The sequence below is a fragment of the Carica papaya genome, chromosome 2, assembly GCF_054855325.1.
Source record: "Carica papaya isolate Zhongbai chromosome 2, ASM5485532v1, whole genome shotgun sequence".
NCBI classification, from domain to species: domain Eukaryota; kingdom Viridiplantae; phylum Streptophyta; class Magnoliopsida; order Brassicales; family Caricaceae; genus Carica; species Carica papaya.
Window position 1 is genome coordinate 29,599,955 of NC_142310.1, and position 141,942 is coordinate 29,741,896.

The following is a 141,942-nucleotide window of genomic DNA, read 5'->3' on the forward strand; positions in this document are numbered from 1 at the left end:
TATATATATATATATAAATGTATAATTATAGGTTGTGCAACGTGTGTACATATGAGTGAACAATTTATTTGTCTTCTTATGGTATATATATATGTCTTGTGTGAACATACAAATATATTTATGTTGTATGTGTTGCATGTTTATATATATATTTATTTGAGTCGATAACTGTGCATATAAAGTGTACATATTGTACTTATTGTGTAGGCTTGTTGATGCATAATATATATAATATATAAATAGTTGCATGTCTGAGTAGGTCATCTAGTGGCGAACTTGATCAGTAAAAGAATAACATAAGAATTTTTAAAAGATAAAAAAATTTATTTAATCGGTATCATCAAAGGGTGTGTGTGTGTGTAGTCTTTTAGCGTATGACTGTGATAAACCCTGCCCGTGGATACGGATTCAGCCAGACGTGATGAAGCGATAAGAACTGTAAACTATATATTGTGTACTAAAAACTATAAATTGTGAACTGTACTGTAACATATTCACATGGTAAAAGGGTTCCTTACTACCTTTATTGATGCCGGTGAAAACAGTATCGTGCAGTGAAACTATTTTTAATAAAACATAAGCTTATAGGAAATCTTGGGTGAAGTTTAGGATACTAAAATACTAAATTGATATCTTCTTAACTGGTTACTGCTTAAATTATGATATTGAATACCGAATTATGCTATTTATGGAACTGTTATGCCCTAAGTTATGATATTGAAATAAGAAATTCTGAATGTTTACTGAATGAACTGATTTAGAAGATTTAGTGATTGGCTGTGTGCATGTCTTTGTTATGAGCACTATCCCCTTTCCTTACTAAGTCTGTGAAACTCACCCTAATTCACACCCTTCAATGCAGATTAGTCCAGATTAAAAGTAAGTTCAAGGTCGAATGAAGATTTTAAAGAATCTTTAATGCCAGTAAGAGTTCATCTTGTAAATTCATTTAATTATACGATAGCGATATAACGTAAAAAATCTTGTAAGCCTCATGTCTTGTAATTCCGTATAGGGATGATTAAATCATAGGTTTTCATTTATTGCTGTATAAATTTATCAGGCTATATGTATGGAGTAGCATTCATTTCTCAATGGAGAAAGTGAGTTGTTACAATTGGTATCAGAGCTCACGTTCCTCAGAACCATCCCTTATATAATGAGGTTTATGATTCTTATAAGGTTTAAAGTCAAAAGAAATTAATACACACCTTAGGAGATGTTTTGAAACTTTCTCCAAAACATCCACAGATGTGAAGTATGATTGTAGTCTCAAAAGCCTGAAAGGAAAGAAGTTACAAGAGTCAGAATGTGATGAAGGTTTCACTCCGAAGCTAATTAGAGATGACGAATAAGCAATAACCATAATCTATCATATTACATGAAACCATATAAAGCTTAAGTACTACAAAAGGAGATTACGTACTAGGGATGATTGAATCTTAGGTTTACATTTATTACTACGTAAATTTATCAGGCTGTATGTATGGAGTAGCACTCACTTCTCAACAGAGAAAGTGGGTCGTTACATGTAATATCTTTTAATTCTCCTTCTATTTTTCATATGTTCTTAACACTCATGAATTCTTATTTACTCTAACTTAATTCTTATCTTAATTTTCTTACTTGGTTATTTTAGTTTACTTCAAATTCGTTTCCAACCACTATTATTATGTCAAAAAGTTTTTTCTTAGCTTTTTTGTTCATTTTTCATTTACTTAAATTTCTTTTAACTCAACCTTAGAACTTCTTATCCGATAATTCCCAAATTCCCTAAAGTAATCTTCATCTATTTCTATTTACCCCCATTTTCCACATTACCCATTTTCTCAGCTAAAATAGTCTTAATTTGCAAATTTTTTTATTCATTTTTCATTTACTTGATTTCTTTTAACTCAACCTTAGAATTTCTTATCCAATAATTCCCAAATTCCCTAGAACAAATCTTCATCTATTTTTATTTACCCCTAATTTCCACGTTACCCATTTTCTCAATTTATCACTTAGTTAAGTTTGTAAAATCTCATCCTAATTAATTTTCTTTGTTTAACCCATTGTGATGTGAGAAAGGAAAGGGAAAAGAATTTCTTCTTAAAGGGAGAATCATCTAAGGAGTGAATTTCCTTCCTAAATTACATAGGAAATCAAGAGAAAGAGGAAAACAAATTTCTTGCCTTAATGGGAGATTAAATCTCATGGATTTTGGGAGATTATAGGAGCAATTAATCCTTTTCCCAAAACTGATCATAATGTTCCTTAATTCTTCCATCAATCATCTCCATAATTAATTATGATATTATTTAATTGAAAAGAAAGATTATATCTTTCATATTTAGAAAATAATCATTTTAATTGTTGCAAGTTTTTTATTCTATTTTATATTTATTTTCTATGTAATTTTATCATTAATTTATGAAATTATTTTTTCTTATTATTCACATGGTCTATACTATAAATAAATCATCAATTCTTAATTGTAATAATAAAAAATTAAGATCAATAAAATTAAGTTTTTAACTTTGATTAGTTGTTGGCTAAGGTCCTCCTTAGAGAGGTGTTTTCAACTTTTTTATTGAGTGGAGAATTGATGTCTATTTATCAAGGTAACTTGTGACATTTTCATCAATTTCTTCATTGAATTAATTTTAACTTATCAAGGTTTTACTTGTGGCGTTCTAATTAATTCCATTATCCGTATTATCTTAATTTTCACTCTTTTATTAAGTACGAATCAAGTAGTGAGGGTTTATCTAGGGATAAATTTATGCATGCTAATGTTACATGTGAGATTTTGGATTGCATATTTTGATCTCATATTTGGTATCATTATCTGTGGAATTTTTGATCATATTAGTTGATCATGAGTTCCGTATCACATTGTTTTATTCCTTCACAATTTCGTTCTTCTTACTTAAAATATCTTAATAACCCACATCTCGTCCTGTGTATATTTTTTAACATAATTTACATTTAAAACTTATTTTTAATTATTATATTTACCACTTATATCCCACATGCATAATTTTTCACTTATAAAACAAGAAATTTATTATCACATTTTTACTACCTTTAAACCCTTACCACCACAACCTCTGCTAGTAAACTTTAACTTCTGATTATATTTTTCAATATATCATCTCTGTTAATCTAACTGATTCCAAGTCATTCATTGAATTAATAATGTAGCGGCCCCGAAATTTTAAAATGAAATATATGTATTAAAAAGGTCAAACGCGGAAACGAAATAAAAATTTGATTAACATCCCTTACACTAAAACCAAAAACGTGCTCAAAGTATAAAAGAACAAACTGACTAAAAGAGAAACTCGAAAATAAAAGCTATAAATATAACTACGGAGTCTTCAGGTGTCCCCTTCGCCGTCTTCCTGCGGAACGGGCTCGGAAACAATGTCTTCCTGATCTAAAATGATTAAATAAGGAATGAGCTACACCAGCCCAGTAAAGACATCATATTATCTCACCGTCACGGAGGTAAAGGTGGGTAGAAAACACAAAAAGACCAATGGAGCATAATTTACAACAAATTCTTTTATCAATAATAAAACTCGTTTACTATCCACTTACCTCGGTGAAATTCATAAAACAATATACGAAAACAGTAACATTATCATTATCATGAAATCATATGAGCGGTATAACATAATACTTATCACACCTTTGCAATTCAATCATTGCACAACATATTTTTCCTCATTTACCAGCCTACTAATATCCATGGGGATCCATAGGGGTCCCGCTACCCGTTAACCCTTAACACTTGTAATCAGATTCCAGGGCCGTCCCCATACCCCGTCCGGTATGGGCGCCAAAACTATAAACCTCAATACCCCGTCCGGTATGAGGGTGAAACGGGTCGTCCCCATACCTCGTCCGATATGGGCGCCAAAACACATAAGGTCTCCATACCCCGTTTGGTATGAGAGATCACAATCCCGGTAGGGTTCCCTACGGACCCGGTCCGTCCACCATCTCCCAGGATATCTAGTCAGGCTGACCACATTATACAATTATCAATTTACATAACCTTTCATTCCCCTTTTCCTCAATCAGCATCATCAATTTACACACAAACAAGCAAGTCAGTAATTTATGTCAAACAAGACAACATACAACATCGGGTTCTCAGTCATTCAACCCATAATCAATAAAAAAGTAATATGTGCACACGAAACTATGAAATGAAAACATAAGACCTCATACTACATTTAAAACCGTAAAATAGGCCAAACAACAGCTAACAGACAAACACACCAGACTCGAGCTCCATTAGCGACCTTAAACAATTTCACGCATCTGTTGATTCATGAAATACCGTTTTATCATTTATTGAACTTTAATATCGTGATAAGAAGTAGGGTGAGGGGTCCTTACTTGTTTCGGGGTCCGAATACGGCTCTACAATGCGCTTGCAGGCTGTCCCTAATTTCCCTGAATTTTTTCCGGGGAACTGAAACGCACTACTGGTACCTGTACGTGTCCCAAAAAATCCCAAATTAGACCCAGGGCCCCTTTCGGCCAATATCGCAATTCCGGCACGGCGGCTCCGCCGTGCTCCGGCGACGGCGTCGCCGCTTGCGGTGGCGATTCACCTCGGGTTGGCCGTTTTTGGCCGTTTCCGGCCGAATTCGGCCACACTTGCATCGGTCCCTGTGATAAAACAACCCTAGGGCCCTCGGGGGGCCAAAAAATTACGAAAAACCGAAGCTTACCGGCGGCGGTGCTCTCGGGTGCGGCGGCTCTCCGGCGAGGTTCGTGTTTTGGTGATTTGGCTCCGATCAACCTGTAGAGAAAAGAATGGTGATCACGGTGATATAAAAATTGTATCAAACGGAGGCCGGGAAGGGCCTCATCGGAGGCAAAAACCGAGGAGGGGCGCGGCGGCGCCGCTGGGTTTCGGCCGTATTTTTCGGCCGTTTGGTCAGAATTTTAGCTCCGATTTGGCCACAGGGAAACTCAGCATTGAAAAACGAGCCGGGGTATGAAATTTACCTCGATCGGCAGTCGAAAGACTCCCCGGTGAGGCGGCGAGTGGCGGCGGCCGGCTCCTCCGGCATCTGGTTCGTCTTCTCCGGCTAGGGTTTTTGTGGTCAGGTGTGGGGGTTCTATTTATACCCTTTTGCATTTTGATCACAGCCGTCCATTTTGATTAAATCTGGGCCGTCCGTGTGCGATTGAATCTGGACCGTCCGTGCGCGTGCATCTTGGTCGTCCGTGCGCTTGCATCTGGGCCGTCCGTGCGCACGCTTAATCTGGGATGTCCGTGCGCGCGGGGACGCATCTGGGCCGTCCGATCGCACGCACACGGATCGCCCACGTGGCCCGTTCCCGGGTCGACGTGGTCTTGCCACGCGGCAGGTCCTGGTTGGCTAGGGCTGCTGACTGGGCCGCTGACGTGGCTGCTGACGTGGCGCTGACGGGGCACAATTTTTTTAAATTGCGTTTTGACCCCCATAATCCAAATTTTCACCCATTTTTTCCAAAATCAATTTCAATTAAATCCACATAATATTTTTACCCAATTTTACAATTATTATTATTTTTATTATTATTATTTTTTTTTTCAAATTATAAATTAAACTAAATAAATAAAATAAATAAAAATTAAAATTAATAAAAATAATAATAAAAATGCTAAAATTATTGGGCGTTACAAATAATCTTTTAATTTATATGATTTATTTGTATAACATAATGTTTATGATTATTAATACATGTATTGTATATGATAATATCTTATTAGAAGGTAGAATTAATGACATGTAATTTATTACTATCCAGATGTTTTATATACAAGAAGGATAACTTATATTTGAATGTACTCTTCATACACTATATTGAATACCTAATAATTTAAAGCTTATTTTAATATTTTTATACACAAAATACGAATTATTTTAAGTATATATTGGTTGCATGTAGTTTTGTGTAGAGATATATATCGTATTTATTTCTTACACGTGCTTCTTTAATTTCTTTTGTTTTATTAAATATACATAGGTGTGTGTGTTTTAATTTTAATTAACAATCAAATGTAACTTTTAATTATATATTATAAATTCTACTTTTTTTAAAAAATTATTTTAGTAAAAAATTTAGAACAAATTGAATAAATTTAATTGTCTTCATAAAAATTAATTTATTTACACTATTTTTTTTTTATTATTATAAACTACTTTTGAATTTTAAATTTTCACAAAATATCTTCGTTAATACATTAACTATTTATATATATAAAACAATATGCAAGATTTATTATAAAATAATGCTTGGCCTTGAGGCTTGAAGAACAAGCAACGCAATCGCTAAACGCCACGTTTTATCACAAGGAAACAAGTCAGTACGGCCGTCCCATTTGGCATTCATTTATTGGATGAGTACTTGTTAATGCTGCTTGGGCGCTAAGTAATTTTCAGAAATTTAACATTTTAATATAATTTTTCTTTGTTTTTCAAAAAAAAAAAAAACAGTAATTTGTTAACATAAATTAAGTAATTAATATTTGATTTATGATGGGTTCATTTTGTGTCTACTTAAAAATATGGCAAAGTAAAATGTAAAATAATAAATAAAATTCTCATTCCCATTCCAACTTTTTTTAATTTTTTCTAACTGTATTTTGTTTTCTGTTACAGTAAATTAATAATTTTAACTCAAAATAATTAGTGATTAGGACCTAAACATGATTAACTAAACTCTTAAAAATTTAAAGTGAAATGCATGCAAAACCCTTTTCTCGGCAATGACGAAACTAAATATTAAATTAAAAATATAGGTTGGGTAAATGATTGTAGTAATTAACAAATGATGAAATGATTACATTTGCAGTAATCAACATATTTACAGTGATAATCGCCATTAAAGAAAAAGAAAACTGAAATTTTGTGGTGGTTTCAAAGAACCGAGTCTCAAAATATAGTTCAGGACATATATATATACACACACACACACACACATATGTATATACATATATTTGTAAAGAGAGGGAGTAAACCACCACACACGGTTACGTGTAGCGCAGAGACACACGGTTTGCCTATTAGAATCCCCAGGCCCCTCTCCTCGTCGGTAATAACTCCCAACTCCGTCGCTTTACCTTCAGAATCACAGCTCAGCTTAAAAAATGGCGGCACTCGTACAGCCACTTACCTCTTCACCGCGCACTAGACTCGTTCGAAGCGTCGCCGAAACTCGCTCGTCTCCCCGATTCATCCCTAAAAGAGGCCAAATTTTTCGGAACGTTCTTAAACTCATTTTTTCCTCTTGTCTCTGTTTCAATAGAAAACAGAGAATCACTCCTCTGTCATCTTCTTCTTCCTCTACTTCTCCATGAATCTATCTTTATCTATCATCAACCTATCTATCATCAACCTACGTGATGAATTTGTTAGTTTTTTGAAAAACCTATTTTGTTTTCCGATTAACCTCTTTGTTTAGCTTTTTCTCTTTCTAATGGCGATTGCCTCGATCCATTTTGCATTTTGTAATTGTATCAATGATCTGTTTCTCTGTTGTACGCAGCCTGTAGAATTTGGGATTTGTTTTCAGCGATGATCATTTGAATTTGAATGGCCATTTTTTCCTTTCTGAGTTTTTTATGGTCATTTATATGGATGATCATTCCGTTTGTAATTCATTCAAGATTCAGGAAACAAGGTCTTATTTCTTTTTTCTCTCACTTTAATGTTATATGTTTATAATATTAGTTTAGATTTGCTGTTCACTTTATATTTTTATTACGTAAAAAATTATCTACTTCGATTCAGGTACAGGACAATATGTAAATTTATATTTTATATTTATATTACAAAGTGAATATGAGGATTGATATACAGCTTCTAAATTTGCTCCATCTTAACACCTCTACTTAGCATAAAAAGAAAATTAATATAAAATAATTTTAAAATTCTATCTTTATATGCATGGTGTGAACATTTTAGAATATACGTACAACGATTTTTATTTTCCATATTAATATTTTTTTAATTTTGTTCCATGTACTCTTTGTTATTCTGATATATAAAAAGATTTTTATAATTTTTAAATTAACTATAAAATGTAATTCTAAATTACATATTATAGAATTCAATTACCATTTGAAAAATAATTTTCAGTAAAAATTGAAACAACTGAAAATAATTTTCTCGAGTGTAAGTAAAATATTTATTATTATGAAATTATAAAAAACCGTTTTTATGTAGAAAATACTGGACCCAACAAACTCAAAATGTTAATATATTTGTAACTGTTTATTTCCGAGTCGGTTAATATTGCAAGTTAAACTCCGTTAAGAAACGGACTTTTTCTTTTTTTTTTTAAAAAAAAAAATGTTAATTTTAATGAGTTGATGAGAAATTATGTTTGTGTGTGTGTAGATTACGATGGGTTATATATATACATATAATTAATTAGACATAAACGTGTTATCATTTAAAATAAAGTAATGGGTTGAAGTCTCTCAGGACGAGTCTGAGTTTGATTCTCTTGAATCTGATGACCACAAAGCTATTTGCTTATCCATTTCAACATCACCATTGAATTCTTTTTAATCTATTATTTTACTTTTAATTACAGTTGGATCCCAATAATAATACATTTTTTTTATATCACACCAAAAAAATTTCTAATGGGTCAACCGTCATGGTACCCATCAGTCTTCGTGATATATATACATATATATATATATATATTGAGATCATTTTGATGGTACATTTGAGACATAAATAATTCTATAATATCTTTATTGCAGCCAAAAGTAATAACTCTCCATTCATTTAATAGTTGATTATGGTTTAATAAATCAAAAAACTTTAAATAATTCAAAGTAACTATTCACTTATACATATATACTTGATAAAATTTCATTTACTTAACTATTACAATATATAAGACAATCTACCTTATAAAAATATTTAACTCAAATTTTAGAGACCCAAAACTTAAAAGAAATAAATTTATAATTTAAATGCGAAAGCGAATAATAATGTTATGGTTTGTATTCCTTACACAGTAAATTAGAATGTTCAATAGGAATACAAAAATATCTCTATTACAGTAACCCATAAAAAGAAGCAAATAAATTATTTAAAACATATAGATAAATGTCTTAGGAGTTGACTTTCACTGGCTCTTGAAGGGGTCCGAGAGATAAACTACTCACAACCTTCTTACTGATCGAGATTTGGATCTTGGTCCTCTTTATCTAAAATGATTAATAGAATGGTGATCTACACTAATCCATTAATAATATCACGCTAATCACTAATACAGAAAATAAAGATTGGTAAAAATCACAAAACAACTAATGTAGCCTTTAATATAAGTAAATTCATTTAATATCAAAATATTATTTCCGCACTTACCGTCACGAGTTTTTCAAAACTAACATATAAGACAAACACTTATATAACATTTATAATTTCATGTACAAGTGAGTAAATTCGGTCATTCTCCATTTTTACCTATTCATTGTGATTCATATGGGTCCATAGGGATATTCCTCTACTTGTGCACCAAATATCTAGATTTGTAAATTTACCCGACCGTCTCAATACACAATTCGGTAATGAGCGCCAAACACATCATTGCCTCGATACCCCGTTGGATATGAAGGTGAATCATATCTCCCAACCTTTCCAGTATAGTAACCTTCAGCCCTATCCGACTAAGATATTGTCCACAGTAGGGTTTTCCTATGTACTGGGTCCATTTACCATTTTTTAGCGTACCCAGTAAGTCTTTCATATATAGATCCTCATCAACAAATAATCACCAATCGCCTACTAATATCCCATTTTTAAATTCACAGATCAATCAAACGACATTTGAGCAAATAGTACATTTGTATACCTTAACTATTAAGAAACGTAACTAGGACATTTATTTCAACTCAGTTAATCAAGTAAGAATCACAATTGGGCAATCATGACCGAGAAAGCAATTAACTTATGAATTAAAGTGTATGCGGTAAGCAACATCAACAGTTTAACAACAAATGAATGGTATAGATGAAATAAGCAATTTCGTACAGGAAAATAAATAGTCGCATAGACGAGCTTAAAGCAATCGTACACTGACCAGTTTTTCGGCTCTACTATTAACCTGTAATTATTATTAGGGTTTTTTTTAGTTTTTACAAAATACACAATTATTAATTATAAAGCCTCTATTTACCGTAACAAGGAATATGGTGAGGGATCCTTACCCGGATTGGCATTTTGAGACGTTGCATTTTCTACTACACCTTCTAATAGGTCCCAAATTTATTAAATTTTCATGCAAAAATCTAAAATACTCGTTACGCAACTAGAAATACCCCAAAAATCCTAAATCGGTGTCGAAAATCATTTCCAATCAATTTTAGGGTCTCGGCACGGTGATGCCGTTGTGCTCCAGTGTTGGCTCCACTATCCACGACGGTGGTTCGCCTTAGCCTAGTCGGTTTTGATCGATTTTGGCTGATTTTACACATACCCCTGTAAAAAAATACGTTAAGTGGCATTAGTTTGCCAAAATCACAAAAAAACCGAACCTACCGGCGGAGGGATCTCCTTGTGCGGCTCTGTCGATTTTCCTTCGCGGTTGGAATTTCTTCTTCGGCTAACCTGCACAGAAAAGAATGATGAATATAATGGTCGAAAAATCATGTGAAACGAGAAATGGGAAGGGACTCATCGGAGGAGTTTTAGGGTTTTGGCTGCTGGCTTTGTCTGCAATTTTCGGCTCATCCATCACCCTTTTTGCTCCAATACGGCCATGGAGAGACTCAGAATCGAATTTCAAGTGGGTAGGGAAGAATTTTACCTTTTTTGGCGATCGATGGTGGCTTTAGTGCAGTGGCGACCGAGGATCAGTCTCCTTCTCCGGCGGATGGTCTTTATTCTCCGGCAAGGGCAGGGCGGCTAGGGTTGGGGTTTTCTTGCGATGTGATGTTCATATACTCATCCCACGTTGATCTAAGCCGTCCATCTGCATCGACGTGGAGCGAGAAGAACTGTCTGATTATTGCCTTTTTAAGCCGATTACGTGGGCGAATCTGAACCATTCATCCTGATTGATCTCGTCCATTCAATCACACTTAAGGAAGGAATGTATCTGAGCCATTCACGCCCGCATGTTCGAACCTGGGCTGTCAGATTGTTGGGCACACGAATCGCCTGCGTGACCTCCTGCGTGGTGCTGATGTCAGCGTCTTTTGCCACACGTCATACTCGAATTCAAATTTTTATCTATTTTTTCTAAAATTGCTTTCAATTACGTCCTAACTTATTTTTTTCAAATAATTTAATAAAATAAAATTAATTTGTAATTATTTTTATAAATATCCAAATTGATCCCGAACTAAAATTCGGATCTGGATATTATACAAACATCATAGAATTTAATGATCCGAGTAAAAATTTTATATTTGTTTAATCTCAAGAAATAATAATATTATTTTACCTGTTTAGTTCCGAACCAACCATTGCTTTTGATGTATTTTGTTATCAACTTATAACAAATTATGAAAGTGAGATTTAAAAAAAACAAGAAGTTATTTTTTGAATGAATTACAAAAGGAATGATTCTCCATACAGATGATCATAAAAAAATCAGAAAGGAAAAAAATGGTGATTCCAATTCAAATGATCATAATCAAAACCAATTACTGTCGCCAGCGAGGAGTAGAGCGAGTTTCGGCGACACTTGTAACGAGTCTAATGCGTGGTGGAGCGAGTAGTGGCTGTACGAACGCCGCCATTTTTGAGCTGAGCTGTTATTCAGAAGGTAAAGCAATGAAGTTGTAAGTAATCACCGACGAGAAGAACAGCCTGGGCGCCAAACCGTGTGAGCTACGCGTAACCGTGTGTGGTGGTTTACTCCCTTCCCTCTTTTTACAAATATATGTGTGTACATATATATATATATATCTATATAAACATGTCCCAAAATATATTTGAGACTCGTTCTTTAAAACCCAAAAATTTCAATATTCTTATTTATTTATTTATTTATTATTATTATTATTATTATTTTGTAGCAGCAGAAAATCAAGAAGGTTCTCTTCAGGTATTTTTTTAGATTAAATATTTATAATTTTATAATTTATTATTTATTTTAATTATTAACAGTAAAACGAGGATATTTTTTAGCTTAAATATTTTCTGCTTAATGGGATATTATGATATTGTCTATAGGATTTTTAATTTAGCTCCCATTTATTTAATTTTTATTTTTATTTTTAATTGCTATTTTGTTTTTTAAATAATTGAATCACAACCCACCTATCTTTATATTTTGAAATTTTCAGTTTTCTTTTTTTTTTTTCTTTTTTCTGAATGGGGCTGTTTGAAATTTTTGATAAAAAATAATAATTAATAAAATAATGATCATTTCATTTATAATTAATAAAATTAATAAAACAAATAATAATTAACCAAATACTAATTTAAAATTATTCATCAAAATCCAATCATTTCATCATACGCTGATTTATTAATTTTAAATTTCTTTCAAAGTAACTTTTTTGCATATTCTTATTAATATAAATAAGAATATGCAAAAAAAAAAAAAAAGTAGTCTAAGAATGAATTTGGTCCAATAACCAAATGCCAAATGCACAGCAGTAGTGAGTAGAAGAATGTTTCTTTGTGCTACACGTGGCGTTTAGCGATTGCCTCAATGACCATCTTTTTGAACCAACATTTTCACAAGCATTATTTTATAATAAATCCGGCATATTGTTTTATATATTAAATGATTAATTTATTAATTTGTGAAAATCTTAAACTCATAAGTAATTTATAATAAAAAAAATTATAATAAATTAATTTTTGCAAAGACAAGGAAATTTATTTAATCTTTCTAAATATTTTACTAAAATCATTTTAAAGAAAAAGAAGAATTTATAATACACAATTAAATGTTACCTTTGATAATCTTTTTTTAAATAATCAAATACCATTAATGAGGAAATGTGTACAACAATATGCAAAGGTAAATCCTCCCAGATGTGAAAGTTTGAATATAAGCTATGTTCACTTTGGACTTTGCTACAGCAGGGCACGACCGTAAAAGTTCAAAAGTTAAGAAAATAAAAATATTAAATTATATCAACTATAAGTGAAATCAATTTAGAATTTAGAATTTATATTTCTTACACAGTAAATTATAATATCCAATAAAATTATGAGAATTTTTCTTTATAAAAGTTTATAATAACGGAACGAATAATTAAAATAAAACGAAATAAAAATTATTTGGAGTTTAATCTCTGTTGAGCAACTCTGATAGGATCCGAAAGGTAACTTTTATTCGCAACCCTCCTATAGCTCATAATCTGGATCTTAGTTTTCTTGATCTAAAATGGTTAAATAGGATAATGATCTATACTAATCCAGTAAAAATATCATACCTAATACCGATACGAAAAATTAAATGTTAGTAAAAATCATAAAACAGTCAATGAAGCTGTTTATCTTTTTTAAATACATTTGTTTTATATAAAAACGTAAGTTTCATACTTATTTTTATGAGTTTCTAAAATCGTTCTACGAAAGTAATAACCCGAATCGTATTTTAATTTCACATTTAAATGTACAATAACAATAAACTTACATTCTTAATTATTTATCAATGCCCTTAGAGGTCCATAGGGAGATCCTCCTACACGAGAACCTAATATCCAATTTATTAATCAATTGGTCATCCCATTGTAGTGCCCTTAATTAATTTTAATGTAATTAAAATTAATGTATAAATATAATTTTTTAATTTTTATTTAATGTAAAAATAAAGAAAAATAGGTGGAGAATGAAATTGAAAATAATTTTGAGAAAAAGAGGTAAAAATTTGGGTTTTGGTAGTATTTTTAAAAGAAAAATCAGAAACTAGGGGTCAAAAAGTAATTTAAGAAAATTGTCTCACGTAGGATGCCCAATCAGCAGTCCCGACGAACCAGAGCGCACTGCGTGGCAAGGCACGCAGACACGATGCCACGCAGAAGACCACATTAGCGATCCGCATGCACACGATCAGACGGTTCGGATTTATTCTCGCGCGCACGGATAGTCCGGATCTGTTCCCTCCTCAGACACGATCGGACGGTCACGATTAAACACGATGAACAGTCCATATTCATTTTCTATCTAAACGCGATCAGACGGACAAAATCAAATAGCGATGAACGGTCCAGATTCACTTCCTATTCAAATGCGATCGGACGGTTCAGATCAAACGTGATGGCCGACCAAGATTAAAAGAAAACGGATATAAATACCTCTCCTCACACCAAACCCTGACCCTAGCTGCCAGATCTCCCCTGCCGCAGAAGAAAGCCAGTCGTCGGGAAGGGAGCCGATCGTCGCTTGCTGCCGTGCCAGAGTCGCCTTCAACCGCCAAAAAAAGGTAAAAAAAATTTCATTCGCTCAAAATTCAAATTGAAAAATACTCAAATAGTCAAATTGGAACAAAAGGACCAAAGAATGGATCGAAAATCGCTGGTAAAGCAGGGCAGTGCCGCCGCAGAAAAAAGCAAAAATCGCCTCCGATGAGGCCCATTCCAATTCCCATTTCGTATAATTTTTCTACCATTATAATCACCATCCATTTTTCTACAGGTTAACTGAAGCAAAATACCCAACCATGAAGGTGAACTGGTCGAGCCGCCGCACCGAAGAACCCCGCTGCCAGTAAGCTTCGATTTTTCGAATTTTTTGGCCAACTGAGGTCCCTTAACGTATTTTTTCGTAGGAATTGGTACAAAACCAGCTGAAAACTGACAACCTGAGGCAAATCGCTGCGTGGACGGTGATGCTGTCGCCAGAGCACGACGGAGTCGCAGTGTATGTTATTGACTAACACATATTTTGAGTTTTTTTTTTTTTTTGTATTTCTAGGTACTTGTAGTGTATTTTAATCCCTGAAGTAAAATTCAGGGAACCCAGGGACCATCAGTAGGTGCAGTCAAAAACTTAGTGTTCGGATACTAATTCGAGTAAGAATCTCTCACCTTATTCTCTGTTAAGGAATTGAAGTTTAATTTTAAATAATATAATATTTTGTGAAACTTAAAAAATAATCATAATTAATTACAGGTTACTAACGGAGCCAGAACCGGTTATTTATTACTTTTTGCTATGTGTAACTGATTTTCTGATTTTACAGTTTTCGAATGCATGATAATACACTGGAATTGGTATGATGATGCGATTGTGTTTCCTTGATGTATGTATTGCTTGTTTTATGTGATTACAGTTAAATTGGAAGACTAGAAATTAAAGGTAAACGAAAAATTGTTTGATTAAGTGGATGGATGAACGGCAGCCTTATTGGATATCCTGAGAGATGGTGGACGAACTTAGTACATAGGAAACCCTACCATGAACGTTGTCTCATACTAGACGGGGTATCGAGGATTGATAATTTGATGCTCATACCGGACGGGGTATGGGGACGGCCCATTTCACCCTCATACCGGACGGGGTATTGAGAGATAGTATCTTTTGGCGCTCATACCGGATGGGGTATAGGGACGACCTGTTGTTTAAAAATGTTGAATAAAGGTTCATACCTAGTGAGGACATCCCTGTGGAGCCCCATTGATACTAGTAGGTTGATAAAAGAGAAAGTTGTTGTTCTAACTTATTGAATAGAAGATTTTGATATAGTGTATGTTATTGACTTTATAAGTTAATTTTTTGAAAATTTCGCTGCAGTAAGTATGTGGTAAATGATTTTATTTATGATAAACAAATTTACTTAAATTAAGAGCTCTATTAGTTATTTTTATGATTTCTACGAACCTTAATTTCTGTGTCGGCGAGTAGCGTGATATTCTTACTGGGCTAATGTAGCTCATTTTTTCATTAACTATTTCAGATTAAGAAGACCAAGATCTAGAGCCCGATCCAAAAGAGGGTTGCGAGTAGGAAGCCCAGATATTTATTTTTCATTTATTTTTTTGATTTTTCATTATTTCTTTTAAAATGGTCATTCCCGTAGCCCTAATGGGTAATCTGAATTATTGTGTAAGGAATGTAAATCCTAACTATTTATTTCGCTTCTACACTAAATTTATAATTTATCTCATTTCGAGTTCATGGGTCGTTTCACCCATACTTCGTCCTGTAATAGGCGTCAAACATACCACCACGTCAATACTTTGTCCAGTATGAAGGTGAACTATACCTCACAACCCCTTCCGATATGAGACTTTTTAGCCCCTTTTGACTGAAGTAATATCCACGGTAAGGTTATCCTATATATCGAGTCCATCCACCATTTTCCAAGGTACCTAGTAAGTATTTCATACATAGATTCACATCATATACCAATCACCAATCACATACCAACATCTCATTTTATATTTACAGATTAATATAACGAAATTTAAGCAGACAATAAAAATTTATACTTTAACCATTAAGAAACGTAATTAGGGTATTCATTCAAATCAGTCAACAGATCAAAATAATAGTTAGACAATCAAAAAATGAGAAAGCAATTAAAATTTACAATTTAATGCACACGGTGTAACAATAAGTAATTTAATTAGTATAAAAAAATAAATAGACAACATGAATGAGTTAGGACAATTATACACTGACCGGTTCCAGATTCACTAGTGACCTGTAATTAATTTTAGAGTTTTTTTTTTTTTACAAAACACAATATTATCAATTATTAAGCTCCAATTTACCATAACGGAGAAAATGGTGAGTGATTCTTATTCTGTATCGATGTCCAAAACACTGTACTTTTCACTGCACCTCCTAATGGTCGCCAGATTTTTTGAATGTTTTCTGTGAAAATTAAAAATACCTCTCACTTATCTAAAAATAGCTCAAAAGGCTAAAATAGTTACTTTTAAACTTTTTTGGCCAATTTAAGGTTCTGGCACGCCGGCGCTGCTATGCTCCAGCGCTGGCTCCGCCACCCATGACGGCAGTTCCTCTTTGCCTGGCCCCTTTTTGTCGGTTTAAGTCGATTTTGATCGATTTTGCATGAAAACCTACGAAAAACCAAGTTATGGGGTCTCTGTTGATCGAAAAATGCAAAAAACTGACACCTTATGACAGAAGGGTTTTTCAGTGCAGTGGCTCTACCATTCCTCTCTCGTGGTCGGGGCTTCTATTCAGCGGAGGGGTTTTGGGTCGCAGCTGCGGCGGCTCAGTTGAGCTCTGCTGACAATTTTCGACTTATGCCATGGCCTTCTGGCTACGATAAGGGTGTGAGTAGGTTTAAAATCGAATTCCAAACGAGAAAGGGGGAAAATACAATTTCGACATCGGTGGTGGCTTCGGTGCAGCGGCAAAGGCGGTCAGTTTCTTTCTGGCCGCCCTTCTTTTTCTTCAACGAAGACTAGTGCGGCTAGGGTTAAGGTTTCCTGAAACGCGAAGTTTAAATAACTTTTCTGAGTTGATTTGGGTCGTCTGTGAAGGGACACGTGACCTTTTTTAATTCGTTGAATCCCTCTTATTCAGGGGAATGGCTTTGGGCCACATGATTGGATTGAAGCGCTCCTTTTAATCATGTCTGAAGTGGAAATGCATCTGAGTTGTCCGTACGTACGGGAAGCAATATGGACCGTTGGATCGGCCAACCACGCAGATCGCCCACATGGCTCCCGCCTGGAGCCGATGTCAGCGTGTCCGCCACGCAACGCATTCTGATTCGCCGTGCTGTTGATGCAGCCGTCTCACATGACTGTATTCCTCCTTTTTCTGATTTTACTCCCTGCTTTAAATTTCTCTTTCGAAAATATCTCACTTTATTCACAGTTTCATCCATTTTCTCAAAATTATTTTTAATTCCATTCCCTAAATGTATTTTTTCTAAAATAATTTCATTAAAATAAAATCAATAAAAATTAAATTATTTTAATATATTATTTTATTAATATAAAATTATTCCGAGCCAAATTTCTGAGCCCAGATGTTACAACGGTAATCATCTATGATATACCTAAATTTTGAGTGATCAACTTCTGTCGATGTCAAAACTTTCTGTACTAGTTGGGAATCTACCTTCATCATCCCGGGCCTTTGGACATTGGATACAATGTGGAGCAAGGTCTGATGGCACCCCAACAACTCTACTTGAAACGGCAACCGACATTCCATAATCTATCCTGAGAACATAGTTAAAACTACACACGAGAAGTCTCTTATAACAGCTTCAAACCCTGCTACGGCATCCGAGGTAAACACTGTGCTATCAATATTACACTTCCAACTCCCTTCTACAGGTGCTTTTTTTCTCTGTATTATGCAGCATGGTTGGTTTGCACAGTTTCTCTGTTTCGGATAATCTGGGCTTGCCTCCACTCTTCTAGATATTTGATTAGTTAACTAAATTTAAAATATATATTTTAACGAAAATATAAATATAAATAAATAAGCACTTAAAAGAAAGAAATAAGATATATATATATATATCTTTACACCAAAATACATGCAACCAACATAACTTAAAATAATTCATATTTTATACATACAAAATATTACAATAATCTTTAAATTATTTGCTATCGAATATAATGTATTAAGAGTACATTCAAACATAAATTATAATTTTATATATAAAACATCTAGTGTAATACCCGAGCCCCAAATTTGACCCGGAATCCATTTTGGTATTTTAAAAAAATAAATAAATAAATAAATTATAAATTAATTTTAATTAAATTTTATTAAATTATTAAGAAAAAATAGGATATGGATGTAATTAAAAGTAATTTTATAAAAATTTGGTGAAAATTTAAGTTTGGGAGATATTTTTTTTAAAAAAAATTGGAAATAGGGGGTTAAACTAAAAAAAGAGAAAGTTCAATCACATAGGACGGTCCAATCAGTAGCCCAAATAAAATCGGAGCACGTCGTGAGGCAACACATGCTGACGTCAGCACCACATGGAAGGCCACGCAGGCGATCCGCATGTCCCGTGATCGGAAGGCCCAGAATCAATCCCGTGCGTGTGGACAGCCCAAATTCGTTCTTCTTTTAAGCACGATCAGACGGCTGAGATCAATCGTGATGAACGGTTCAAATTTGTTTATTTCTTAAACGCAATCAGACGGAAAAGATCAATCGTGATGAACGATCTAGATCGACGAGGGATGGGTATAAATACTTTGTGTCGCATGAAAATCCAAACCCGAACAACCAGTCCCCATTGGAGAACAAGAACAAGGTGCTAGAGAAAGAGGCCGACTGCCGACCGCCGTCGGACTGGAGCAACTATCGGTCGCTAAAAAAGATAAAAATTTCCTATCCCCCCACGAAATTCTATTCCGAACAACCCTGTGGCCAAATCGAAGCAAGGGGATGAAGGTTAAGCTGGAAATTGCTGGTAAAACCGAACGAAGCCGCTGCGGCCGAATTCGGCCAAACTTGCATTGGTCCCTGCGATAAAACAACACTAGGGCCCTCGGTGGGCCAAAAAATCACGAAAAATCGAGACTTACCGGCGGCGGTGCCCTCGGGTGCGACGGCTTCTCCGGCGTGAGTCGCGTTTTGATGTTTTGCTCCTGTCAACCTGTAGAGAAAAGAACGGTGATCACAGTGGTATAAAAATTGCATCGAACGGAGACCGGGAAGGGCCTCATCGGAGGCAAAAACATAGGGAAGCCGCGACGGCATCGCTGGACTCCGGCGAGGTTTTTTGGCCAATTGGCCAGTGGTTTGGCTCCGGTTTGGCCATAGGTGGATTCAGCATCGAAAAATGAGCCAGGAGGAGAAAATTTACCTCGAGTGGTGGTCGGAAAATTCTCCAATGCGGCGGCGGGTGGCGGCGACCGACTCCTCCGGCGTCTGGTTCTTCTTCTCCGGCGAGGCACTCACGGCTAGGGTTTTGTGGTCGGATGTGGGTGGGGTTATTTATACCCTTCCCCTTTTAATCTCACCCGTCTATCAAGTTTTAATCTGAACCGTTAGATCGCGATTTATTTGGGATTAAATCTGGGCCGTCCGTACGCATAAGATCTGAGTCGTCCGTGCGCTCATTTGATCTGGGTCGTCCGTGCGCGCGGAATCGGATCTGGGTCTTTCTTTTGCGCGAGAACAAATCTGGGCTGTCCGATCGCGCGCACGCGGATCGCCCACGTGGCTCGTCCTGTGTCAGCGTTCCTCTCCTCGCGGCATGTCCTGGTTGGCCGAGGCTACTGACTGGGCTGCTGACGTGGCTGCTGATGTGGTACAACTTTTCTAAATTACGTTTTTACCCCTAGTTTCTGATTTTCTTTTCAAAAACACCCCAGAATCCAAATTTTCACCCCTTTTTTCCAAAATATATTCAATTAAATCTAAAAAATAATTTTACTCTATTTTATCATTATTATTCTTTTTATTTTCATTAAATTAAATTAAATTGAATTAAAATCTTATAAATTAAATGTATAAAAAATTAAACTAAAATTCAAATACAAAAATAAAAATAATAATTTGGGTGTTACATTCTGAGCCTCTATAATTGGTATCAGAACCATACTACATTGAAAGGTACAAAAGATTAAACTCATCTACTTTTACAGGGACATCCTTTTTAAAGAGGTCGAGTATTGGTTAGCTGAGACAAAGAAGACCTTCGCGACTCTTGGGGTGGTTCTCAAACAGAAAGTTGTATTTATCACCTACATGTTTGTGGGAGAAGCAGGTCGTTGGTGGCAGCTCATGCAGGCCACCCTACCCATTCTAGTCACTGGAGAACAGTTCCTGATGGCCTTCAATGTAGAGTATCTCTTAGAGCACCTCTGACATCTAAATGAAATAAAATTTGCATACCTAGCCCAAAGTGATATGACTATGTCAAAGTATGCTCGAAGGTTCCTGGAGTTGGGTCGGTATTCCCCTGAGAGCATGATGGATGAAGGCAGGAAGGCAAGAAAGTTTGAGTGGGGCCTCAGTCCTGAGATCAGAGAGCAACTGTACATATTTGAGCTCAATACCTACTCAGTTGTTCTAGCCAAGGAAAAGCTAGTGCATAGAAATCTTTGCATCTTTCCTCAAGCAGTGGAGAATCCCAGACCCCCAATTCCACACCACAGAAATGAACACACAGCACCTGTTCAGCAAAACAAGAGGCCTAGGCCAGTGACGTAGGCTTTTCCTCAGGCTTCTGTAACAGAACACGGTAGGACTTGCAAACACTGCAAAGCTCATGGGGACTGACCCTGTTATCATCTCAATAATGTCTGCTGCATATGTGGGAATACCCAACACTACGTGAGAGAGTGCCTGTAAAATTAGAACCAAGCCAAACCTCCTACCTAGGGCAGAGCTTACAACCTCACTCAACAGGATGCTGAAGCTAACCCGGACGTGATACAGGGTACGTACAATATATGTAATCACCTTGCACATGTCTTGATTGATACTAGTGCTTCACAGTTTTTTGTCTCACATACCTTTACACAAAACGTAAATGTATCACCTGAAAAACTTAATTCTGTATTGTTTGTGTCTACTCCTAGGAGTAGAACGCTACTAGGGGAGGTTATATACAAAGCTTTTATTACGATAGTAGATAGGAAATTTAGTGTAGATTTGATAGATATTGACACGAGAAACTTTAATGTAATCCTAGGAATGAACTAATTAGCAGTGTACAACACCACCGTAGATTTTTTTCACAAGAAACTTGTATTCAACCCTCTTAGCGAAGAGCCTTTTACAAGTTAATGAAAATTTTAAATGTTATTTTCTCACGGTAATTTGTTTATTATATAGTGTTTTAACTCGGTTGTCTTCTCTACATTAGGCAAACCTAAGAAAGAAGTTTGTATTCGAGATATCCTGATAATCCGAGACTTTCCGGATGTATTTTTTAATGAACTAAATGAATTGATAGTGGACAGGAAAGTTGAATACACTATAGATCTTCAGTCTGGCACCCTGCCTATCTCAGTTGTCCCTTACCGTATGAGCCGTGTCGAGATAGAAAAATTGAGAAAAAAGATTTGCAAGACATTGGGTTCATCCAACACAGTGTATCTCCTTGAGGTGCGGGAGTCATATTTGCAAAGAAGGGGAATGGGATGTTAAGATTGCATTCCACCCTTAAACCAATGGACAATCAGAGAGAATAATTCGCACGCTAGAAGATATGCTCCGATCTTGTCTTCTACTCTTCAGAGGCCATTGGGATGATCACCTATATTTGATAGAGTTCGCTTAAAATAACAGCTACCAAGTAAGCATCAGCATGGCTCCGTACGAGGCATTATATGCCCGTCCCTATAGATTTTTGATCTGTTGGGAAGAGTTTGGTGATAAAAAATTGTTCGGTCTAGATCTTGTAGATGAGACTACAGCCAAGATAGTCAAGATCATGAAGAATATTCAGATAGTACAAAGCAGACATAAGAGTTATACGGACACCCGGAGGAGAGATTTGAAATTTGAAAAAGGTGATCGAGTATTCATCAAGGTCACCCCTTTCAAGGAAATCAGTAGGTTTGACAAGAATGAGAAATTAAATCCCCCCGGTTCATTCAACCATTTGAGATCTTAGACAATATTGGTACGACCGTCTACAGACTTGCACTACCTTTAAATTTATTCAGGGTTCATAATATGTTTTATATGTCCATGCCACAACTCAGACCTCTCATATATCTTGTCCCACGAGCCCCCTTCACTTCAGGAGGATTTATCTTATAAGGAGGTACTAGTGGGCATTGTAGAGTGAAACAGTAGAGTACTCCGCAACAGAGAAATTTTCTTCGTCAAGGTCCTAAGGCAGAATCACACACAGAAAGATGCCACATGGGAGCTAAAATCTTGACTTCAAAGTTCAGTATTCCCAACTATTTAACTAAGTGAGAGGGTGAGAAATTTGAGACACCAAATTTCTTCTTAAGAGGGGAGAGTTGTAACACTAAAGCCTGAAATTTGGCATGAGATCAATTTTGGTATTTTAAGCAAATAAATTAATTAATTAATTATAAATTAATTTTAATTCAATTTTATTAAATTATTAGAAAAAAATAAGTTAGGGATGTAACTAAAAGTAATTTTGAAAAAAAAAGGCAAACATTTAAGTTCGGGGGGTATTTTTGAAAGAAAAATTAGAAACTGGAGGATCAAAGTACAAAAAGAAGAAATTTAGCCATGTAGGATAGCTCAATCAGTAGCCCTGATGAACAAGAGCATGCTGTGTGGCAAGGCAGGCTGACGTTGGCCCCACGCAGGAAGCCACATAGGCGATCCGCGTGCCCCGCGATCGGACAATCCATGATCGATCTCGCGCACGTGGACGACTCAGAATCATTTTTCCCTTAAGTGCAATCGGATGACAAAGATCAATCGCGATGAACAGTTCAGATTCGTTTTCTCTTTAAGTGCAATCGAACGGATGAGATCAATCACGATGAACAGTCCAGATCGACACGTGATTGGAATAAATATTTCGCGTCACATGAGAACCCAAACCCTAGCAGCCAACCCCCGCTGGAGAAGAAGAACAAAGCATCGGATAAAAAGGCCGATCGCCGACCGCTGCTGCACCAGAGCCACCGTCGACCGCTAAAAAGAGTAAAAATTCTCCCTACCCACTCGAAATTCGATTCTAAGCAACCCTATGGCCAAATCAGAGCAAAAGGGACGGCAATTGAGCCAAAAATTATAGGTAAAGCCCGACGGAGCCACTGCAGCCAAAGCCACAAAATTTCTCCGATGAGCCCCTTTACGATTCCCGTTTCATACGATTTTTTTATCATTGTATTGTCCTTCTCTGTGCTGGTTAGCCGAAGAAGGAACCCCAGTCGCGAAAGAGGACCGGTGGAGCTGTCGCACCTGGTGACTCGCCGATAGGTTTGGTATTTTTATAATTTTTTGGCAAACTAAAATCTCATAACGTATTTTTTCACAGAGATACGTGTAAAATCGGTCAAAACTAGCCAAAATCTGTTTGATCGAGATGAACTGTTTCCGTGAGCGGCGGAGTCGGCGTCATGCCAGAATCCAAAAATTGGCCGAAAATTGTTTTTGACACCAATTTTGAATTTTTGCGGTATTTTTAGGTACGTGATAAGTATTTTGGATTCTATAGGAAAAATTTAAGAAACCAAGTACCCATTTAGAGGTGTGGTAGACAGCACAACATCTCGAAACACCGATCTGAGTAAGGATCTCTCACTCTATTCTCCGTTACGGTAAATTGGGGCTTAACAATGTATAATTTTATATTTTTATAAAAATTTAAAAAGTTGAAAAATAATTATAAGTCACTAGTGGAGCTAAAACTAGTTAATTCACAATTGTCTTGATTTTCCGTTTATTCTTCCTGTACTGGTCTATTTGCTTGATTTTCGTATCGTACATGCTCTTAATTTATAGTTTCAATGGTCTTATCAATTTATCTGGTTTATTCAATTTTATACCATCAACAGAATTTAGTTTAATTAATTTGTAAATGTGATATGAGATATTGGTATACATTTGTTGGTTATTTTATTGATGAAAATCTATATGTGAAAGACTTGCTGGTTATATAGAAAAAGAGTGGACGGGTCCGGTACATAGGGAACCCTACCCTGAACGTTACCTCAGTCGGATAAGGCTGAGAAGTCCCTTATCGAAAAGGTTTAAGAGATACAGTTTACCCTCATACCAGACAAGATATCAAGGTAATGGAATATTTGGCGCTCATTGCCAGAAGAGAGATAGAGACGGCCGGTTAATTGTAAAATTAGATATTGGATTCACGAGTAGGGGGGACACCCCTATGGACCCCCAGGGGTGCCAGTAAGGAGGTAAAAAAGAAAAATTATCGTCTTTTGTTCTCTTATGCCTGAAAATGAAAAGTGGTATGGATATGGGTTTTCATAGGTTATTTTTGAAAACTCATTACGGTAAATATTAAACAAACGTCTTCAAGTTTAAATGTATTTAAATAAAGTAAGGAGTTCATTAGTTATTTTTTTATTTTTACTAATTTTTAATTTTTCGTATCTATGATTAGTATAATATTCTTATTGGGGTGATGTAGCTCACCTTTTAATTAACTATTTCATATCATGAGTACTAAGATCCAGATCCCGATCAGCAAAAAAGTTGTGAGTAGTTCACTATCCAGACTCTCTTCAAGTGCTAATAAAGGTTGTTTTATAATACTTATGTATTTGCTCTTCTTTTTATTTTTTTAATTACCATTTATCTTTTAAAAGAGACATTCTTATAACCCTATTGGGCATTCTATACTATTGTATAAAGAATATAAACTCTAACTCTATTAATCATTTCTGCATTTAATATTAAATTCATTTGCTTTATGGTTCTGGACCTCTACATCTAGATAGTAATGTGAGCTATATAATTATTATATATAATATTTTATTTAGTAGTTTGATTGTAAGATGGAAAAAGAAAAAGATGACGACTTAGATGGGTTGGGAAGAAGATGCTTAGTTCATATTTGATTATTATTTTATATTCTATTTGTATTAAAATTGTAATTTTAATTTACTTTAATTAATATAAAAATATGAACAAATTAATTTTATTAAAAAATTAGTAAAGAAGAAAAGATTTTATTTTTTGTTTTTAATAATTCAAATATAATTATATTTTTCATTTTAATAATTGATATAATTAATTCATATTAAAATCTTAAATTAATCCTTTCATTTTTCAAAATTTTTGACATAAAAAATTGTCAACTATTTTAAATAATATTAATTAAAATATATTTATTATAAATTTATCATTATATTAAACTTCTCATTTAACACACATTTTTTTTTCTATTTGTATGTATATGTGTGTATATGATAGATTATAATACTTGCATGACACTTAGGAAAAAATAAAAATAATAATTTAATCTGATCTATTTGTGCTTAAAAATTATATTGCATGTTAAAAATAAAATTTAAAACATATCTGACAGTGAATTATCAAATTAAAATTATTTAAAAATACGAACATTTTATACGTATTTATACCAAAATTAATATTTACCGTTTAACTTTTTGATTAAACGTAACGTATGTACAAATTAAACAATATAAATATATTAAAATTTTTTAACAAAATCTTAAGAGAGAATCCACCGTGACACTGGCTAATTTTCTAATTCCCTTCTCTTACTTTTCAAAAACCCCACACACATATTTATATTTTATATATATATATATATATATATATATATGACATGGGTGGAGGAGTTCCTTTTGGACTCTCTCTCTCCACGTCCAAATTTATTTGGACTCATCCACCTTTTTTTTTTTCTTTTTTTCACCCAAAGATATATATATATATATCTCATATATATGTATATATATTTCTCCTTTTAAATTATTATTATTTAATAAAATAATTTTATAAATCAATTTAATTTCAAATTAAATTTTATGATAATCTCAATTATTATAATAATCAGACATATTATATTATTATATTAATAATATAATAACTAAAATAAATAAATATTAATTTTAAATTTTAAAATTAAAAAAAAATTTAATATATTTATAATATTAATTATATTCTCAGCGCTAATAAATAATATAATAATATTCTATTTAAATTAAAAATTTTATTTATTTGATTAAATTAAATTTTTTAATTTAATTCTTAAATAATTAAAATAATTAATCTATTTAACAAAAGTCAGAACACTTATTTGTGTGCAATCTCAAATGTTCAACACTAAACTGGTAGCAAATTAGTTAAAATAATTTGCTAATTAAGATTGGTATCTAGCAACACTACTCAACGAACGAATAACATTAAATGTACAATTACTCTCAAGAACCTGCTAAAGAAATATGTAATATTTTCTTCCGTTATTATTACTCCAGGTTAACTCTAGGATGTAGTTTAACAGTCAAATCCCAATAGATAATCAACTATATTTTATATCAATTATAATTGACTAATGAATGACATAAGAAACTCTTTTCTTCCTTCATTCAACTACCCTGACTAAAGTCTTAATTTAATCATTATAATGAATGACAACATAAAACTTAAACTTATTACCGAATTTGACAGATCACATCTTGATCAATCATTAATTCTATAAGTATTTAATTACACTCAATATCCTTTCAATTATAGTTTTATGACAATAGGTGTCCAAAATCAAAGTGTAATAAATGATTTATCAATTACTATGATTATCTCAGGTCTAAGAAAATTCTTACATCTTATCAAAATAAGAAAATATTTTATTGACAGTTTAAGATAATATTAACCATTAGAAATTTTTAATTGGTTCGGTTCAATGATCATATCTCCATATGCATCATCTATATATATGATTTAATTAATGAGATCAATTAATCTTTATTTTATAGAGACCATCACATATATATTAGTCTTATTGGATCATTAATGTCTCATTTTAATGATCAAACGACTAAGAATATTTTAAATTAAGTCATGAAATATTTTACGCTCATTATTAATATCCTCATCTTGATATAAAACCTACAAATTTAATTAAGAACTTTATCACATAAATTAAACGATATAATAATAAAATATTATTGTCATATATTAAAATAAATTGTTAAATAATAATGTATTCAATATATTACACGAATAATTAGATCGTGGACATAACACTTATATCTCCAATAATCTCTCACTTGCACTAGATCCAATTTGTCATGTACTCCATTCCTAACTTCCACTTATGCTTGTCAAACTCCTTTGCACCAAGAGCTTTAGTGAACGGATCAGCTGCATTATCCTTTCGATCAACCTTTTAAATTGAACGTCCCCACGTTCAATGATTTCTCTAATTAAGTGGTACCTACGCAAAATGTGTTTGAACTTTTGATATGATCTCGGCTCTTTTGCTTGAGCGATCACTCCAGTATTGTCACACAATAATGGAACTGGACCTTCTATTGAAGGAACCATGCCAAGTTCAGTTAAGAACTTCTTCATCCAAACAGCTTCCTTAGCAGTTTCACTTGCCGCTATATATTCTACTTCGATCATTGAATTAGCTATCGTACCTTATTTGAAACTTTTCTAACTCACTGCACCACCATTTAAGGTGAAAATATAATCAGATTTAGATTTACTATCATCTTTATTTGAAGCAAAACTTGCATCGATATAATCTTCTAGTTTTAACTCAGATTCTCCATAGATGAGGAGTTGGTCTTTAGTTCTTCTCAAGTACTTAAAAATGGTTTTTACCACTTTCCAATGTTCCTCACCAGGATTTGTCTGATATCGGTTAAGCACTCCTAGTGCATAAACCACATCAAGATGTGTACATGTCATGGTATACATGATAGCTCCCACTGAATTAGCATACAGGACTCTACCCATTTTTTCTCTCTCTTCAGAGGTCTTAGGAAAATTCTCTCTACTTAGAGTACTTCCAGTGCTTATCGGTAGATAGCCCCTTTTAGAATTTTCTATATTAAACTTCTTCAAAATGGTGTCAATATACATAAACTGGGAAAGTCCAAGCAACTTCTTAGATCTATCTCTATAGATTTTTATCCCAGTATATAAGCTATTTCTCCCAAGTCTTTCATGGAGAACTGTTCAGATAGCCAAATCTTTATATTTTGTAATGCTGGTATGTCCTTCCCAATGAGTAATATATCATCTACATACAACACTAAAAAAATAATCGTACTCCCACTAGCCTTTTGTACACACAAGATTCCTTTTCGCATTTAACAAAATTGAACCTTTTAATTGTTTTGTTAAAATGAATATTTCAACTCAGAGATGCTTGTTTTAATCCATAAATGGATCTTTATAGCTTACAGATTTTATCATGATCAAATGGGGATATGAAACCTTCAAGTTGTGTCATATACACATCCTCTTCTAACTCACCATTTAGGAAAGCTGTTTTCATATCCATTTGTCACATCTCATAATCATAGTATGCAGCTACAACAAGTAGAATCCGAATAGATTTGAGCATTGCTACAGGAAAAAATGTTTCGTCATAATCGATTCCCTCCTTTTGACGATACCCCTTAACAACAAGACGGACTTTATAGGTCTCCACCTTTCCGTCTGCTCTAATTTTTTTCTTAAAAACCTACCTACAACTAATAGGCTCTATATCCATTGAAGTTTCAACCAAAGTCTAAACTTTATTTACCTTCATGGATTTTATTTTAGATTCCATGGCCTTTATCCATTTCTCATAATCAGAACCTTGCATAGCCTCTTTATAGGTCTTGGGGTCATCATCATCATGATTAACCTCATTTGTTACATCATCTTGCATTAAAAGATTTAACCTGTATGGTGCATGACATCGTCTACCAAACCTTCTAAGAGGTTCGTGTATAACTTTCTCACTTTGTACTAGATTAGGTTGCTGTTCAATCTGATTTTGAACAGGTTCATTAACTAGTCCTTAAACAACGCTTGTTTCTTGAACCTTAACTATTGCAGATGACAACTTCCTTGCCATCTTCAAAATATCTAGTAAAGGTTGCTCAACTTGCTTCTCATGATCCTCTTCTTGTATTAATTCATTAGTTTTTTGAACTTCATCAAGTTCAATTCTTTCACTATAATTTCCTTCAAAAAGAAATTTCCTTTCCAAAAAGGTTGCTCCTCTGGCCACAAACACTTTATGGTCAGATGGGTTGTAACGGCCCCGAAAATTTAAATGAGATATATGTATTAAAAATGTCAAATGCGGAAGCGTAATAAAAATTTTGATTAACATCCCTTACACAATAACCAAAACGTACTCAAATCATGAAAGAACAAACTAACTAAAAGAGATACTCGAGATAAGAACTATAAATATAACTATGAACTCTTTAGGCGTCCCCTTCGCCATCTTCCTGCGGAACGGGCTCGGGAACAATGTCTCCCTGATCTGAAATGGTTAAATAAGGAATGAGCTACACCAGCCCAGTAAAGACATCACACTATCTCACCGCCACGGAAGTAAAGGCGAGTATAAAACAAAATAACAAATGGAGCATAATTTATAACAAATTCTTTTATCAATAATAAAATCCTTTACTGTCCACTTACCTCAGCGAAATCCATGAAAACAACATCTGAAAATAATAAACTTATAATATCATGAAATCATATACACTTTGTAACACAACATATATCACACATTTACATTTCAATCATCAGGAAACAGATTTTCTCTTTTACCAGTCTACTAGTATCCCTGGGGATCCATAGGGGGTCCCCTCTACACGTGAACCATTAACATTCACAACCTGATTCCAGGGCCGTTCTCATACCCCGTCCGGTATGAAAGACCACATTCCCGGTAGGGTTCCCTACGGACCCGGTCCGTCCATCATCTCCCAGGATATCTAGTCAGGCTGTCCACACTATCCACTTATCAATTCACATAACCTTTTTGCCTTTTTCCTTAATCTCAATCATCCAATCATACAAAACATGTAAATCAGTAATTGACACCAAATAAGACAATACAGTACCGGGTTCACCATAATATAAATCATAATAAAAGAAATATAGTTCATTCATATGAGACCATAATATAATTACATCAAACATCATGCTGTATTTAATACTGAAAATTAAATCAAATAATAACAGACCAACACAGTATCAGACTCGTGCTCCATTGGCAACCCTAAATCAATTATACATCTATAAAGTCACACAGTACAGTTTAATTATTTATTTAGCTTTAATACCGTGATAGGAAATAGGGTGAGAGGTCCTTACTTGTTTCGGGGTCTGAATACGGCTCTACAGTGCGCCTACAGACTGTCCCTAATTTCCCTGAATTTTTTCTGGAAAACTGAAACGCACTACCGGTACCTGCACGTGTCCCAAAAAATCCCAAATCAGACCTAGGGCCCCTTTCGGCCAATATCGCAATTCCAGCACGGCGGCTCCGCCGTGCTCCAGCGACGGTGCCGCCACTTGCGGCGGCGATTCGCCTCGGGTTGACCGTTTTCGGCCGTTTTCAGTCGAATTCGGCCACACTTGCATCAGTCCCTGCAATAAAACAATCCTAGGGCCCTCGGTGGGCCAAAAAATTACGAAAAACTGAAACTTACCGGCGGTGGTGCTCTCAGGTGCGGCGGCTCCTCCGGCGTGAGTTACATTTAGATGTTTGGCTCCGATCAACCTGTAGAGAAGAGAACGGTGATCACAGTGGTATAAAAATTGCATCGAACGGAGGCCGGGAAGGGCCTCATCGGAGGCAAAAATCGAGGAGGGGCGCGGCAGTGCCGCTAGGCTTCGGCTGGGTTTTTTGGCCGTTTGGCCGGTGGTTTGGCTCCGATTTGGCCATAGGCGGACTCAGCATCGAAAAACGAGCAAGGGGGAGAAAATTTACCTCGATCAGCGGTCAAAAACTTTCCCGGTGCGGCGGCAGGTGGCGGCGGCCGGCTCCTCCGGCGTCTGGTTCTTCTTCTCCGGCGAGGCACTGGCGGCTAGGGTTTTTGTGGTCAGGTGTGGGTGGGGTTATTTATACCCTTTGCCTTTTAATCTCAACCGTCCATCAAGATTAAATATGGACCGTTCGATCGCGATTTAATTGGGATTAAATCTGGGCCGTTCATCGCGATGCAATCTTGGCTGTCTGTGCCTGATTGAATCTGGGTTGTCTGTGCGCGTGAATCCGGGCCGTCCATGCGCACGTTTGATCTGGGCCGTCCGTGTGCGTGGGAACGGATCTGGGCCGTCCGATCGCGCGCACGCGGATCGCCCACGTGGCCCGTTCCCTGGTCAGCGTTGCCTTGCCATGCGGTGCGTCCTGGTTGGCCGGGGCTGCTGACCGGGCCGCTGATGTGGCTGCTGACGTGGCACAACTTTTCTAAATTGTGTTTTGACCCTCGGTTTCTGATTTTCTTTTCAAAAAAACCCCTAGAATCCAAATTTTCACTTTTTTTCCCAAAATCAATTTCAATTAAATCTAAATAATATTTTTACCCAATTTTATCACTATTATTATTTTTATTTTCATTAAATTAAATTAAATAAAAAAAAATCAAACAAATAAATAAAAATAAAAATAAATAAAATAAAAAATTTTATTTTTATTTGGGTGTTACATGGGTGATAGAAATAATATTCATTGTTTCTTTAGAATACCCAATGAATTTGCACTTATCAGATCTTGAGTTAAGTTTATCAGTTTATAATCTCTTAACATAAGTTGGACAACCTCAAACTTTAACGTGCTTAAAACTCGATTTACGTCCTTTCCATATCTCATATGGTGTTGTAGAGACTGATTTAGTGGATACTTTATTTAAAAAATATATTGCAGTTTCTAAAGCATATCCCTATAAATTAATTAAAAGATCTGTAACTCCATCATTGATCTCACTATATCTAATAAGGTTCAATTTCTTCTTTCGGACATACTATTGTGTTGTGGTGTTCCAGGAGGGGTTCATTGTGGGATAGTCTTATTCTCTTTAAGATATCTAGTAAAATCATCACTGAGATATTCTCCTTCTCTATCAGACCTTAGCACTTTAATGTATTTGTCAATATATTTCTCAACTTCACTATGGAATCTTTTGAACATTTTAAAAGACTCAGATTTATGTTTCATAAGATATACAAATCCATATTTTAGACATATCATCAGTGAAGGTAACAAAGTAAGAATATCCTCTTCTGGCTTGAGTTTTCATGGGGCCACAAACATCAGTATGAATTACTCTCAATAATTCAGAAGCTCTTTCTCCACTTCCAACAAATGGAGATTTGCTCAATTTTTCTTTTAGATAAGATTCACAAGTTGGATATGATTCATAATCATATTTATTAAGGTAACCTTCCTTATACAACTTGTTTATTCTTTTATATCCACCATGACCAAGCCTACTATACCAAAGATATGTATAATTTACTTAATCATCTCTTTTTCTCTTAAGACTAGAAACATGCAAAACTGAGTTTTCATTCATATAAGGTAAGACATAAATACCATTTTGGAGATAACCATTTGCATATAAATCATTATCATGATAAATAGAACAAACTCCATTATTCGAAATAATACGAAAACCATGTTGGTCTAAAAAAGATATTAAAATTATGTTCAAAACAAATTTAGAAACGTAATAACAATCCTCCAACAAAAATACCTTGCCTGTAGGCATCCTAAGAGAAATTGGTCCTAAAGCTAGAGCTGCAACTTTTGCATCATTCCTAACTTGAAGATTAACTTCTTTTTTATTCAATCTTATATTAATTTGTAATTTTTACAATGTATTGCAAATGTTAAAATGACTATAGGTATCTAATACTAATACAGATGATTTAATATAAGTTAAGAAAATTATGAAAACACTTTTCATTAAGGTCTCACATTATTTTTTTATCTTTTAGATATGCAAGATACTCCTTACAGTTTCTCTTCCAAAGTCATTTCTTCTTGCAGAAGAAACATTCAGCATCAGATTAGTCAGCTTTTGTCTTATCTTTGGGTTTGGTCATACCACCCAAAGGTTCAACGGATTTCTTGGGCTTCTTTTTACCCTTACCCTTCCTTTTAGAAGAATTGCCAACCAACATGACAGTTCTTTTCTTCTTCTCAGATACAATTTGATTTCTATAATCAATCAATATATTGAGCATATCATGAAGATCACAATCCATTTTATTCATGTTGAAATTAATAATAACTTGTGAAAAAGACTCAAGTAGTGACTGCAAGATCAAATCTTGAGAAAGTTCTTTACCTAGTGTGCACCCTAATTTTTAAAGTTCTTCAATAAGACCAATCACGTTCAAAATATGGGGCCCAACTGGAGAGTTAGCAGTCAACTTGGATCCAAATAAAGACTTAGATAACTGGTATCTAGCTGTCCTACTTTGTGCACCATATATATTCTTAAGATTATCGATGATTGCATGGGGATCCATATCCTCATGTTTCATCTGGAGTTCAGAACTCATAGAAGCAAAAATAATGCATTTGGCAGTAAGATAATCTGTCAAGTATTTCTGAAAATCTTTGACTGCCTCAGCATCATCCTCAGGTGGGGTCTCTCTGGCAGGCTTATCGATCATGTCAATAAGTTTTTCATGCATGAGAACAATTCTCATATTTCGGTACCAGTTATCAAAATTTAGTTCAACCAATTTATTGGCATCAAGTATGTCATGCAGTGATATAACAAATATATTGAGAAATCTGGAATTTAAGAAAAGAAATGCAATAATATAATAATACATTTACATATATCATAAAAAATGAATTTTTTATCTAAATGACATTTTCACTAAATAAATCAAATAATTTAAAGAAATTTATATTTTAATTTAGTGGAATAAAGTAATCCCCTAACATTATGAATGAGTCTCTTGATAGTCAAATTGATTCTCACACATATTTTAAAAGTAAGTAATGTTACCAATTGTATCCCTATATAACTTCCATAAATTGTTTTACACTAAATAGTCTCCTTGTTGTCAGGTCGTTTGTACGCCCAGAACGTGGGCATTTTTGTAATTTCCTCATTTATTATTTATTCAGCCAAAAAAAAAAGAGAGGCAGCGTGGTGGCGCAGAGAACGGGAGAAGAAGAAGGAAGCGAAGACGTGCACGTCGCGAGCGGGAAGAGATGGGTTTTCGTGATTTTTGGAGAACCTTCAGTGCGGGGATGCTGATCTAAACCGCTTCGCTCCACTATAAGCAGCGAAGTGGCGCAGAGAACGGGAGAAGAAGAAGGAAGGAAGGACGTGCACGTCGCGAGCGGGAAGAGATGGGTTTTCGTGATTTTTGGAGAATCTTCAGTGCGGGGATGCTGATCTAAACAGCTTCGCTCCACTATACAGAACGAAACTCGAAGACAGAGAAAGGAGGAATCCCCAAGGCCAAAGAGGCGTAGAGAGAGAGAGAGGCCGAGAAGAGAGAGAGAGCTCATCTTCTCCATGAACTCTTCGCAAGATACTCAGAAAATCCCCTCAAATTGTTCTTTTCACTCTTTATTTTCCTTCTACTCGCAGAACCAATTACTGGCCTCTACTTATTGACATAAGCACAAATATCACCCATCTCTGTATTTTCTTCAGCGCGACTCCAAACAGCTCAGGCCATCTCTGTCACAGAAGAAGCTCTCTCTCTGCTGTCCTTAATTTTCGAGCGGCAATCATATACATTGCAGCTTATCATCACCGAGACCCAACCTTCATTGCACAGTTGATCGGAGCCGAATCACCAAAGCACGAATCTCACCGGAGAGCCGTCGCACCTGAGAGCACCGCCGCTGGTAAGCTTCAGTTTTCTGTAATTTTTTGGCTCCACGAGGGCCCTAGGGTTGTTTTATCGCAGGGACAGATGCGAGTGTGGCCAAATTCGGCTGGAAACGGCCGAAAACGGCCAACCCGAGGCGAATCGCCGCCGCAAGCGGCGGCGCCGTCGCCGGAGCACGGCGGAGCCGCCGTGCCGGAATTGCGATATTGGCCAAAAAGGGGCCCTGGGCCTAATTTGAGATTTTTTTGAACACGTGCAGGTACCGTTAGTGTGTTTCAGTTCCCCGGGAAAAATTCAGGGAAAATTAGGGACAGCCTGTAGGCGCACTGTGAAGCCGTGTTCGGACCCCAAAATGAGTAAGGACCCCTCACCCTATCTCCTATCACGGTATTAAAGTTCAATAAATGATAAAATGGTATTTCATGAATCAACGAATGTGTGAAAATTGCTTAAGGTCGCTAATGGAGCCCGAGTCTAGTGTGTTTGTCGGTTAACTGTTATTTGGCCTGTTTTACAGTTTTAAATGCAGTATGAGGTTTGATGTTTTCATTTTATAGTTTCGTGTGCATATTTTACTGTTTTACTGATTATGGATCGAATGACTGGGATGTTGATGCTGTATGTTGTCTGTTTGGCATAAATTACCGTTTTGCTTGTTTGCATGTGGATTGATGATGCTGACTGAGGGAAAAGAGAATGAAAGATTATGTAAATGGGTAATTGTATAATGTGGTCAGCCTGACTAGATATCCTGAGAGATGGTGGACGGACCGGGTCCGTAGGGAACCCTACCGGGATTGTGGTCTCCCATACCGGACGGGGTATGGAGATCTTATGTGTTTTGGCGCCCATACCAGACAGGGTATGGGGACGGCCCGCTTCACCCTCATACCGGACGGGGTAATGAGGTTTATAGTTTTGGCGCCCATACCGGACGGGGTATGGGGACGGCCCTGGAATCTGATTACAAGTATTAAGGGTAACGGGTAGCGGGACCCCTATGGATCCCCATGGATACTAGTAGACTGGTGAATGAGGAAAAGTAATTGTGAAATGATTGAATTGCAAGGGTGTGATAAGTATTATGTTACACAGTTTATATGATTTCATGATGATGATAATGTTATTGCTTTCGTATATTGTTTTATGAATTTCACCGAGGTAAGTGAATGGTAAAAGGTTTTATTACTGATAAATGAGTTTGTTGTAAATTATGCTTCATTGGTCTTTTTGTGTTTTCTACCTACCTTTACCTCCGTGACGGTGAGATATCGTGATGCCCTTACTAGGCTAGTGTAGCTCATTCCTTATTTAATCATTTCAGATCAGGAAGACATTGTTCCCGAGCCCGTTCCGCAAGAAGACGACGAATGGGACGCCTAAAGACTCCAAAGTCATATTCATAGCTTTACTTTCAAATTTCTCTTTTAGTTAGTTTGATCTTTTATATTTTAAGCACATTTTTCTGGTTTCAGTGTAAGGGATGTTAATCGAATTTTGACTTCGCTTCCGCATTTGATATTTTTAATATAAATTTCATTTTAAATTTTCGGAGCCGTTACATTGTTCCTATTAGTATAGTTGAGTATAATTATTATAATGTCCAAGAATTAATAAAATTTAGTATTTTATGGGTAGTCCAAACAATTAATATAAAATCAAAATAATTCTTTTTATATATGCATCTCTTGTAACAAATAATTTTATTTTATTTTTGAAGTACAAGTCTCATATTTCTTAGACCATTAATTGTAAATAAAAAATAAATAAATTTATTTGTTTTGATAGCAAATTATATAATAAAATATCTTCATGAACTTAATTTTAAATTAGAGAATATAATTATCAAAATAATTGTAAAGAGTATAGTGATCAAATTACTAGTATAAAATTAATCTTATTCAAAATATCTACATACAATTAGTCCTAATAAATTTACATTATATGTAATACTTAATTCAAAATTACATAAAGTACAAACATACATGTAATAATTAAAAATTAAATATGATATATATTTACGATTAAAAATTTCAAAAATTATTGTAAATATATAGACAAAATATTCAAAAGAAATAATTTTTTTGACTCACATTACATACACATATACATATCTATATATATATATATATATACATCATATATATATTGGTGCAGTGGGTAAAGCCCCTGCCCAATTTTTCTTCATTATATATACACATATCATATACATATATATATATATATATTTGTTGCGGGAGTACAACAACTAGCAGAAAAAAAATTTATGTATCTATATCTCATATATATATATATATATATATATATATATATATATATATATTGTAGGCAGTAATTTTCCAGCAGCTACATTAATTTTCAGTAGCTTAAATTTAAGATCTGAAATCAAAAATTAAAATTTAGTAATATAATTTAAACACAAAAGCTATGACTTTGATACATGGATTGTAATATGTGCATAATACGCAGTGAAAAATAAAAATAAAAATTTAATATAATCTATTTATATTTAAAAATTATATTGCACGTGAAAAATTAAATTTAAAATATAACTATAACAGATTTTTAATTTAAAATTACTCAAAAATACAAACATTATATGTATATTTATACCGAAACTAATTTTTGCTGTTCAACTCTTTCATTAAAAGAATATGTAACGGCCCCGGAAATTTAAAATGGAATGTATATTAAAAATATCAAATGCGGAAGCGAAGTCAAAATTCGATTAACATCCCTTACACTAAAACCAAAAACGTGCTCAAAATATAAAAGATCAAACTAACTAAAAGAGAGATTCGAAAGTAAACTATGAATATGACTTTGGAGTCTTTAGGCGTCCCCTTCGTCGTCTTTTTGCGGAACGGGCTCGGGAACAATGTCTTCCTGATCTGAAATGATTAAATAAGGAATGAGCTACACTAGCCCAATAAAGACATCACGATATCTCACCGTCACGGAGATAAAGGTGGGTAGAAAACACAAAAGACCAATGGAGCATAATTTACAATAAACTCATTTATCAGTAATAAAACCTTTTACCATTCACTTACCTCGGTGAAATTCATAAAACAATATACGAAAGCAATAACATTATCATCATCATGAAATCATATAAAATGTGTAACATAATACTTATCACGCCCTTGCAGTTCAATCATTTCACAATTACTTTTCCTCATTCACCAGCCTACTAGTATCCATGGGGATCCATAGAGGTCCCGCTACCCGTTACCCTTAATACTTGTAATCAGATTCCAGGGCCGTCCCCATACCCCGTCCGGTATGGGTGCCAAAACTGTAAACCTCAATACCCCGTCCGGTATGAGGGTGAAACGGGCCGTCCCCATACTCCGTCCGGTATGAGAGACCACAATCCCGGTAGGGTCCCCTACGGACCCGGTCCGTCCACCATCTCCCAGGATATCTAGTCAGGCTGAGCACATTATACCATTATCAATCTACACAACCTTTCATTTTTCTTTTCCTCAATCAGCATCATCAATTCACATTTAAACAAGCAAACAGCAGTTTATGCCAAACAGACAACATACAGTATCGGTATTTCAGTCATTCAACCAATAATCAATAAAACAGTAAAATATGCACACGAAACTATAAAATGAAAACATCAAACCTCATACTGCATTTAATACTGAAAATTAGATCAAACAATAACAGACCAACATTGTATCAGACTCGAGCTCCATTGGCAACCTCAATCAATTATACATCTATAAAGTCTCAAATTACTATTTAATTATTTATTAATCTTTAATACCGTGATAGGAAATAGGATGAGGGATCCTTACTCATTTCGGGGTCCGAACACGGCTTCACAGTGCGCCTACAGGCTGTCCTTAATTTTCCCTGAATTTTTCTCGGGGAACTGAAACGCACTACTGGTACCTGCACGTGTTCCAAAAAATCCCAAATTAGGCCCAGGGCCCCTTTCGGCCAATATCGCAACTCCGGCACGGCGGCTCCGCCGTGCTCCGGCGACGGCGTCGCCGCTTGCAGCAGCGGTTCGCCTCAGGTTGGCCGTTTTCGATCGTTTTCGGCCGAATTCGGCCACACTCGCATTGGTTCCTGTGATAAAACAACCCTACGGCCCTCGGGGGGCTAAAAATTTACGGAAAACCGAAGCTTACCGGCGGCGGTGCTCTCGGGTGCGGCGGCTCTCCGGTGAAGTTCGTGTTTTGGTGATTCGGCTCCGATCAACCTGTAGAGAAAAGAATGGTGATCACGGTGATATAAAAATTGCATTAAACGGAGGCCGGGAAGGGCCTCATCGGAGGCAAAAACTGAGGAGGGACGCGGCAGCGCCGCTGGCTTTCGGCCGTTTGGCCGGGATTTTGGCTCCGATTTGGCCACTGGAGAAATCAGCGTGGAAAAACGAGTCGGGGGTATGAAATTTACCTCGATCAGCGGTCAGAAATCTCCCCGGTGCGGCGGCGGGTGGCGGCAGCCGGCTCTGGTTCGTCTTCTCCGGCGAGGGCAGGCGGCTAGGGTTTTGTGGTCTGGTGTGAGGGTTCTATTTATACCCTTTTGCCTTTTGATCTTAGCCGTCCATTTTGATTTAATCTGGACCGTCCGTTTTTGATTAAATCTGGGTCGTCCGTGCGATTAAATCTGGGTCGTCCGTCCGCGCGATTGATCTGGGCTGTCCGATCGCGTGCACGCGGATCGCCAACGTGGCCCGTCCCCGGTCGACGTGCAAACCGCCTTCCTAGGACATATTATATCGAAGGAAGGGGTGTCAGTGAACCCCGAGAAGGTTGAAGCGGTACTTGGTTGGGAAAGGCTGACAACAGTTAAGGAAATTCGCAGCTTCCTGGGGATGGCAGGTTATTACCACCGGTTTGTCGAAGGGTTCTCCAGTCTAGCAGCTCCTCTAACCCGACTCACAAAGCAGAACGCAAAGTTTGAGTGGAATGAGGACTGCGAAAGGAGTTTTTCAGAATTGAAGAAGCGACTAACAACTGCGCCACGTCAGCATCTATGTATGTGATATAATTAATGAGATCAACTAATTTTTATCTTATAGAGACCATCACATATATATTAGTCTTGCCGGATCATTAATATCTCACTTTGATAATCCAACGATTAAGAACATTTTAAATTAAATCATAAAATATTTTAATCTCATTATCAAGATCTCCATCTTTATGTAAAATCTATAAATTTAATTAAGAACTTTATCAAATAAACTAAACAATAAGATAATAAAATACTATTGGTATATATTAAAATAAATTGTTAAATAATAATGTATCAATATATTATACGAATAATTGGATCGTTGGTATAACATTTATATTTTCAAGAGTATATACATATATATATATATAAAATAATAATTTAACAAAATTATATTTTGACATGAGAGAAGGAAAGATTCTAAAGTGAAAGGTAAGACAAATTAAAATAACAAAATTGTAAATTTTTAAATATAACAAAAATGAAAGGAGAAAATGTAATTTTCAGAGGAAGCCCAAAATGTAATGGGCCTGGGCTAATAATAAGTGATTAAGATTTGGGCCCTGACGTCACCACCGCTCCATGTTGATGTCATAAAAAAAGTTTTTTAAAAAAAACAAACAAACAAACAAAAAGTGGCCGCTTAATTAATTGTCACTTTTATAATCCATAATACAGACAAATAACAAATACATATTTAAAATTTAAAAAAAAAAAAAAAAAAAGCTATTTGGGATTTGTAAAAAAGTTAAAGCAGAAGATATTCTCGCGTAGATCAAGGATTTATTTTCTTATTTTTTTTTAAATATTCGTATTTTTTTCTAATTAAACGAATATGGTCGTAATTATTATGATTATTATTAATTATTATTTGGTGAGGTTGCAGAAAAGAGCAGGCAGAGGAACCAATTGAGGAAAATGCTTCTTCCACCAACTCAGCAGGTCCACTAATCATATCTGTACGCCAATAATTACCACAATTTTGGAATACAAACATTTCATTATTTTTCTATTATTGGTAAATTATTATAAATCACTCCCTCTACTTTTTACCAAAATTATAACCTAATTTTTTACTATTTATTAACCCCATGTGTATATAATTAGGTGTTACTCTAATTAACCCCCACAGTAATTAAGATACATTTATAAAGACAAAAGTAAGTACGTAAAGATCTTTACAAGTAAATCCCACTAAAATATGGTAAATGTTTGTTAACCCCTGATTACGAAATTTATTTATTTATTTGTTAAAAAAAACTAAAAAGAGTTAGTGCTTTCAAATCAATTACCTTGAATAACAAGTATACACGTATGTGTAAAAGTGTGTGTGTGTGTACACACAACACACCTAGACAGAGTAGCATGTGCTTGTACGATATATTAGTAATATATATATATATATATATGTTTGTGTGTACGTGTACAATAATAATTGAGAGTAAGATATGATGAGAAAATGAAATGAGAATTAGATGTAAAGAATAATCATAAAAAATATATATATATATATACAAAATCTAAATGGGGTCATGGTGTAATGAAAGCATGCAAGCATGGCTTAAAAAGGTCAAAAGCTTATTCACCTAAACAACAAGAATCATTGTCTTAACCAGACAAAATTCCAAGTCTTTTTCAAACCACACTTAATTTGCCATACAGCTAGCTTATTTGAATCTTAATTTCACTTTAATTAACAGCTAATTACATATTAACGTAATAACAAAATATAAATATTAATTATCCGACCATACACGAGAGCAATAATTCTTAAACAACAGTAACTTGCTGGTAGGAGAAACATGGTGTAACAATTATTGATTTTCCTTTTTTTTTTTTTTTTTTTTTTGGTCTGACCTGCAACTAATACAACTCCATTATTGTTGTATAATACAGTAAAGCAGATAGAACTGATTAGAACACGTAACTATTCTCTCCAAAAACACCTTACAGGTACTTGCACCACTCCTGTTTGCTTAATTTGTCTCATCTCCACCTATAATATAATACATATACACTTATATATATATATATATATATAATCTCATATACATCTATACATACCATACATCTTTTATTTGGTTAATTTTGTTGAACATATTTGATCATAATTTCAATGGTTCTTCCTATCTTTGTGCTTTATTCCTTGCATTTTTTTTCTTTTGTCTCACTTTACTCTTTTTTTCTCTTCACGCTTCATTTTGACGTTTTAATATCGCAGATGTTATACACACACATATATATACGTTTATATATATGTATATATAGGTGGATAGATATGGCCTTGAATTAAGGTAGCTAGCACCCAATATTTAACGCTACATTATAATAATGAAACTAGCTAGCTAAACTGTAATTAACAGCTATATGAAATATAATATATAATACTAGTAATAATATATACACGATATGCTCCCACTATCTATAAACTATATATGCACAGTTCAAATTAACAAGAGAAAAACATATATATATATAATATAGATTATATGCTAAATATAATTAATTAGCCTTTGGTTCTGATGATGGTGATAGTGCCTCTGCCTTGAGTATGGATTCTGGTAAGAGCGACGACCGCTTTGCCGGAAAGACCAGGACCATGAGCAGATACGCATGGCCGGCAAGCAAAATCTCCCACTGGATGCTTCACTGGTCTCGTCGGCGGCATTAGTATTCTCTCGTTTATCTCCTTCAACGTCATGTCTCCTTCAATCCCTCCTGGTTTCACCAATGCAAATGGATACACCACCTTTCTTATCACCCTCTTCTTTCTCATCTTCATCATCTCATCACTACCAACATTCCTCATACCCATCAACCCTATCCCTATACATAATACATAAGTTCATTACACCACAAAACTAATTTATCAGGGATTTCTCGTTAAGTGAATTAATGTTGGAAGAAGTACCTGAAGAGGAGGAAGAAGATAAGGGAAACTTGGTAGGAAGGGTGTCTGAGCTATAATGTTTGTAAGAAGAAGATGATGAGTCAACAGTTTCAACGGCTGAGATTGCTTCCACCTCTGCCGTTTTTATCTCATCGGGAACGTTCATATTCTCTTCTTCACTCATTGATGTGCTTCTGGGTTCATCTATAACGACAAATTATGCCAAACCCACATCATTAATTTCTCCCAACACAAAAGACAATAAATATAGCATGCCCTCATAATTACAGTCACACATATACATAAATTGTAGAGAATGTCGAGTATAACATGATAAGCATAAAAGGACAATATTTAAGGGTGAAGAAATATTAAAGTCGTCGTCACCTGAAAACCCATCACCACCAGAAATTTGGTTCATCCAGCTGATATTCTCCTCATCCAGGTCCCAGTTGCAGTTAGAATTCCAGTAGCTCTGAAAAATTTTACATTTATTACATTACCATAAAAATAATGATAAACACTCCCTCAATATCTTACCCTAATATAGACAGTAGTAGTAGTACCTTTGCGAGATGATTGAATTGGTTGCTTTCAGGGTCGCCGGAAATGAGCAAGCGACGTCGTTTGGACGTCTCACTGAACTCAAGCAATGCATCTTCCAAATATCCAGTTGAGATATCAGATCCCAGAGGGGAAGCCATGAATGGTGATAATGGATCTTCATCCATGACTGCACACGTACGAAAACAATAGTTAAGGAAATTGCATATGGGTGTGGGTGTTAAATTAAAACGAAAGTAGAGAGAGGAGGGAAATGGACAAAAACAGTGAAAGATATGAAAGAAAAGAAAGTTTGTATGAATACCAAGAGACATGTCTGCGTTGAAAACTCCAAGGTTTTGAAGATCCCAACCGAGGGAAGAGTTATGGAAGGTGGTGCAAGCAGCCATGGAGTAATGAAGGTCACTCATGATTCCTTTTTTTAATTTTTTTTTTTTTTTTGCTGTTGCTGTCTGGAGAAAAAAAAAAGACTTGAAAAACTGTTAGGGGAAACGAAAGACTGCTGGCCGTATATTTATTGGCTTGTAAAAGAAAAAGGTGAAAGAGGGGGATGATGATGATGATGATTTTAGAAGAAGGAATCAGTCAACGGCAATGGAGAGAGAATTTTTTTTTTTTTTTCAAAGTTATGCTGGTAGTCTAGGGATGTGGAAAATGGGACTCTTTTAGATTTTTTATTTTATTTTAATTTTTTGAAGAAAATTTTATTTTTATTGGTTTTATAGAATGTGGGGGGCTAAATAATGGCAAAGCTTATAATATCTCTCTCTCTCTATTGTTTTTTTCGTGCATGTAAAAAAAAAAAAAGTAGGCCCCACTCTCATTTTTATAAATAAAAATTTGGAAAAGAATTCATCGCATTTGTTCATTTAAATTCAAATATAATTATATTAAATTATTTAAACGTTACTAGTTAAATTAAAATCAAACTTTCAAATTTACAATTTTTTTAATATAAATATTTATTTTAGTACTTAAATCATATTTATATAATAATAATAATAATAATATAATGGATTATATGAAATTATTTAGATAAAAGAGTAAATTTAGTGAGTAAGAAAGTAAAAAGATGGGTCGGACGTAATTCAAATTTCAGCTTTTTCTTTTCTCTTCTTCCTGCTGATGTTGTTACCAACCGCTTCTCCTTTTGGCAACTTTTTCTTTCCTTCCAGACACTGTGGGCTCCACCCAACTCAATTCTCCTTCCACCTCAACTTTTACTCTCTCCAGTTTTTTCTTTTCCTTTTTTTTTTATTTTTACTAATTTTCTCTGGGCCCACTGATTGGCATGCCGGTGGGGTCCAGTACAAGCATGGAAGATCATGTTGGGTGAATGTGGGCCCACCATCCCCTCTCTCTCTCTACACACTATATATATATATATATCTCTTGGTTTCTTCTTTCTCACTTGAGTGGTCCAAAATTGGGTGATGATGATGATTTAATCAGACGGTGGAGAAAGAGGATACGATTTCTGAGGGATTGATCTGACGGCTAGTAAATGATGGCCCATGTAAGTGTATGATTATAGTTATAGGTTGATGGACAGCTGGATTACATACTGGTCATGAGAAGATTGGGTTAGATCAACTGTTGCTACTATTAATTATGACTGCAATACAGATTCTTAAACCAAATATTAACAACCACTAGACAAAATCAACCCAAAAGGGAAATTAATTATTTATTTAATTCCCACTAACAATTACATTTATGAATTTGAATTTGTAGTTTAAACTAAAACTTCTCTTTATTTCTTTGCTCTCCGATGTAAAAAATATGTTTTGTAAATAATAATTACACTAAAATATAAAATCTCGTGTGAGATATTATAAGTTACCGAATTAGCATGTATTTTTAATAAAGTTTTAAATTTTTTTAATAAATTTTATTTAAATTTAAATTATTAATAGTATATTATTTAAATTTTTACCTAACATTACTGTATTTTTAAAATGTAGTACTATAATATTATATAAATTAATTTAATTTACTCGGTGCATGTGATTTGTGTCTACAATTTTTAATGGTAATTTGTATGCATAAATTGATGATATGGGTGGCAAGTACAAAATAGTTTAATTTTGTTTTTGAGTGTTCTATCATTTAAATTTTAAATACAAACGAAAAGGTGGCCAAAAAGTATATGAATTCAAACGTAATTATTATTCACACATCGATCAACATGTGTTCTTTTATTAACACATGAATTGAATTGCAACTATATCTTTTTTTTTGGGTGATTTGAGATCATAATCAAAGGCTGCAATAAAATATATATATATATATATATATTAATAAATAGATGTATAACTAAACACAAATTGATAACAGTTATTTATGCTTTGGTTGAAATTCAATATCTCAATTTCAACACTTGCTTAAGACTAAAATTTTATATATTACATTGTAAAAGAAAACCCAAATTAGGAGTTAATTCAATGTTTTGGATATTTTAAGTATGTGTTTGATTTAATTTAAATTGTTTTAGGAAGAAAAAAAACATTATAAATTCTCTAATAACACGTAAATTGGTATAATCTTTTATAATTTAAACTATTAAAATGTTTAATTAACATAGTTTATAAGCTATTAATTATAATAAAATAATTTTTAAAATTACTATTTTTTTTTAATTTTCGAGCTCCCATACTATTTTTTTAATTTGTTCTAATTAAAAGCTAATAAAATAGTGTTACAATAAATTACATATAAACTGTCTGACGTCTAAAATTTCGTGGAAGTATATTATAGATAATGGTGAACGAAACAACCTTAACATGTCGTGTTTTATTACTGCCACTACTTGTACGAAGTGGTCTAATTAAAGAGAGAGCGATATATATATATATATAGTTTTGCTAGATAATAAATTTTTTTGTTTTTTCTGCCAGATTCTCTGTACCATTTTAGTTCATTCTCAGGCGGAATTAATTAATTAATTAAGAAACTCCATTACGTGTAAAATTTAATTTACTTTTCAATTTTTAATCTGTAAAATAACGAAAATATAACATAAATATAATATTTTTTAAAAATTTATAATTAATTTTATATCCAATTCAATATACTTAAATGTGTTGTTTTTATTTTAGTTGGAAATATAAATTTATTGTTGTGTAATTAAAGATAAAAATGAAATTACTTTTATTATGTATTTAATATGAAAATTGTAACGATATGAAACTTAAAAGTTAATAAGCTCATAAATTAAATACGAAAACAAAATAATATAGTTTAAAGTTTATATTTTTTATACAATAATTTAAAATACTCAATAGTATTATGAAAAATGTCATTTTTAAGAAAATAAATAAAAATCAAATAAATAATAAATAACTGAGCATTCTAGTACGACTTTCACTAACTTTTGAAAGGAATTCGGGTGGTAAACTTATTCACAACCTCCCTTATTGATTGAAATCTAAATTTTATTCCTCTTAATATGAAATAGTTAATGAAAGAGTGAGGTACAATAACTCAGTAAGAATATCACACTACTAATCGATATTGAAAGTTGGTAAAAATCATAAAAATAACTAATGGAACTCTTGATTTAAGTAAATTTATTTATCATAAAAAATTATTTATTGCATATATTTACTGTTGCAAGATTTTCAAAATCGACCTATAAAGACATAATAATTCAAATAATATTTCAATATCATTTTCAAGTGAGCAATAATAACCACCTTCTCTTTTTTATTTGCATACTGGTATCCCTGGGAGTCCATAAGGATATCCTATTACGTGTGAATCAATATTTAATATTATCAACTAACCGACCGTCCTCATTCATCATCCGATATGAGCGCGAAAAATATCATTCATCGATACCTCGTCCGGTACGAAACAACGTTCACGGTAGAGCTCCCTATGTACCCGATCCGTCCACCATCTCCCATGATATCCAGTAAAACTATCATTCATTAATTCATATGACCAATCAATTTTATGTTTGCATATAAATTTTAATTTCACAAATCAACCATAAATCACGCAAGACAAGCAATATATATATCAATGAAGCACAGCTGAATCATTCAACTATTTCAGTATATCATCATGTATTTAAAGCTGTAAATTCAATAATCAGTTACACAAGACAACAAATAAATGACTAAACGGTTCTGATTCCATTGGTAACTTGTAATTATTCTCAAAGTTTTATAAATTACACAAAATACCATATTATCGATTATTAAGCTTCAATTCTATAACAGAGAATAAGGTGAGTGATTCTTACCAAAATTGGTATCCGAATACTGAACTTTCTACTGCGCCTACTAGCAGTCCCTGAATTTTTTATATTTTTTTATGGAGATTAAAATATGTTTCACGTTCCTAAAAATACTCCAAAAAATTCAAAATCAATGTTAAAAACCTTTTTTGGCAAATTTTAAAATTCTAGCATGATAGCACCGCCGCCTGTGGCGGCAGTTTGCCTTGACTTGACCGTTTTCGATCGATTTTATACACATCCCCGTGAGAAAACACTTTAAAGGGGTTTGGTTGGCCAAAAAGAGTCAAAAAATGAAAACCTACTAGCGACGAAATTTTTTGGTGCGACAGCTCCACCGGTTCACATTCGTGACTGCACATTTTTCTCTGGTCAACCTATAGAAAACAGAATGATGAACACAATGGTGAAAAAATTGCACAAAACAATAAATGGAAAAGGGCTCATAGGAGGCAGTTTCAGGTTTTGCCCGCGGTGGTGCTGCCGGACTTTACTCGCACTTTTCGACTCATCCGTCATTTTTTTAATTCCGATTTGGCTATGGAGGTGCTCAAAATTAAATTATGAGCGGATAATAGAATTTTTACCTTTTTTGACAGTCGGAGGTGGCTTCAGCAGCGGTGGATGGCGGTCGGCTCATTTCTCCGGCGATTAGTTCTTCTTCTCCGGTAGGAGGCTGACGGCTAGGGTTTGGGTTCAGTATGATGCGAGATATTTATACTCATCTCCTTTAAATATAGATCGTTCATCGCGTTTGATCTCGACCGTTCGATCGTGTTCAAAGAGGGATCGAATTTGGACCGTTTATTGCATTTAATCGCGACCGTCTGATCGCGCTTGAAGAAGAAACAAATTCGGATTGTCCACGCGCACGAGAACAGCTTCGGTGTCATTCGATTGCGGGCACGCGGATTGCAAACGTGACCTCCTGTGTGACACCGAGTCAGCGTGTTTTCAATTTTATCTTCAACCTATTTTTTTTCATAATTTTATATTAAATAAAAATTTATTAATTTTAAAATTATATTTTTATACATTTTTTTAAATTTTAAAATTAATTCTTGACCAAATTCTAGGTTCAGGAATTACAAAAATTATGATTAACTTTTGCATGTCAAGTAATTAATATAAATGCAATAATGAAATCAATGAAAAAATTTGTACTTATGTGATAAATTAATAAACTAATCAATCATTTGTCTTTTAAGATTATTACCAATAATACAAGAGTTTTAGAAGTTGCTTGGTTACTTTTTATAAATAATGTTAGGCATTTTATTCGACTTTATTCATTTCGTAATTTTGTGTAGGTAAAAACATATCTACCATATAGAGTTACATATGTAAATTAAACATAAACAATATATTAAATTGTAACTCACAAATTATTTTTAATAATTATATTTTTTATTTAATATTCACATAATGTTTTATCTTAGTATTACTTTCGAACCCATATTTATATTTTACATAAATAAAAATTTGTTAACAATTTTTTTTTTAAGAAAAAGCTCATGCAAAATTTATTTAGAATAAATCAAATTAAGATGACAACATTATTCCAAACAATAAAGAGACCAAAAAAAATTTAAAAAGTATACTTAATTATAGTGATTAATAATAATATGGTCTGCGAGGCTATTCACAAAATTCACCGTCTTAGTTTCCTTGTTCAACTTCAGCATCTTAGGGTTAGGGTGAAGAATATTATAGATATTGTAGCCTATAATTATATGCATTTGTATAGATCTTCATTAGTCACTTCGAATGCAATCACGAATAAGGTCGGATAATTCTCAGCTACTTTGCAATAATTGTTTTTGAAATTTTATTTATCTGAAGTATTCAGATACTCTAATATAATAATATATATATATATATATATATATATATATGTTTTCTTTCCCATGCTGCATAATTAGGCTTTGACCCTTAGAAGTGGGGCTTTAGGTACCTACTCGTTGAATAAGCAAACCCCAAATTGACAAATTTGGTTGTCTTCCCTATTGAGGTAAAAGATCAAGATCGTGATATATATATATATATGTATATAATCAATTATACGTTATGATTGATTGAGGTTATTTAATTCTGAGCCTATGGGTCTCATTAGACAAATGGAAAATCACAATTTCACTAATTGTATTCGGCATCTTTCTAAAGTCTAATCATGGGCTTTCTTATTTGAAACCCAGTAAGTACTTCTTGTGAGCTATTACTTTTTGGCAGGGCTTGTGAAAGAGGATTTTCTTCTTAGCTGATGATAATTTCAATTAATTTATTAAGTCCATAATCATAGTTTCAATATGTACAGTGTTAGCTAATAATGATTATATAGTTATGAAATTTAAATTATATATTTTAGGTCATGAACTAAATTTTTTTTGTATAAATATAAAATATATTTTTACCCAAATTATTTTTATATTCTTTTAATGATCAATTATCTTGAATTGGCAGAATGTTTGTTGTTCAACACTTTAATTATTATGTTCATGTTTATTATTACTAATAATAATATGATTCTACCAATTAAGTTCTGACCAAGTCATCAAGTAATTTGTAAGTGATGGAGAAAATGCAAATTATACAAGAAGAAAATCCACTAAAACAAGGAAAGTATTCATCTAATCCTTAGTCTCTTATTGGTACATAAAAATACAATATATATATATATATATATATCTATCCCCTGTGGGTCCATCATCCAATTACCTTGCATGGTAATTGTTAATTTATTATTTAACTTTCTACTTTCGTCATATTAGCTGTTGCACTCTTTTTTATTCAATTTTTATTTTTATGGGACCGTGTATCCTGCAGATAAATCCATACACCAAAATAAAAGTTAGTTAAAATATAAACTAATATTTGATGTTCAGGTAATATATAAGACAGAAAACTTTCTATTTTAATTATTTAAGTTAATTATCTAATTATGTTATTTTAGAAAATTCGTATGAGACTTTATAGTTTGGCATGGAAAACAAAATTCACGAGCACTTTTTTTTAAATGTGAATGGAGTATAAAGTTAAAAAAACAACATTATACTTACTTCCACATTTTTTTCCGGCTTGTCTGTTTTTAATATTGCATCTTTTTGGTATTGTAATGGCTATCCCGGGATTGATTCCGGCCTGCTTTGCCAATGGCGACAAGAGAACCGCACATAGACATCTCGGTGCTGTCCTCAGCAACGCACCCACTTTGGCACAGCAAGCCGGTGGAACATTTGCCCTCGCGTTCCCAGCTGCACCCAGGCACGGGCTCAAGCTGGCCGCCGCAGACCCAATTGGGGTACTCCCACATTCCCCTGCGGCCTCAATCAATCCCTGGCTCGCTATAAGCAACAGAAAAAGCAAGCCTACCTTGGTGCTCGGTGCCATTTCTTGCTGAGTCTTGTTGGTCCAAGTTTTGTTTGTCTTTAGTATATGAAGTTGAGTGTTTATATAGAGTAGGCGGAAGAGTTAGAATGGTGTTTTTCCGGTTAGTGGGGTGGTTGGAAAGAATTAAGGTGGAGGAAAGTTGTGGTTTGTGCTCTGGTTTATTCAAGATGTAATGATTTAATTCATTTGAAGGGAATTCAAGTCTATATTTTTTTATAATAAAATTAATTGGCTTATATTCAGTTCTTCCTTCTGTTTTTTCTGGAATTTTTATACGATTGGGCTTTTTTTTTTCCATTGTTGGGTTTGGACATGGAGTAAAAGAAGAATAAGAAAAGAGAAAAGGTGGTGTGAACGTCTGACTTATGAAAGATTTCAGCCGGGAATGCTTGCAAATTACATTATTCTATCCACTATGATATGATATATGCATTATCAAGATTTCACATAAATTTTAAATTTTTTATTTCATTCAAATGGACATGTTATTTTTTTATGGTATAATGAATATCGAATTGAAATTTGTGCAAATATACAACTATAGAAACTATAACTAGAAAAAAAATATACTCATTTACGAGACGAGACGATTGTTAAATAGATATCGATACGGAGTTAATTAGTAATCCACTCTAGTGAACATCCCTATCTATATCACTCATTAACAAACAACTTTAGGAGCTACAATTACTAGTAAATCAGTATGGATAAATCCTAATATGATCTAAACTAAATATTTCACTAATAGCTTGTTAAATCCATCATAACAAAATATGGATAAATCTTAATGTGATTCTCAAGTTAGAAAAAATTTGAAGATAAAATTATTAAATCTATCTTCAATCTATGTAAGAATCGGCTTGAGATTTAAATGGGTTATCATATAAGTTTATGCAAGAACTTAAACTCAAATCCTAAACAAGAATGCTGTTGACTATCTCTGGAAGACAAATTTAGTCATTTTGAGGGAATATTCGACGAGGAATGTCTTTGGAAGATTCACAAACCTCACCTATTCTATGTTAAAGGTATGCTCGATAAAAAACTAATTATGTGTTTATTGAATGAAAAAAGGATCATGTCAGGGAAAATAATCATATTACCACGAAAAATATCATCCACTTATGCTATCAGAGTATTTGAGAGAACGTTTTTATTCACTTTAGTTTTGTGAAAGATTAGAAAAAATTAAGCTTCATCGCACGAGTTCTACATCTTCCTCTCGGGCATTCAAACAAATATTTCATAAGCATAAATATTATCGAAGGCATTAGTTTTTCATTTGCACGAAAGTATGTTCATGATGTTGAAGAATAATATATAAATTATAATTTATTAGTTTGAATTCAAACAGAATTTATCTTCTAATTAGATTTAACTTATGTTTATTTTTTAAATATAATATAATTAGTGTGAATTTATATTTTAAGAAATTTAGTTCATATTTATCTTTTAAATAATAATAATTATTATTAAAAAATTTGATTTAGAGGTAAATTAATTTTTGAATCAGTAAAATAAATAAAAATTTAAATTTTCTTCGTGAAAAAAAAAAAAAAAAAAAATGCCATAATCAAGGCATTGTTTTTCTAATACCAAACATGCCATAATCAAGGCTCTAACGAATAAAAAGAATTCGATAAGATCATCCAAACAACAACCCATGAAACAAGGTAATTAAAGACTTCCATTTTTTGTCACAAAAATGTTCCAAACCGTGACCTCTTCTTCTCTTGTTTATTTCCCAGAAAAACACAAAAATACATGGAGGTAAAGAAAAGAAGCAGAACCAGCAAACTGACCATCTTACTTGGGCTTTAGGTAATTTTAAACTGGAATTCAAGTTTTGGGCCGAGGGTTTATGATTTTTCTAAGGATTTAATGAAAGGCTAAGGCCTATTAATCTTTGGGCCTCATTCCCATAAATTTAAAATTCTACTCAAAACTAAATTTTCCAATTAAAAATTTCAACTATATATTTCAGTAAAAATTACACTAGACCTTGCAATTACAATTAGACAGTCTATGAAATCAAATGTTTTAAATTAAAAATTGTTTAATTAAAAAATTACTGATTTTAAAACTGATGCAACTAGAAATTCTACTAATTTTTGAATTAAATTTTGTCTAGTTTAAGACTGCACGACAATTGTACGCGTTGGTGTTTTTTTTATTAACTGTTTAAATAAAATAATAGTGTGAAGTTAAAAATAATACTTGTTAAGATAATTCTGTAACTTTTTGTTTAAGTAAATGGAATATTATGCTTAAGTATAATCATCCGTTATTTGCTTTATGTAATATTTAAACCATATGATAAAATTTTGCTATTTTTCAGAAAAAAGGAATTAATAACTAAACCTGTCCAAAAGTTCAAAATAAGCAAATTATATATGCAACTTAGCAGAACGTAGAATAATTTCGAAATCGTAAATCCTATAAACATGTAAATATGTCATGCAAAAATATATATATATATATATAACTTTTAGTAAATCTATTAAAGATAATTTTTAATGTTATATATGGATTATAAAAGTATATTAAATCATACATAAACATTTAAAAAACTATAAAGAATAAAATAAATCAGTCAGAAGTATGAAAATTATGCAACATTGATCGCACACAAATTGTTTTGATAATTTAATTTAAATTTTAATCAAATAGCTTCCAGCTCTACAAGTAATTAATTTATTGAACGAATCGGGTAGCGTACCCGCCCCGTACCCGACTGCAGCCATCATTTCCCTTCTCCCTTCCAAAACAGGGTACTCAGGCACCTTCCACTTGATCCTCTCCTCTCCATTGTGCGCTCGCGACCAGAGCCGTCTTCCTCATCAACAAAACCCTAAATCATTTTAACCGCCGAAACCTCTGCTATCATCGACTCCGTCAACTACAGCTCCTTCTCCACTCAATCTTTTCTGTTTACATCCCCATGCTCTCTTCTCTTTGCTGTCTCCCTCTTCAGGCATTTGGAGTTTCGGCAAGCTAGCTGCACGTCTTGGCCTCGAAGGACGCTGTCATCATTACTGATTAATCCGCTCGTTTCTTAAATTTCAGTTCGTCTCAACAGCATACTCTTGCATCCTCGCGCCGGCGACAGAGGGAGTTCCCATTGCCACTGAACTCAATCTTCGCTGGGTGCGAGCTTATTCGTGGAACATCTGTGACCTTTGCAGGTGACTGTCTATCCTGCCTAGATTTTATATTCTTGTGAAATCTGTATATGCTTTGATTTCTGCTTCAGTGACTTTAATACGGCTGGTTTCTGGTTGCTACTACATGACAGGTTGTGTTAACCTTTTCCTGGGTCTACGTTATTCATTTGTTCATGGATTTGATTCAGTATTTTGCTTAATAATTTGCAAGTTATAACAATAGATATACTTTTCATTCTTGCTTGTAATTGCACGATCCTGTCAGAGAGAAAAAAAAAAAAAGGAAAAGGAAAAGAAAACTGTTGTTCTGATTAGGAAAAAAATTTCATTTTTTATTGAGAAAACCCATGAAATAAAAGACAGGCCCAGCGTACCAATTTAATTTAGGGAAAGCATTTTAACACCAGAGAACCTCGAGGGAAAATACTCAACTCCAGCAGCGCAGCCGTCTCCATCCTTGGCTCTACTTCTTCTTTGGCTGCTGCCATCATTTTTTCCTCAATTGCGTGCCACTGTTTCTGGCCAGCGAACAAGTTTCTGAGTGCAATCTGATTTTGTTGTGCCTTAATTCTCAAAGGTTCCTACTTTTCAGTAACTCTCTTTTCAGTTATTGTTTCTATGGCAGCTACCATCAGGCCCTCTGGTTCAGCATTTCTCACCATCCTGAATCATGTCTTTTTTATAAGAATCATCCTGAATCATATGTGACTTTATACCTATATTTTCTATTTCTTCTGTGTTTTGAACAATGTCAACATTCTAATTAATTCTTTTTCTTTATTATCTTATTTTTTGATTTAAGTGCTTAATGATATTCAAATCTTAGTTCCTGATTTTCATGCTGCAGACCATAATAAGTACAATTTATTTGTTTTATTGATGCTTGTGATCCTTTTTTTCCCAGCATTTGTGTTCATTGATGGTATTTGCCAATCAAACTTAAAAGCATATTGTGATATTATCCAAGAAGTTATGCAGTTTATTATAAATAATTTATAGCAAACTAATATTCTGTTTCCATAAAGCTGGCCTTTCTCTTTTATGTGCCTTCTTTAAGCGAAGTACGGGTATTACTCTCTTCTCTAGAGCATCTTTCTGTGCCCGCCAGCTTTGTCAAGTTTCGCGTTCATTGCACGGAACAAGAATTATGGTATGTAAAGTTTTCTATTATATCTCATGTTAAAATAGTATATTTTGATTTTATGCAAATTCACTTTATAGCTGTCTTCTTTGGAAAAGTTTTGAACTGTTAAATTTTATTCATTTTATATACGCTTTTTCACATTACAGTTGCAGCCAGAGAAGAAACCTGAGACTGAAGAGGATCTTGAGAGAAAGAAGAAAAAGGAAGAAAAGGTCTGCTTTGTTTATTAACTTTTATGCAGTTGCCATTAGCGTGCTTGGTCACCAAGTTTATCTGGTGTTTAAATGCAAGTTTTTTCTATTGAGGAAAAGAAAGATTGTATATCAACAAGGCACCGACATGGTGCTACCTCATGGACAAAATGAGATTTACGTTACAAAGAAAATCAATGAGCTTCATCACTGTTAATAGGATAATTCTTGATAACGAACCATAGGATCAGAAACCACGTCTTTAAGCATATCGAAAGAACAAATTGTATCCTCAAAAGCTCTCATGTTCCTATATTTCCAAATAATCCATAAAGTAGCTGGAGGAATAAGAGAAATAAGCTTTTTCCTTCTTTTATCACCCGAGATACAATGCAGAAATCGGATCTCGTCGGTAGTCGAGTTAGCTATCATGCAACTCAAATTGATGAAATCAAGTGCCACGAACCAAAGAGAAAAATGAAAGGTAGCCACAACAAGATTGTTCCAAGGTATAGCTGCTGTTTTGCAGAGATAGCACCTTTTGGCCAAAATCTAACCCCCTCTTTTCAAGTTATCTGCCTCTTCAGGAAAAAGAAAAACATTTCCTTAGGGTTGTAATAATACGCTATATGAGCTTTCTAGTGGAAATGCTTTGGGTAGAGGGGGAATGAGCAAGGTGTATATAGAAAGATGCTGCTGAGAATATGCTATTTGTGCCAGATTCCACCCAGGAACTTCAATCTCATTACATGGAAAATATAATTAACATATTCATCTTCCTCTCAGTCATTTAGATTTCTAACAAGAGCCAGCTCCAATAGGACAAGCTTATTTGTGACAAAATAGAGATCATGCAACATTGGCTTCTTTCTTTTGCACGAAGAGAACACCTTGAGGAATCGTTTGTCAAGATCCCCTCGTTGCGCCGCTCATCTTTGCAAACCCTTACCTTTTTTTCAAACATGATCCTCATCTAGATACATTTAAAGAACATTCGGAGCAGCTTGACACCCTTCCGGAGACCCGCCCATGTAGTTGTCTAGACTAGTTATTTCTCCAACACTTGTGTTCACCAAAATTTGTCTGTAATCACCTTCCACCAGTAACTATCCACTTTCTTGTTTTTCTTTTTTCCTTTTTTTCATTGATCTTCATGATTACTTCTCAAGAAGTGCATTGTTGAATGGAACCACAATCTAATTCTAAGACCCTCAAGATAAAGAGGTTTGTTTCATTGCGTCCCAAGCTTTTTTCCCCCCCTAAAACACCCCTTAGAAAATTATTTCAAAGAAAAAAAAACACCCCATAGGAAATGGCATTAAAGGGCCTCAAGCTCCGTAGCCACATTGGCCATGTAGAGAACAAAGGAAAAAAGTAAATAGGCAGATTTGAGAAAGTGCAGCTATTGAGGGTGAGTCTACCCTCTTTAGATACAAAAACAATTTCCACCCACCTAGCTTCTTACAAAACAAGTAATTGCCAGGTTCCAGACCCTTGATTTTAATCTTTCTCCCTGAGGAAGCCCAATTACTTTATTGGTAGGTATGTGACCTCACACCTCATAGTACTAGTGAAGAGCTTCATGTTCATCCCTTTCCTGAGTTGAACCAACTCGTAATAGGCCAAATCAATCTTCAACTACAGGGCAAACTGGAACAAAGGAGTATATGTGATATTCAGGAGGAATTCCTTATTGGGTAAGGAAAACAAGAGTCTAGCGTCAGCAAAAAGTAGGTGAGGCACCTCCTCACTCATCTCCCTGTGGTCAACAACCAACTCCTGAAACAACCTGAGATCCTTAGCCCCAGCAAGTAGTTAAGGCTCTCCATAACAATATAAAATGGAGAGGGGAATAGAGTCCCCTGCAGAAACTCTAGAGACTTTGGAGAACTCTGAAGGCCACTTGCTAAGAACAACAATAAAGGAGGGAGATGAGATGCAAACATCAATTCGTGGACCCATGTGTCCCCAAAATCACTCTCTTCAACATATAAAGCAAAAAATTGTAAGATACTAGTCTTAGGCCTTTTACATATCGTATATGGATGCAAGTATGCTAGTTCTGTTCTCTCAAGTGATGTAAGAACCGAGAAATATTTGCCTTCTATCTTATGACTGATGCTTTGATCTTTGTTATTATCTTTTTAAGTGGTATCTTCTTCATTTTGACTTTTAATTCTGTAAGGTTTTCCCAAGTTTATTATCTCCGTAATCAGGCCTAGACTCTACTAAAGCTGCCATTTTTATTATTTGGTATAATATCTGACATTGCTCCCTGAACCTGTATGTATCCCGCTCTCGTAACATTTGGTGCTTATTTAGGAACCCTTAAGTAGATGTCTCTGCTTAGTTTTATTATATGTTTATGTAAGTTTGTTAAACTACTTGGCTTTATCTACTTCTCTAAATGAAAAATTTCTGCTTTAGTTGACTTTTCATGTGACTTGTTTTTTCTTCTGATAGGCGAAGGAGAAGGAATTGAAGAAGCTTAAAGCTCAGGAAAAAGCACTGCAAGCTAAGATTAAGGTTGTTATGTGAGACATGTATTAGATTCTGCGCCTTGTGCACTTTAAGGATATGTTTTTTTATTCTTTTTTGGCTCTCAAGGCTCAGTGAGCACATAGCTCAAACCACTACTGTCCAATGCCCAAACCCTCTACAAGAGGGTTGGTGAAGGTGGTTGGCCACTGCAAAAATATGAATCATTTGGCTCCTACTTTATTATTGCACATGTTGATGTCACCTTATATATATTAATTTTTTTTTATTAAGGCACAACAAGTGCAGGATGGTGTGAATGCCCCTAAAAAAAGTGCAAAGAAGAATGCAAAGCGAGGAGGAGATGAAGGAAACCCTGAGGATTTTATAGATCCAGAGACTCCATTAGGTGAGAAGAAGAGGCTTTCAATCCAAATGGCAAAACAATACAGTCCTACTGCAGTAGAGAAATCGTAAGTGTGAAAATGCGTTATGTTCTTTTCTTTTGCAGCATGAGTACTTTTAGTTAAGAAACTTCTTTTGTGTGGGGTTGGGGGGGATTGATTGGGCTTGATCTTTATCCTTCTGGGGGTTGGTCTTAGATGGTACTCGTGGTGGGAGAACAAAGGCTTTTTCAGCGCAGATGCAAGCAGTTCCAAGCCACCATTCGTGATTGTAAGTTTCTCATTTTACCATAATAACATTTGTGATTGCAATTGCAAGCAGTTTCTAAAAATAATAGATTTATATGGTGAACATTCAATTCCATTCACTTTTCTTTTATATTCTTCTTCATGGATGGAAATTTGGGGTTTCCCTTATTTATTCTTGATCCTTAATGTCCATCCTGGATACCAAGCCAGTATAAAATTGCATAAAGCTTGATACTCAAATACAGTTTTCTGGCATTGTCATATAATGATTAAATTTCTTGTTAAATGGTGGCTGAATTAGTGCCATCGATAGAAATTAGTGCTGTGTTGAGTATGCCCTTTTGGAAGCAAAAAAAAAAAGAAAGTTACAAATGTTTCTTTGACTTAGAAACTTCAGCCAACATTTTTTCAGACGATTATCTTAAATTTCTACATCAATCTACAGGTTCTTCCCCCTCCAAACGTGACAGGGGCCCTCCACATAGGCCATGCGCTAACAACTGCCATAGAGGTGGGTAGTAGGAAATTTTATTAAGTCTGTTCTTTTTTTGGACTTCTATGCTGGATCCTGGTAATCTTTAATTTATTGAATGCAGGATACAATCATTCGCTGGAGGAGAATGTCTGGATATAATACATTATGGGTCCCTGGTGTGGATCATGCTGGGATAGCCACACAGGTTAGTTTCTTTTCAACTGTTTAGTTGTTGAATTCGTGAATAGAAAATAAATTTAAATTCGTCACATGCCTGATCTTGCATGCACATGTAGTCATTTTTATTTGTTGCCATTGATTATGCTTAGTGCCATTGACTGTGTTTGTTACGTGTCTGTGCCATTCTTTCTGTGCAGGCAAACTGCATATCTGTAATTTCTTGAGCTTTAAATGTAGGTCTAGAACTTGATGTTGTGTTTTCATGGACATATGTCTCCTGAAAGCAATCCAAAAAGGCATTAGAAAATATTTCAGACAAGTCCTTTATCGTATTTAAACGAAAAAAACGTCCTTTATCGTGAAGCAAAAGGCTCTTAATATGGTTGTACTATTTATATGCTCCTCATGTTAACTTATTTTTCTTCGGAATGAAATTTGCCTGCATGTGTTTTTCTGTGTTTGTACTAGTGGTCATGTAAGTTCTGACGTGCAATGCTTACTTCAGAAACTGAAAGGAATCTCTATGTATGCTATTTTATAGGTTGTTGTGGAGAAAAAACTTATGCGTGAGAGGAACTTAACCAGGCATGATGTTGGTCGCGAATTATTTGTAGATGAAGTAAGTTTGAAGAATAATATTACATATTGAGCTTGTTAGCACCTCCGTACCCCTCCCCCCGCCCTTCCCCACAAAAAAAAAAAAGGAACCAAAAATAAAATTTTCCTCTACTTTTTGTGCTGTGGAAAAGGTCTGGAAGTGGAAGCACGAATATGGAGGTACAATACTAAAACAGCTGCGTTGTTTGGGTGCTTCTCTTGATTGGTCGCGTGAGGTAGAAACTTTTCTCAAGAAGTTCAAGGCTTTAACCTTATACTCTTTAGTTGTGCTTTTACTAGATTTATATACAGTGTATTTTCACATATATCTTGTCATTGTCAACATCTCCCCTTCTTCCTTAAATTTGTAGTGCTTTACAATGGATGAGAAGAGATCAAAGGCTGTATCTGAAGCTTTTGTTCGGCTCTACAAGGAAGGTCTTATCTATAGGTATGCTTAATGTAGCTTCTTATTTCTTGGTGACTGTCATCTTTGTGTAGGAAATGCAGAATTTTGAGAGTATTCAGATTTGGGAGCATGTCTTTGCAGAATTGCCTGTTCAAGGCTTAAGCCATTAACTAAATCTGATAGAAAGTTTGATTAATGCAAACTTTGTATAAATAAAACATCCCTCGAGAACGTGAAAGAGTAATTATGACATTTACCATTATCTAAAAAGTGATACTCACTATTTTTTGGTAGTATATGAAAGGCCTATGATACGGATGTTCCAGTAATAAACTAAATATTGTGTCATGTGCAAGCAAAGTCTAAAAGATTATAGGAACTTGGCTTTCTTTCTCACTAATTGTTGCTACTGCTGGTTCTGTTGTTTTTTCTTTTTAGGTATTTATAAACTTTTATCGTATTATGGCTAGGATGTATTTTATAAATTATTTTGATGATATCTTATTTTTGGGATAAATTTTGATGATATCTTATCCTCTCTAGCTACTTCTTTATTCAGTTTTCCCTTCCCAATAATATTTCTTATTTAATAAACAGAAGTTCTGGCAAGTTTTACAGTGATGGTAATAAATGTTAATTTTGGAGAACTGATGTTTCATGTGTAAATTTTTAGTTTAATGCTTCCTGGAAAATATTGAGTGTATAGGTTTCTTGCTACAGGGTTTAGCAGTGTTTTTTCTTTTGCTTGTTAGAAAAGAATAGGTTAAATTTCTGTTGGCTGTCTTCTTTAGTTTGATAGGAATCCTTTTTTGAAGTTGTTGTAATGCATTTTGCAGAGACATTCGCCTAGTAAATTGGGATTGTGTCCTACGAACAGCAATATCTGATATTGAGGTGAGGCTCTCTTTGGGCTGTTTAGTTACTGGAATGTTTCGTACTTATCTGGAATTTGCTTGGTGTTCATAGGTTGATTATACAGACATCAAGGAGAGGACACTGTTAAAAGTTCCTGGCTATGAAAAGCCAGTGGAGTTCGGTGTTATAACTTCATTTGCTTACCCTCTGGAGGGAGGCTTGGGTGAGATTGTCGTTGCCACTACTAGGGTGGAGACAATGCTTGGTGACACTGCCATTGCCATTCACCCCGATGACGCAAGGTACAGTCATCTGCATGGCAAATTTGCCATTCATCCATTTAATGGAAGAAAACTTCCAATAGTTTGTGATGCAATGCTCGTTGATCCTAAATTTGGTACTGGTGCTGTAAAGGTAAGATTTTGTTTTTAGATCTTAGAATGCTGAAATTTTATGTGTACAGTTCTATTTGTCATTATTCTTCAATGTTTCTTTTCTTACTCCTGCAGATCACTCCAGCTCATGATCCAAATGATTTTGAGGTTGGCAAGCGTCATAATCTTGAATTTATCAATATTTTCACTGATGATGGCAAAATAAATAGCAATGGTGGTTCGGAGTTTGCTGGAATGCCACGTTTTGCAGCTCGTGAGGCTGTGCTTGAAGCGCTGCACAAAAAGGTAGAACTGCCACTCAATATGATGTATAATTAGTCCTCATCGTGGAGATATAGTCTGTTGTCATGCCTTCTTTGACATGTTAATTGGTCCTCATCGTGGATTTTTTTAATAAATGATTTCAACTATCTACTTGTACAATTTTGTAAGTAATATTAGTTTGAGGCTATATAGATAATCACTTTGCTAAAAGTAGCTTATTTTAGAAACTTCCCGAACTTTCTAGACCTCCCAACATTTGAGAAATGTTGTTGGTAAGAGTTTATCAGTTACATATCTTATAAGCTCTTAACTAATTGCCAAACATGTCAAGGAATGTGCACGTATTATCTTGTATATGATTGCCTTTATGTTATTCTCTATTTTACCTGCATATGATGTTGAAAGTGCAGTAATTAATTGCCCTCTTATGATTAGGGCCTGTATAGAGGTGCAAAGAACAATGAGATGCGGCTTGGGCTTTGTTCAAGGAGCAATGATGTTGTTGAACCAATGATAAAACCTCAATGGTTTGTCAATTGTAACACTATGGGAAAGCAGGCTCTTGATGCAGCAATGGATGTTGAAAACAGAAAACTCGAATTCATTCCTAGACAGTATGCTGCAGAATGGAAAAGGTTTTCTCATGTTATCTCACTGAGTAATAATAATAGAGATAGATATCAAGATACCATTCTGTTGCATGGTTTTTCTTTTCCTGCATTGCGTGGTTATTGTGGGGATATTTTTAGCATGTCTGTTTCACATACATTTTACATTAGATGACAAACCCGGGATTCTCCCAAAAATTTAAATGCACAAACCTTGTGAATAAAAATATATAGAAGTATTTAGGTGGATGAAATACATTTTCTGTATTGTGCCCTTTGCTCTACTTCAACTGGGAGTTATTCTTAATGGTACCATCAGATGGCATATATAAAAAAACCCCCACCAATTACATCCTTGCTATACCGTGTGCCTCGACCAAACTAATCTGGAGCCTATTTTTCATGTACTTTGGTAGATTATTGGGTATTTGGGTATCCAAGGTCTAACTTGTGTCTATTATTTTTTTTTGTGGAAGTCTATATTTCCTTTTTGATATAGCTGTATCACAACTAGGATTGAATGAATAATGTGTTCAAAATTGCAGATGGCTTGAAAATATACGGGATTGGTGCATCTCAAGGCAACTTTGGTGGGGCCATCGGATTCCTGCATGGTATGCTACCTTGGATGATGATGAATTGAAGGAACTGGGTGCATACAGTGACCATTGGATAGTTGCTGGAAATGAGTCGGAGGCTTTAGAAGAGGCTAGCAAGAAATTTGTTGGAAAGAAGTTTGAGTTGCATCAAGATCCTGATGTGCTTGACACTTGGTTTTCTTCTGGTCTCTTTCCATTGTCTGTATTAGGTTGGCCAGACCATACAGATGACTTTAAAGCATTTTATCCAACATCTGTTCTTGAAACTGGACATGACATTCTCTTTTTCTGGGTTGCTCGAATGGTGATGTTAGGAATTCAATTGGGAGGCGATGTACCATTTGGAAAGGTGGGTGCGATATCTTTCCTTCAATCTCTGAAGAAATATGTTATGCTTTTTTGTCCTGGGATGCCAGTTGTTTTAAGTACATTAACAATCAATGATTTTACGTCATCCAGGTTTACCTGCATCCAATGGTACGTGATGCACATGGGCGGAAGATGTCAAAGTCTTTGGGAAATGTAATTGATCCCCTTGAAGTAATAAATGGTATAACCCTTGAAGGTCTTCATAAGAGGTTGGAAGAGGGTAATTTGGATCCTAAAGAGCTTGTTGTTGCGAAAGAGGGACAGGTGAAAGATTTTCCTAATGGTATCGCTGAATGTGGGGCTGATGCTCTCCGATTTGCGCTTGTCTCATACACAGCTCAGGTATATTTGGATTTCTATATGATATTTGTTCAGTTACTTTTTAATTCTACACGTCACAATCTTGGCATTCGTAACTGCTCACCAGTATCACTGAATATTCTTTCGTTACCTTCTCTTCCCAGTCTGACAAAATTAATTTGGATATACAAAGAGTTGTTGGGTATCGGCAATGGTGTAACAAACTGTGGAATGCTGTCCGATTTGCAATGACCAAACTTGGAGATGATTATGTTCCTCCATTGATAGTAAATCCTGAAAGAATGCCTTTCAGTTGCAAATGGATACTTGCCATGCTTAACAAGGCAATCTCAATGACTGTAGCATCATTAAATGATTATGAGTTCTCAGATGCATGCAATGCGGTGTATTCATGGTGGCAGTACCAGTTTTGTGATGTTTTTATTGAAGCAATCAAGCCTTACTTTGCTGGTGATAAGTCAGCATTTGCATCACATAGGAAGTTTGCACAAGATGCTCTTTGGGTGTGCTTAGAAAATGGTTTGAGGTTGCTTCATCCATTTATGCCATTTGTAACTGAAGAATTGTGGCAGCGCCTACCCTGTGCTCAAGACTCTGAACGGAAAGATTCTATTATGATCTCCGAGTATCCATCAGTGGTAGAGGTAAGTTCATATTTCTTAAGTTATGGCTACCATTCTAGCCAGTTGAAGAACCACTATGCAATAGTTACTATGGAGTAGGATCCTGAAAATAACTATGATTTTCGAAGGGGCCAGAGATATTATATTTATTGAAATTGTCTATTATCCTCTTACTGTTGTATTTTCTTTTCCCCAAGCAGTGCTGGATTGATGAAAAGGTGGAATACGAAATGGATGTCGTTTTATCAACTGTGAAATGTCTCAGGTCACTCAGGGCAGAGCAACTTGAAAAGCAGAAAAATGAAAGGTAAACCGTGAAGCCATTTAAGTACTATTAAACAAACTTGAGGCATTTTTTGGTAATGACTTTGTGATGTAGGACAAATAGGATTAATTTGTCCAATTAGGGATTTAGGGATAAAAACCTAGATGTCACAGCTAGGATTTTGTATTCATTGGATTTAAGTCTTAAGCATCATATTTAAAGGTTTAGTTGCATCACACAACCAGAAATTTGAGAAACTCTTAAAATATTATTGAACAGCTGAAGGTTCCAATAAATGAAATTATAAGCCATCTATAATCTCTAAGCAACTTTCTTAAATAGAGTTATAATAAGAAATAATAAATGAGTAGAATTAGGAGTACTAATTTAAATAAGGATAAGAACCTAATACTAATAAGAATAGGAAGTACTAATTCTAATAAGAATAAGAAACTAATATTAATAATATTAGGAATACTGATCCTAATACAATAGGAAAATACTAATAAGAACAAAAAAATCCTAAGTTATTAAAACTATAATAATACTCTTCAATAATATAGTCTCCTAAATGATATAATAGTTCTACATTTGAAAAATTATAACCTCAAATCTATTTAGGTATAGCTCATTTTGCATCATTATACCCTGGTTGAAGAGAATTCAGCCACGAGTTTTGAAGTGGTGAACACTGAAAAACCTCGCTGTTTGAGCTTCCTTATGGAAATTTAACAAACTCTGTGCACAATCATTTTCTTTAATAGCAAACATAATAGAAAGACTTGATTGTTGATGAGTGTGAAATTCTAGTGGGAGAATGAAGTCAAAATAGTGACCAGTTTGGACTTGTACTTCATCTTGGAGCTCAGCATCATTACTCTCATTTATTGGCTTTGGTTCCTCTTTAAACTAAACTTTCACAGGACTCTCCATAGGTAGTAAAAGATCTCGAATAACCTCAGTATCTTTAGTCGTAGAAAGACACGACAGTTCCTTTCATTTCTCAACTTCAACTGGCTCCTTCTCTTTTTCTTTTTCACTGACTGTAAATGTTTTTTGACGTCTATATTTATTCATCCCTTCTATTAGTTGAATACTTTAAACCTATATCTTTTACATCATGCACAAAATGATAAGTGTTGTTATATTGAGCATTTCAATCATAAAGCCAAGGTTGACTTAGAAGAATATTTTTGAATATCATAGAAATTACATCATACAAGATTGGATCGCTAGAGGTACCCTGAAGAATACAAATAAGACTTTGTTGAGTTACTAAATGCTCAGTTTATCCATCCATGTTAGTCTGTATGGTTGGAGATGCGGTTGCGTCCAAAGATTGAGTCATTCAACAGTAGATATTGAAATAAAATTTCTGCAACATTCCTTGTGAATGACAAGTTTCTTATACTTACTTTCACAGGGGCCTATAGTTCAAAAAATTGGAGAATACTTTGGATTTTTTCTATGTTAATTGCTTAATTGTGCTTAACTATAGTCGGGAAAGACTCGTCAATCCTAATATCTTTGAGTGAAAACTCATTCTCTTCCTCATAATTCTACATGCTTCAAGCTTTTTCAATCACAGTTTTGCAGAAGACACTGCAAAATAAGAAGAATAGATAATATTCTTTGAGCTGTTGAAAACCAATCTAAGAGGGGATAAACCAGTCTAGATGAACCAATCTGGCAAACCCAATCCAAAAAGTCAAAATAGAGCACGATACAAAAAGGTCCATTCATGGGTGCGCACACATGGGGTCCACGCGCTGGCTGTCAGTTACTAGATGACGGTGTCTGTTTGGCAGTTGGCTCAACCAGAGGTGTTGGTCTCATATTGGAGGCCAATTAGGAAGCAACAGCTTAGAAATCTGGATTCGCGAAAGGCAGTGGCTGTGTGAGCTTGCCCGGGCAAGTGTGGCTGTTTCCAGCACAGCGTCATGGGTTGGTCGAGTGGGACCTTTTAGAGCTGGTGCTGGTAGCAGTGTCAACCACTCCCAGTAGGTGGTTGGTGAACGGTGATGGAGGCTGTTTTAGGTTTTTTCTCTTTTTTCTTTTGCGATTGTTTTTTCCATATGGGTTTGAGGCTATTTGGGTGTCGAACTTTTAGAATTTGAGAGTAGGATTCTTTTAGCTCCATTACCAAATTGATGTAGGACAAATATAATTGATTTGTCCAATTAGGATTTAGGGATAACAAACTAGACTTCATAGATAGAGTTTCTTAGATATCACATTTAAGAAATCTTAAACATTACACTTAAGAATTTGATGGCATCATACAATCAGAAAACTGAGGAACTCTTAATATAGAGTAACTGAATGCTCCAATAAATAAAATTACAAACTACTTATAATCTCTAAGCAATTTTTCCTGAATAGAATTACTAATGAGAATAGAAAACTAGTAAATGAAAAATACTAATCCTAATAATAAAAAAAAGTAATCCTAAAAATATTAGAAATATTGATCTTAATATAAATAAAAAAATACTAATAAGAATAAAAATTTTAAGTTACTAAAACTATAATAATGCTCTTAAATAATATAAACTCCTAAATAATATAATATTTTAACATTTGAAAGAATTATAACTTACAGTCTATTTAGGCATAATAACCCATTCTGTATCACTTTGTTGTAATTCTTTTTGCTTCTGGAATAACAAAAAAAAGAGCGCACTGCTTGATTTCAAATTAAAAACTATTTTAGTTTTGCTTTCCATGCTGGGTGTTAAAGTGTCAAATCCTAATGCTAAGATTTGTGGCAATCCACTGTCTTTGATGCCTGAATTGTTAAAACAACTTTTTGGATGTTGACCGTGGAGTACTCCTTTAAGAGGCAATCTTTCGTTTCCTAAATTTCTAGATTCAGTCAGGATAGATATACCTACATATGACATTTTGGTGGTTAGATTCACATCAATTTGTTTAAGATTTGAATATTGAAGCTAGACTTTTGTCTGAAGGCCATTGATGTCTACATGCTTTTTCCTTTTTCAGGCTACCTGCTTTTGCATATTGTGAGACTGATGCAGTAGCAGAAACTATCAAAACCCATGAATTGGAGATTGTAACCCTTGCAACCCTATCAAACTTGAAGGTATATTACATAGATATGCTATTTAGTGGATTTTGGAATTTATACCCGTTAGGCCTTGGGTATATATATCTATGTCTCTATATATATTTATATGGTGTTGTCCAATGTTCTTGTTCTAGTTTCATTTATATGTGTATATACGGTTTTCATCTACTATTCATATTCTGGATTTCCCTATCCACTTTCTGTTAGCAAACTTGGATCTAAGCACTTTTTTTAGATATAGTTTTCAACCAATATTATAGAAAAAGTAGTAACAATCATCTCAAAGTTTTTTATATGGTTTTCATCCAATATCTAGAAAAATGTGACACGCATTTGAAGGTTTCTGTGCAAGAGAGATATCTTTTTTGTCTCCTTTTGAGCTGTGAGATTGAGGATCGTGCTCATTGACTGATATTGTTTCTTTATCATTCTATTAAAATCAGAGTCTTCACTTTGACACTCTACAGGTTTTATTGAGTGGAAAAGATGCTGTTCCTGCTGGATGTGCAGTCGAGACTGTTAATGAAAACCTTAAAGTTTATATCGAAGTTCAAGGAAGTCTCAATGCAGAAGCAGAACGTGAAAAAATCAGGAATAAGATGGATGAGATACAAAAGTAAGTTTGCTTGGATAGTTTTACTCATCTTTGTTCTTGGTTTCTAATGGTTGCATCGCTTTTTTGGTTTTAGTTAGTTCTTGAAAAGGCTTTTTATCTTTAGGTCCATAAATTTTTTTCAGTCACTCACAAGTATGGATTTGTGATGCTTTTGTCAGAACATAAATATACATATACTTATAAATCACTACACTTGTTTTCTCCTTTTGATCCTTGACTTGAGTTTACTTTTTGAACAGGCAACAAGAGAAGTTGCAGAAGATAATGAATGCATCTGGCTACGAAGAAAAAGTCCCAACACATATTAAGGAGGACAATGTCTCAAAACTGACCAAACTAATGCAAGAATTTGAATTCTTCAAAAAGGAGAATGCACGTTTAGAAGCTGAAATGGAGGCAGATAATAAATAATAAAGCAGATCATATTTAGGCGACTTTGCAATTAAAGGAGCAAATAAAAAAATAAAAAAATAAAAAAAAAAAGGAAGAGAGAAGGACGGTTTGATATTTATGCAGGGGAAGGTTATTAAGATATATATTGCTTTCATTTTTCTCCATATAATCAGAATGGATTTTCATTGCCCTCATTCTCATTAAACAGAGTGGTTCTGCAAATTCACAACCCATGTTAATTGCAGAAAGTATCTGTTATTTCTTTTAGCTGATTTGATTAGGAAATTCCTTTTTACAGCGGGAAATATCTTTGAGCTTGGGATTCAAGTTTGAAAATTAAAATTTATTTGTGGTTTGTTGAATTATGGAATTGACAAGAAAGTAGAAAATTTTCGTGGGAACTCAACACTGTAATTGAAAAAAATAATTAAAAAAGAAGTGGCCGTCAGAACGTTAGGCGTTTGCTAATTTTACTACTTGTACCTCTTCCGATTTGGATTGGGAATCATTGCATGCAGAAGATCATCTCCGCTACTTACGATGAGGGTCTTTTTTCATCCGACGGTTAGGATTTGAAGTAAAATTTGCTCACCACAACTTGCATTATTTGTTTTTTTCATTCAGTGGGTAGGACTTTGGCTCTCTTTATTATTTATATGAATGTTTGAAAATTAAAGTTTTGAACGGAAAATGCGGAATAAAAGTCAAATTTAGATAATTCTGTTCCCAAATCTACACGCATATTTATGCTGAAATCTGAAAAGCGAAACTTACTGAAGAAACTTAATCGATAAATGTACTGCAAATTGAATAAAAAGTAGAAGAAAGTCAACAAATTGTCAAAAAATATTTCATGTTTCAATTCATTAAAAGAAAACTTCTTAGACAATTATTTCCATCACCAAGCCATCGGTCTACCCTTGTCCCATAAGACAATATCACAATAACAATTATAGTTAACTGCCAAAATAATAAAATAAAATTCTTAAGACACGACTTTAGAAGAGCGTAATTAAACGTTCCTCAAAAGGGGAAAAAAAAAAAAAGACCTTAGTGTAACCCACACCAATTGATTTAATCAGTATGAAAATTGATCTAGCAGATCTTGTTCTTGTTAGTTTTCCTATCATTCACGTACTTCTTCCAGTAAGCTGTGATTTCCCTCTGAGTCTGCTCGGGCGTTTTCTTCACCACCACGGCAACGCCATTAATCTTTCCATTCTCTTGGGCCTTCTTCTCAATCTCTTCAGCTGCACCCGACACTGGAGCCAGACCAATCCTGGCCGGAAGTGTATCCAGCTCGTGGAGCACTTTTACGATGTCTGTCACCAACCTCTCGGCGAGAGTGCGTGAAAAGTCCTCTCGGATGACAACACGAAGCACGGTGATGTGCTGAGCGTCGGCCGGCATGGTGTAAGCCGGCACGATCCAACCGAACCTCCGGAGCATCTCGGCCACCTCGAACTCGTCATGGCGACTGTTGTCTTTGAGAGAGAACGCCACTAATGGTACTCCGTGGTCTTTAGAAACAATGTCGAACCGCCCTGTCTTCTCCAATCCTTCCTTCAACACCATGGCGTTTTCATGGCAGTTCTCCATCACGTTCCGGTACCCCTCGTGTCCCAATCGGATGAGTTGGTAATACTGAGCAATTACTTGGCTAGAACCTGCAAGTTAACATGACTTACATACATTATTTACATGTATAACAAGGGAAGATTATAAATTTAAGGAGATATGTAGATTACCTTTGGAGAAATTGAGAGTGAAAGTAGGTTGATCAGCACCCAGGTAGTTGATGTGGAAGATGAGTTCTTCAGGCAAATCTTGTTTGGTTCTCCAGATAACCCACCCAATACCAGCATAAACCAATCCATACTTATGTCCACTCACATTAATACTTTTAACCAGTGGTAAACGAAAGTCCCATTCAAGCTCTGGGTACAAAAATGGCGCAATAAACCCTCCACTAGCTGCATCAACATGGATAGGCGTATCCCATCTGCATTCAAAACTCAATCAAGTTAATTTCATTGATCCACCTTAATTCATCAATAATTATGGAAGTTAATCTGATTTATTACATACCCAGTTTGTTTGTTCTTTTCGATTAACAGGTCGTTTAAGAGTTTGACATCTTCGAATTCTCCATTGAGAGTTGAACCCAAAATGGCGGCCACACAGATTGTATTCTCATCTACCATTTCCACTGCCTTCACTGGGTCCATCACGTAGTAACCTTCACTCAGTTTAACTTCCTTTAGTTCCACCTCAAAGTATCTTGCAAATTTCTCCCAGCAAACCTATATATATACACACACAGAATATCAATCTTCCCCGGTTCAGTTTACTTCATCATCTTCTTCATCGTCAACTTTAAATCTATAAAATATATATATATATATATATATATTATATATAGTATAATATACCTGGACATTGGCGCCAGTGACGATGTTGGGTTTGTCATAGGGTTTGCCCTGAGCCTTGCGCATGTTCTGCCATTTGCGCTTGAAGGCTAACCCAGCCAACATGATGGCTTCTGATGAACCCACTGTTCCTACTCCAATGGCTGCCTCTGATTCTCCCAATGGTGCGTTGAACAGATGAGCAATCATATTCACACACCGATTCTGTACATATTATCAACTTATGCATATTAGGACTTTTCTTATCAAAAAATAATATTTGATTCCAAATTTTACATATTATCAATTTCTCAATTTCTTTAATAAATCCCTTGATCCATAAATTTCAATGCCTGGTTAATTCATAAAAATGTAAATAAAATCTTATTTCCCTTTGTTCGATTTGTATCAAGATTTTTAATTTTTTTATTACTTAAATTTGGCAAATTGTTTTTTTTTTTTTTACTAAACGATGCTTATTAAGGATTAAATTTTTGATATAACGTAGTATATAATAAGAACGATAGTTTAAAATAAAAAATGACTCTGTAATATGTAAAAAAGACTAAGGCAAAAATCATTTAGTTAACCGTTAAGAAATTACTTGATTAATCATATGTTTAAACTAAAATTTAAATCTAAGTGCGAAAAAATGTAAAATCATTTCTTCACCAAACCAGATTTAAGTTACACGTTCATCTCTTATATCATCTTCCATCTTATATATAGGTTAAAAATTTCAGAAAACTGAATTTAATCCCTTAAAAACACAATTTTGAATGTCAAAACAGAGAGAAATTAGACCTGAAGCTCTGTAGTGACGGGGTACTCGTCCATATCAACATAGTTCTTATTAATGGCGTCCATGATGAGCTTATCACACTCCGGCTCCATCCAGGTGGTGACAAAGGAAGCCAGATTCAGCCTTGGGTTTCCATCAAGCATCAACTCGTCGTTTATTATCTGATAAGCAGCCTCTTTCGGTATCGAGTTCTCCGGCATCTTAAACCTGCACCCGAAATTTCATTCTCCAAATTAAATTTAAGAAGAAAAAACAATCACAGACAGAGGAGTCATAGATTGAAAACAAAAGAATTACGTACCGAGGAAGTGAGGTTCGGACATAGCGAGAAGCAAAGGTGGAATGGACGGAAACGTCGGATTCAGAACTCGTCTTTGACAGAACCATTGTTTATGTTTAAGGTTAATCAGAGAATGAAACAGGTTTCAGTTCAGACAAAACTGTGTTCTGAGTAATTAAGGTGGATTGAAAGACAGAGAGAAATGGAAAGATGTTTGATTGGAGAAAGGGGAGAAGATGGTATGTGTATATATATACATGAGGGGGAACCTCAACTGCCTCCGCCGTCCTGGTGGGCCCCATTTCTTTTTTCAATTTTCTAGAATATTATTCAGAAAAATGAATGAAGAAAAGTTGAAATATGCCCATGTTGACCTCGCGTAGTGTTACACGTGGCATTCAGGGAAGGGGTCAACTGGCCGCATTGGACCGTAGAAAGCAAAAACCAGGAATAGAGTGTGGGTCCCACTCTACAGGTTTTAGCTTCTTGTTTTGCCCTCACGGCCACCGTCTTACAATTAATATAATTCCCAAAACTATATACAACTCCTTTAAATTTACTAATAAATTTTTTTATGTTTTCTTTTCTAATTTTTTACACACATATATAATCAATGTGGATTTGCAAATATCCTCTTACTATTATTACACAAACATTTTATAAAAAAGTCAATCTGAATTACATATTTTTAATGATTTTATATAAGAAAATAAGATTTATATAACCTAAGCAAAATATTTTTGATAGTTTTATATATTAATTCATTGATTTTTGATATATTATAATGAATTATGTCATTTACATCTTCTAATCAGAGTCTTAAAATTTGGAATAAAATTCAAATTAGAGACATTAAAGATAATATCTTTAAAACAAATATTTTTTTAAGAATAATATCTTTAAAATATTAATGAATTAACAAATTTATGGTTGTTAGGGGATTTATTAAGACGAGTTTAGATGAAGCATGTGCTTTCCATTATCCATCCACTTCAATTTTAATAAATTCCGGTTTATACAATTATATATGCTTTAAAACTTTCAATTTGTCTATAAATATCTAATAAAATCGCATATATATATAAATATATTGCAATCTCAATCACGATCAACTACTCTAATAAATAAGGTCTTAATGTTTTAGTATCTGTCACTAAAAATATTAATAATGTGAAAACATTTGTGTTTATTATTAAATATTTTAATAAAGTAAATAAAATAATTTTGTTTATTATATTTATAATAATTGATGGAATTAACTTAAATATTAAAATATATTTAATTTACTATCAAATGATTATAATAAATTAATATCTAAACAAGGGTTCAAATAATTATTAATTAAAATAATTATTATAAAAAACTTGCACACGGTTGGCATGTTTTTGTGAAAGCGATGTCTTTTTTTTTTAATTCAATTAATTAGTTGTTGAAATAAAAATAAATGCATTGAAGGAGTCAAGAAATTAAGGCATTTGGCAATCGAGGAGGACACATTCGCTGACCTTGACACAGTGGGCCCCACTTCCAATCGCTACCTTTTCTCTCTTTTTATTTATTTATATATTAAAATTGTTTTTGAAAAATTATTGTCTATTTTTAATTCATGAAAATTAATAAAATTATTTTGGCGTTGATTTGTTTATTCAGAGATCTGACCATAAATTATTTAATATTGATACCGAAAGTCAGCAAGGTAATGGTCAATCTTGATGTGAAAGTCAACATAATGGACCGCAGATGGGCCTGGACCAGATAGAGCGGTGCAGATGCGAACACAAAATTTAACTTTGAAAAGTTAATTTATGTTTTTATTATTTGAATTTTTCATGCTTGACATGAAATTAGCTGGTGGGCATGCATTAAAATCTGAATAGCAGTTCAACAATATTATTATATAATGTTCTTTTTTGTAATTATAATAAATAAAAAGCCTTCCAAAATATTTGGAAATAAATGAATGCGATAAATATAAATATATGTTTATTACGGTTGATTAAAAATAATTCACTTGACTGATAAAATAAATTAAGCATAATGATAAAAAATATATAAATTTAGTTTTAATCGATTTACGAATTAAAATTAACTTATTAGAAAAGATAATTAATTATCAAAGATAAAAAGAGTACTGAAATTGTGAAGTAATGTGTGTAGACAGAATCAAACAGGGTTAGAAAAGTCAAATACGTGAAAAAAATGAGATGCGGTTAAATGAGCGGGCCCCACGAGAACAATTTTCCCCGTTTGGCAACATGGATGGTAGGCTATCCTGGTTGGGACGAGAACAGACCAGTAACCATTCATTTCTCATCCTCCCACTTCCGGGAACATGTTCACTTTATTCCCAAACAAGAAACATATACGTTTATGTTGTTCGCTCTGTTAGAACAGTAACCATTGATTTTATTCCATGAATATTATTATAGCATTTAGGATTTGTAATTTCTTTGTATAAATATTATATTTTGTGTTTTTCAGCGAATGTTTTATTAATATCAGACGGTGCGTTTTAAAATTTAAAAAATTTATAAACACGAAAATGGAAAGGATCTTGAATCGCTAACTATATAAGATAAAAAAAAAAATTATTGTTTTTCAATTCAATATAGAGGTGTTCGTATTCAATAAAAAAATTTGTAAATTTAATTTGGGTTTAAATGCGTTATGTTTATATTTCATAAAATATGGTGAAATTTTAATAATATAAAATTCGATTTATTATTATTCTTAAGTTGAATAATTTTATTTTAAAATAAACAATTTAAATATTCTATTACATCAATTTTAATAAAATGTTTGAATTTCTTTTTCAAAAAGTAAGATATTTGCACATCAACTTTGATTATATCATCATTTTAATTAATATATGTTTGTGTATTTTCTTTTTGTACTACAACCAATAATTTTGGTCAAATAGATATCTCATAAAAAAAAAAAACAACAGAAGAAAATATTCAACATAATGATAATCTTTTTATTTTAAGAAAAATCATTTCAAGGGGTTGAAAAACATTGACTAGGGATTATCTAAGAAGAAATAAGAAAATATCTAATGATTTATTACTCTTCTATAAATATATATATAAATATGAAAAAAAAAAAGAGTGTCTTGCAATCTCTTGAATAGTATTATACAATTTTATTTTTTTTTAATAATTTTGTTCACAATACATATGGAAAAAGTAAAAAATAAATAAAAATAAATATTATATCAATAAAATTGGTGTAAAAAATAAGTAAATATTATTTTTATGATATTTATCATAATAATAAAATATAAAAAAGTTTTGCAGGACAAATATGATATTATATTTATTATACAAAAAGAGATACCCATTTTAATAGCCATATCAAAAATTTTAGGTACAATTTTGGTTAAATTTACAAGTTTCTAAAACAATTAATAAAGAAGAAGAGCGAGGGGTATTATGGGTATAATAGAAAGCTTCACCCGGAGTAACCGGTTTTGTGACGCGGCGAATCGCGGCTTTCTTTGACCCTTCAAATAACGCGGTCCCGGCATTTTAGGCCCCAATTCTTATGACTATTCCAATTTCCACCCTTCAAATTATGAACACAAACATGTATTATTATTGACGTGAGTCTAAGCAGAAAATTACTATTTACTAACGTGATTAACTCGAAATGACAAATTTACCCCTTACTAAAAAAGGCTAAAAAATGAAAGAATTTTTCTAATCCGACGTCGTTTTTGTGTGTGTGTGTATATATGCATATACTTATTCTGCAATTTTTTAAAAATTTCATTTTTATCTTTGATCCACTAAGCTCTGTATTACTTTTACAATTCTCATACTACTATGCAGAACTACCCAGTCTCTACATATTTATGATATATATATATATATATTTATCAAACTAAGTCGTAATCGAGAGCAGATATAACTCGTTCTTATCTTTAATCACGTATTGTAATAAAAAAAATGAATTCATCAATAAAACATATAAGTAAATTTTTATTAAAATTGTAGTGATAATAATAATATGATACTAAATGAAGGTGGATTTATTTTACAAAATGATTTTAAATTTTACAATGTGATTTACAACCAGTGGGCCTGTCAAGGTGTTTAGGCCTTACAAATATTAGAACTCGGCCCATATGCTAAAACAAAATACAAATTCTGGGCCTATAAATATTGAAAATTTCAAAATAAATATATTGGACTTAATATGACAAAAATATCATTTTATTTACGTAATCTGACGCATCAAATCTTTTAAATATCTCAATTAAATACATAGATCTAATGAATTTATTCATTTAAAGATTATGCATAAAGACAATTTGGTTATATGGGAATTTTATATTGTAATTTTTTAATTTATATTCCTTTCAATTTAACAATTAATTTAATATTTGTAAGAAAATTAATTAATTAATTACTAATGAAGCAGGTAGGTAAGTGACTGAATGCAAGTATGAACCACGTGAGACATATCCCACGTACCTACCAATTCCTCTCGTCTTCGCTGTCTTTCCTTCATCAAAAACCTTATCGTATAAAGTAAATTAGAAGTTTACTCTTTTAATTTTTTTACTTTTAAAATTATTTTATAAATTTACTGTATAATATTTAATTTAATAATATTAAATTATAAAATTATTTAACAAATTTATTATATTTATTAATAAAATAAATATTATAAGACGAATAAATTATTTTAATTTAAATAAACATAATAAATTAAAAATCTAATTTTATGTTTTTTTGACATTCAAAATTATTTATTTTATCTTAATTAGTGTCAAACATTTTTTTTATTTATCATTGATTCAATTTGTTTTTTCCTTTTTTTTTTTTCTCAACCATTGTAGTAATGTATTTAACTTAAATAAAAAATAAAATTTTAAAAATTTATGAATTTAATTTGAACTACTTTGTGTATAAATTATTTTAAGTGATTGATTTTTTTAATTTTTTTTTAAAAAAATTAATTATGTTAAATGTATAAGTTTTTGTGTTAAAATTAAAATATTTTTAATTGTTCAATATTGATTGCAAATTTTAATTAAAAATAAAGATAATTTTTTTCTATTCAAAAGCTCATTTAGCTAAAATTATAGTTTTCATTGTGATGACGTAAAAAATAATTTACTTTCTTCTTAATAATAAAAATTAGCACTGGAGCCGGCAACTTGCAAGTAAAGGCACACTCTTCTAAGCGTTTCTTACGTCAGAATTCCTTACTTTCATGTTTTCGTCTGTTTTTATTAATTAAATTTTATTAATAATTAACTATTAGAATATTATTTTCCCCAATTCTATAAATTCACTTATTTTACCTGTAATCAATTGTTGCTAATTTAGGTCGTTCATCTCTTACTAAGAGCAATTCGAAGAGCAATTGCTTCCACTAATACACGGATTCATGGGTTCGCTCGAGGATCAGAGATCCCTTCTCGAAGAAGGACTAGTGCAGGTTCCTCATTCTCTCTCTGATTTTCTTAATTGTGGTTTCAAAAAAAGTCAAAATATTGTTAAGGAACAAATCGATTTCATGTTGGCTATGAGATATTTTGTTACATAATTTAATGGCTTATGCTGTCGAGTTTTGTGGGTCTTCTTTTAAATTATTGAATCTCGATTTCATGTGATTTTTCTTCTTTCCTTTTGCACGAATGATCTTCTCGGGCTAAAGTTTGACTTGTCCTGTATTCATGTGGGGCTTTTCTTCTGTTACCTTTAAGCTCCGAGCAGTATTGGATTTTCCTAACCTGCATGGGCTTCCTCTGACTCATTTGTTATTTTCACACTCTGGATTTCTGATTGTGGAGATGTTAATGTCCACAATTGTCAATTATATTCTTGTTCCTATCTTGTTTTTAATGTGTTACTATCAATTTCTTCTTGAAAAAGAAAAAAAAGAATTATCCATCAGAGCAGACACCCTAGTGTCTGGTTGAAATCTCTTTTGGAGTGCTTATTTGATGATTTCTAAATGTCATTACTGAAATGGGATTGGGGCTTGAGTTTGGTCTTGGATTCAAGTGCCAAATCCAGGTTGAAATAGCAGCCTGGTGGTTTTCTAGTCTGACATCCTTCTTTGTATTTTTGGTGATTTAATACCTTAAGTTTGACTCTCTCGTTATTGTGGCCGGATGTTTGTAATGGCGGGCATGCAAGAGAGTGATACCGTAGTCATACTATTCAGGTGGGTGTCTAGGTGATAGTGTTCATGCTAGTGTGAGAATTAACAAGGTGTCTTTTCTTCTAATCCAACTTTCTCATTACAAGGCTTTGCTTACTTCAAGGTGTCAATGTTGTGCAGTTTATTTACGTGGGCTGTTTTAATATTATATCTTCAGAATGACAACAGCAGATTGCACACAGGAGATGGTTCAGTTGACGTTCATGGAGATCCTGCTGTGAAGGAGAAAACTGGAACTTGGAAAGCATGCCCTTTTATCTTGGGTAATATATCTCGAGTTGGATGGATTTTGTTAGAGAGGTTCATTTTTGTTCTGGGATTTGTAATATAATGCTTGCATGCAGGTAACGAATGCTGCGAGCGCTTGGCCTATTATGGGATTGCTGCTAATCTTGTTACTTATCTAACCCGCAAATTACACGAGGGAAATGTTTCTGCTGCAAGAAACGTTACCACATGGCAGGGCACATGTTATGTCACACCTCTTATTGGAGCTGTCTTGGCAGATGCTTACTGGGGAAGATATAGGACAATTGCTGTTTTTTCCACAATCTACTTCATTGTAAGTATTCATTAAAGCTGCCTTTTTTCTTTTTAGTGGAAATTCTTTGCCACTACTGCTGGACCATATGATTCTGAAACATTCATGCTACAAGCAAGCCGAACCATTTGATATTCAGTTATTATTTAATTGCTGAGTAGTTGACTTAGTTTATCTCATATGTCATGTCTTTTATCTTTTTGCTTGGCCACCACCTCATCAATCTCAGGGTTTTCGGTCACTATCTGAAATTTCCTTTTATTAGCAAAATATAAGATGTGAAATTGTAAGGCAAATAATCGACAAAATATTCCTGTGGGCATTCTGCTGGAAATGATGTGCTGTGTTAATAGGATGCTTTTTCTTCAACCACCTGTAGTATCGTCTCTAGCCATTTAACCTTAATCTCCATCAGATTTTGCCAGATCATGAAGGTTGTTTATGTGGCGAAAGGTAATAATAAATTGAGAGGTTGATCATCAGAGTGGAACAGAACTCTTTGAATTCCCAGAAAGACATTGTTCTTTAGGAATTTAAGGGGTTAAAGAAGATAAGAGAGGATCGTTTTGTAGTACAATTATTCCCATTTAAGTCTTAAAATCTGTTTTTGGTTATTTAGTTTTGTGTATTAAGAAGATCAGCAGGGGGAAACTATAGACTCTTAAAGCAGGAAGGCTTAGGAAGAGATTTAATAAGCATGTACGATACCCAAAAAATTGAAAATAATGTGAGAATAGGGTATGTGTGCTTCTGAAATTGTGATAAACCATGAATTTTTAAGTTTCTAAGCTGTGTTTGAAGCAATTAAATTGTTTATCTGGAATTCATTTGAAGATTTACACTTAAGTTCAATTATAAGGGAAAATTTCATTACAAGGAGAGAAAATTGATATCAAATTGATGAAATTTGAAATATATTGTTCCAATGCCACTTAAATTTTGTTAGAGGTCAATTTTCATTCCCTTGTAAAGAAATTTTCACATTCACAGTTGAATAAATGTTAATTCCAAAATGAGTTCCATAAAATAATTCAGTTGTTCCAAAACATAGCCTTTTTAAGGTAAGATCTGTTGCATGTGCGAGGGGCAGTTAGAAAATGAAGTTTTATCAACTTGTTTGCATTTTATATTTCTTTATGCATTTTATGTTTCTTAGAAACTCCTGTGCTTTTTATGAACTTGTGTGCATTTTATGTTTCTTCTGGAAATGTTGGTTGACGTAAGTCATTACTGGGTCTGGATGAACTTCGTTTTAAGCTATATTTGAAGTAATTTAGGTATTTGTTTGGAATTCATTTGAAAGTTTACACTTAGTTCAATTAGAAGGAGATGAAGTTTTCATTAGAAGAGGAAATTGATGTCCAATTAATGGAATTTGAAATGTAGCCTTTCAATACCACATGAAATGTTGAAGACCAGTTTTCATTCTCTTGTGATGAAATTTTTATAGTTGTGGGTAAACTAAGTATTCATTTCAAAATGAATCCCCAAAAGAAGTCATTTGTTCCAAACATAGACTTAAAGCAAAATCTGTCATATATGTGAGTGACAGCGAAAAAATTAGGTTTTACCAATTAGTGTGCATTTGATTTTTATTTATGCATTCTTCTAAAATGTTGGTTGATAAAGTCATTTTTGTCTAGGGAATGGCTGCTTTAACGCTCTCAGCTTCAGTTCCTTTCTTGAAGCCTGCTGAATGTGTTGGTCCTGTTTGCCCTCCTGCTACACTAGCTCAATATGCGGTATTCTTTTTTGGACTTTACTTTATTGCCCTTGGGACTGGTGGTATCAAACCATGTGTTTCATCCTTTGGAGCAGACCAGTTTGATGATACTGATGCTCGGGAAAGAGTAAAAAAGGCATCTTTCTTCAACTGGTTTTATTTTTCGATCAACATTGGTGCTCTGGTATCTGGCAGTCTTTTGGTTTGGATTCAGGAGAATCTTGGATGGGGCCTAGGATTTGGAATACCTACATTGTTTATGGGCCTTGCGATTGGAAGTTTCTTTTTAGGCACACCCCTTTACAGATTTCAGAAACCTGGGGGAAGCCCTATTACAAGAATGTGTCAGGTCTTGGTGGCATCATTCAGAAAATGGAGCCTAGAGGTGCCTGAGGACAGCAGTCTTCTGTATGAAACACAAGATAAAACCTCTGCCATTGCTGGAAGTAGGAAACTGGAGCACAGTGATGAATTCAAGTAATTTCTTTTCTGCTGCTTACTTTAACCATTTATTAGCTGCTATTCACTTCGTTTATCATCGTTGTTTGCTGTTGTGCACGTTTGTATATGATGGCGCGCATCATAAGATTATCTTATGACAGGCTCGGACATTTTTCATAAAGGTTATCCTGAAAAATTACCTTCTGTTTAGCATTAGTGTACTTTTTACTTACTGTCCTAGGATAATTTCATCTGACATCTCTTTTCAAAAAGGTGCCTTGACAAAGCAGCTACTCTCTCAGATGCTGAGGTCAAAACTGGTGACTACTCTGATAAATGGAGGATCTGCACTGTAACACAGGTGGAGGAACTTAAGATTTTGATCCGAATGTTTCCTATCTGGGCTACTGGAATTGTCTTTGCTGCTGTCTATGCCCAAATGTCAACTATGTTTGTAGAACAAGGGACAATGATGGACACTTCTCTTGGTTCTTTCAAGATTCCTGCTGCTTCTCTTGGAACTTTTGATGTTCTTAGTGTTATTTTCTGGGTCCCTGTCTATGATAGGTTCATTATCCCTATTGCAAGGAAATTTACAGGTAAAGATAAGGGTTTCTCTGAGCTGCAACGTATGGGAATTGGCCTCTTTCTGTCAGTCCTATGCATGTCTGCTGCTGCAGTGGTAGAGATATGGCGATTGAATCTTGCAGAAGAGCTCGGGTTGGTTCACAAAAAAGTTCCCGTGCCAATTAGCATCTTTTGGCAAGCACCTCAGTACTTCTTACTGGGTGCGGCAGAGGTGTTTATGTTCATTGGGCAGCTTGAGTTCTTCTATGATCAATCTCCAGATGCCATGCGAAGCTTATGCAGTGCGTTAGCACTTCTGACTACAGCATTGGGGAATTACTTGAGCTCTTTTATTTTGACCGTGGTAACATATCTTACAACCGCAGGCGGAAAGACTGGGTGGATTCCTGATAACCTGAACGAGGGTCATCTTGATTATTTCTTCTGGCTTTTGGCTGGTCTCAGCTTCTTAAACATGTTGGTATATTTCGCATGTGCCGGAAAGTATAAACAGAAGAAGGCCAATTAAGCCTGTCTTCCCAGTTGCTATCGGGTTGCTGGTGTCCTACCCATTTCTTGAGCATTTCACGTGTCCAGGGCCCATGCGAGAAGTGCTCAATGCCCGGGTGCCAATTTGGTAATTTCAATGCATATATCATTATTCTGTTGGATTTAATTGGATTGTACACTGTAAATATTGCTCTGTCTGCCTTTAATCAATTCATCTGCTTTATTTGTGTTGAGTTAGACAAAAGAGTTAGGATTCAGTCATGGTATAAACTGGGTAGAGCTGGGCTTGACCACGACATGTCAAGGCTTGGCACTAATCACAGATTGTGAAAGACTGGACATGAACCATCTTGGTTAGGTGTCAAGTAATTTCATTTCGCCATATATGTTTTTGAGATTTTAAGTATGTGCTCTCTGTTTTAGGTATGATTATTATTATTTTTTTTTAAAAAGAAAGGGTTGGCCAGAGCCTTACCGGAATGAATTTAGGGTAGTATATGGGTTTGGATTTTTATTATTATTATTATTATTATTATTTTTGTTTTGGGTGAAAACTAGCATATGGATTTAGGTTAGTAGTATATACTGATATAGATTGTATCTAACTGATGGGTTTTTAATCTAGCAGTTATCTGCGTTTTTTATTTATATTAGAGATCTCAGTTTTTGACACTCGTCTAATATGAAAATGATATGTTGCTATTTCATTCTCTTATTATATAAGTTTTAAGTTATTTTAATGTAGAAAACTTTAGTTTATTTTTTAATAATTAACTACAAACCTCAATTAAATAAGATGAACTTATTTATTTTTACTTTTATGTAAGAAGACATATTTATGCGGAGGAAATTAAGAAATGTTTTTTTTTTTTTTTTTTTTTTTTTAAATTGTAAATTTTTCTTTAAAATGTTAAAATTCCATTAATGATATTTAAATTTTATTCCCTTTAAAACAATTGCATACTAATTTTTAATAGGAAATATTGGTAAACTTTGTGTGAATTTGTGTTCGTCATTAACAAAACATGTTTTAAATTATCAATTGAGTAAATTAGATGGGCTAGCTTCTTGATATTTTTCTGATTTATAGAAAACATGTTATTCATTGGATATCAGACTTTATATTTACTCCGCTAATAAAAAACACAAATTCTTACTTTTTTCATGTTCCAAGCGGGTAGAAGAAGTTTCTTCTAACCCGCCACTGCGGATAACAATTTTTACATGTTATTTTATTATTTAAAAAGTTTATAAAATATTTAAATAATTTTATTTAAAAATATTAAATATTAATCAAAATAAGATAAAATTTAAAAATATAATATACTCGATAACAAATATAAATTAATATTACAAAAATATAAAATTAAATATTTATTAATTAAAATTTAATTAATTTTGAGTAAAATTAAAAATTTATTAACTATATATAATGGGGTAAGTTGGGAGTAGTACACTAAGAAATGAAAGATAAAAGAGCATATGAGATGAGATTAGATACTCTATTAATTATAATTGGAAGTGATGTTGAGCGTAGCGACCCATGCAATGCTATAGTTAATTCATTAAATATTCTAGGAAAGCGAGGACTACTGGAAGAGTCTTTACCAATTTATTGATTGTAATTTTGATTGTTTTGAATTATTAAGCCTATATATGTTGTTCTTTCGAAATATTTAAATATATGTTTAACTCATGATCAATTTTTTTTTTTTTTTTTTATTATCCTTGTGAAAAATAATCTTTATGTATATCAAGTGATCGAACAAACATATGAGTGCTTAAAAGGATGTGTTTTATTCATATAAAGTTATTTCAAAACTTATTTTATATTATGCGGATTAATGAATATGAATTTTATTTGCTAAATGTTTAACTTCTCAACCAAGACAAAATTCTATTTTTTTTTCATATCTTTTCATTTTGAATTCTCCATCCAACCAATCAATTACTTTAGAAAGTTTTTCAAGAGTTCGAGTACATTTAAATAATTCTATATACAATAATTATAATACATTGACAGGTAATTTTTTTTTTAAATGAAAACATATGAATATATTAAATCATTCTCTTAACATTCATTCAATAAATATTTATTAAGCCAATTATACTAAATATTTTTAAATTGTTTCAATCCATATAAAAATTTTTATAATTAAAAAAAATAGAATTTTTGATAATTTGAACTATATCTCTAGACATTTAAATCTTTTAAGTGATCCATATATACAGTAATTACATTTATTAAATGTAATTTAATATTTTATTGTAATAACTTAAAAATACTTCTGAATTAATTTTATATATTTAATATATTTAATTTAGCTTTACATGTATTTAAAATTATATAATTAGTTTAAGGACATAATATAAAGTCAAACGGAAAAAAGATGGATAAGGATGAAGAAGCTAGAATAAGCATGATGTAACACCCACCAAAACTTTTTTTTTTTCATTTTTTATTAATAAATATAATTATTTATTTATCTAATTAATTTATTATATTTTAATTTAATAAAAAGTGGTAAAGTTTATCAAGGATTAAATTGAAAATAATTTTGAAAAAAGGGGTGAAAAATTGGGTTCGGGAGATATTTTTGAAAGAAAAATCAGAAACCGGGGGTCAAAACGCAATTTATAAGAATTTTACCACGTCAGACGCCCGGTCAGCAGGGACGACCAACCAGGACGTGCCAAGTGGCAGAGGCGTTGATGCGGGAGGCCACGCAGGGGGAGCCACGTGGGTAATCTGCGTGCACGCGATCGAACGGCTGAGGTCCGTTCCCGCGCGCACGAACGACCCAGAGTGAATCGCATACGGACGACCCAGATTGTATCGCGATAAACGGTCCAGATTTACTTCCTATTTAATCGTGATCGGACAGTCTAGATTAAACGCGATGGACGGCCCAAATCAAAAGCGGATGGCCCAAACCATAACCCTAGCTGCTAGAACCCCTCGCCGGAGAAGACAACCCAACTGCCCGGGAGCCGACCGCCGTCACCCACTGCTGCACCGGAACCATGTTCGACCGCCAAAAAAGGTAAAAAAATTTCTTTTTGCATGAAATTCTATTTTAAACCTACCCATGGCCAAATCAAAGTGAAAGAACAGACCAATTGGTGGAAGAACACCGATGCAGCCCGGTAGCGCCGCCATAGAGAATTTCACAAATCGCCTCCGATGAGGCTCTTCTCGATTCTCGTTTCGCGTAATTTTTCCACTTTGTGATCACCGTTTTCTTCTCTACAGGTTGACCGAAGTGAAATACCCAACCGCAACGTGAGTTGGAGGAGCCGTCGCACCAGAGAGCCCCGCCGCCGGTGAGTTTTGATTTTTCATATTTTTTCGGCCCATTGAGGCCCTTTAGCGTGTGTGCTGGTAGGAATCGATGCAAAATTAGTTGAATTCGGCAAAAAACAACCGATCCGAGGCGAACCGCTGCCGGAGCATGGCGGAGCCACCGTGCCGGACTTTCGAAATTGACCGAGCGGGCCCTGGGACTGATTTTGGGTTTATTTAGAACATTTGTAGGTACTATAAACGCATTTCAGTTCCCGGAGAAAAATTTAGGAACCTAGGGATCGCCCATAGGCGCAGTAAACTATTTAGCCTTTCGGTGCAAATTGAGTAAGGATCCCTTACCCTATTTCCTATCATAGAATTGAAGTTTAAATAAATAATAATATGGTATTTTGTACAAATTAAATAGATGTGCATAACTAATTACGAATTGGTAATAGAGCCCGAATCGGATATTGTTCTCTGTTGATTTATTTTACAGTTTAAAAGTATGATAGTATCTGATTTATCTATTTTATGGTTTAAATGCATGTATTTTTGCCTTACCTAACCATTGTTTGATTTGAAATTTGAGACATGATTGCATTACCGAATGCATGTTTATTTATTTATGTGATTATGTTTGATTTGGTAATGGAGACTAGAGGAAAATAAGAACGGGGTGTAGTCAAATAAACAGATGGAATGACAGTCTTACTAGATATTCTGAGAGATGATGGACGGACCGGGTACATGGGGAACCCTACCGTGAATGTTGTCTCATACTGAACGGGGTATGGAGACTTGGTAATTTAGCGCTCATACTGGACGGGGTATGGGGACGACCCGCTTCACCTTCATACCGGACAGGGTATTGAAGTTTAATGTCTTGGCGCTCATACCGGACGGGGTATGAGGACAGCCCTGTAATTAAGATTGTTAAAGGAAATGGTTCATGTGTAGCGGAGATATATTTACGAACCCCCTTGAATACTAGTAGGCTGGTGAAATGATAAACGATTATGATTTGGTTTATTGTTAATGGATATGAATCTATGATATATTCTATGTTGCTGATTATTCATAAAGTTATGATCTGTATAATATTATTGTCTCTATAGATTGTTTTCATAAATTCTACTATGATAAGTGAAGTGTAAATGATTTTATGATTGATAAACGAATTTGCTAAATTTAGTGCTCCATTAGTTGTTTTGATTTTATACCAACCTTTGCTTATGTGTGGGTGATAGAGTGTGACATCCTTACTAGGTTAGTGTAGCTCATCCTTTATTTCACAATTTCAGATCAAGAGGACTTGGTTCCATAGCCCGATCTGTAGAAAGATTGCGAGTAGATACTAGATACTTTTTATTTTTCATTACTTTTCTTATTTATCGTATTTCTTTCAGAGAATGCATTCCGTAATGTTTATTTAGTACTTTTAAGTTATTGTGTAAGGAATGTAAATCTTAACCTTTTATTTCGCTTCCGCACTTCAATTATTATATATTTTCTTTTGGATTTTCGGGACTGTTACAGTTGGTATCAGAGCCGCGTTCTTCGGACCCGTTCCTTACACAATGATACTTAGAGAAACACCAAACCAATGAATTATCACTCAACCCTTCCTTATGAAATGTAGGTACAGAGAGATGAGGAGAGGAAGACCCCCACTAAACCGAGCAGCCCGGGATGGTTCGCTTAGAGAAGATATTGACAGGATATTTGAGATGTTGGAGAGACTCATTGCTGCCCAGCAGGGCCGAGAGGAGAGGAGGGAGCTACCTGACCCTCCCCCACTGCCACAGGTTGAGCCACCACTGCAGCGAGAGGATCCTGAGCCACACCGGTACGACCCTGCTCCTTCATAGTACCACTCGACACCATTACAGTATGATCCGGTGTCCCAACTATAGTACCACCTGACATCGCTGTAATACAATCCGGTGCCCCCACCGTATCAACAAGTACCACCACAGGGCTCCCCCAGTCTATCCTCAGCTTGGCCCAGTCCCTCTTTCACGGGACCCAGTTCCTCCCATGATTGATCCAGGCTACATAGAGAGGTACAAGAGACTAAACCTATCTACTTTTGCAGGGGGATCATCTTTTAAAAATGCCGAGTACTGGTTGGCAGAGACATAGAAGGCCTTCAAGACCCTAGGGGTGACTCCCGAGTAGAAGGTTTCCCTTGCTACCTACATGCTAGTGGGAGAAGTAGACCACTTATGGGAACTCAAACAGACCACCCTGCCTGTTCCAGTTACTTGAAAACAGTTCCTAGTAGCCTTTCATGCAGAGTACCTCACAGAGCATCTCCAACATCTGAAGGAGATGGAGTTTGTCCAATTGGTCTAAGGGAACATGACTGTATCAGAATATGCTCGCAAGTTCCTGGAGTTGGACTGATACTCCCCTAAGACGTTGTTGGATGAAGGCAGGAAGGCTATGAGTTTCGAGTGGGGCCTCCATCTAAAGATCATACAACATTTGTTTGTGCTAGAGCTCAGGATTTATTCGGCCGTTCTGGCCAAGGCACAGCTAGTGGAGAGGAGCTTCCGCACTCTCTCTCAGGCAGCAGGGAACCTCAGGCCCTCAGCTCTATCCCGCAGACCAGCACCTACTGCGCCTTTTCAACAGAACAAGAGGCCCAGGCTGATGATCCAGACTCCCTCTCAGGCTCCAGTGGCAGGATGTGGTAAGATCTGTCAACACTGTGGCAGGGATCATGCGAACCGATCTTGCTACTACATCAACAACACCTGTCGCATATATGGTAGTGCCCAACATTATGCGAGGGAGTGCCCAAGGAACTAGAATCAGGGCAGACCTCCTATCCAGAGCAGAGCTTACAATCTCACTCAGCAGTATGCTGAAGCCAACCCGGACGTGGTACAAAGTATGTACACTATCTGTAAATATCTTACTCATGTTTTGATTGATACTGGTGTATTGCATTCATTTGTTTCACCTATTTTTGCATTAAAATTTAATGTATTATCTAATAAACTTGATTTTATGTTGTTTGTGTCTACTGCTGGGAGTATGACACTATTGGGAGAGGTAGTCTACAGGGCTTGTGTCGTAGAGATAACAGATAGAAAATTGAGTGTGGACTAATAGAATTAGACACGGGAGATTTTAATGTAATTTTAGGAATGAATTAGTTAGTGGTGTATCACGCCACCGTATGATTATTTTAGCAAGAAGGTTGTATTCAATTCTCTTAATGAGGAGCCATTTATAAATTAATAAAATCATTTAATATTTATTCCTTCATGACAAATTTTCTTATTTGTCGAGTACTTTAACCCTATTATTTTCTCTAACTAGGCAAACCCAAGAAAAAGAATTATATTCAAGAGATTTCGGTAGTCCGAAACTTTCTAGATGTGTTTCCGGATGAACTACCTGCACTGTCAGTGGACAGGAAAGTCGAATTCACCATAGACCTCCAGCTAGACACCCAGCCTATTTCGGTTGCTCCTTACTGCATGAGCCGTGTTGAGATGGAAGAACTGAGGAAACAGATCACTGAGTTGCAGGACAGTGGTTTTATCAGACATAATGTGTCCCCTTTAGGTGCCGAAGTCACTTTTTTTAGAAAGGGAGATGGGATGTTGAGGTTATGTATTGATTACAGAGGGTTGAACAGAGTCACAATCAAGAACAAATATCCCCTTCTCAGGATTGATGACTTCTTCAATCAGTTGCAGGGTGCGCAGGTCTTCTCTAAAATAGACCTATGTTCAAGCTACCATTAGGCAAAAATCAAGACAGAAGACATCTCTAAGATAACCTTTCGAATCAGGTACGGATACTATGAGTTCCTGGTCATGTCATTTGGGCTAACCAACGCCCCAGCCATTTTCATGGATTTGATGAATAAGGTCTTCAGAAAATTTTTGGATCAATTTGTTATTGTGTTCATCGATAACATCCTGGTTTATTTAAAAAGTAGAGAGGAACATACTCACAATCTAGCTCAAGTTTTGTAGGTTCTCAGAGGAAAGAAACTGTATGAAAAGTTGAGTAAGTGTGAATTTTGGCTTGAGCAGACCATCTTCCTGGGACATATCATATCAAAGGATGGAGTGTTAGTGAACTTTGAAAAGGTTAAAGCAGTGTTCGGCTGGGAAAAATTGACATCAGTTAAGGAGATCCATAGCTTTCTGGAAATTGCAGGATATTATCGCAGATTTGTGGAAGGATTTTCTTGTCTAACTGCTCCCCTGACCCGACTCACAAAGAAGAATGTCAAGTTTGAGTGGAATGAGGACTATGAAAGAAGTTTTTCAAAATTAAAAAAATGGCTGACTATTGCACCTGTACTGGCCTTACCGAGTAGATCGGGGAGATATACAGTTTACAGTAATGTCTCCTATCTAGGCCTGAGTTGTATTTTAATGTAGTATGGGAAGGTCATAACCTATGGGTCCAGATAGTTGAAGAGTCATGAGAAAAACTATCCCACCCATGACTTAGAGCTCGTCGCAATCATACACGTCTTGAAGACTTGGCGCAATTATTTATATAGAGAGATCTTTCACATCTATACCGATCACAAGAGTTTGAAACACATATTCACTCAAAAGGATCTCAACATACGTCATAGAAGGTGGATAGAACTTCTTAAGAAATATGATTGTGACATCTTGTGTCACCCGGGTAAGGACAACATGGTAGCCGATGCACTTAGCAGAAAAAGTACAAGTACATTAGCCCATTTGATGGTAATAGGTACGACTTCAGGACTTGAGGAGAGTCACATGTTTGTCATCTGACCGTTCAGCTTGAGTTAATCCAGAGAATAAGGGAAACTCAATCCGCCGATTCTGCCCTAATAGCCCTTAAGAAAGATGCAGAACATGGAGTTAGCTTAGAATTCCGAGTCTCCGCTGATGGGTTGCTTAGATTTTAGGACATAGTGTGTGTTCCAGTGACAGTGAGTTAAAGAGAGACATAATAACAGAGGCCCATAGCTCAAAGTTTGCCATGCATCCCATAAGCACTAAAATGTACCAAAGTATGCGACCCTGATTTTGATAGAACGGGATGAAACGAGATATAACTAACTTTGTTTCTAAGTATTTGGTATGTCAATAGGTCAAGGCAGAGCATCAACGCCCAGGCGGGCTACTTCAGCCACTACCGATCCCAGAATGGAAGTGGGAACATATCACCGTGGACTTCGTGACAGGATTACCTAAGGCACGCTCAGGACATGATGCCATATGTGTAATTGTTGACCGGCTTACCAAGTCTTCCCATTTCTTGGCCATCAGGATGACTGATCCCTTAGACAAGTTAGTAAGAATGTATATCTGAAAAATAGTCAGATTGCATGGAGTGCCAGTGACAGTAGTGTCCGACAGGGATCCCAAGTTCACTTCTTAGTTTTGGAATAGCTTTCAGCAAGCCATAGGAACGAAGCTGTCCCTCAGTACTGCATTCCACCATCAGACCGATGGACAGTCAGAAAGGACAATTCGTACACTTGAGGATATACTCTGAGCTTGTGTCCTTGACTCCGGGGGCCATTGGGATAACCATCTACCCCTGATAGAGTTCGCCTACAATAACAGCTACCAAATGAGTGTTGGCATGGCTCCGTATGAGGCGTTATATGGGCGCCCATGCATATCGTCGATTTTTTGAAAAGAAGTGGATGATATAAAATTATTCGGCCCAGATCTAGTAGAGGAGACTACATCAAAAATAGTTAAGATCAGGAAGAACATTCAGACGACTCAGAGCAGGCAGAAGAGTTATGCGGACACCCGAATGAGAGATTTAGAATTTGAGAAATGCGATCGGGTGTTCCTTAAGGTCAGTCATTTCAAGGGAATCAGTAGGTTCGGCAGGAGAGAGAAACTGAACTTCTGATTTATTGGACTATTTGAAGTGTTAAACAGAATTGGTACTGCCGTCTACAGACTAGCACTGCTCCAGAACTTTTCAATGTCCACAATGTGTTTTATGTGTCCATGCTGCGGAAGTATAACCCAGACCTTTCTCATGTCTTGGCCCACAGTCTCTTCCACTCCAGGAGGATCTATCATACGAGGAAGTATCGGTCGGCATTGTGGATCGAAAGAGCAGATTACTCCGTAACTAAAAAATTTCCTTTGTAAAGGTCATATGACAAAATCACACATCGAGGAGGCTACATGTGAGCTAGAATCAAACTTTAGAGTCTAGTATCCCCAGTTGTTCGATTGAGGGTGAGAGACAAATTTGATGGACTAAATTTTGTTTTAGGGGGGAGAGTTGTAACACCCACCAAAACTTTTTTTTTTCTCATTTTTTATTAATAAATATAATTAATTAATTATTTAATTTATTTTATTATATTTTATTTTATTTTAATTTAATGAAAAAAGGGGTAAAATTTCTTAAGGATTAAATTGAAAATAATTTTAGAAAAATTGGGTGAAAAATTGGGTTCGGAGGGTATTTTTGAAAGAAAAATCGAAAATCGGGGGTTAAAACACAATTTAGAAGAATTTTACCACGTCAGATGCCCGTTCAGCAGCCCCGATCAACCAGAACATGCCAAGTGGTAGAGGCGTTGACGCGTGAGGACACGCAGGGGGAGCCATGTGGGTGACCCACGTGCGCGCGATCGAATGACTGAGGTCTGTTCCCGCGTGCACAGACGACCCAAAGTGAATCGCGCACGGATGGCCCATATTGGATTGCGATGAACGGTCCAGATTCACTCCCTATTTAATCATGATCGGACGGTTCAGATCAAATGCGATGGACGATCTAGATCAAAAGCGGATGAGTATAAATAACCCCATCCACACCTAAATCCTAACCCTAGTCGCCAGGACCCCTCGCTGGAGAAGACAACCCAGCCGCCGGAGAGTCGACCGCCGCCACTTGCCACCGCACCGGAACCCTTTCTGACTGCCAAAAAAGGTAAAAAAAAAATTTTTTGCACAAAATTCAATTTTGAACCCACCCATGGCTAAATCGGAGTGAAAGAACCGGCCAATTGGTCGAAAAATACCGACAAATCTCAGCGGCAGCGCCGCAGATAATTTCACAAACTGCCTCCAATGAAGCCCTTTCCAATTTTCGTTTCGCGTAATTTTTTCACCGTTGTGATTACCGTTTTCTTCTCTACAGGTTGACCGAAGCGAAACACTCAACCGCAGCGTGAGTCAGAGGAGTCGTTGCACTGGAGAGCCCCGCCGCCGGTGAGTTTTGATTTTTCATATTTTTTCGGCCACTGAGGCCCTTTAGCGTGTGTGCTTGCAGGAATCGATGCAAAATCAACTGAATTCGACAAAAAACGGCTGATCCGCGGCGGACCGCCGCCGCGGACGGTGGAGCTGCTGTGCCGGACTTTTAAAATTGGCCAAGCGGGCCCTGGGACTGATTTTAGGTTTATTTTGAACATTTGTAGGTACTATAAGAGTGTTTTAGTTCCCGAAAAAAAATTTAGGGAACCTAAGGACCGCTCGTAGGCGCAGTAAACCGTGTAGCCTTTCGGCGTCAAATCGAGTAAGGACCCCTTACCTTATTCCCTATCATAGAATTGAAGTTTAAATAAATAATAATACAGTATTTTGTACAAATTAAATAGATGTGCATAACTAATTACGGATTGCTAATGGAGCCCGAACCAGATATTGTTCTCTGTTGATTTATTTTATAATTTAAAAGCATGATAGTATCTGATTTATCTATTTTATGGTTTAAATGCATGTATTACTGCCTTACCTGACCATTGTTTGATTTGGGATTTGAGACATGATTGTATTACCGGATGCATGTTTATTTGTTTATATGATTATGTTTGATTTAGTAATGGAGACTAGAAGAAAACAAGAAAGGGGTGTGATCAAATAAACAGATAGAATGACAGCCTTACTAGATATCCTGAGAGATGGTGGACGGATTGGGTACATAGAGAACCCTACCGTAAACGTTGTCTCATACCGAATGGGGTATGAAGACTTGGTAATTTGGCACTAATACCAGACGGGGTATGGGGACGGCCTGCTTCACCTTCATACCGGACGGGGTATTGAGATTTAATGTCTTGGTGCTCATACCGGACGGGGTATGGGAACGGCTCTGTAATTAAGATTGTTAAAAGAAATAATTCATGTGTAGCGGGGACATCCCTATGAACCCCTATGGATACTAGTAGGCTGGTGAAATAAGAAACGATTATGATTTGATTTATTGTTAATGGATATGAATCTATGATATGTTTTATGTTGCTGATTATTCATAAAGTTATGATCTGTATGGTATTATTGTCTATATAGGTTGTTTTTATAAATTCCACTATGGTAAGTGAACTGTAGATGATTTTATGATTGATAAACGAATTTGCTAAATTTAGTACTCCATTAGTTGTTTTTATTTTATACCAACCTTTACTTCTATGCGGGTGATATAACGTGATATCCTTACTAAGCTAGTGTAGTCATCCTTTATTTAACCATTTTAGATCAAGAGGACCTGGTTACAGAGCCCGATCTACAGAAAGATTGCGAGTATATGCTAGATACTTTTTATTTTCTATTATTTTTCTTATTTCTCGTGTTTCTTTTAAAGAATTCATTATGTAATGTTTATTTAGTACTTTTAAGTTATTGCGTAAGGGATGTAAACCTTAACCTTTTATTTCACTTCCGTACTTAAATTGTTATATATTTCCTTTTAGATTTTCGGAGCTGTTACACATGAAGTGGTATGAGAAAATGTGAAAATATTTTAAATGAGATGGTATAGTAAAAAGTGATAACTATTAGACAAAATGATATAACGAAAAATGACAACTTTTAGATTAAATGATACGTAAAAAATGGTAACCTTTTAGATGAAACGACATGTGAAAAAGTCTGTTAGATAAAACATGTAAAAAGTGATAATCTTTTGGATGGAGTGACATGTTAAAAGGCATTTTAGGTAAAACGACATGTGAAAAGTGGTAACCTTTTAAGTGAAGTGACATGATGAAATGTGACAACTTTTAGATGAAATAGTAAAACGGAATAGTGACAACTTTTTCCTTGTGGCTCCCTACTCCTATAAATAGGGGATATGAGAAGGGTGTAAGAGACATTCCGAATGAAAGAAAAATAGTAAGAAGCATAGAGGTGAAGGAAGAAGAATGAGTACAAAGTGTATGATATTTAAGAGTATTTTGAGGTTTTAGATAAAAACTTTAAGAAAACTCTGCTAAAATTATGAGAGCAGAGAAAGAGGAAGAGAAGAAGAATAAGGCTCACAATCAAAATGAAGCTATAAACCGTTAGAAATGTAAACTTTTTCTTAAGTTTTGAAGTTCGATTTCTCTTTGATTTTTGAGATTAGTTTTTGCGTATTATGTTAGATATTTTTAAGTCAATAAAGTAACCAAAAGTCATCTCAAAACTTTGCTGAATTTTTTAGAGAAAAAAATCATAAATAAAGTCAAAACTCTACTGAAATTAAGACTATGACTGCTAAAAACCTAAGGTAAATGGATATTATGAATTCATAGCCTATGTAGTTTTGAAATATTTTATGTATTTTTAGTATAAAAATATGCACATGTTTAATTTGTCTTCCGTATTTGTTAAGTAAATATTTGTTAAAGTTTTACTTCAATATAAATGTTATTTTGCTTTGTGTTTTTGAAATGTGATTTTGATATGTGTACATCACTCATTATGGAAAGAAATTATTCTGAAAGCACTTGTATTATGCTAGGCTTTAATCTGACCATACATAACCGTTCTGTGTTCGAGTGTATTGGCAAAGTGATAAGTTTGTACCCATACATAACCGTTTTGTGTTCGAGTGTATGAAAAAATAGTCTGGTCTGCGTGCCCTAACCGTTTCATGTTTGGGGGGTAGCAGTGTTTCAAGGTACTCATGTATGCCGTTCCGTGTTTGGTTACATAAGGAACTAATGATAAGTATATGTACCTCTGCATAATGTATGATAACTAATTGATCTTCCATAATAGTGATGAGGTATACAATATGCATTTGGTTTCTAATTTGTACTTTCGTCTTCTGATTTGTATCTGTTTTAAAAATATTAAATGATATATGTTCTATTATGTGTAAAGAAATTATATATTACATGTACTATGTTGTGATTTTATAATATTACTTATTGAAATATTTTATCTCACCCCTCCTATCATCCTCCAAATATAGAAGATACTGCTGCAGAATGAGCGGTGATACTGAGAAAATCTCTGAAGCTTAGACTCTGATATTAAAGTTACTATTTTATATTTTGTTTAGTAATTTAAGTAAGAAAATTTAGAGTCTCATACATATGTTTATGCTTTATATTTAAGGGATGTAACGCTTCTACGACTCTTTTATTATTAATAAAGTTAAGTTATTTTACTTAACTCGAACTATATGATTTAAAAAAATATGCTCCGGTCATTACCCTATAAGACGGGATGTGGTCCATGACAAGTGGTATCAGAGTGTTATTATAGGACATCCCTTGAATAGGAAGCTTAAGGTTACATAAGACTTCAATAGAGTTGGAAAATATAGGAAAATGTCTCTAAATTTAAATTTCATGAATGTAGGAAATGACAAAGATACTAAGAGAGCAGACACATCGGATTCTGAAAGACCGGATCGAGTAAAGTCTAGATAGACTCATGCATATAGTCAAAGGCTTGGTCACGGTGGTAACTCAACACGTAGTTTATAACCAAAGTGCTATAAATGGTAATAATCTAGTACCAATAACACCTAGCCGATGGAGGGAAATAATGAAAAACTTATTGAAAGATTCAAGAGAATGAACCCACCATCATTTGCTGGAGCAACCGACCTGATATTAGTCGAATATTGGATCATGGAGTTAGAGAAGATATTTGATGTTCTCAGCACCACTTCAGAGCAAAAGGTATAACTAGTTACATTCATGTTCAAGAGAGCTGCAGAACACTGGTGGTGTCTGAAGAAGGGAACGTTGAGGACACCGATCCCTTGGGAAGTATTTGGAGCGACATTCTACAATAAATATTTCCTTGACTTTGTTCGGGAACAAAAGCAAATGGAGTTCCTAAAATTAAAGCAACAGAATATAAGGGTGGCAGAATATGTAGAATAGTTTATAGAGCTGGCTCGATTCGCGTCTAACTTAGTAGCAGATGGAAGCCTAAGAGTTAGGAAGTTTCAGAGACGCCTACGTAAAGAGATATGAGATAAAATCTACATTATGAAAATTAATGACTATCAAAAAGCACTGGAACGAGCCCAGATTGCAGAAGATGCTACAAGTCCAGTCCCACAATAGATCCAGCGGGTTCGACCATTCATACTAAACAATAAGATGAAGGTCTATGAGCCACAATAACCTGATAAAAGGCAAAAAACAGATCTCTTAGTCCCAACATAAGGGCTAGAATAAATATGTCCCCATTGTAGAAAAAATAATGGTAGCAGACTCTGCTACAAGTTGACAAATGGATGCTTCAGATGTGGTAGTACTCAACATTAGATCAAAGTGTGTTCTATAAATAAAGAGCAGATCAGACAAACAACTCAAGGAAGAGTATATGTCATTACAGAGCAAGATACTTAATCCTCTCTGGATGTAATCCACGGTTTGCTCACTATCTCTAGTACCTTGGCTAAAGTTTTAATAGACCTAGGATCTACACACTCATTTGCATCACATGAGTTTGCTTAGCATTTGAACATTGAACAGTCACCTTTAGAATATGTACTAATAGTCTCTACCCCAGCCAATAAAGACTTGACCACTAGTACAATATGCCGAACGTGTATTGTAAAGATTGCCAAAGAGAATTACCGATAAATCATATACTCATAAACATGCATGATTTTGATGTCATAGTAGGAATGGATTTGTTGGCAGCGTACCATGCCAATATAGATTGTCATGAAAAGACAGTTACTTTTAATATTCCCAATGATAAGACCTTCAAACTCAAAGGGATTAGGAAGCCCCAATATCCATGTCTCGTATCTGGCATTCAATCTCAATGATTACTTAAGAAGGGATGTACAGGGTATTTGGCTTATGTAGTGGAGAATAAAAATAGAGAAATCAATGTATAACAGATACTAATGGTTAAAGAATTTTTTGATGTTTTCCTAGAAGATCTTCCAAGTTTACCTGTAGACCAGGAGATCGAGTTCTTTATTGACTTAATTCTTGGTACGAGTCCTATCTCTAAGGCTCCATATCGAATGGCGAAAGCCGAATTAGAGGAACTCAAGAAACAATTGCAGGAATTATTTGATAAGGGTTTCATAAGACCAATTGTATCACTATGGGGAGCTCTAGTATTATTGGTGAAGAAGAAGGATGGTATCGTGCGACTCTGTATTGACTATAGGCAATTAAACCAAGTTATCATAAATAATAAGTATCCGTTGCCTCGTATCGGTAATTTATTCGATCAACTTCAAGGAGCCCAAGTATTTTTAAAGATTGATTTATGTTCTAGATACCATCAAACTAAAAATTAAGAAAGAGGATATTCCCAAGACTGCCTTCAAAACCAGATATAACCATTACGAATTCTTAATCATGCCTTTTGGTCTAACAAATGCTCTTGCAGTATTTATGGATTTGATGAACATAGTCTTTCAACCATTATTGGATAATTTTGTTATCATCTTCATTAATGATATACTGATTTATTCACGGAGTGAGGCTAAACATGCGGAGCATTCGGTAATAGTGCTTGGGATACTATGGAAACAAAAGTTCTATGCCAAGTTTAAGAAGTGTGAGTTTTGGTTAAATGAGGTTGCCTTTCTTGGACATATAGTTTCAAAAGACGGGATATCAGTAGATCCAATTAAAATAGAAATAGTAGTAAACTAAAAAAGGCCTACAATAGTAACTGAAGTCCGAAGTTTCCTTTGTCTACCTGGATACTACAAGAAGTTTATTGAAAATTTTTTAAAGATTGCTACTTCACTAACTTATCTCACTATAAAGGATACAAAATTTGAGTGAAATGGTAGTGTGAACAAAGTTTTCAAGAACTAATGATTGATAACAGTTCCAGTATTGACTATTCCTAATGGTACTGGTGAATTCTCTATCTACAATGATACTTCAAAATAAGGGTTGGGATGTGTGCTAATACAACACAAAAAAGTGATAGCTTATGGTTCCAGACAATTAAAGAATCATGAGCAGAACTATCCTACCCATGATTTAGAACAAACCGCCATAATTTTTGCCTTAAAAATCTGGCATTATTATCTATATGGTGAAAGTTTGGAGATTCGCACAGACCATAAGAGTTTGAAGTATTTGTTCTCCCAGAAAGAACGTAATATGTACCAAAGGATATGGATGGAATTACTTAAGGATTATAATTGTAAGATCCTATACCATTAGGAAAAAGACAATATGGTTGCAGATGCACTTAGTAGGAAGAATACGTGCACTCTTGCCTACATAATGACCTCAGAGTGGAGACTCATAGAGGAGTTCCAGAAATTGAATCTAAATTTCCTACATAAGAGATCAGGAAGATATCTAGCCAATATAAAAATAAAACTCATTTTGATACAAAAAATTAAAGAAGATTAATAGTTTGATCTTACCTTGAAGTCGATTATGGAATGTATTAATAAGGGACTTAGGCTAGAATTCAAACTATCGGAAGATGGTGTATTGAGATTTGGAAATAGAGCATGTGTGCCGAATAATAATAGTATGAAAAATGAGATATTGGAAGAAGCGTATTGCTCTAGATTTGCTATGCACCCTGGCAACACTAAGATGTATCAGAACTTGAGGACCAAATATCAATGGAGTGGGATGAAGAATGATATAATAGAGTTTGTTTCTAAATGTCTAATATGCTAATAAGTGAAGGCTGAATGTTAGAGACCAGCAGGACTACTTTAACCATTGCTGATAGCAAAGTGGAAATGAGAACATATTACTATGGATTTCATTGTGGGTCTACCTCAAACAAGATCCCAACATGATGCTATATGGATTATCTTTGATAAATTAACCAAGTTTGCTCATTTTTTGGCTATCAAAGTAAATGACCCACTAGACAAGTTAGTCAGGCTCTATATTAAAGAGATTGTGAGTTTGCATGGAATTCCAATCATAATAGTCTCTGATCGAGATCCCCGCTTTACTTTAAGATTTTAGACCAATCTACGGAATGCTATGGGGACCAAGTTATCCTTTATACGATTTTCTATACTCAAACAGATGGTCGATCAGAACAGACAATTTAAACTTTAGAAGATATGCTACGAGCCTGTGTCATTGAGTTGCGAGGTAATTGGGACGATCATTTATCTCTGATTGAGTTCACGTATAGCAATAGTTATTAGTCCAGCATTCAAATGACACCTTAAGAGGCTTTGTAGTAAAGACCTTGCAAATCACCTATTTGTTGAGAAGAAGTTAGAGAACAAAAACAGGTTGGACCTGAATTAGTGGAAGAAACTACAAAGAAATTGAAATTGATCCGGAAACATCTTCTGACAACTCAAAATAGGCATAAAAGTTATGCCAACAATCGAAGAAGAGATTTAGAATTTGAAATAGGCGACCATGTATTTGTGAAAATCTCACCAATTAAAGGGATTATGAGATTTATGAAGAAAGAAAAACTCAGTCCTCGATTTATGGGACCTTTTGAGATAAAGTGGGAGCTGTCACCTACCATTTAGCATTTCCATATGAGTTAGCCAACATACACAATGTTTTTCATGTGTCGATGTTGAAGAAATATCACCCAGATCCATCGCATACTTCAATATGAACCCTTTGCACTTCAACATAACCTATCATACATTGAGTTTCCTGCGCAGATAGTGGATCGCAAAGAAAGGATATTATGGTCCAAGATAATCTCTTTAGTAAAGGTACTATGGCAGCACCATTCAACTTAAGAAGCCACATGGGAGATAAAAGAGGAAATGAAGGCCAAATACCCACATTTATTTATGACTACTGGTAAGTTCAATTTGGAGGACCAAATTTCTTTTTAAGGGGGGAGAATGTGATAGCTTGAAAATACATCTGAGTTAATTTCATATATTTGATATATTTAATTTAGCATTACATGTGTTTGAAACTATATAATTAGGTTAAGGATATAGTGTAAAGTCAAACATAAAAAAATGGATAAGGATGAAGGAGCTGGAATAAGCATGAAGAGGTATGAGAAAATGTGAGAATATTTTAAATCAAGTGGTATAATGAAAAGTGATAACTATTAGACAAAATGACATAACAGAAAATGACAAGTTTTACATGAAGTGACATGTAAAAAATGAAAATATTTTAGATGAAATGACATGTGAAAAGGTCTTTAGATAAAACGACATATGAAAAGTGATAACATTTTTAGATGAAATGATATGTTAAAAGGTCTTCTAGGTAAAACGACATGTGAAAAGTAGTAACTTTTTAAGTAAAGTGACATGATGAAAGGTGACAATTTTTGGATGAAATAATTAGACGGAATGGTGACAACTTTTTTCTCATAGCTTTCCACTGCTATAAATAGGGAATAAGAGAAGGAAGGAAGAGACATTCTGAATAAGAGAAAAATAGTAAAAAGCATACAGGTGAAGGAAGAAGAGAGAGTACGAAGTGTGTGATATTTGAGGAGGTTTTAGATAAAAATCTTGGGAAAACTCTTCTAAATTTGTGAGAGCAGAGAAAGAGGAAGAGAAGAAGAATAAGGCTCACGATTAAAAGGAAGCTATAAATCGTTAGAAAGGTAAGTTTTTTCTTAAGTTTTGAAGTTTGGGTTCTCTTTGATTTTTGAGATTAGTTTTTAAGTATTGTGTTGGATATTTTTTGAGTCAAGAAAGTGACAAAAAATTATCTCAAAATTTCGCTAAATTTTTTAGAGAAAAAAGTCATAAATAAAGCCAAAACTCTGCCGAAATTAAGATTACGACTGCTAAGAACCTAAGGTAAATGAATATTAAGAATTCATAGCCTACGTAGTTTTGAAGTATTTTACGAATTTTCAATATAAAAATATGCACATATTTAATTTGTCTTCCATATTTGTTAAGTAAGTATTTGTTAAACTTTTACTTCAATATAAATGTTATTTCACTTTGTGTTTTTGAAATGTGATTTTGATATGTGTGCATCATTCATTATGGAAAGAAGTTATTTCGAAAGCACCTACATTATGCTATGCTTTAATCTGGCCGTACATAATCGTTCTGTGTTCGGGTATATTGGCGAAGTGATAAGTGTGTACCTATACATAACCGTTTTGTGTTCGGGTATATGAGAAAATAGTCTGATTTGCGTGGCCTAACCATTCCGTGTTTGGGGGTAGTAGTGTTCCAAGATACTCATGTATGTCGTTCCGTGTTTGGGTACATAGGGAACCAGTGATAAGTATCTGTGCCTATGCATAATGTATAGTAATTAATAGATCCTCCATAATAGTGATGAGACATACAACATGCATATGTTTTTTGATTTGTACTTTCATCTTCTGATTCGTATTTGTTTTGGAAAGATTATATGATATATGTTCTGTTGTGTGTAAAAAAACTATATATTGCATGTACTATGTTGTGATTTCATAATATTACTTATTGAGATATTTTATCTCGTTCTTCCTATCACCCTCCAGATACAGAAGATACTGCTGCAGAGTGAACGGTGATACGAAGGAAATCTTTAAAGCCTAAACTCTGATATTATGGTTACTGTTTTGTATTTTTGTTTAGTAATGTAAGTAAGGAAATTTAGAGTTTTGTACATACGTTTATGTTTTATATTTAAGGGATGTAACGTTTATGCGACTCTTTTATTATTAATAAAATTAAGTTATTTTACTTAACTCAAATCTATATACAATGTCCATTACTAAGAATATATATTTTTTATAATTAATATCATATCTTTGTGAAAATCACTTAGCTACAAGTCATAATTTATATTGAATAATTTTATTTTTCTCATTTCACTTTCTTATAAGTATCCATTTGTAGCTAATTGATTTATGTTTAGACTTTTAAATTATAAATTCAACAAATTTTTGATTATTAAGTATGTCTAATTATATTAGTATTGCTTCTTTCTACATTCACTATTTCTTCAAATTGTTCTAACTATCTGTTTCTAAAAATCCAAAATTTCTCTATGCACCCTTTACCCAAAGGAGAACTTATCTTCATCATATCCATAAATTCAACAAATAATTTTCTTTCACGTGGCATTTATTTAATTTCAAAATTTATGCATCCATTTGTTAAGTAAGGCTATATCCATTTCAATGGCACCTCTTATCCTAAGAACCCATCCCTTTTGGGAAAATAAATTATTACTACTAGCCTTAAATAATAAAAAACCCTTCAAAAGATACAATTAAAGTTTGGATTATAACATTTTTATAAATTTAAATAGTTTAATATGAAAGAGGTTAATTGGAAAAACAAAAACATTCATAGCTTAATTTTATATTGAAATGTTGGAAAAGCTTTAATTATAATTATAATCAGATTAAGAGTGAATTTAAGTTTTTGGTCATATTAACAAAGGTATTAAGTAATTACTTTTCATTTATTTGATTTATAAATATTAATTTTTAAATTTCTTGAAATTTCATAAACTTAAAATTTAAAGATAAAGAATTATTTTAATTTCTAAATTATTTCTCATATTAAAATTAAAATTTTAATTTTTTTTATTACAATTTAAAATTTTTATTATAATTTGCAATTCTAAAAAATCAAACTGTTATTGGTTAAAAAACAAAAGAAAATCAGAAGACCAACACGCACGGGGTTTGTATACTCTTTAAGTCGCCGATCTGCATAATACTCTTTGTAGGTTAGCTATTAGCTTCTCCTTCAGTTACCGAAGCTGTTCGTATCAAAGAAGGGGAAGGAAAATCAAAGGACATAGAAGATGAGGCCAATTTTGATGAAAGGGCATGAAAGGCCATTGACGTTCTTGAAATACAACAGAGACGGCGATTTGCTATTCTCATGCGCCAAGGATCACACTCCCACCGTTTGGTTCGCCGACAATGGCGAACGCTTGGGCACCTACCGCGGCCACAACGGTGCTGTCTGGTGTTGCGACGTTTCAAGTAATTTTCCTCACTTTCCTTCTTTCTTTATGATTGTTTAGCTCTTATGGAAGACGAGCTTTTTTAAACCCTGGAACATGCTTTTTTTTTTTTTAATTAACCCTTGGAATATGCTTTTTCAAATGTTATTTGCTACAACAGATTGTAAGTTTTGAATAAATAGGAACTTTTAATTCTAGCTTTCTGTCTACTATGATTTTAGCTTTTGTTTGTCTCCATTTTTTTTTTCACTTCAAAATGGAAATATGGGGAAATTGTTTTCCTGATTTTTTTTCATTGATTTGCTCTTATGAGGTGAATAGTTTTTATCAAACTCAATTTATTGGAGGTTTTGTTGTCTGGGTGGGTATTATGCTGCTTGGGGTCTCGTTTCATACTCGGGTTTTAACATTGTAATACCAAACTTTACTCTTTCAGGGGATTCAACGCGGCTTATCACTGGTAGTGCAGATCAGAGTGCAAAGTTATGGAATGTGCAAACTGGGGCTCAGTTATATTCATTCAATTTTGACTCTCCAGCAAGGGCTGTGGACTTTGCTGTTGGGGATAAGCTTGCTGTGATTACCACTGATCCATTTATGGAGTTGACTTCTGCTATTCATGTGAAGCGTATTGCTAAAGATCCCAGTGAGCGTAAGTTTCTGGTGTATTCTCTTTTATGTCAACATGTTCAAACGTGGAAATAACTAGGCTTATATTTGCTATGAGCCATTTTGATTAGAAAGAGAAGAAAAAAAGAATTCAACTTTCTTATTCCACAATGTATCTAGTTATATGAAAAAAATATGATTTGACATGGTAGCAATTGCGAAACAAGGTTTGGCATGTATCTCATCCTCATGCTTTACAAACTTCTCATTACTGTCATAAAAGGTTTTGGGTGCTGACAAAAATATCTTATATTGACTACTTCTCTTTGCTCGTGTTTTTTTTTTTTTTTATTTTTCCTTCTTTCTATTGGGGGACGGCTTTGCCTTTCATACTTTCTAATTTAATATTCTCTTCCAAAGTTACTCATTTTACCATTCTATGAAATAAATTTGGGTCGGTATCATAACAATTGGGAAATAAGGTTTGACATGTATCTCATCCTTGTGCTTTGCTCACTTTACATCATTACGATAAGGATTTGTATTGATTAATCCTCTTTGTTCATGTTCTTTTATGTACTTTTCTTCTTTCCCGATAGTGGATGTGATAGGTCCCAATCAAAGCTATTACAATTGCTAAGCAAATAGAATTATTCTTAGGGTGAGAAAAAACCATAATAGTTTGATTTGAATATCTGTATTGTTACTGCATACTGGAAGATTATCTCCCAAAAAAAATTGATGCATATTGGAAGAGTTCAAATACATGAAGGAAAACCAACTTTTTCTAAACTTACAACTTCAACTACTTGAAATAATGACTCTAACAAATATTTACGAATTAAGAGCTACAATTATTCAACTATTGACGAGACCATATGAGACAAGGGTGTGGAAGAGGATCTGCATAGGGAAGGAGAAATTTCAGGAGTGCCTTAGGTAGAGAGTGGGAGATGGGGACAGAGTCAACTTTTGGTATGATATTTGGCTAGATGGAAGGGCTATGAGAGCAAGGTTTCCACGGATTTTTGTTATAGCACGACATAAGGACATTTTTGTTGAAGAGGTGTTCACTGAAGGAGAGGGTCGGAGGGAGTAGCATGTGGAAGTATTGTGTAATCTTGATGATTGGAGATAAACGAATGTGAATCGCTGCTAAGTGCTTTGACTTTAATTTCGCATAGTGAGGATCATGACCAACTTGTATGGACTCTCAGCTCAACTAAACAATTCACCATAGGGACTTTTTCAAATATTTGATCAAGAGTCAAACAAAGAACTTCCCATTCAGACAAATATGGAAAGTTAATGCACCCCAAGGATAACACTTTTTGCTTGGGAAGTAGCTCGTGAGGAGCATCTTGACTATTGATAAGCTTATGAGAGGAGGGAATATTATGGTGAACTGTTGTTGTTTACGTAAGAGAGCAGAGGAAACATGCAATCACATTCTCCTTTGGTTCTCCATTGTATGCAGCTTATGGTCTATGGCTTTTGGGATTATGGGATACAACTGGGTCATAGCAAGTACACTCGAGGAAGAAACTTGGGCGTGGAAGGGTAATGATGAGTCAGAAAAAGTACTTGGGGCTCATTCCTCTGGCTATTTTTTGTGTTGTTCAGAAGGAAATGAACATGGGAATTTTTAAGGAGTAAAGGAGGGTATTGATAAAATGAAAGTGTAATATCCAACTGGGTATTATAAATAAAAAAAAACTATGGAATATATATATATATAGATGTATATATATATAATTAAACAAAAGAAAAAAAAATTTAAAGAAAGAAAGAAAAGAACCCAAAGTGTACTCTCGGAGCAGAAGAAGAAAACACGTGGTCATATAATATATATATATATATGTGTATATATATAATTAAGTAACAAAAAAAAAAGAAAAGAAAGGAAGAAAAAAAAATAGATAGAGAAGAGAGGGTCGAGCGGCATCGACGGGAGAGAGAGAAGGGTCGCACGGTGTTGTGCGACGCCGCAATTGAAGGAGAAAGAAAAAGGAGAGGAATTGCCATCGGTTAGAGAGAGAAAAAGAGGAGAGAGATAGAAGACACGCGGTGGGAAGAGAGAGAAAGAGAGAAGAAAGAAAAAAAAAGAAGAAGAAAGGAAAAAGAAAGAAGAAAGAAAAAAAAAAGAGAGAAGAAGAGGAGTTGCGGGAAAGGAAGAAGAAGAAGGAAAAAAAAAAAAGAGAAGAGGAGGAGCTGCGGGAAAGGAAGGAAGAAGAAAAAAAAAAGAAAAAAAAGAAAAGAAAGAAAAAAGAAGAGAAAAAAAAAGAATAAAAGAAAAAAAAAATGATGAAAGAAAAAAAAAAGAAAAAAAAATAAATTAAGGAAGAAAAATGAAAGGATGGCGACTAAATATAATGTTGGTGTACCGCATGCGATGCGCTGATTCGATCATCAACGCCTGATATTTTCGGTGACACGCATGTGATAGCGTGTGGTGGCGCTAGCGACTGGGACTGCGTGTCCGAAGATAAAATCTATTCCTAATTTTGCGTAAAATAGTTTATAAAATTATTTATAATTTAATATATGTGTTTTCTATTATAAACGAGATAAACTACATAAACGGTATTCGAATTTCTGAAAGAATTATAGATCGAGTTAGAAATGATTCCTAAAGCTTTCCTGATCACACTATAAGTAAGAATTATGTGTATTCCGTATGAAGACATAAATTATATGTTTATATAAATGTGTATATGGATAGTGCATTCTGTGAATGTTTAAATGTATGTGTAGTATAATAGGAATATAATTAATATGTTTAATTTGTATTTGTTTGTGTTCATGTATATGTGTATATATGTTGTTACGCATGTATGTGTATATATATAAAAATATACGATGAATGTGATATGAATTGATAAGAACAGACTTGATAAAAACAAAACTGATAAGAACAAATGCGTGAATAAATATATATAATATGTTGTGTGTAATTGTGTATACGTGTTTAAGTATGAACGTGTGTGTATATATCAGTAGAGATTATGTGTGTGTGAATATAAATATATATTATGTTTGAGACATGCAGTGAAAATACATGTCTGTATTGTAATATGTATGTGTATTAAAATGTGTGTACATATATTATACATGTGAAATGTATAAGCAGTGTGTGTACGTGTGGAATTTGGGTATACTGTACTTGCTGTGTGATCTGGTGCAGATGTACGGTGCGCTGTGCTTGTTGTGTGATCTGGTACATGATGATTCAGAAAATAGTTTGAAATGTATAGCTCTAATGTGCGTGATGATATTGTGTATTTTGTGTGTTTGTGTTTAATTATGCATAGAATTAAGATTTTAAGTAGAAAATAAGTGAATTGGAAATGAGAGAGATTTGGAAAGAGTGTAGAGTGTATGAACCCTGAATACCTACTCGTTTAGTATGAATCGAGGAGTAGAGAGTACATGTGTGGCTGAAGTTCAGCAGATATGGTGGGTATGATGAACCTGTACATGGATAGAGTTTGAAGTCTAATCCAGACGTAGATAAATATTCGTGTGAGTATGGGTCACCTAGTAAACGTAACTGTTGTAGCCATTGTGTGATTTATGTGTGTGTTATCCATGCGATGGAGGGATTCATTTCGCCTTTTCTCGATGATGACATAAACGACATTGCGCGATGAAACCATAGAAATGATCTTTCGAGTGTATCTATGATCATTTTTGTGTGTGTGATTATAGTTTGAGATGATGAAACCTTCGATGTGATATTCCAAGTGTATTATAATATTTCGAGTGTAAGTTTGATTTGAAATAAGAACAAAAATTAAGTTATAAGAGTGAAGATTAAAATATGTTTCGTCTGATGAATTATGTTTTGTTATATATTTTGATTGTGATACTTTGTTTGACATTTTCTTTATTATAAATATTAATATATTTTACATATTGCGTGAGTGTATATGCGTAAGTCTCCGTTATAAAATCATTTTTTTTACTAAACTCGTGAAATTCACTCTAATTCACCCCCATCTAGGTCAAAGGAGATGAGGAACAAGTTCAAAATCAAAATAAGATGCTGAAGGAAAACTTTATTAGCATTTATTTTAATATTGTAAATTAATTTAAATGTCTCAATTATTTGTAAATGAATAATTATTCTGTCATAAGCGATGTGTATTAAAGTGTAGTTTCGCTGTATATTTAATATTTATCTGTTCCATTAGTTGAAAATGTTGTACTAACGTCCGTACTCACCGACATTGGGGTTCGGGATATTACAGAAAGAGAGATGGTTCCAATCCCTTGGAGTGTTGATAAAGAAATAACATTTGTATTCCATAGAGAATGTAGGAGAACTAATTGATATGCTAACCAATAGGTAAATTCTTTTTGCTCATGGGTTTTGCACTCCCTTGATGCATGTAATTAATGATGCACATCACACTTTTTATTTAAAAGAAAAACAGAGCTAACAGTTATTCAAATGACAGACAATAGCTAACAACCTTCGTTTAAGACTTCAAAGGGAACTATACTAGTATGCATGCTTAATGGAACCTTATACTATGAACCTTGGGTACTTGGTAGGAACTCGTTGCAATCTCCTTGGCTTTTCAGGATGAATTACCTTATCTTACCATGTTTTGTAATATATTTTTTTCTTTCTAATAATATATCTTCCTGTATCAGAAAACAAAATATTTGATATGAGGATATCTTCACTTGAGGTGAATTACTCCATGTATCCTTCCTTCCTAATGTTAAACTTGCGACCATGTCATTGTGCAGAGACTGGTGAATCCATCCTGGTCCTTAAGGGACCACAGGGAAGAATAAACAGAGCTGTTTGGGGACCTTTGAACCGTACTATTATAAGTGCTGGCGAGGATGCCACAATTCGCATATGGGATTCTGAGGTAACCAATTTGCATAAATCACCTTGAACTGTAAAGAATGTGGTTATTTTTGGATTCTTGATGAAGATAAGATACCATGTGTTGGAACTTCTCTTCAAAGTTAGCACATTTTCATGTCTTCCCTTTCAAAATTTTCTTTTCATTCTACATGATTTATTTTTCTGCTTGGGAATTCATTCTCAAACTTCCTACTTCTCTGTAAATTTGCAGACTGGTAAATTGCTTAGAGAGTCAGATAAGGAAACTGGTCATAAAAAGACCATAACATCACTTTCAAAATCTGCAGATGGTTCGCACTTTCTTACTGGATCTCTGGATAAATCTGCCAAGGTGCTATTAGTGTCTAATTTCTGTCATTTCCTTCCTTCACACCAGGTCTCACAAAGTTTTCTACTTTATAATTGCTATTATACACGTCTTTTCTCATCTTTTTCTTTTCTTTTTTTAAATTCTGCAATTTTTTTTAGCTCTGGGACATCAGAACGTTGACTCTTGTCAAGACCTATATAACAGAACGCCCAGTTAATGCTGTAGCGTTGTCTCCTCTTCTTGACCATGTAAGTGCAGATGAAACATAAAATCTTCATCTAGGTTTTCAAGCAAAATTTGTATTCCCTGTATGATGCTTTGAATACTGTGATTTTATTATCTGTTTTTGGGAAATTATTGATAGGTATTTAAATGGATATTAATTACACTTATATAGGCTACTAGCTTATAAATGAAAATGCTATATGGGAGACATACTATCCAGCAAACATTCTCTTATAGTCAGTATGATGTTTCTTTCATGTGGATTTGCCAAACATTTAGTTTTGTTTTTAGATGGTAAATTAACGAAAATTGGAGAGTTGACTTTTATGCATTTTCTTGTGGGTTTCTTCCACACATTTTTGTGGTTTCCAGGTGGTGCTTGGAGGTGGCCAGGATGCATCAGCTGTTACAACAACTGATCATCGTGCTGGGAAGTTTGAAGCCAAATTTTTTGACAAGGTTAATTTCATACTCACCTACCTTTTCATGTGATGTGAAGTTGTATGTACAGATACATTTGTGGTTGTCCCATCTCTTCAGTTGATGATGTTCCACTTTTATGTTTAGATTTTTCAAGAAGAAATTGGGGGCGTGAAAGGGCACTTTGGACCTATAAATGCGTTGGCTTTTAATCCTGATGGGAAAAGGTATGGTTTTCTCTGCTCAGCAAATGATGCTAATTGGATATCAGCTTAGTACAGGCTCTTTATATGTAGAGTTTAAAGAGACTTAGATGACCATGTTCTTTCCCATACCCTGGTTATGGTGAATGGTACCAGTTTATGGGTAGTATGTAAATCTGATGGTTTAAGGTATTTTAGAATATTTCATGGTTGTTTGTGAAATGTAGTTTATGCGCATCTTTAAATAAAGTAATTTCTTTTCTTTAAACTACCAAAGATCAATTGGAGTCTAATGGCAATAGTTCTCTTACAGCTTTCATTTTGACTATTTTAGGGTCCAAACATCACTAACAATTTGGTTGATTTAATTATTTTCCTGATTTATGCTATATTAATCTGTTGCTTAAATTTTGTCCATCATGGATAATTTTTTTTTTCAACTTCAATCAGACATTTTCTTCGCAGATCTGTCAAAGAACTAATGTCAAATTTGTAGTTTACTTGGGAACTCCTAGTTGTGCTCCAGTTCTGTTTACGCCAATTCTTTTTCCACAATCCACCTTTCCTTTCAATAGCATAAACAGCTCTTGTTTATTTAAGTATGATTTCTCTGTCAAGTCTTAGTTCCTAATGACTTCCAGTTGTAAACAACTCCCAGCTGTAAACGTTTTTTTACCTATAGATACCTAGTTTATTGTGGCAAAATACATGCACTTTACTATTTTACTTGTGTAAGTAGTTTAAAAATTGTCTCGTTAATTTCTATGTTTTAGGCACTTGTTTGCTTTACTCTCCTGTCTCGTTTTTGTTTAAGAAATGTTATCTTGCATTGGCTATAAATTTAACTCCCTTTTTTTTTTCCTTTTTTGCATTTGTAGTTTCTCAAGTGGTGGTGAAGATGGTTACGTGAGATTGCATCACTTTGATCCCGACTACTTCAACATTAAGATTTAATTCTAGACCTTATTGACTGATTGAAAAATTTAGTTCGGGAGCCTAACTAAAAAGAAGCAAGAAAAGAGTTACTTGAATCTCGTTTGGAGGAAATCATTTTTCTTTTCTTTTTCCTCCATAGTGTAGTAATGTGATAAATTATGATTTTTGTTCATGTGATGACAGAGTAGAGTTTTGTAGTAGTGAGTGTTGCATGCACATGATCAGCTGTTTCATTTTACCTGTTCGAAGAAATGCTGCCGGATGGAATTTCAACTTATTTTTGCTTCCACAGCAGAATATGTATTTCACTACTCACAAGCATAAAAAGGAGAAATTGTGTAAGACTACTGCTTTTTTCGGCATTTAGCTTAATTTCTCTTTGATATATTTGCCCCTTTCTCACATTGAATTGGAATATACGACAGTTAGGTTCCCTCTTTGGAGGAACTTATGAAATCAACACTAAGTTTGGTGTAAATCGGGAGTCTTTAGTTTGATTCCATAAAATAGTTTCCTTTTTTGTCTGCATTTGTTTGATTACTGATAGATGAAGCTCATGGTGCTGCAACCAGAAGTATAACCTCCATCGATGACCAAATTATGTCCTGTTATAAATCCGGACTCCTCGCTTGCCAGAAACACTGCTGCGTTCGCTACATCTTCCACTGTTGCAGCTCTCCCTTTCAGTAAACTTCCTCTTTCTCCCACAATCTTACTCACTTCTTCAACTCCCATCTCCTCCTGCCCCAGCAATCTCCTGTATGCACTAACAAGCATTTCCGATGGCACCCCATGGGGCGATATGCAGTTCACTCGAATCCCCTCTTTACCCAGTTCACAAGCGCAGCTTCTCACCAACCCTGTTATGGCTGCTTTCGACGTTGTATACGCATGCCCCCCTAGACCACCCATTATTGCTGCGGAACTTGAAGTGCATATGATAGATCCGCCTCGTCCCCCTTTGATCATTGCCTTTGCTGCGTATTTAATGCCGTGAATGATGCCGTTTAAGTTCACTGAAATTACCCGTTTCACTTGTTCCATATCTATGGCGGTTGTGCTTCCATCGGCACCAGAAATCCCAGCATTGTTGAAGATGACGTCGAGCTTTCCTTTCCAAGTAATGGCGAGGTTGATTGCAGATTCAACGTCTGGTTCGACAGAAACATTGCAGTGAATGTAGCGGCCATTGATTGAATGGGCTAAGTTGGTGCCAAGATCGTCTAAAATGTCAGCAATGACGACATGAGCTCCGTGTTGGGCAAAGACTTTGGCCGTGGCTGCTCCGATTCCCCTTGCGCCTCCTGTTACCAGTGCAACTTTTCCTGCCAACCTATCAATTAAAACTTAAAATTATATTTTCATATAAAATTTTAATTAAAATTTTTGAAATTAATTATAATCAAGCATATATATCTCAACCTTTTCATTAAAAACCTTTCAGACGCATCAACGTCCAATTCCATTGGAAATCTGAAAATCAAGTTTGCTAGAGTCGGAGGGAATTTCATCAACCTCTATGGGTTTATATATATATATATATATATATATATATATATATAGAAAAGAGTGCTTCTTGCAAGGTTTGATTATTTACTCATGACATACGCTTTACATTTCCATCGGCAACTGTTTCTAAACTACAAATTTGATCCATATATTAATGTTTTCTTTACATAAAAAAAACACCATGCTGCCTCTATTTCTCAACAACATGCTGCTACCTCTTCAATCTGTAATTCAATTATGGTTATGGTTTTGGATTTGATACGTGGTGATAAGATTGAGATTCCGCAGCCGAATGAAAATGTTTTACCATAATTCAATTTACTCCTTCATCCAATTCTATAACCTTTTTTTTTTTTAAATTTTAATTTTAATTTAGTCTGTAAATTTAGAAGTTCAATATTTTTTCTTTGGGGTATTATTATATGTATTATTTAAATAAAATAAATTAATTGTCAAAAAATGAAGTATAAGCAAACAACAAAACTTTTTTTTTTTAAATCTACGAATATAAAAAATATAAATTAAAACAATTCTGTCAGTTTAAACACCATATTATAAGAAAAAAAATTTATAACTTAATTATAATATTATGAATATTTTAATAATAATTTATTTTAAATAAATTTATATTATTCTAATCATAACCTAAATATTTTATTTAAAAAAATAAAAAATCAAGTAAAAGAGTGGAGTTCATTAGGATCCGATTTAATTAATAAACGGGCCAAGCTGAGTCAAAAGGTTGCGAGGCCGAACACGAGACGACCCGCTCCATTATCCGTCAATCCCTAAACAGCCCAAGGAACTAGGAAGAGAAACCAGTGAGCGAAGAGAAGTTTGGGAGCTTCTAATCGCTGCGTGCGTAGAGAATCTAACTAATCAAAGGTGCTGATTTTACAGGCAACCATCGTAATCATGGAGGTAGAAGGATCATCGAAGAAGATGATAGCAACGCAGGCAGAAATGGTGGAGGCGAAGGTTCCGCTCGGATACAGGGACCAATGCGCGCACCTGCTGATCCCACTCAACAAGTGCCGGCAAGCAACTTTTTACTTGCCATGGAAGTGCGAGGATGAGCGCCACGTCTACGAGAAGTGCGAGTACGAGCTGGTCATGGAGAGGATGCTCAAGATGCAGAAGATCCGCGAGGAAGAAGCCAAGTTAAAACAGCAGCAGAAGGGTGCCGCCATTCCTCTCATACCCAAAACTGCCAATGCATAGTCTGTTTTCAACTCGGTCTGAGCTGCGTCATCTCCTTCTTGTTTTGTGGTAGGTACTTTTTATCTTTTCTAGCTGTTTTGTTTTCAATTTATTCTCATAAATTGTCCGGAGGATGTTGTCTTTCTATTAATTGAGGAGGTTTTGCTTGGGAACGATTCTGTTTCCAATGATAAATTGAGTGATTTTGGGTATTTCAGCCTTCGCACTCTAGGCGTTTAATTTAGGGTTCCCTTTTCCCATGAATTACTGAGTCTTTTGGTTATTTTCGGGTTACGCACGATCTTCTAGCGTATTTTGTAGTTTCTGGGTTTTTAATCAGGATTTTTTCGATTTACTTTCTACGAGGAACATCTAGGAATAATTTATCTCATAGTTTGCTGATTTGAGATTCCTCTTGGGAAGTAAAAGAATTTTATGCAAAGATCCCAAGCCGTTTTGTTCTTATTGCACATTATTTTTAGAAAATTTAAGTGTTTATATGCCTTTCTGCACTGAATTTGCACTTACATGCTATGCGCTAAAACCTTTGGACTCCATGCTTCTATTAATTCTGGATATGCTACTCCAGACTTCATGATAGTTTGGCATGTTACTAATCTCTTCTTTCAGATGTCTAGTGTTCAACTGGTGTATGTTGTAAAGTTCATAAAGAATGAAGAAACTTCACTATGCCAAAGGTTTAAAAAACTTGTATATTGAAATTAGCTGTTTGTTTTGGTGGAAAAGAAGGTTTTGCATATGAGCAGAGGTCTGTTATGGGTATTTGAAGCAGTTTGCAGTTATATGAGTTGAAACTTTAACTGAGGTTGTGGCATTGTACTCATGGGATTGGCAACTGATCACTGCATTAACTGATGATCTATAAAACTGATAGTAAAATCTTTAAGAAGTAAGATACCCTTATGGAGATTACTTTTGGATTTGGCATCACAAAATGTGGATGTTTTCAGATGGGAGAGCAATGAAGAGGAAATCATCATGATTAAGTTTAGCTTTACTTGCTATCTTAAGTGTGATTAAGTTTAGTTTTGGTAGTGTAAAGTAATGGATTGGGTTTTTGTTTCGGATAGGAAGTGTAATGGATCATTCATAGCAGAAACTGATTTGCAGTTCCACAACTTGCTATTGGATTGGGTATCTTAGGCCATATAAGTTAGTGGATTTTTGACTTTGCTTAAAAATAATTTATTAGCATCCTGTCCAATCTAACTGTTTGGTAATCAGATAAGCAATGTGGTTATTAGGTGCTTATGAATAGCTTTCAGTGGGAGAAAAAGGTGTGTTTCCCCTAATTTTTGATATATTGCCTAAGAGTGCTTATTTTTTTGAGCATTTGTTTTCATATTCTTTTACTTTGTTTATTTAAGATATATGAATGCTTTATTTATTATTATTGCAATAAGAATCTTTTATTCAAAGTCGTAACTGTTTATTGTCTATGCTAAGACCTAGATGCCTTAGGTATGTTTCTTTCGACAATTCCCAACACATTCTTGGTATTATATGGTCAAGGAGTTTCTAAAGATATTAAGGTGTAGTGGCTTGGAGTTCTAGTGGCTCCTGTCAAACTCCTGAGAGTCGTTTTTTTCCCTCTTTGATGAAGACACCGTTCTTATTTCTTTTTTGTTATAAAGAAAAAAGAAATACACTCAAGGCTCCAAGGGGGTGGTACCAAGTAAATGTCCTTTTTTTTAAGAATATGAAGTTAAGGTCTTTCTTGGTTCTATATCAGTTGGTTGTTGAATGTTTTGGTTATTTGGAATGGATGCATACCCGAGCAAATCTCTTTCATGTGACCTTTCTTTTACCTTATTTTGTTTTTTTCCTGCCCTGAATGATTCACGGCCAGCAACTGGGCCCCCTGAATCCTTTTTTCCAGTCTTATTTTCAAGATAAAGCCCTGATCCATCAATATCCTATCATAGCCCTATTTCTTTCTAGCCCTCAATCATCTTATTGACTCATCCAAGTATACCAGATGCCAGGATTAGGTAGTAGGATATCCAGAGATGGTTTTAGTGGGTATTCTTTGTATAATCTTCGTTGCATCTTTGTTATGATTTTTTTTTTTTTAATTTCCACCAACTTCAAAAAGACTCTTTTTTCAGTGCTGATCTTGCTTTTCTTCCGACAGAAGAATTTTTATTTTTCCTTAGCACAGGAGACCTTTATATTGGGGGCACTAAGCATCGAATGATGTCATTTTGACCACCTCTCTGACAAAATATTTGCTCCAGATTGTACGTTAATTTCTGTGTTATGTTACATTATCACCAGCCTTATGTCTTCTTGACAGGAGAATGTGTTTATAATATAGCTGATCATTCTCATATGGGGTTGATCAATTATCCTTATTGACAAGAGAATGTTTTTATATATTTGTAGCCAATATAGCTGGTCATTCTCATATGGGGTTAATCGATTATCCATATTTAATTCTTTTGTACTTTATGGTTTAATTTGTTTGACTAATTCTTTATTTTCAATTTTCAAAAAACTTTTTGGAGGGAAAAAAAAAAGATTATTGTCAAACTTCTGTTTTCTGAAAACACTGTCACTTTTGCACTCTGATGCCAAGCGAGACGCTACATTACCTTGCCCTCTGGGAATTCTTTTTCATTTAAAACCAGCAGTATGCAATCATGTAGCTCAGTTGCATCATGCTTTCTGTCTGTAACAGTCTGCAAACTAAGAGTTCTATAATGGACAATGATGCACAATGATGAGTTAAATTTAGATATTCTAAATTGATCAAAATTATAACTTTTTACGTATAAACTATTGTACTATTTAGGAGTATATTATTATAATTTTAATAACTTTGGAATTCTATTTTTTTAGATTAAGGTCTCCTGTACTTTAGTTTCTTAGTTTAATCCTATATGAGAGACTACACAGAAAGCATTATAAGTACCTTAATAATAGTACTTCTGGAGTTCAATTCAATTATTCAATAAAAAGTTAATTGAAAGTTTTCTCAATTTCTCGTTTTGGGATGTAATCAAGATCTTATTTGTGATGCTTAATAATTCCTAGATTTAATGTCTAGATGTGACTTTCCAAATTTCTAAGTAGATAAAAGATGAACCCTAATTTGTTTTACACAAGTTGATACAAAAAACATAAGAAGTCCATGACTGAAACCTGAAAGCCTCATATTCAAACAGACCCTGCCTATCTGGCAAACAGAAAACCCTAACAACACAAACTAGTGCCATAATAGGTCATCAGCCATCGCCAAGCAGTAATTGAATCACTCTTACTGTTAGCATTGCCAAGCTGTAATTGAATCACCCTTTGATTGAGATAGAGCACCACTTGTCAGAAAAATGCGGGGTAGCCGCTACCTCTCTCAGTTCTTTTTATTCCCACATCCACATCTCACACCATCCTTACCTCTGTTCAAGTAGATTGTCAAAAGCTTGTTGCCCTCCAGTGACCGGAATCTGGCACATGAGATTCCTAGACACAGGCCAGTCTTCAAATGCCTCCACCAGGCAGAACATTATTTGTCATTCCTAAATTTGTGGACGAGTCTTCTCCAACAAGGGTAGAGTGATGCAGGATGTGTCAAGTTTAGATTGCTTAAATTGATTAAATTTATAATTCTTTTAAATATAAAACTGTTGTACTACTTAGAAGTCTATTATTATAATTTGAGTAACTTTAAGGTTTTATTTTGTTTATTGTTTAGTTTTCTTATTGCTATTGGAATTAGTCCCTCTTAGATTGATCTTATTTGAGAAATGGTACTTAATAAGCATTATAATCTTATTTGTAGTCTCGCTTTTTGACTAAAGTTCAATATTTAATAAAAAGTTCTTTGATAATTTTATCTTACTTAGGTTTTGTGAGCAATTAAACCTATAGTTATGATGCATAAGAATTCTTAAGTGTGATGTGTATGAAACTTTATATGTGATGTATGGATTTTTATCTCCAAAATTCTAAATAAGCAATTAATCTTAATCTGCCCTCATATTTGTGCATGCCTGAAGTTAATACCATTATTTGGTATTTTTCTTAGCAAATAAAATATCATGCCTGGCTAGCTGTTAAAGAGTTCATGATTATGGATCCATATTGATACAACCAGAAGATCAGCAAGAATCCCAATCAAGAATCCCAAGTATCTTTGATTCTAGTATCGTTGAAGCAAGCAGAACCCCCTCAAGATCCGGTCAACTATTCAACATCAACTTCTCTGTTTTTTTGATTATTTATTTCCAGCATTATCTTATCTTTTTGTTGAGATTGTTTTTATTGCTATTAGCCGTTGTGCTCCCTGGATAGCAGGGAAAAATTGTTGTTTCCATTCCTATTTAAATCCCTATCAGATTATAGATGAGACAAGAATAAATTAACAAGAAAATTGTGGGTTTTTCTATCCCAAAAATAGAAACTTTCGTACAATCCTTCTTGCGTTCTTTTGGGCATCTATCATTTTGATATCAGCGTCATGTCGAACAAGGAAAGGATTGAGAATTTAGAAGAAAGTGTTGGAGGACTGCAGGACAGCTTCGACCGGATGGAGCTTGGAGTCGCCGATAAACTTCACCAAATGGAGGATACCCTCAAACGATTAACAGAAACTCTGTTAATCAACCGTGAAGATTCCAGCTGCAATACCCCAAACCGAAATGGAGGAACACGACTAAACTGTGATGAAGGAGCCGAGCGAAATGACCAAACTCACCAAGCTGGAATTTCTTATCTTTTTCGGAGATGACCTGATCGAATGGCTCAACTGCATCGCACAATTCTTTGAGTATCAAGGAATTTCCGAAGAGCAGAAAGTCCAACTAGCTTCTTTCCACCTGGAGGGCGAAGCCAACCAATGGTAGCAGTGGCTTCGCCAGACTTATCAAGAGAAGGAAGAGTGGTGACATGGGCAGGATTTGAAGAAGAGGTCTGGGCTTGTTTTGGGCCGATTGAATGTGAAGACTTCGACGAAGCCCTATCCAGAGTGAGGCACATCGGGCCCTTACGAGATTATAAAAAAGAATTTGAGAGGTTACAAGAAGGTGAGAGGTTGGACCCAAAAGGCCCTGATGGGTACGTTTATTGGCGGGCTAAAGCATGAAATTGCTGAAGGTATTCGGATGTTCAAGCCCAAATATTTGAAAGAGACCATCAGCTTGGCCTATATGAAGGAGGAGCAAGTGGGTCGACAGAGAAGGTTCAATCGGGTCGAACGTAACCCGATCAACCCGTCCCCAACCCTAGCTGCAGATTCCGCCTCGAAGTGCCTCCCGTGGGAAGAGATGCAACATCGTCGAATGCAGGGCCTCTACTTCAACTGCGATGAGAAATTTACTGCAGGCCATCGCTGTCGCCGAGCTCAAGTCATGCTCTTGGAAGGGACCGAAGAAGAAGAAGAAAAACCAAAATAAGAGGAGCCTGAAATTTTCCTTCATACTTTCAATGGTTGGTCCACCCCAAAAATGATGCGTGTTGATGCAACCATCCGCAGTCAACGTATCGTCATCCTCATCGACAGTGGCTCAACTCACAACTTCATCAGTGAGCGAGTCGCGAGCTTGCTGAAGTTACCAGTACTCCTGACTCAAGCCTTCTCGGTCAAAGTTGCGAATGGTAGTCCGATGAGATGTCACAGACAATTTGAAAATGTGCTGTTTAACATCTAAGGTATACTCTTCCATTTGACTCTTTTTGCTTTTCCATTAACTGGTCTTGATCTTGTTTTTGGAGTTCAATGGTTGGAAGCATTGGGAGTGGTTATGTGTGATTGGGGTTGGATGACCATGGAATTCCAGTGGGGTAGTCGACTACGACAATTACGGGGCCTTGGCGCTCCACTTCTCCAGATTGCTTCAGCTGAAGAAGTCGCCAAAAGCACGCTTCGACACTCCTCTCTGTTTACGGTGTATCTACAGGCAGAAAACACCTCTCTGATCCACCTCCATCCAGATATGCAAGCTTTCTTGGATCAGTACCAGGATCTTTTCAAGGATCCACAATCAATTCCTCCCTGTCGAGACGTTGATCACCGCATCAGTTTGAAGGAAGGGGTTGAACCCGTCAATGTTAGGCCATACAAGTATGCATATTTCCAGAAAAGTGAAATTGAAAAATAGGTGAATACAATGCTTGATTCAGGGCTGATTCGGCCAAGCATCAGTCCATTCTCCTCACCGGTGCTATTAGTATGCAAAATAGATGGAACTTGGAGGTTTTGTACAGACTACCGGGCCCTCAATTCAGTCACCATCAAAGACAGGTTTCCCATCCCTACGGTTGATGACATGTTGGATGAACTCCATGGAGCTGCTTTCTTTACTAAACTCGATCTCACTGTAGGTTACCACCAAGTAAGGGTACATCCATCGGATATTCACAAGACGGCCTTCCGCATTCATAACGGTCATTATGAATATCTTGTCACACCATTTGGGCTTTTAAATGCCCCTTCCACCTTTCAAGTAGTCATGAACAACATTTTCCGCCAGCACCTCCGTAAGTTTGTTCTAGTTTTTTTTAATGACATTTTCATATACATTCCCAGCTAGGAATTGCACCTTGAGCAGGTTAAGCAGATTTTTGACATCTTTCGACAACATCAATTTTTCATCAAGCTAAAAAAATGTATCTTTGGGCAAAAGGAACTTGAATACTTGGGGCATATTGTCATGTTGCAAGGGGTCAAAGTGGATCAAACCAAAATTAAGGCCATATTAGATTGGCATCGACCAAACAATATCACTGAGTTGAGAGGATTTTTGAGTTTGACAGGCTATTACTGGAAGTTCGTTCGGCAGTATGGAATTCTTGCTCGATCCTTGACTAATCTCCTAAAAAAGGGACAATTTAGGTGGTCTGAGGAAGCAGAATCAGCTTTCCAAAACTTCAAGGTTGCTATGACCACAACTCCTATCTTGACACTCCCGAATTTTGAAGAGTCATTTATCATAAAAACTGATGCTTCTGGCTGCGGCATTGGGGTAGTTCTTACTCAGCATGGGCGGCCTATAGCTTACATGAGTTGGGCATTAGGCGTTGCCAAGCAGTCATGGTTGACATACGCCAAAGAGATGCTTGCCATTATTATTGCCATAAAATTGTGGAGTCTGTTTTTGATGGGCAGAAAGTTCTATGTGCACACGGATCAGAAAAGTTTGAAGCATTTGCTGGACCAACGAATTATAACCCCAGAACAGCAAAACTGGCTCTCTAAGTTGTTTGGCTACGAATATGAGATCGTGTACAAATAAAAAAAAGACAACTCTGCGGCCGATGCTCTATCTCGTAGGGAAGATAGCCCCACCCTGCACACTATCTCTATGCCCAAAAATAAATTGTGGAACATCATCTGGGAAGCTGCGGATCATCCCTATATGCAAACAGTCTGCAAGTTAGTCACTGACTCAGCGGGTGGTTCCTTTTCACTCAAGAACGGGTTGATTTATTTTAAGCATCGAATTGTTGTCCATCCTAAATCAGAAATCACACAACAATTACTGTAGGAATTCTACTCGTCATTGATCGATGGCCACTTAGGTTTTCAATGAACTTACAAAAGATTGACCCAACAATTTTATTAGCCAGCCATGTACCGAGATATTAAAGAATATATAGCGGCATGTGACACCTGCCAATGAGTCAAAGCCGAGACACTCTCATCAGTCGGCTTTCTCCAACCGTTGCCAATCCCTTGCCAAATATAGGATGATATTTTCATGAATTTTATTGAAGAATTGCCTATTTCAAACGGAAAGAATACTATCTTGGTTTTGGTTGATCGTCTTAATAGTAGTACGCACTTTATTGCTTTGGCTAACCCTTACACCGCTAAGACCGTGGCAGAAAAATTTGTGGACAATGTGGTAAAATTATATGGTATGCCTCGCTCCATAATTAGTGACAGGGATCTGTTCTTTACTAGCCGCTTATGGCAAGAGATTTTTAAGTTGTCTGGCCCCAGCTCCGAATGAGCTCCTCCTACCATCCGCAAACAGATGGACAGTCAGAAGTTGTGAACCGCAGTATGGAACAATATCTACGGTGCTTAAGCTACCAACAACCACGCAAGTGGAGTTCTCTCCTTCCTTGAGCCGAATTTTGGTACAACACAACCTACTATTCCTCTATCAAGATGACACCTTTTCAGGCCTTATATGGGAGGCGACCGCCGCCCATTCCCCGTTACCAAGACGACTCAACCTTGTCAATAAAGTTGACCAACAGCTTTGTAACCGGGATGCCCTCCTCAAACAACTTCGAACTAATTTACAAGTAGCCAAAAGTCGCATGCAAGCCACCACCAATGCCCATCGACGTGAAGTCGAATTTCAGGAGGGCGATTGGGTCTTTCTTAGGCTTCGACCATATCGGCAGCAAACGGTTTTCAAGAGAGCCTTCCAGAAGCTCGCATGTCGATACTACGGGCCTTATCAGATCCTTTGCGGAATTGGTCCCGTTGCTTACAAGCTTATACTTCCACAAGGGTCGCGTATCCATCCCATTTTTCACGTCTCCATGTTAAAAAAAACATGTTGGTGACGCAATTGCCCCTACTGAAAATCTGACGGAAATATCTGAAGATGGGGACATACTGCTGCAATCCCAAACCATTTTAGAAACCCGATGGGTCATAAGGGGAGCAAAAATTATTGAAGAAAATCTTATCCAATGGAAGAATTTGTGTCCAGAAAAAGCTACCTGGGAAAATAGCAGAAAACTAACAGATAAATTTGGCCACTTGAACCGTGAGGACAAAGTTCTTGCAAAAGAGGGAGGCAATGATACAACCAGAAGATCAATAAGAATCCCAATCAAGAATCCCAAGTATCTCTGATTCTGTTATCGTTGAAGTAAGCAGAACCCCCTCAAGATCCAGTCAACTATTCAGCATCAACTTCTCTGTTTTTTTTATTATTTATTTCCAGCATTATTTTATCTTTTTGTTGAGATTTTTTTTGTTGCTACTAGCATTTGTACTCCCTGGATAGCAAGCAAAAGTTGTTTTCATTTCTATTTAAAGCCCCATCAGATAATGGATGAGGCAAGAATAAATTAACAAAAAAATTGTGGGTTTTTCTATCCCAAAAATAAAAACTTTCTTGCAATCCTTCTCGCGTGTTTTCTGGGCATCTATACATATATCTGTTGTCTGTGATTTTTTTACATGAACACTGTTTTACACCATAGAATATTGGTCAAGTTGTTAGTACACTTGTCTCCGGTAAGTTATATTTACCCTTTTTGTTGATCATGGTTCAGTGTTTCTTTACCAAAAGATTGTTGTGAAAATTCTTCTCTCTTTCTCATGTAGTTATGAACATGTAAACAGGTGTCCAAGCATCATAAAATTCTGAATAATTTCGTTTTATAGATGCTTGTTCATAAATTTCTACTGTGAGACTATGTTTGCATTTATTTCTTCTGGAGATAAGAGTTGTTAAAGTCTGATGTTTCATAACCAGTTAACTACTTTGCTTGCTAGTGCTTAGCAGTCATCATCTGGGGTACGTTCATTTTATTTGTGGTTTTTAACTTGTATACTTGCTCTTCCTGACAGTAAGTTCAAATTATCTGACAGGAGCCTCGAACTGCTGAGAAGTGGGTGATTTGGTGTTTCTTGCTTCTACTGATGGAATGCCATTTGAAACTGTTTATCTGGAGATGAATATAATAGACTCATATACTTTCTTTATCATATCTTTTCAGTTCTTCAATCTTTTTTCGGGAATAAAATTACTTCCTGACGATTTAATTATTGCTTACTTTTAATTGGTTTCTTCTGAAAAACAAATCCCTAATTATCTTCAAGTTGTGAAGGTGAACTGTGGGAAGTTCATATACTTCACGTTAGAACAATGTTTGGAAAACATTGGTGTGGGTGTTTCTTGCATCTGATTCAGGAACTTGATAAAATTTGATAAAATTCACAATAAATTGTTTCAGTCTCACATCAGGTTTCATCTGGACTTTATTTTTTTTATCATCTCCTACTAAAATTCGCATTTCATTTGACTTTGCAAATAAATTCTATATTAATTCATTAATTTTATTTTTATATAATTTTAAATATATTGTTTTTTAATATTTGTATTGAAATTTTTATGGGATATAATTAAGTTGTGTATTTTTTTAATAGATTTGTAAAAATAATACTTTTTTTTTGCCGAATATGTCATTATGTTTGTTAGATCAAATTACTAATTTAGTTTTGGAATTTTGAGCTATATTAGAAATTAATGAGTTTTTTTATATATTTTTTAATTGTAATTTGGTTCTTGAACTCACAAATTTATTTTGGGAAATTGATTTTTATACAGAAAAATAAAGTCTTTTAGATGATATATAAAATAATTTAAAAAGTGAAGTTTAATTTCTATCAAACATGAATTGGCACTCCCAAACTTTAAAATTTAAAAGATATATATTATTGCAATTATCTTCTTCCTCCATAGTTCCTATTATTATAATCTATATTAACTATTTTTATTAAATTATTAAGTTTATTACAACTTTCAGACTTTACAAAAAGCATAATATGAATACGATGTAAAGAATTTACTAGTAGAGTAAAGACTTTTTTTCTTGCTAAGGATCTATTCTTGTATAGAAACAAATATGTGATGTTTAATATGAATTATCAAATAGTTAAATCTTTTAATAATATATTATTATGATATGGAGTAAACTTTATGAATATTAATAAGTAAAGTTGGAAGCCAAAGCCAAGACCCAAGATGCTGACTCTTTAAGTGAAGATAACAAAACTGCAACTTAAAAAACCATAATAAACATGATAAATATGTATTTTACTATTTTTAGGTATGTCTAAAAATAAATTGATGTAGAATTTTTAAAACATAAGCGTATATTTTAATAAATTTAGTGGGATTTAATTATATGTATTCAATTAATCTATAATTTATCCATATCTAATAATATTTGCTTTGACATTGTCTTTATATATAACAATAATTCTTGTTTTGAAATCATACTGCCATGATTACCAAACTTTTTTAATCAATTAATTTATTCTAATATATACATATATAGTTGGTGAATGATTATTTTAAGAAAATCTGACTTGATTAATTATTTAGTCAATATATTCTCTCAAATCAGTAATTAACAATTTTAATTTAAAGATTAAAACGTTCACATTTGGAGAAAGTATGGTTGAAAATTTCATGAAAATAAGGCCACTCCCATAATTTATATTACACTCTATATAAATGATTTTTTTTTTAATTTTTTGGTCCGATTTATTTTAAATTCTTGAAAATAAATTTTACGCAACTTTTTAAAAAAAATGATATTTGTTTACTTTTATAATATTAACATAAACGTTTTAAAGTACTTTTATTTCCAAGAATTTAAAATATTTATGAAAATTATGACACTAAATTTTATTTGATTAATGAAATATGTTTTAAATTTTACAATTTGATACCATTCAAAATTTTTAATCAAAAAAATAAATTATTTAATTCACAAACCGATCGTGCATTTAATAACGGAAAGAATTTAATGTTTGTGTTAATTAAAAGGGCAACTGTTTATATGCCACTTTATTACAGTAAAAGCAGAATTTTGAATTTGAATTCTTTATTTTGGCTTTAGGAACGACAAAAGAGAGAGAGTGTGTACGAAGAAGAGAACCAGACCAGCAAAGGAAGGGAGAGGCACGCGGCGTAAGAAGAAGAAGACAGAATAAATCAGATCGTTGTGCGCAACTGCAAATGCAAGCCGTAGCATCTGGGGAAAGTAAGAGGCAAAGGAGTAGACAAGCATGAGTGACAACATCGGTAGCCACGACTATGGCAGATAGCTTTGGGAAGATGAAAGAAATTGATAAGCCTGTGATGAGGCCATAGCTATGGAAGGGGTGAAAGAGGGGGGAATAAAGACAGAGGGTTTTAAAGAGAGATTAGGGAAACTCTCATTTGGTTGTGGCTATACTGGTCACGACTAATTGCTTAGCCTTCCATCCGGCTTACTAGGTGTGATTCAATGCTTACTCTGCCATGTGGAGACACTTCTTATTGGAGGAGATCTTGCATTAGTTACTCATATCTCTAAGGAGGATTTTTAACATAATATCAAGAACTTTGAAATTGCTTGCATTTGCATTTGTATTTGACCTGGTTGAATCTTTAATCCTTAAACTGAAGGCTTAGACACTTCTCATTTGTTTAATTTCTATTTTTAATGTTCTATACAGATATCCTAATCCGCGAGCATTTACCCATGAAAGATGCCTCTTTAGTTCCTTTGAATATGGTCTATAGCCTCTTCCTTTGTATAAAAAAGGGCACTTAGTGGTAAGCAAGCCTGAAATACCATATAGGATTTTTTATCTAGAGCAATATGATGGGCCTTAATGCTTTCTGATTCCTGGAAACCACGATTGGTTCTAATTCAGCTTGAGCTTCCTCGAGGAAATTTATTTCTACAAAGGGATAAGTTACAGATATTTTGCTGTGATTATATGTGTTGGGTCCCAAACAGAGATAAAATTAATTGTATAAATTAAGTCAATCCTACATTGATGCACAATAAAGCAAAAATAATAAGCAGATAATAACCACAAAATTAAATAAATACATGATTTTATGTTGAAAAATCCTTCAGTGTGAAGTGAAAAACCACGGGTCAAGTTCCGAATCAAATACACTATTAATGTGTAACGACCTCGGAATTTCAAATGAAATAAATTATAAATTAAGTGCGGAAGTAAAATAATTAGTTAGGGTTTGCATTCCTTACACAACGACTTAAAGTACCAAATAGTACTGCGGGGATTACCCTTTTGAAGGAAATACAAAAAAATTAAGGAAACAAACGAAAAATAATATAAAATTAGCATCCTACTCGCAACTCTCTTATGGATCGGGCTCTGGATCCTGGTCCTCTTAATCTGAAATAGTTAAATAAGGAATAAGCTATACTAGCTCAGTAAGAATATCACGTTACTCACCGATACAGAAATGAAGGTTGGTAGGAAAATAAAAAATAACTAATGGAGCACTTAATTAACCAAATTCATTTATCAATAATAAAATCATTTACCATTCACTTACCGTAGCGAGATTTATAAATAACTTATAAAGACAATAGTATAACACTTATCACGATTTCATTTGTAATTGATAACATGCACATATTATAATTCCATATTCAATTAATCAAAACAACAATTGTCCATTTTCATTAGCCTGTTGGTATCCATGGAGTCCACAGAGATGTCCCCACTATGCGTGAACCATTTTCTTTAACATTCTTAATTAATGGGTCGTCCCTATACCCTATCCGATATGGGTGTCAAATTACTAAATCTCAATACCCCGTCCGGTATAAAGGTGAAATGGGCCGTCTCCATACCCCGTCCGGTATGAGTACCAAATTACCAAGTCTCGATACCCCTTCCGGTATAAGACAACATTCGTGGTAGGGTTCTCAATGGACCCGATTTGTCTACCATCTCTCAGGATATCCAGTGAGGCTGTCGTTTCATCCATTCAATTAATCACACAAATTTTCGTTTACCTTGAACCGCCAGTTCTCCAATTCAACCGTAACCATACAAAACAAACAATACATGCATTCAAAACTATAAAATCAATCAATCAAGTACTATTACGCATTTAAACCGTAGAATAAATCAAACAGAATCAGCAATGAATAGTTTTCGATTTTACCTCCATTAGTAATCCGTTATTAATTATGAATATTTCCTACATTGGATAATTTACCGAATTATCATTAATTAAACTTAAATTCAGTAATAGAGAATAGGGTGAGAGATTCTTACTCAATTTGATGCCCAAAAAGCTAAGCTGTTGACTGCGCCTACTGGCGGTCCTCAGGTTTCCTGAATTTTTCTTCGGGTATTAAAACACTTTACAAGTACCTACAAATATCCTAAAAATCTAAAAAAGTGTTAGGACCCCTTTTTGGCCAATTTCAGAATTCCAGCACAGCGGCTCCGCCATCCTCCAGCGGCGGTCCACCTCAGGTTTGCTATTTTCGACTGATTTTGCATCAATCCCAGTGAGAAAACACGTTAAAAGACCTCGGTTGGCCCAAAAAAATTAAAAAACCGAAACTCACCGGCAGCGAGGCTCTCCGTTGCGGTGGCTCCACTGGCTCATTTTGTGGTTGGGTATTTTACTCGGGTCAACCTGTAGAGAAGGAAACAATTATCAAAATGGTGAAAAAATTACGCAGAATAGGAATCGGAAAGGGCCTCATCGGAGGCAATTTTTGTAATTCCCCGCGGCAGCGCCGTTGGGCTTTGCCCGTGGTTTTCAGCCCATCCATCAGTTTTTTTGCCCTGATTTGGCCATGGGAGTGTTTAAAATTGAATTCCGAGCAAAGGAGAATTTTTACCTCTCTTAGTGTGTGATTCTGCCATATGACCTTGACAAAGAGAATTTTTTGGTTGCGGAGTAATTTGCTCTTTCGGTCCACAATGTCGACTAGTACTTACTCGTATGACAGATCCTCATAGAGTGGAAGAGGCTCGTGGGCCAAGACGTGAGAGAGGTCCAGGTTGTACTTGTGTAACATGGACACATGAAACACATTATGGACCCTGAAAAGTTTTGGAGGTAGTGTCAATCTATAGGCGACGGTACCAATTCTGTCTAAGATTTTAAATGGCCAAAAAATCGGAAAATTAGTTTCTCCCTTTTGCCAAACCTACTGATTCTCTTGAAAGAAGTGACCTTAAGGAACACCCAATCGCCTTTCTTTCCAAATCCCTCCTCTGGGTGTCCGCATAACTCTTTTGTATGCTCTGAGTTGTCTGAATGTTCTTCCTGATCTTAACTATTTTAGTTGTAGTCTCCTCTATGAGATCTGAACCGAACATTTTCCTATCACCCACTTTTTTCCAACATATCGACGATCTGCATAGGCAACCATACAATGCCTCATACGAAGCTATGCCAATACTTGCTTGATAGTTGTTGTTGTAGGCGAGCTCTATCAGGGGTAGATGGTCATCCCAATGGCCCCCGAAGTCAAGAACACAGGCTCGGAGCATATCCTCAAGTGTGCAGATCCTCTTTTATGACTGTTCATCAGTTTAAGGATAGAAAGCAGTACTAAGGGACAATTTCGTTCCCATGACTTGCTGAAAGCTAGACCAGAACCGAAAAGTGAACTTGGGGTCCCTGTAGGATACTACTGTTACTGGTACTCCATGTAATCTGATTATCTCTTGGATATACATTCTTGCCAACTTATCTAAGGGACCGATTATCCTGATGACCAAGAAGTGGAAAGACTTGGTAAGCCGGTTAACAATTATCCAGATGGTATCATGTCCTGAGAGTGCCCTAGGCAATCCTGTCACAAAATCCATAGTGATATGTTCCCACTTCCACTCCAGAATTGGTAATGGCTGAAGTAGCCCACTTGGTCGTTGATACTCTGCCTTGACCTGCTGACATACCAAACACTTAGAAATAAAGTCAGCTACATCTCTTTTCATCCCGTTTTACCAAAATCGGGGTCGTATACTTTGATACATCTTAGTGCTTCCATGATGCATGACAAACTTTGAGCTATGAGTCTCTATCATAATATCCATTTTCAACTTGCTGTCACCTGAAACACACATCCTATCCTAGAATCTGAGCAATCCATCTATAGAGACTCAAAATTCTGAATTAACTCCCTATTCTGCATCTTTCTTGAAGGCTGTTAGGGTGGAATAAGCGGACTGAGCGGACTGAGCTTCCTTTATTCACTGGATTAATTCAAGTTGAACAGTCAGGTGACCCAAATATGTGACTCTCTTCATGTCCTGAAGTCGTACCTGTTGTGCAGCCACTATCTACCTGCATTCTGAAACCATCAAATGAGCTAATATACCTGCACTTTTTTTGCTGAGTGTGTCGGCTACCATGTTGCCTTTACCTGAATGATACAAGATATCGCAATCATAGTACTTGATGAGTTCTATTCACATTCTCTGACGCATGTTGAGATTCTTTTGAGTGAATATGTGTTTCAAACTCTTATGATCGGTATAGATCTAAAAGGTCTCCCCATATAAATAATGGCGCCAAATCTTCAAGGCGTGGATAATTGTGGTCAGTTCTAAGTCGTGGGTGGGGTCATTTTTCTCATGACTCTTCAACTGTCTGGACCCATAGGTTATGACATTCCCATGCTGCATCAGAACACAACCCAACCTTAAGTAGGAGGCATCACCATAGACTGTATATCGACCCGATCCACTCGGCAAGGCTAACACATGTGTGGTAGTCAACTGTCTTTTTAGTTCTAAATAACTTCTTTCACTGTCTTCATTCCACTCAAACTTGACGTTCTTCTTTGTTAGCTGAGTCAGGGGGGCAGCTAGGCTAGAGAACCCTTCCACAAACCTGCGGTAATAACCTACCATCCCCAAAAAGCTACGGATCTCCTTAACCGAGGATAATCTTTCCCAGTCGAGCACTGCTTCAACCTTTTCGGAGCTCACCGACACTTCATCTTTGATATAATGTGTCATAGGAAATAAGTCTGCTCAAGTCAGAATCCACACTTACTTAACTTTGCATACAATTTCTTCTCTTTGAGAACTCGCAAAACCTGAGTCAGATGGTGGGCGTGTTCTTCTCTACTTTTTGAATAAATCAAGATCTCATCGATGAACATAATGACGAACTGATCCAATATTTATCTGAAAATCCTATCCATCAAGTCCATTAAGATTGTTGAAGTGTTGGTTAGTCCAAATGGCATGACTAGGAACTCATAGTGTCCGTACCTAATTCGAAAGGGTATTTTGGGAATGACTTCTGCCCTGATCTTTATCTGATGGTAACCTAAATACAGGTCTATCTTGGAGGAGACCTGGGCACCTTGCAACTAATCAAAAAAGTCATCAATCCTGGGGATAGGGTACTTGCTCTTGACTGTGACCCTATGTAGGCCTCTATAGTCTATACATAACCTCAACGTCCTATCTCCCTTTCTTGTAAATGTGACTCTGACACCCCAATGGGACACACTATGTCGGATGAATTCACTGTTCTGCAATTCAGTGATCTGTTTCTTCAGTTCCTCCATCTCAACATAACTCATGGGGTAAAGAGTAACCGAAATAGGCTGAGTACCAAGCTGAAAGTGTATGGTGAATTTGACTTCTCTATCCACTGACAGTTTGGTTAGTTCATCCGGGAACACATCTGAAAAGTCTTTGACTACAGAAATCTCTTAAATACAAATTTTCTTCTTAGGTTTGCCTAGTTAGAGAAAACAGTCGGGTTAAAGCACTTGATAACAGGAGAATTTTCCATGAAGGAAACAAATGTTAAAAATTTTTATTAATTTGTGAATGACTCCTCATTAGGATGGTTGAATATAACCTTCTTGTTAAAACAATCTATGGTGGCGTGATATACCGCTAGCCAGTTCATTCCTAAGCTTACATCAAAGTTTCCCGTGTCAATCTCTATTAGGTCTACACTCAATTTCCTATTTGCTATATCTATGACACAGGCTTTGTATACAACTTCCTCCAGTAGTGTCCTACTCTTAGGAGTAGACACAAACAACACATAATCAAGTTTTTTAGGTACTATATTTAATTTTGATGCAAAAATATGTGAAACAAATAAATGCGATGCACCAGTATCAATCAAAACATGAGTAAGATGGTTATAGATAGTGTACATACACAATACCACATCTGGATCAGTTTCTACATCCTGCTGAGTGAGGTTGTAAGCCCTGTCCTGGATAGGAGGTCTGGTCTGGTTTTGGTTCTAGTTCCTTGGGCACTCTCTTACATAATATTAGGCACTACCGCATATGTGGCAGGTGTTGTTGAGAGAATAGAAGGGTCAGTCCCCATGATCTTTACCACAATGCTGACAGGTCTTACTGCGCTATGCTGCTGGATCCTGAGGAGGAGCCTGAGTCATCAGCCTGGGTCTCTTATTTTGTTGAACAGGTGCAGTAGGTGTTGGTCTGTGGTGTGGAGCCGAGGGTCTAGGGTTCCCTACTTCTTAAGGGAAGGTGCGAAGGTTCCTCTCCACCAACTATGCCTTGGCTAGGACAGCCGAATAAGTGCTGAGCTCAAGCACAAACAACTGTTGTCTGATCTCAGGACAGAGACCCCACTCGAACCTTCTAGCCTTCCTGCCTTTATCCGTCATGCTCTCCGGGAAATACTGGCCCAACTCTAGGAACTTAGAAGCATATTCTGATACAGTCATGTTCCACTATACCAAGTGTGCAAACTCCATCTCCTTCAGATGTCCAAGATGCTTCGGGAGGTACTCTGCATGAAAGGCCGTTAAGAACTGTTCCTAAGTGACTGGAAAGGGCGGGGTGGCTTGCTTAAATTGCCACCAGCATGTAGGTAGCAATGATGACTTTCTGTTCGGGAGTCACCCCAAGCGTCATGAAGACCTTCTCTATCTCAGCTAACCAGTACTCGGCCTCTTCAAAGGTGGATCCTCCTACAAAAGTAGATGAATTTAGCCTTTTATATCTCTCAATATAGCATGAATTCATCATGTGAGGAGTTGGGTTCTGTGGAAGAGGGATTGGAATGCGTTGATGATGGACTGGGTGGCCCTGTGGTGGTATTGGGTGATACAGTGGAGACACCAGATTGTACTGTAGTGGTGCTGGGTGATGCAGTTCGGGCACTGAGCCATACTGCGGTGGTGAAAGGTGATACTATAGTTGGGGCACCGGATCATGCTGGGCTGGTGCTGGGTGGTACTGTAGAGGAACACGGTCGTACCGGGGTAGCTCAGGATCCTCTCGCTGTAGAGGTGTTTTAACCTGTGGCAGCGGGGGAGGGTCAAGTAGCTCCCTCCTTTTCTCCCGAGCCTGCTGAGCAGTGATGAGTCTCTCTAGCATCTCAAATAACCGATCAACATCCTCTTGTAACGAACCCTCTTGGGCTGTTTGGTTTAGTGGGGGCCTTCCTCTCCTCATCTATCTGTACCTGCATATCACAAAGAACGATTGAATGATAATTTATTATTTTTAGTATTTCCTAAGGATTTTGTGTGAGGAATGTGTTCGAGGAACGCGACTCTGATACCAACTATAACGACCCTGGAATTTCAAAGGAAATAAATCTTAAATTAAGTGTGGAAGTGAAATAATTAGTTAGGTTTGCATTCCTTACACAACAACTTAAAGTACCAAATAGTGCTGCAGGTATTACCCTTTTGAAGAAAATACAAAAAAATTAAGAAAACAAACGGAAAATAAAATAAAATTAGCATCCTACTCCCACCCTCTTGTGGATCGGGCTCCGGATACTGGTCCTCTTGATCTAAAATGGTTAAATAAGGAATAAGCTACACTAGCTAAGTAAAAATATCACGCTACTCACCGACATAGAAATGAAGGTCGATAAAAAAATAAAAAATAACTAATTGAGCACTTAATTAAGCAAATTTTTTTATCAATAATAAAATCATTTACCGTCCACTTACCGTAGTGAGATTTACAAAACAACCTATAGAGACAATAGCATAACACTTATCATGATTTCATTTGCAATTGATAACATGCACATATTATAATTTCATATTCAATTAATCAAAATAACAACTATCCCTTTTCATCAGTCTGCTGGTATCCATGGGGATCCACAGCGATGTCCCCATTACGCGTGAACCATTTTTTTTAACATTCTCAATTAACGGACCGTCCCCATACTCCGTCTGATATGGGCACAAAATTATTAAACCTCAATACCCCGTCCGATATGAGGGTGAAACGGGTTATCCCAATACCCTGTCCAGTATGAGCGCTAAATTACCAAGTCTTGATACCCCGTCCGGTATGAGACAACATTCGCGGTAGGGTTCCCAATGGACCCGATTCGTCCACCATCTCCTATGATATCCAGTGAAGCTGCGTTTCATCCATTCATTTAATCACACAAATTTTCGTTTACTTTTAACCTCTAGTTCCCCAATTCAACCATAACCATACAAAACAAACAATACATGCATTTAAAACTATAAAATCGATTAATCAAGTACTATCATGCATTTAAACTGTAGAATAAATCAAACAGATTCAGTAATGAATAGCTTTTAGTTCTGCCTCCATTAGTAACTCGATATTAATTATAAATATTTTCTAGATTGCATAATTTACCGTATTATTATTAATTGGACTTCAATTCTGTAACAGAGAATAGGGTGAGAGATTCTTACTCAATTTGATACCCGAAAAGTTAAGCTGTTGACTGTGCCTACTGGCGACTCCTGGGTTCCCTGAAATTTTCTTCGGTGATTAAAACGCGCTAGAAGTACCTACAAATATGTAAAAAAAAAAGACCAAAAATAGTGTCAGGATGCCTTTTTGGCCAATTCAGGAATTCCGGCACGGTGGCTCCGCCGTGCTCCGGCGCTGGCGACGGCGATACGTCTCGAGTTAGCTGTTTTCGACCGTTTTTGATCGAATTCAACCGATTTTGCATCAATCTCTACAAGAAAATATATTAAGGGGCCTCGGTTGGCCAAAAAAATTGAAAAACTGAAGCTCACTAGTGGCGGGGCTCTCAGGTGCAGCGACTCTGCCGGCTCACTTTGCAGTTAGGTGGTTTACTCCGATCAACTTGTAGAGAAGGAAACGATGATCAAAATAGTGGAAAAATTACGCAGAACAGGAATGGGAAGGGCCTCATCAGAGGCGATTTTTGTAATTCCCTACGACGACGCCACTGGGTTTTGCCCGCAGTTTTCGGCCAATCCGCCGGTCCTTCTGCTCCGATTTGGCCATAGGGATGTTTAAAATTGAATTATAAGTAAAAATTTTTTTTTTACCTCTTTTGGCAGTCGGAAAGGGCTCCGGCGCAACGGTAGGTGGCGGCGGCTTCCTTCCCGGCAGCTGAGTCTTCTTCTCCAGCGGGGGGTAAGGGAGTTCTGGTGGCTAGAGTTAGGGTTTAGTGTGAAAATGATTATTTATATCTGTCCCCATTTAATCTAGACCGTCCATCACATTTGATCTGGACTGTCCGATCGTGATTAAATAGGGAGTGAATCTGGACCGTTCATCGCAATCTAATCTGGATCGTCCGATCGCGATTAAATAGGAAGTGGATCTAGACCGTTGATCTCATTTAAATATGACCGTCCGATCGCATTTGGGGAGGGGACACATCTGAGCTGTCCGTGCGCGGGAACGGATCTGGGTCGTTCGATCGTGGACACGTGGATCACCCGCGTGTCCACCACATCAGCGTCCGTTGTCACGCGTCATGTTCTGGTTCGTCGGTGCTGCTGACCAGGCATCCTACGTGGCACAACTTTCTTAAATTATATTTTGACTTCCAATTTTTTATTTTACTTTCAAAAATACCCCTATAACCTAAATTTTCACCCCTTTTTCTCAAAATTGTTTCCAATTTCATCCTCCATCAAATTTTCTTCATTTTTACACAAATTAAAATTAAAAAATTACAATTATAAATTAATTTAATTTTCATTAAATTAAATTTGGGCATTACATAATGAAAATAAGTACGAGGTTAAACCTAGAACAGAAACAACAATAGTTTCTTTTTGTAGAACTTGAAGAAAAAAAGGAAACAAAATCAAATTTAAACTTTTTTGGAAAATAACAAAATTGTTGATGTCGGCAATGATATCACAAGGGAGAGAGGATGGAAGGCACATGTTTTTCTTTATCTTGGTAGCCACTCAACTTATATATATAGATATAGTTCTCTTCTTATTCGTTTTTTCCTCTTATCGCACAGCCTCTCTCTTTTTCTCTCTTAATATTTTTTTCATGCAACATATATATCTCTCTCTCTAAAACTGCAGTCTTAATTCTTTTTTTTCTTTTTAAATTATTTAATTTGTCATTTTTTTAGACACATAACCAACAATCTCTCCCTCTAGGCCATGAAGATATGTCAACCATACATTGCTCAATGTCCAATCAATCTCACATTCTTGGTGCAAGATTGATGTTTGTCATGAGTCACTATATTGGTCAACATGTTAGTTAGATTTTTACTAGTGTGAATCTTTTTCAATAATTCTAAATTTTCTTTGAAGTATATTCACAATCATTATCACTGCGAAAACACTTTAAGGAAGTCTCCTTTTCTCTTTTCACCATGACATGAGATTACTTAAAATACTAAAGAACCTGTCCTTTTGTTTTAACACAAACACCCAAACCTTTCGTGAAGCATGTAATAAAAATAAAAAAAAAATATCTGCTACCTCCTACAGTTTCCACATCAATAGGACTACACATATCAGAGTAAACTAATTCAAGTATATTCTTTTTCTTTTTAGATGAGCTAGTAAAAGAAATTCTATGTTGTTTACCATATACACAATAATCATAAAGGCTTAAACTCATACCTTTTGTAAAGGGAATAAGGGACTTCTTTGCCAAAGTTTGCAACCCCTTCTCACTCATGTGAGCCAGCCTCTTATGCCACAAGTATGGTGAAACATCATCTTCAACTGCATTCAGTGCGCCTTTAATAGTATTCATCTGAGTCTTATAAAGTATATGACACAATTTACCTCTAGCAATCGTAATTGAACCTTTAGTGAGTTTCTATTTTCTACCACCAAATAGATTGTAATAACCATCTAAGTTAAGAATATTAGTAGAAATCAGATTAAGACATAAATCTGGTACATGTCGCACGTTCTTTAGAGTCAACGTGCAATCAACATCTGTCTGTACAAAATCATCACCAATACCCACAATGTTTGTATAGTTGGTATTACCCATCTTCACTCTGTTAAAATTCTATGGTTTGTACATAGTAAAGACATCTCTTCTGGGTGTAGCATGATAGAATGCTACAGAATCAATAACTCACTCAATATCAGAATCAGTGATATGGCTAGGATTCTCAACAAATGAAAGTACAACCAGTTCTTCACTGTCAGCAGCTACAGTTGTAGTAGTGTTCTGATCATCTGTCTTTTTTTTATTTTTCTCACTATTCTGTTCCTTTTTCCAAATCCTACAATTTTTTTTTTCATATGTCCCTCTTTGTCGCAATGATAATAACTGAACTTTCCTTTCACCTGTGATTTACCTCTAGAGTTATAGTGCCCGTTAGGACCTCTGCTTTTACTTCTACCCCTACTCTCTGTTGTTGTAATAAGTGCTTCTGAAGTCTTAATACCCATATATTTTCTTCTAGTCTCTTCATTGTGTAGACTATCTATTACCACAGGTAAAGACAAAATAACGTCTGGAGCAGAATTGCTAAGAGACACTACTAAGATTTTCTAACTATTTAGCAAAGAACTTAAGAGCAATAACGCATGTAATTCATCATCTAGAGTCATTTTCATTGTTTTGAACTCATTTACCAACTCTTGAAATTTACTCAAGTGTTTAGCAAGTGATTATCCATCTCTCAACTTCAAATTGACAAGCTTTCTATTAATAAAAGTCTTATTCCAAGCATTTTTTCTCTCATACATATTTTTTAATTTGTTCTACAAAACGTGTACATTCACTTCTTTATTTGTATAACGGTAGACACTATTACCCACCCTTTGTCAGATAGTTATTACAGTCTTTCTATGCATCTTCTTCCATTCATCATCTGATTTTCCCATTGGCTTAGCAGTTCTTAACTTAATCAGATCATAAAAATTTCTATAATAAAGATCTTCCATCTTTGACTTCCAAATTGAATACTTTGAAGAAGATAATGTTATCATAGTACTAGTAATTTTCTTCATCCTAATTCAGACAATTAATCTCATATCACAAATCAATCAACAGATCAATCAAGCAAACTTTAATACCATTGGTTGGGTCCCCAACAAAGATAAAATTAATTGTGCAAATTAAATCAATCTCAAATTAATTAGCAGAAACTAACAACCATAACTCTAAGCCAAATTGATGCACAATGGAGCAAAAATAATAAGCTAATAATAACCGCAAAATTAAATAGACACAGGATTTTACGTAAAAAAAACTGTACAGTGTGAAGAAAAAAATCACGGGTCAAGCTCCGAATCAAATCTACTATTAATGAAAATAAGTGCAAAGTAATCCACCAAGAATTAAACCCAAAACAGAAAGAACAATCTTTTCTTTGTGCAAAACTTGAAGAAAAAAGGGAAACAAAATCAAATTTAAACTTCCTGAAAAAGGAAGAAATTGCTGATGTCGTCGATGATATCAACAGGGAGAGAGAATGGAAGCCAACTATTTTTCTTTCTCTTGGCAGCCACTCAACTTTTATATATATATATATATATGTCTATATAGTTTTCTTATTCTTCATTTTCTCCTCTTACCGCACAACCTCTCTCTTTCTCTCTTAATATTTTTTTCATGCAACATATATATATCTCTCTAAAACTGTAGCCCTAATTCCTCTTTTTCTTCTTTTTAAATTACCTAATTTGCCTTTTTTTTTGGGTTGGACACATAACCAACAATATGTAGCCTCAGAGAATGATACCTTCTCTTAGTAGATCTTATTTTATCGTCGCAAGAAAGTCTCTTACTTCATTGCGAAGTGTTGTACTGAGTCTGATCATATACTATTTGCACGTTAGAGATTGGTTTTGATGGACTTCGTACTTTTCTTAGGTACATTTGCCATAAGAGTTGGTTGGGAAGTTGGTTTATGCCTCAAAAGAAAAGTTATTTTGCTTTGTAACTTCCAAAGAGATGGTGGGTATTCGGTCTTGATCAACAACTTCATGGGGATATTAATGTATACCAAATCAAATTCTTTTTTGAACTGGTTAAAAACAAGGTGATTTCAACTTTCTCCTCCCCCTGATATGCTTTGTTGGCAATTTATGAGCCAATTGGATATCATTATTTTGTGAAAACAATTTAAGTTTCTTCAATGATGCCGACTTCAATTTATTGTTTTGTGACAATTTAATTACAATTTTTAGTGATGATAATGTTCTTGTAATTCTATGCAATTAGTCTGTTGGATGATGCCGACTTTTTTTATTTCTTCAATATTTCTAATAAGGTTACATTTACTAAATTGGTGATCAAGATCCAAGAGCTAGTCTATATGCTTAAATTCTAATATGATGGCAAACAAATTCAAATACAATTACAAACTTAAGTAAGCTAAAATAAAAATCACATTTAACTCTTCAACTTTGCCAGCAAATAAACGTTTCAAACCCAATAACAATAAACTGTAACAAACAAACTTGAAATTGAAATTGGAATACAATTCTAAACAAACTCAAATGCAATTACACATCTAAGTATACTGAAAGAAAAATTCAATTAAATTTTTTTGGCAATTCCAAACAAATAAACAAACAACTAGCTCAAGTGAAATTACAACAAAATAAAACAAACAAATTTCAACAACTACTCACTGAAATTCAATTACAATTACAAACAAACTCAAATACAATTACAAACTCAAGTAAACTAAAATAAAAATCACATTTAACTCTTCAACTTTCTCAGCAAACGAACGTCTCAAATACAATAACGATAAAATATAACAAATAAATTACAACCACCCTTACAAGCTGAGAAGAGAAAAAAAGTAAATTTCAAATATCAGCCCAGAAAATGAATATGTCATTTTAATATTGGAAAAAATAAGAAAAATAATATTATATCTGCATGAATTGAAATGATGATAAATTAAAATATTAGCATTATTTGCTTAGTGAATTTCTTTTTGTGTACACTAACATAGTAATACATGGCTATTTTCAATGTTATGCAGTGGACAATGAAATTGTTTTCTTTTAATGTTTGTTTTTCTTCATTTTAATCATATTTTCTTCTTTTCTTTTTTTAATTTCAAGCTTTGTTATCTATTGTTCCAATACAAAGCTATGCATTTGTTAGATTTAATTGATAATGGTTCTCTTCTCGTATGAATTACAATATTGAAAAATCTTGTTATTTATATATTGATATGCTCACTTTTGTTTAGTTTTTACATATCCAAACACTGAAAATAAGGTAATAAGCACGTGGTCAATATTATGTTTTTTGTTCTCTTTTGCAAGTAACACTATTGAAGACATGTTTAGTTATGAGATATTCATGGAATAAAAAGTTTATTTTCCTTCTCTTATGAAATACATATTATTTTCTATCACATATTTTTTTTAATTTAGCATGATTTACTCAATAATATCTTTTTGTTTACTTTAATGTAGGACTACTTAAGGTTGTTATCAATCTTTGGGTACACTTTTTAAGGTAAATAAGCATGCGTTTTTATTTTTTTTAGCTAGCTAAAATTTTAATATTTTGCTACTATATAACTCTTTAGGTAAAAAGTTTAAGATAGTTCAATATTTTTACTTGTGTTTTGTTCTCTTTTGTAGGTAGTACTGGAGCAAAAGGTTTCTCTTCCTTCTCTTATGACATAAATTTTATTTTCTATTATATATTTTTCTATTTAGTTCTTTTTTTTACCTATTTTTTTTTAAAAAAATTAAATAGGGTTTGAGAGGGTTACAACGTTATCTATCTCTATAGTATCTATCATAATAAATTTTAAAAAGTTTTAAGATTATTCTATTATAACTTAGTTTACTATAGATTCGTAAGAGTATGATTATAGTAAAGGAAAATAGGACATCACTCAACAAATTAAACTCAATATTTCCTAGAATAAAAACCAAATAAATCAAAATAAAAAAAAACTTACATCACACTAGATCTATTAAACAAACCAAACCAAACAAATTACAATTATAAACTGAAACTGGAATACAATTCCAAACAAACTCAAATACAATTACAAATCCAATTATGCTTTAAAAAAATCCAATTGAATTTTTTCACAATTCCAAACAAATAAACAAACAACTATGTCAAGTGCAATTATGTCAAAGCAAAACAAACAAATTTCAACAACAATTACATGCTTAAATTTTAATACGATTACAAACAAACTCAAATACAATTACAAACTCAAGTATGCTAAAACAAAAATCACATATAACTCTTCAATTTTCTCAGCAAACAAACATTTCAAATGCAACAACAATAACTATAACAAACAAATTACAATTAGAATTGAAATTGGAATACAATTTTAAACAAACTATAACGACTCCGAATATTTTAAAAGAAATAAATTATGAATTTAGTGCGGAAATGAAATAAACAGTTAAGTTTTAGGTTCCTTACACAAAAATTTAAAGTCCTAAATAGTGCTACATAAATTATCTTTTGAAGGAAATACAAAGAAAATAAGGCAATAAACAAAAAATAAATAAAATTGGTATCCTACTCGCAACCCTTTTGTGGATCGGGCTCTGGATCCTGATCCTCTTAATCTGAAATGGTTAAATAAGGGATGAGCTACACTAGCCCAGTAAGAATATCATCCTACTCGCCGATACATAAATGAAGGTTGATAGAAAAATCAAAATAATTAATAGAGTTCTTAATTAAATAAATTCATTTATCATAAACAAAATATTTTACCATCTACTTACCGTTGTTAGATTTACAAAACAACTTATAGAGATAATAACATAACTCAGATCATGATTTCATATGTAATCGATTTGAATAATAATTCTATCTTTTATCAGGCTACTGGTATCCATAGGGGTTCATAGAGATGTTCTTACAACGTGTGAACTATTTTCTTTAACATTTAAAATTAACGGATCGTCCCCATACTCCGTCCAATATGAGCGCCAAACTACTAAACCTCAATACCTTATCCAGTATAAGGGTGAAACGGGCCGTCCCCATACCCCGTCCGGTATGAGGCAACGTTTATGGTAGGGTTCCCTATGCACCCGGTCCATCCACCATCTCCCAAGATATCCAATAAGGCTGTCGTTTCATTCATTCACTTAATCACGCAATTTTTTGCTTTCCTTTAATCTCCTTTTTTCCCAATTCAATCGTAAACCCATAAAACATACATGCATTCAAAGATATAAAATTGATCAATTAGATACTATCATG

The 141,942-nt window shown here is 34.7% G+C and overlaps 8 protein-coding genes and 1 pseudogene across 11 annotated transcripts; 4 read left to right on the forward strand and 5 right to left on the reverse strand.

The window, feature by feature from the left end:
- Nucleotides 1-27,623: 27,623 nt before the first annotated feature.
- On the reverse strand, nt 27,624-28,286 carry LOC148268949 (secreted RxLR effector protein 161 pseudogene; annotated as a pseudogene).
- Nucleotides 28,287-42,485: 14,199 nt separating this feature from the next.
- Nucleotides 42,486-44,247, reverse strand: LOC110825535 (uncharacterized). Its single transcript, XM_022056001.2, has 5 exons — nt 43,898-44,247; nt 43,596-43,762; nt 43,417-43,504; nt 43,051-43,233; nt 42,486-42,965 (listed from the first exon to the last, which is right to left on the reverse strand). Exons 1-5 carry the CDS (start codon nt 44,001-44,003, stop codon nt 42,646-42,648), a joined length of 864 nt encoding a protein of 287 aa, XP_021911693.2. The 5' UTR covers nt 44,004-44,247; the 3' UTR covers nt 42,486-42,645.
- A 6,174-nt stretch (nt 44,248-50,421) lies between these two features.
- LOC110823836 (Bifunctional inhibitor/lipid-transfer protein/seed storage 2S albumin superfamily protein) lies at nt 50,422-51,269 on the reverse strand. Its single transcript, XM_022054324.2, has 2 exons — nt 50,893-51,269; nt 50,422-50,653 (listed from the first exon to the last, which is right to left on the reverse strand). Exons 1-2 carry the CDS (start codon nt 51,221-51,223, stop codon nt 50,637-50,639), a joined length of 348 nt encoding a protein of 115 aa, XP_021910016.2. The 5' UTR covers nt 51,224-51,269; the 3' UTR covers nt 50,422-50,636.
- Nucleotides 51,270-54,266: 2,997 nt separating this feature from the next.
- On the forward strand, nt 54,267-69,177 carry TWN2 (valyl-tRNA synthetase / valine-tRNA ligase (VALRS); the record flags this gene model as incomplete). The annotated part of the gene is made up of 22 exons (XM_022054162.2): nt 54,267-54,408; nt 55,413-55,537; nt 55,678-55,743; nt 58,186-58,248; nt 58,495-58,673; nt 58,803-58,875; nt 59,299-59,364; nt 59,450-59,533; nt 60,050-60,127; nt 60,258-60,341; nt 60,477-60,556; nt 61,351-61,408; nt 61,481-61,783; nt 61,879-62,049; nt 62,464-62,663; nt 63,182-63,584; nt 63,695-63,946; nt 64,069-64,569; nt 64,749-64,855; nt 67,817-67,916; nt 68,369-68,517; nt 68,757-69,177. Coding segments are annotated over 22 exons (3,456 nt in total), but the record flags the coding sequence as incomplete, so codon positions are not given.
- A 569-nt stretch (nt 69,178-69,746) lies between these two features.
- GAD4 (glutamate decarboxylase 4) lies at nt 69,747-72,630 on the reverse strand. The gene is made up of 6 exons (XM_022054166.2): nt 72,422-72,630; nt 72,123-72,327; nt 71,343-71,543; nt 70,999-71,213; nt 70,659-70,912; nt 69,747-70,577 (listed from the first exon to the last, which is right to left on the reverse strand). The coding sequence occupies exons 1-6, from the start codon at nt 72,505-72,507 to the stop codon at nt 70,006-70,008; spliced, it is 1,533 nt and encodes a 510-aa protein (XP_021909858.2). The 5' UTR covers nt 72,508-72,630; the 3' UTR covers nt 69,747-70,005.
- Nucleotides 72,631-77,688: 5,058 nt separating this feature from the next.
- On the forward strand, nt 77,689-82,765 carry LOC110823643 (protein NRT1/ PTR FAMILY 8.3-like). 2 transcript variants are annotated; one of them, XM_088213962.1, is made up of 5 exons: nt 77,689-77,848; nt 78,735-78,840; nt 78,922-79,139; nt 80,762-81,318; nt 81,556-82,765. In XM_088213962.1, the coding sequence occupies exons 1-5, from the start codon at nt 77,798-77,800 to the stop codon at nt 82,376-82,378; spliced, it is 1,755 nt and encodes a 584-aa protein (XP_088070088.1). In that variant the 5' UTR covers nt 77,689-77,797; the 3' UTR covers nt 82,379-82,765. The 2 variants fall into 2 exon arrangements, with proteins under 2 accessions (XP_088070088.1, XP_088070087.1); XM_088213961.1 differs by lacking the exon at nt 77,689-77,848 and adding an exon at nt 77,904-78,580 and having other exon boundaries at nt 78,698-78,840.
- A 20,638-nt stretch (nt 82,766-103,403) lies between these two features.
- LOC110823795 (eukaryotic translation initiation factor 3 subunit I-like) lies at nt 103,404-111,639 on the forward strand. Its single transcript, XM_022054272.2, has 8 exons — nt 103,404-103,728; nt 104,146-104,361; nt 109,077-109,204; nt 109,415-109,534; nt 109,672-109,761; nt 110,111-110,197; nt 110,306-110,385; nt 111,240-111,639. The coding sequence occupies exons 1-8, from the start codon at nt 103,545-103,547 to the stop codon at nt 111,313-111,315; spliced, it is 981 nt and encodes a 326-aa protein (XP_021909964.2). The 5' UTR covers nt 103,404-103,544; the 3' UTR covers nt 111,316-111,639.
- Nucleotides 111,632-112,831, reverse strand: ATA1 (TAPETUM 1). The gene is made up of 2 exons (XM_022054274.2): nt 112,720-112,831; nt 111,632-112,630 (listed from the first exon to the last, which is right to left on the reverse strand). The coding sequence occupies exons 1-2, from the start codon at nt 112,806-112,808 to the stop codon at nt 111,835-111,837; spliced, it is 885 nt and encodes a 294-aa protein (XP_021909966.2). The 5' UTR covers nt 112,809-112,831; the 3' UTR covers nt 111,632-111,834.
- A 720-nt stretch (nt 112,832-113,551) lies between these two features.
- LOC110823609 (NADH-ubiquinone oxidoreductase B18 subunit) lies at nt 113,552-123,760 on the forward strand. Of its 3 annotated transcripts, XR_015817221.1 has the most exons (3): nt 113,552-114,075; nt 118,055-118,207; nt 123,587-123,760. XR_015817221.1 is itself a non-coding variant. In XM_088213963.1 (2 exons), exon 1 carries the CDS (start codon nt 113,722-113,724, stop codon nt 114,025-114,027), a length of 306 nt encoding a protein of 101 aa, XP_088070089.1. In that variant the 5' UTR covers nt 113,552-113,721; the 3' UTR covers nt 114,028-114,075; nt 123,566-123,760. The 3 variants fall into 3 exon arrangements, 2 of the variants coding, with proteins under 2 accessions (XP_088070089.1, XP_021909717.1); XM_088213963.1 differs by lacking the exon at nt 118,055-118,207 and having other exon boundaries at nt 123,566-123,760; XM_022054025.2 differs by lacking the exon at nt 118,055-118,207.
- The last annotated feature ends 18,182 nt before the right edge of the window (nt 123,761-141,942 follow it).

Coding starts and splice junctions, on each gene's coding strand:
- LOC110823643 (XM_088213961.1), top strand. CDS start 78,528: ATGTTTGTAATGGCGGGCATGCAAGAGAGTGATACCGTAGTCATACTA. Junction 79,140..80,761: donor TTTCCACAATCTACTTCATT/GTAAGTATTCAT, acceptor ATTTTTGTCTAG/GGAATGGCTGCTTTAACGCT. Junction 81,319..81,555: donor GAGCACAGTGATGAATTCAA/GTAATTTCTTTT, acceptor CTTTTCAAAAAG/GTGCCTTGACAAAGCAGCTA.
- LOC110823609 (XM_088213963.1), top strand. CDS start 113,722: ATGGAGGTAGAAGGATCATCGAAGAAGATGATAGCAACGCAGGCAGAA.
- ATA1 (XM_022054274.2), bottom strand. CDS start 112,808: ATGAAATTCCCTCCGACTCTAGCAAACTTGATTTTCAGATTTCCAATG. Junction 112,631..112,719: donor GAAAGGTTTTTAATGAAAAG/GTTGAGATATAT, acceptor TTTAATTGATAG/GTTGGCAGGAAAAGTTGCAC.
- LOC110823795 (XM_022054272.2), top strand. CDS start 103,545: ATGAGGCCAATTTTGATGAAAGGGCATGAAAGGCCATTGACGTTCTTG. Junction 104,362..109,076: donor TGCTAAAGATCCCAGTGAGC/GTAAGTTTCTGG, acceptor GTCATTGTGCAG/AGACTGGTGAATCCATCCTG. Junction 109,762..110,110: donor TGTCTCCTCTTCTTGACCAT/GTAAGTGCAGAT, acceptor TGTGGTTTCCAG/GTGGTGCTTGGAGGTGGCCA.
- LOC110825535 (XM_022056001.2), bottom strand. CDS start 44,003: ATGAGTGACCTTCATTACTCCATGGCTGCTTGCACCACCTTCCATAAC. Junction 43,763..43,897: donor CAACGCAGACATGTCTCTTG/GTATTCATACAA, acceptor GTACGTGTGCAG/TCATGGATGAAGATCCATTA. Junction 43,505..43,595: donor AATTCAATCATCTCGCAAAG/GTACTACTACTA, acceptor AAAATTTTTCAG/AGCTACTGGAATTCTAACTG.
- GAD4 (XM_022054166.2), bottom strand. CDS start 72,507: ATGGTTCTGTCAAAGACGAGTTCTGAATCCGACGTTTCCGTCCATTCC. Junction 72,328..72,421: donor GTCCGAACCTCACTTCCTCG/GTACGTAATTCT, acceptor TTTCGGGTGCAG/GTTTAAGATGCCGGAGAACT. Junction 70,578..70,658: donor CACTCTCAATTTCTCCAAAG/GTAATCTACATA, acceptor GTTAACTTGCAG/GTTCTAGCCAAGTAATTGCT.
- LOC110823836 (XM_022054324.2), bottom strand. CDS start 51,223: ATGGCACCGAGCACCAAGGTAGGCTTGCTTTTTCTGTTGCTTATAGCG.